This window comes from Abrus precatorius, unplaced genomic scaffold, assembly GCF_003935025.1.
Source record: "Abrus precatorius isolate BTA unplaced genomic scaffold, Abrus_2018 Scaffold10, whole genome shotgun sequence".
Lineage (NCBI taxonomy): Eukaryota > Viridiplantae > Streptophyta > Magnoliopsida > Fabales > Fabaceae > Abrus > Abrus precatorius.
This window is the reverse complement of record NW_020874292.1, coordinates 28243977-28386444: the sequence shown is the minus strand read 5'-3', so window position 1 is coordinate 28386444 and position 142468 is coordinate 28243977. Positions and strand designations below refer to the sequence as shown.

Genomic DNA, 142468 nt, shown 5'->3' with positions numbered 1-142468 from the left:
CAAAAAATTACTTTACTTTTTACTTTATTTCAATAATTAATTTTTAAAAAATTATTATTTTAATCATTAAGCCCATTTTAATTTACTCATATTATGATTCTTAAATATTTAGTGAAATAATTCAACTATATTTTCATGGATGAAAAGCGGCACTTTTTAGTTGTGAAATTTTTGGTAAATATCCTAGTTATTAAGACTAGGTTTATTTGATCGATTACTATGAATTATATAGCTAACTCATTTAATTAGAATATAAAACTAATAAAATGAAACATTGGTCAACAACCGATTAGAAAATTCTAATAAATACAATTATGTCACATAGCTTTAATCTATGATTTTCAAAAGTTATTATTAATCATTTATTAAAATAAAATATTTTAAATTTATACTAATGAATTTTATAGTTAAATTTAAGATATATATTATCATTTCAAATAATTATCAAATCAGTTATAGAAATACACATTAAATTATCAAAAATTATTTTAAGGCTCGATCAGTTTGAACAAATTAAAATATAATAATAGTTTTAACCAATCAACACTTAACATATAAATAAGTTACTTATGTGTCAACTGTTAATTGGGCAAGACTATTATAGTTATAGAAATGATAATAATCTTACATCTTGTTAACATTTTTTATAAGTGAAAGTATGAGCATATAAATTATATAACTAAAAGATATTATGACTAACCATTTCGGGCATATATAGTGTAATATTTTAAGAATAATAGATAAACACTAGATCAAAGAAAATAAAAAGAATACGTATAAATATCTATATATTTACGCTTCAGTGGATACTCTCTCGTGTATTATTAAACTAATAATTTGTTTTCTATTTCATCATAGGAAAACTCATTGGATTTAAAGGAATGTTTATTGTAATTTGATTTTAAAATAATTGATTAAGTTTATTAATTCAAACCTGTAATCTTTTTGGTACAGACAGCTAAATGCTAAATCATCTCAAGTTGACTTAGTAAAAATACAAAGTAATATAAGGTGATTGAATTGGAATTGGTTGTATGATATTTTATAGTTTGTGGCATTCGTAATTCTTAAAATTTTACTAATTTTGAAATGTTCAATCAAGACGACATTGATAGCATAGCATGCAACAAGAAGTCAAGAACTAATCCAAACCAAGGAGGTATACATTTAACCGTATATTTTACATATAATTTCAAAATAATTACTAATATGATATTCTTAAATGCATGTTATGCCACTATTAAGTATTGATATTTTAAAAAGTTTGATCATGTACAAAAATTAAAAATATATACAAGTCTTTAATCATGTTACTGCTGACTAATAGCGTTGTCAATCAAACCCTTGATTCATGAAATAACTCATTTAGTCTTGTAATTTATGACCCACATATAAGATTTTCAAGTCCTACACCCAAAACTCATTAATTGTGAGTTAACTCCTGGATCAGCACAAATATTAAATCAAACATTTTACATATAAAATGAGCATTAAGAATCAAAAGCAACAAGACAACTACTGAAAAGAAGAACAAGTAGCAATGATTTGAAGTAGAGTAGGAATATAAAATATTTAAATAGCATATGATTGGATACACATTTTTTTCAATTCAATAAGAAATAAGAATTATTTCTAAATTCAAGCTCTTTGCCACTTAGAAGGAGCTGAAGTTATGAGTGAAGTAATGTCAATATTCATCGGAATTGATATTATCCAGAGGGTATAGCTGGGACATCATTGCTTTTGGACTTGTATTTTCTTCATCTACTACAATACCTATATGTTGTAGTAGTAGAAAATGGTGCATTTATTTGGACCACTTTTTGCATGATATGCTTAAAATTTTGCCCAAATATCCTAATAAGCCATAGCCTAAATGTTTCTTAAGTAACTTCAACGTATCCTTGCATTACCTGCAAATTTAATTAATTCAAGAAGATCAGAAAAATACAATTTTTATTCTATTTTGAAATTTTAATTGATAGATTTTGATAAAATACTATTAGTAAAAAGAATATAAAAATGAACCAAAAACTATGTGTAATAAAATAATAATAATAAGTTATTTTACATCCCTTACAATTTCAATCCTGAACCGTACGTCATATGATTATAATAATAATAATAATAATATTTTTTATTTTAAATTTTTGGTATGTAAACGTCATTTTATAGATTAAGGAGAAAAAAAGCTAAACAGTGCTCTAAAAATATTGGTTAAAAAATAAAAAATAAAATTATTCTGTAAAAAATTATAAAAAATGTCTCTTATTTATTTTAACACAAATTTGAATGGAAAATTATTATTATTTTAGTTTTTTAATCATTATGGTTTTAAATACTAGTTAACAAGACTCATATGTTAATTAATTTAAATTGAGTTACGTATAACTTAAAAATCAAGACCTTAAGAGGAAAGCAATTTTTTTTATAATCAGCATTGGTCAATGATAATAAGATATGAACAATAATATATGAAAAATAAAAAATTAGTTTGTTAAAATTTCCTATTATTGTTTGGTGCAAGAGAATTATTCCCCATTTTTCAGAATTACTTTCGACTGTACATAAAACAGTTAAAAACTTCAAAAATTGAAGACTTGAACTTTATAATTTTGGGCATTTGGCTCTCAGCCATTCTAGTGGATGGATTACAAATGCCATATTTAAATTTAAAATTAAAAGGAAAGTATAAAAGGAGAAAGAAAAACACAAAGCTGAAGGTTCAGCCAATGTGCATATTCCATTTTTTCATAAGAGAAAACATATATGTGAATTGGTTAGATTTGATTCTTTAAAGTGCATGTTTAAATAAATAAGAAAATTACTAGTTAATTTTTTAATAATTTTATAACACATAATCACGATTTCATGTTTTAAAAAGTCAAATTCAAATCAGACGGTCCAAAATAGATCTACGAAAGTGAGACCAAGATAATTAGTGGTTCAAACCCCTTGATGGCGATATCAGCAACTACAATCATAAAATTAACTGTTAAAAATGAAAATTAGAAAAAAAAATTTGCCTTTTCGAAAACTGTTGGTATCGCCTTGTAACTTGATTTCATTTTCATGTTAGGAAACTAGTACTTCTTTTTGTTATCTCTGACATCTTTTGATCGCGAATAATAATGTTATTTTACATGAAATGAAATGAAATCATTTTTTACAACACAGCATTTTTTTAAATTTACTTTTTCCTCTTGAAAAATGATACATCTTCTTCTTGTTTTTTTTACTTAATCAAATTCTTATATATATATATATATATAGAGAGAGAGAGAGAGAGAGGTAAAATGCGTTGCATCATTGAATCTGGGGTATGTAATCTATCTAAGAATCCACGAGTCACTCACTGACAATATAAGTGTAGATATGAAACTTTGGTGTGCAGTAGTGTATCAGTAACAGTGAGTGAAGCAAAGGAATGCAGAGACTAGAGAATCTAGTTCTACATAGTGAGTGAGTGAAGCTAAAGCTACAAAACAAGAGAAATAAAAACTTAATTGTGTTCTGTTCTTGCTTTTCCTCGTTCTATCAACGAACACAATGGGGCTCGTTTCCCAGGATGCTCTCAACCACCTTAAAGCTCTTATGGATCAAGGTCTTCCCTTTATTATTTTGTCTTTCTTACCTTTTTTTTCTTTTCTTTTTCTCTTTTATTGAACTTTTTCTTTCTTTCCAATGGTGCTAGTTGAGGAGGAGCCATTGCAGAGAACTTTTCAGGTGACCCATTTTGGTTACTCTTTTCCATTTGATTTTAGCATTCCAAATTTTTCTACTTTTTCTGTTTTTGCTACTTGGGTGTTTCCTTGCTTTCAACATCTGCTGATCCCGATCTCCCTCTTCTCTCTCACCCCTGTTAATTGCTTGTTGCGTTTCAATAGATTTTGTTTACCCTTTGGAAACTTGAAATTCTCGTGATTGCTGTGTCTAAATGCTTCATTAAAGTTGCTGACTAATTGGTTCTTCTACATTTCTCCCCTTGTGTTTGTGGCAGTTCACGCGTAGTAATGGTTCAGTGAGTGAAAGGAGTGGGGGTGAGATCTGGTTTCAAGTATTTAGTTTAATCAATGTAGCACTTCAAAGTATATCTTCAACTCTCTTGATTAACTTGTTTGAAGGAAGCAACCTTTTTTTAAGTACCGACTTTAGTCCATCAAATTTTAAGTGTCAATCATTTTAGTCAACGACTTTATAAAAATCTTACATTAATCCTCGATTTTATAAAACCGACATTCATATTAGTCCTTACAAAACGATAGTGAAAAATAAAGTAAAAAAGGTTTAAAATGAGTTATTTTAAAAAAAATTACGGACTAAAGTGAGATTTTTGCAAACTCAGTAGCCAAAACACTTTACAATTTAAGGAACTAAAATGATATTTACTCTTTCTTTTTTGTTATATTACACACCTCATCTTATTTTTTAAGTATGCTGAGTAATTAGTTGGGAATAAATTCTTTCTGTTTCTGAAACGGCTGCACATTTAATCAATGCAACGCAATTGTCTAGCTATTCTAATGGGGTTTGATGAAATCTTGTAAGCTCTGAGAAACTGAGCATAACTACTTGTTTTCAAAGCATTCTACCTCCCCTTTTGGGATTTAATTGCTCTTCTTTGCAGAATGTTCATCAAGGATGTCTCACTGAAACCTTTATGCGGTTTCTAAAAGCAAGGGAGTGGAATGCTTCCAAGGCCCATAAAATGGTAAGACATGTATACTGTGAGTGTTGTTTTAAATGCTTTGCAAATGTTTTGAATTGTTTTAAATTGACTATGATATCTGATTTATCAAATGCTTGTATTATGTTTCAGATAGTTGATTGTTTAAAATGGAGAGTGCAAAATGAGATCGACAACATATTATCTGTAAGTCTAAATATTCTACTGATCCTTGTACATTTTTGTTTAGATATTCCATTCAGCAATTGATATTCTTTTCAGTTAGGTGGATGTCTGTAATTGTGAGATTGTCCTTATTGTGGCCCTTTATGTATTTATTGGCAAAAAAATCTTATTAACATGTATGTCCATTGCAAATGACAATGAGTTCTTGTTAACCCTTAATGTTGCTTCCTTTTCAGAAACCAATAATCCCTATTGATTTATACAGAGAAGTTCGGGATTCACAACTTATAGGATTGTCAGGGTACTCAAGAGAGGTGCTCTTCAAACACAATTATTTTTAAAATGTAGATATTATTCTAAATCTACATGCACTTTTTTGTTGTCATTGATCAAAATTACACAACTTTCTTGTTATATCTCCTCTCTTTAATTTTTAATGGTTGTTCTTCCTTCCTTCTTTTCCAGGGTCTGCCTGTCTTTGCAGTTGGTGTTGGGCTTAGCACATTTGACAAAGCATCTGTAAGTTTAATTTATTAGAAAAAGGAAAAGGAACATTGCTATGTTTGGAGCACTATCTATTGCTTTATCTTAAAGCCTTGTGTTCTTATGTCTGCTAACATAATTTTGTTTGCTTGTCTATTGCAGGTCCATTATTATGTGCAGTCTCATATTCAAATTAATGAATATCGTGATCGTGTTATCTTGGTTGGTTTTACTCTTTGGAGTGCTCTAAGATTCTTAGTTGTTTGAATGACCTGTTAGTTTAGTTTCTGTCCTTTCTATTTGTTTTGACCCATATATGCTTGTAGCCTGCTGCATCAAAGAAGCATGGACAGCCTATTACCACATGTATAAAGGTTTTGGATATGACTGGTCTGAAGCTGTCAGCCTTGAATCAGATTAAGGTACTTTTTAATTGATACGGCTACTTGGTTCTGCTGGTAGCATAATTGTGAATTGAACCGTAGAATGCATTTTGATGTCAAGACAATAAACATGCTGGTCTATCTTTAAATGGTAAGTAGTACAGCCATTAACAGTTGGTCTGAAGAATTAGTGGGAACTGTAGAATCTTCTAATAACATATCATGATCAATAAACAATAGCATATCAGAAAGTAGTGGATTTCTCAAAATTGCACTCCCAAGAACTGTTACTGTTATTACTCCATGCAGAAACGCATAAAGCATTTCTCCTTCGTCAACCAATTTTCCTTGTTTTTCAATATTCTCCTACATCACTGAGTTGTCTTTCATGCTGATGCAGTTGTTATCAATAATATCATCGATTGATGATTTGAACTACCCTGAGAAGACAAATACTTACTACATTGTAAATACCCCGTACATATTTTCAGCTTGTTGGAAGGTAAGAAGATATTATTACTCCTTATGACTTGGCATCCTGTTTGACGTGTACTATTTATACTGGTTGAAGTTGAACACCTTTTGAGACCTATGAAATATGGATAACGTAAAATACTTTGCATTAGCAGGTTGTGAGGCCACTTTTACAAGAGAGGACAAGAAGAAAAGTGCAAGTCTTACCAGGTTGTGGGCGAGATGAGCTGTTGAAGGTAAGGTTTTTTTTTTTTTTTTTTTTTTTTTTTTTTTAAATTCTTAGACAAGGACTACTGAAAGTACATACTTGCAACAGCAGAGATCATAGATTCATATGCTATTGTTTATTCTATCCAGAACCTATTGTGTGCTTTTGTTTTGTTCCATCTGAATTTAACAAAAAGATTTGGCATGTAGATCATGGATCACACATCTCTACCACATTTCTGTAGAAAAGAAGGCTCTGGATCATCCAGACATTCAGAGAATGGAAATGAAAATTGCTATTCCTTAGATCACCCTTTCCATCAGCAACTCTACAATTACATCAAAGAGCAATCCAGAATCCATGAAGCTGTTGAACCCATCAAGCAGGGATCTTTCCATGTAGATTTTCCTGAACCTCCTGCTGAGGAAGCAGAAATTGTCAGGACTTTAGAATCTGAGCTACACAAGTTTGAGATCAGTAATGGGAATAGTGAATGAAGATTGATGTGTTAACACTTAACAGCAATGGTGTCTAAGCCCATCTGGTCTTTGCTAATATTACTAACCACTCGAATCAAACTAGTGTAGTAAAAGGGGTTCCATCTCTACACTACTATCAGGATCCCACAGTACTACTAGTTAGCTTCGTTTATGTTAAGTTTAGGGAGTAGTCAGAATAAAGCGGATCCCAACTTTGCATTATGCCATAATGCAATAAATGTCAAATATGGTATTTTTACATGGTGTTTCTTCTCAAAGTTTGATATATTGCCTTTTTTTCTGATCATATTGCCTTCTCAATTTCAAATATAAAACAGATGATGTTCGAAGTACTGGACTTGGAAATAAGGAGTATGTGTATGGCAAACCAAAAAAAGAAAAGAAATTATCATTTTGGTGTTTAAATAATAACATATACCTTTGACTCAGAGTTGTACATAGTGATTAGTGAATTTCAATTTTAGAGAATGGTTCGAATTTAGGGAACTTCATTTGTAGGGTGATTCATCTATTTCATTCCGTGGTAAAAAAATAAGAGTTATGAGAATAGCATATAATTTTTAATATGTTCTATAATAAAATGTTAAAAAAATTTGTGATTAAAATTTATTGAATAAATATTATAACAAATGAAAAGGATAAAAATAATATTATTCCCAATTCATTCAACTTAATTAATTTTAATGTTATTCCCTTCGTTTTATTTGTTATAATCATATTTTAAAAGTTTTTGTCATTTTTTAAAATAAGCCCCTTTACAAAATTTATGAAACATTAAATTTGTTTTAAAACTCTCCTTAATATCTAATTACTTCATGTTTAGTTATTTTACACTTTCTTCTAATTTAGTTTACCTTTTCAGCAATAGTGGTATGTACGAATATTTACTGAAGGCTATTAAGTGTCCTTTCATCGGTGAGAACCAAGTTTTAAGATTCTTGAGTTTGAATAAACATTTTAAATTGAAAGTTTTAATTTAAAAAATAAAATGAAAAAGTATTCAGAGGAATTTTTTTTTTCTAAAAAAGGTAAATCATTATTTTCAGATAAAGATTAAAAGATAATTAAGGTAGAGAACGTCATTAATATAATTGGTGAATTTTTAAATAAGGATAATTTTAGAAGGTTTGGATTATTTTTAATAAATTAAAATAGTTATTGAAGAGGATAACAACTAATATTAGATAGATTTATTGACACCGCCAAATCAAAATATAGTAATATATACTAAATTAGTCTTTTAAATTATAATCACATTTTAATTTAATCTCTAAAATTATATATAAAAAGTCTCTGAAATTAGCAAATTCCAATCCATTTGATCCTTAAAATTTTATTGCGTGTCAATTTCATCTCTAATATCTTTATATCAATCAATTCAATTCTTGAATTTGATAATTATAAGATACTTTAGCTCTTTACTTTTCTTTTCATTCTGGCAAAAACACAATTTTTTAAATGTAAAATGACAGTAAAAAATAACATAGAAAAGAACTCAAATATATTACCTTTTACAAAGTTGGAGAATAATTAAAAATTAAAATCTCAAAATTAAAATGTGCAATTCTTCCAATTTGGAGAACTAATTTGATAGTCTTCTATATTTATTGGTAAAAGCATTAAGCCACTAATTTCATCCCTAACAATTTAAATATTTATATTAAATTCATCCTTAAACTAAAGAAATGGTACACTTGGACGCATATTAAATTTATTTTTGTCTAGACTTGAAGTAATTTACATGTTAAAGTAAAGCTTCATAACATATTAATGTTACATTACCCCGTTAATGCAAATAACAAAAATGAATTCCTAATGCATCATTCGAGTGTTGCATCATCTACCCGAATTTACCACCACTCACTCTCTTCATCTTTCCCACCCTTTCTAAACACCACCTCTAATTGTCTTTACTTGTCTATTGTGCATCATGTCTCTATAGTGAATCACTCATCTTTCATTCATCATTGACCAAAAACTACCTACATACTATATTTTTCACTTTTCTTTCTTGTGTTGGGCTCAAATGCAGAAAAACTTGGACGTGTAAATTAAAATTCTGACGTAAACTGGCGAGCAATAATTCAAATCTAATAAATAGATCTAGCAGCGCAGCGGTGTAACTTGTAAAGTGTGCACTGAAATACTTCCCAGGAAAGAGAGATGAATCACAACAGATCACTTAAATACCAAGTTTTTCCTTAGCCAGAACCTTTCCAGTTACAACACTAATACAAAAAACACACTTCTCCATCAATCCAACAATCAGCCACGGAAGGATAACAGAAATAATTCTTTTCTGATGTAGAAGATCAGACTAAACTGCAACCACAGAGCATACTAAGAATTATTCTAACTGAATAAAATAAGCAGATAAAGAACACTAATATTTAACGTGGAAAAACCTTCAATGTGGAAGAAAAAATCACGGGACAAACTCTGAAAAATATTCCACTATATCTCGGGATATTTACAATATCCTTTCAACACTCTATCACACAAGAGATGTTAGTGTACCCAGTGAGACCCACTCCTATTCAAATATTACAAATTTTGTAATACCAAGAAGAAATAGAAATGATACACACCCCAGTGTATTTTTCTCACACTCTTAGGATTTACTCAACACTCTATTTTTCTCTCACTAGAATTCTATCAATGCTTGATAAACACTCTTGTGATACACACACTCAATTTCATTCCTCACGGCTATTTATAGCCAAATGAAGTTACTATTCACTTATTAAAATATTATTTATTTGTTTAGGGAGTAAAAAAAAATGGCACCGAACACCGAAATGTGCTGGACATCACAATTCTCCCCCTCCAGCACAAAGATGCACTCTTGGAATCTTCACATGCGATCCATGCCAATCAGCTTGGCACACTGTTGATGTTTTTCTCGTGCAACAACTTTCGTCATCATATCAGTAGGATTTTTATCCGTGTGAATCTTATCTAGCTTGAACTCTTGTTCTTCCACTGCCTGACGCAGCCAATGATATCTGACATCAATGTGCTTCGTGCAAAAGTGATACATCGCATTCTTACTTAAATCCAATGCGCTTTGGCTATCGCAATGGATAACGTACCTTTTCTGCTCAATTCCCAGTTGTTGAAGAAACCTCTTCAACCAAAGCATTTCCTTTCCTGCTTTAGTCATGGCAACATACTCAGCTTCAGTAGTTGATAAGGCCACACATTTCTGCAATTTGGATTGCCAAGATATAGCTCCCCCTGCAAAGGTAAACACAAGTCCTGAAGTAGATTTTCTACTATCCAGGTCACCTGTCATATCTGCATCTGTGTATCCTTCAAGAACTGGGTTAGGTATCCTTCAAGCACATATTATAACTACCTTTCAGATATCTCAAGATCCACTTCACTGCTTCCCAATGCTCTTTTCCAGGATTGGAAAGATACCTGCTAACAACTTCGACCACATGAGCTATATCCGGCCTCGTACAAACCATGGCATACATCAAACTCCCGACTGCTGAGGAGTATGGAATACCCACCATAGCTTTTTTTTCTTCTTGACTTGTAGGACAACTTCTTTTGCTGAGTTTGAAGTGATTGACCAACGGTGTACTAACTGGTTTAGCCGTCTTCATGTTGAATCTGTCCAGAATCCGATTTATATATCGTTCCTGCGATAACCACAACCTCTTGGATTTTCGGTCTCGCATGATCTGCATGCCCAAAATCTATTTTGCAGGGCCCAGATCTTTCATATCAAAAAACTTTGACAATTCCTTCTTCAAATCACCAATCAGCTTCGCATCTTGTTCCACTATCAACATATCATCTACATACAACAGAAGAATAATGAATTTATCACCTGGAAATGTCTTGACAAATACACAATGATCTGCATCAGTCTTGGCATATCGATGACTCGCCATGAACGAGTCAAATTTCTTATACCACTGTCTTGGAGCTTGTTTCAATCCATACAAGCTCTTCTTCAATCTGCAAATCATATACTCCTTTACAGTCTCCTCAAAACCTTCTGGTTGCTCCATGTAGATTTCTTCATCAAGGTCTCCATGAAGAAACGCAGTCTTTACATCTAGTTGTTCAAGCTCCAGATCCAAGCTAGCCACCAATCCGAGTATAACTCGAATAGAGCTCATCTTCACAACTGGAGAGAAGATTTCATCAAAATCTATTCCTCGCTTTTGTCCAAAACCTTTTACGACTAAGCGAGCCTTGTACTTCAACAACTTGTCACCATCTTTCTTAAGCTTGAACACCCATTTATTTTTCAAGGCTTTTCTGCCTTTAGGGAGCTTGACCAACTCATAAGTATCATTCTTCACCAGGGAATCCATTTCTTCTTGCATGACTTTCATCCACTGGGATTTATCCTTATGAGTCTGAACTTCTTCAAAGTTTTCTGGCTCCCCTCTTCAGTGATGGTAATATACATCGAACTAGGGTACTTTGTAGATGGCTGGTGTGGTCTACTTGATTTCCGATACTGAGGTGGAGCTTTTGGGTTTTCTTGCTCAACACCTTCATCATCACCATCTTCTATTGCTGGCTCATTATCAACCCTAAGTTCTCCATCACACTCTCCCCCTACTGTGGCATTTTTAGGAGGAACAATTGGTGTGAGATCAACCTTACCACCTGGTTCTCTGATTTTTGGTCAAGCAGAATTCGACATAGTTTCTTGCTCATAGAACACTACATCTCTGCTTCTAATAACTTTCTTATTTTTTGGATCCCATAACCTGTAGCCAAATTCCTCATCTTCGTAGCCTAGAAATATGCAAGGATTGGCTCTATCATCAAGTTTTTGTCTTTGTTCCTTACTCACATGAGCAAAAGCTTTGCATCTAAACACTTTCAAATGAGAGTATTTAACATCATGTCCGGACCATACTCTCTCAGGGATATCAAAGCCCAAAGGAACAGATGGAGATCGGTTAATCAGGTAGCTTGCCGTTAGAACAGCTTCACCCCAGAATGGCTTAGGCAGTTTTGCCATTCTTAACATGCATCTTACTTTCTCCATAATGGTTCTGTTGATTCATTCGGCCACACCATTATGTTGTGGGGTTCCAGGTACCGTCTTCTCATGCTTGATGCCATGCTCAACACAATAATTCTTGAATTTATGGGAAGTATATTCACCCCCATTATCCGTGCGAAGACACTTCAAAGGTTTACCAGCCTGTCTCTCCACCATTGCATGAAACCTTTTGAAGCATTGAAAAACCTGGTCCTTCGTTCTTAAGAAGTACACCCACAATTTTCGTGAAGCATCATCAATAAACGTTACATAATATCTGCTACCACCAAGACTCTCCACTTCCATGGGTCCACATACATCAGAATGAACCATCTCCAAAATATTTTCTTTCAGCTTCGACGTTTTGCTGAAAGACACTCTATGATGCTTGCCAAACAAACAGTGATCACAAGGATTCAGCTTTTTATTTTTGGCAAACGGGATAAGGGACTTTCTTGCCAAAATCTGCAATCCTTTTTCACTTATATGAGCCAATCTTTTGTGCCACAAATTTGGCGAAGCATCATCCTCGACTGCATTCAATCCGCCCTTGATCAGCTTTACTTGAGTTTTATACAATGTTGAATTTACTGTGCCTCTAGCAACCAACAATGATCCTTTGGTAAGCCTCCACTTGCCGTTACCAAAATGGCTGTCGTAATCAGCTAGATCCAAAGCACGCACAGAGATCAAATTCAGACGTAGATCTGGCACATGACGCACATCTTTTAGTGTTATTGTGCATCCTGTATTGGTTTGAATGCACACATCACCAATTCCTACAATATCTGCAATACTACTATTGCCCATCTTTACTTTACCAAAGTCTCCTGCTTTGTACACAGTAAAGAATTCCTTGTGAGAAGTTGCATGATAAGATGCTGCTGAGTCAATGACCCATTCATCACATGAGTCTGTAACTTGACACTCTTCTTCTTCTTCAACAGAGAGTACTACCACATCCCCAGTTGTCACAGGGGATGCAGTATTTTCATCGTCATCCGATCTAGAGTTTCGTCGGTCTTTCGTCTCTCTGTTCTTCCAAGCTTTACAGTTTCTTTTGATGTGCCCTTCTTCACTGCAGTGGTAACACTTAAATTTTCTTCTGGGCTGAGACTGTGACTTATCTCTGGATTTGTTACTTCGTCCTCTGCTCTTACTTCTCCCCCTGTTCTCTGTGACAAGGGCATGGAAACTGCTTGTCCCAGAGTCTTTTCTCCTTGTTTCTTCATTAAACATGCTGTCTTTGACTTGAGACAAAGTAAGTTTTCCTTCAGGAGCAGAGTTGCTTAATGACACCACCAGAGTCTCCCAGCTATCTGGTAAAGAACTCAAAAGTAACAGCGCCTGCAATTCTTCATCAAGTTTTATCTCCATGGTAACTAGTTGGTTTACCATGTGTTGAAAATCATTCAAGTGTTCTGCAACTGATCTTCCATCCTGATATTTTAAATTCACCAGCTTCCGAATAACGAAAGCTTTGTTCTGTGCAGTCTTCCTCTGATACATTTGTTCAATTTTGTTCCACAGAGTCTGGGCATTTGTCTCTGTGGCAACATGGTGGAATATGCTGATATCCACCCACTGCCTAATTAAATTAACGGCCTTTCGGTGTGTCTTTTTCCAATCCTCATCCTTCACGTCTTTTGGCTTTTGATCTCCCTTTTCCACAGGATCATACAAGTCCTTGTAGAAAAGTATGTCCTCCATTTTTAGCTTCCAAATGGAGTAGTTTGTTGCTGTCAGCTTCACCATGGTACCTACGTTCTCCTCCATTGAATTTACACTCGGTGATACAGAACCCAACCAGGCTATGATACCACTTGTTGGGCTCAAATGCAGAAAAACTTGGACGTGTAAATTAAAATTCTGACGTAAACTGGCGAGCAATAATTCAAATCTAATAAATAGATCTAGCAACGCAGCGGTGTAACTTATAAAGTGTGCATTGGAATACTTCCCAGGAAAGAGAGGTGGATCACAACAGATCACTTAAATACCAAGTCTTTCCTTAGCCAGAACCTTTCCAGTTACAACACTAATACAAAAAACACACTTCTCCAGCAATCCAACAATCAGCCACGGAAAGATAACAAAAATAATTCTTTTCTGATGTGGAAGATCAGACTAAACTGCAACCACAGAGCATACTAAGAATTATTCTAACTGAATAAAATAGGCAGATAAAGAACACAAATATTTAACGTGGAAAAACCTCCAATGTGGAAGAAAAAACCACGGGACAAACTCCGAAAAATATTCTACTATATCTCGGGATATTTACAATATCTTTTCAACACTTTATCACACAAGAGATGTAAAATATAGTGTACCCAGTGAGACCCACTCCTATTCAAATATTACAAATTTTGTAATACCAAAAAGAAATAGAGATGATACCCACCCCAGTGTATTTTTCTCACACTCTTAGGATTTACCCAACACTCTATTTTTCTCTCACTAGAATTCTATCAATGCTTGATAAACATTCTTGTGATGCACACACTCAATTTCATTCCTCACAGCTATTTATAGCCAAATGAAATTACTATTCACTTATTAAAATATTATTTATTTGTTTAGAGAGTAAAAAAAAACAGCACCGAACACCGAAATGTGCTGGACATCACATCTTGTAGGGCCAGGATTCCCTGTCGTTAGTGTGTAGCTGGCGCAAAAAATTGCAGGAGATCCTGATCTTAATTTGTAACTCTCAGTATCAGACAACAACCTAACCAACATATTCTCCATTTTCTAATAGTAGAGTGATGTAGCACTTCTTTGTCATGGAAGTTCCATTCATTACTTCTCTATTTTAACATGCAAACTACCTTAAGTGTATGCAAAAATGAGCCTAATATAAAAATCCATTATATTTAACACAAATTCAAATAAAACTCTAAATTCATTTGTAACATTTATGTGGCACGTGAAATTAGTCCTTATTGTATCAATTAATCCATCAAGGATATCTCAGCATCATTAATGGACAACGTAAGCAGTCACGTAATAGACGGATTGTAATGATAGGGATAGCTTGAAAGACAATGTCATTGGGTCCAAATCTGTCATTGTTTCTTTACTGTGAACACTTTAGTTGGAATTATACGCATTTTGAGAAGCCAAACATGATTTGATTATTGTCATAATACATTGCAGACAAGCAGAAGCTAGCCTCAGCCACTTTGAATGGCTTAAAGGGAAACAAGTATACATGCTTTATTTCCTGTACTTCATCAAGCTTCATCACCTTAATTCGATTGCAAATAACAGAACCTAAAGAGCAGTTGCATCTAAAAGTTTTTCCTATAATGTGGTAAGACTTGAAACTTTTCTATTAAGGGCCTTTGGAACTGAGGAAACAAGGATATTGACAATGAGCATTACATTGACATGGCTTTGAAAGCGAACTAGGAGAGTTTGTAATACATAAATGATCATTAAGTGCAAGGAGCCTCTCAAGTCCTTAGAAAAAGGCATAAAGCCAATGCTATAACCAAAGTAGTTTCCTTTGTTACTTTTGATAACCCCATTTGCATATATGAGATTGAAGGATTTGTGTTTTAGATACGCAGAGGGATTGGTCTTGGAGAATTATCAGAGTAATCCATATCAGATACCCCATTTGGTTCATCTTGACGCCACTTCTTCAGTTCACCTTCAACTGCAATCTTTGCAGAATCTGCCATCTCTGCATTCCTCAGAGCCATATCTGTTGCAGCCTTTATTTCTTCAATTGCTTTCAGATTTGCTTCCACCTTTCTATCTATTTCATTTGTTCTGGTGTTGATTGCTTCCACCTGAGCCATTGCAGCTGCTTCCGTTCTCTCAATCAGGTCTTCAGATTCCTTTATTTTTCCACTCAGAGCTGCAAACTCATCAACTGTCAAAACAATCTTCCCATTGGAATCTGTAACTGACACTGTACCTTGAGAATCAGACAACAGTTTCATCTCCTCAATGGCTTTTTGTTCTGCTACTTTTGCTTCGTCAGCTTGTTTCAGCATGAACTCTAGCTTCTTCTCTAGTTCTTCTGCCACAGCTTTGGATTTTTCAGCTTCTTGATTCAGCTCCTGAGATTTTGTACTCATTTCTTCCTCTTCCTTTCTTACATTTTCTGCCTCAAATGAAAGCTGCTTGATTTTCAACTTTATCTCTTCACAGTCATCAGATTGTTTTTCCTCCATAGAAGTTGTCTCTTCTTTGGTGTTTTGTAGTTGATCAGTTAGATCAGCAGCAAGAGCTTCTGCTGCTTGCTCCTTCTCCTTTATTTTTTCTTGCTCCATCTTCACTTGTGCTAATTCAGTTGTGAGGGATTCCACTAGGTTTTTGAGGGAGTTTTCTTCATCAGCAAGCTCCTGCAGTGTTTTTGTGGCTTCTTTAATCTCTAAAGTTATTAGTCTCACAGAATCCATCTCAGAGTCATGTGCTTGTTTCATCTGCTCTTGAATATCCTGAATCTCTGCATTTGTTTCAGCAATTTGGGCCTCTAGAGTTCGGGTTAATTCAGGGTCATATTCATTCTTTAAATTCATAAATTTTATCTGTACTTCTTCCGCAGCAGTTTTGTAATAATTTAGTTGTGCTTCTCTCTCTCCCATGACCTTTATCTGCTCTTCTTGGGCTTGTGTAGATGCAAGCTTCAGTTGTTCAATTTGTTCTTTCATGGTTGCAATTTCCTTTGACAGTTCATTGACCTTTTCGGAGTTCAATTTTGCGGAACGTTGAGCTTCTCCAGCTGTTTGGAATGCAGCTAACTTTGCCTCCAAAGCTGAATCAAAATCCTGCCTGATTTTGTTGAGTTCTTGCTTGGAAGCATCTAGTTCCTTTACTGTTGTTGTGTACTCCCTTCTTGCATGCTCTAGTTCTTGTTTCCAAGCTTCATATCCTATAGCTTTTTGGGACAGTGCCTGTTCAAGTTCTTTGGCCTGATTCTTCACAGCTTCAGCCGCTTCCATTGCTGATTGCTTAGATTCTCTCACACTGTTGAGCTTCTTTGTCAATTCCTGAAGTGTCACATTGGCCTTATCAAGCTCGGAAAGTGCTTTTGATTTCGTGTTATCAGCACTATCAAGCTGTTTCTTTATCTTGTGTAGTTCTCTTTGGGCCAAGAGAAGCTGAGTCTCCTTTTCCAGCACATTCTGCAAACCACACAAGTTACTAATTCTGAAACATAACATCACAAAATAAGATGCATCATTAATAATGAAAGATGAACATGCAAATAAAGAACTTTCGTGCAAACTTGAAAATCTCCTCCAGTTGTGTGTACCTTACAAAGACAAAGAGCTATTGTATTTGTATGTGTCTAATTGACCAGCATCAAGAGGAAAAGCTTCCAAGAATAAAAATGGAATTTTCCTAGTCCAAGTCCTGAATCCTAATTTTTAAAGAAAAATTATATTTGTTATTTACCTCTGATGATCTTCTCTTGATAGAACGTTTTTCCTTTGAGACTGCTACTTCACCAAATAAACTAACAGCAGCTTTAACAGATTGGAATGGAGCCCTTGTGTCAATTTCTCCAACCTCTCCCTTTGGAGAACACAATTCCTTTGGCTGCTCTCTAATTCTGAAACTCATTATATATTATTTTCTTCTTTCTTGCAAACAGTATCTGCAAGATGATACATAACAATGAGCATTGTGAAGATAAATCGTATTATATGAAACTATGGAACAACATATTGTATATGCTTTCAAATTTTACCATCTTTGATAAATATCATTGCACCACATTTTACATAGGATATATTAGATATCAAAAGCTTAACTTAAAAAGGGCTGAACTTATTCTAACCTTAATGCTTGGTGTTACAAGAAAAGCCCTGAAATGCAATATCTATACACGTAAATGAAACAAATATGGACCCTGAAGACTCCTCCTTTCACTTGACCAGGTAGAGCCCAGATGATGAATCTGCAAAGGTATTGAAAAAAGAACCAAGATGAAAACGTGGGTTCCTTTCAGTCCAACTTTTATTTACCTATTTGAGACCGTTGAAAGGAACATCCTATAATTTGGTTGGTTAAATTTGCTTGCATGTAGAATTGGGTAGGAGCTATTATTAGCTTAAGGGGCAGAGAGTTTTGTGGTGGTGTTGATAGTAAAAGACAAACATACAGGGTTGTCAAATACAAAAATGACCTTTCCTTTCTCTAATTGAGAAAAGCATTGGGGTATATGCGGAAAATAAGGAAGATTCAACCAAGCCATGATGAATATTCCATTGTAAATATAACTTGGAAACATCACATTAACAGTTTTACCAAAGGGTCAACATGGTGATTCAGTCCCTAACGTTTTGAAGTTGGCTAATGGCTGGCTATATCCTTATGTGGTAGGATGATACATCATAATGGAAAGGTTGCAACTCATCCCCTTTTAGGATTCTGAAAATGGGATGTCTCCAAGATTTGAGTAAACCATATAGATCTAGACCCATTATTAATATAAGTAAAACAAAATCGACATTGGTTTGATCATTTGATTGTAACAACTACTCATTTAATGCTATAAGTGTATAACTACCAAAGTTAAAGAGGTTTTTATCTAACGTATCATTTAGGCACAACAGCTAGGAAAGAGAGATTTCAAGCACTAAGATGAGATTGTGCTTTCGAAGTTGCAATGAGATGTATTTGTTTTTTTATTTTTAGAGGAAATGCGTCTCCATGTCGTTGTTTATAGTTAAGATGTGTGTATTACGTTACTTGTAGTTTAATGTATGGAGATTGTCAAAACGTTTTGAGAAAGCTCCTACAAGTGTTGATTCGATGCTTCTTAGAAAAAGAGTGTTATTATCAACCTTTTATAAATAGTCTTAGATGAGTCCACATTATTAGGAACTTATGAAAATAATATCTATGTAAATATTATTACACTTCTAGAAAAGGGTCTACCCAATGTAGCTAGTAATTTTTAAGAAGAAAAATTATCTTTGGCAATAATATGGATAAAATTGTACATTTAAGAAAATTTTGTTTAAATAAAAAATGGTATTAATTATTAAAACTTTTTTGCTATTTTTCTAAAACCTTTTTACCGATCATTGCCGTAATTTGTTAGAGTCAAACTCTCAAATCTTTTAATGAAAAAAATTAAATAATAAAAAAATTATTATAAATTCGTGTACATATTTTATTTTTTATTTTTTTCAGTTATCTTTTACCGGAAGTACAGTTACATTTACTCAAACTCAAAATTATCTAGTTTAAGTTGAAACAATTTTATATTAATTGATCTGCCTGTTCGGTATTTTGGTGCTTGTTTGTTTAGTAATTTTAAATCAATTTGCTTGAATTCTAATTCAACAAAAACACAATTGGACAACTCTGATTATTTCTTGCTACTTGAAAACTCCATTTTCAACTTAACAAACGGCAAAACAATGAGGCTCTTGTCTTTTTTCAGATTGAAGAAATTGATTTTATAATATGTACTAGATTTATCAAGAAAAAATTATTTATATTAAATATTCTTACATGAACCCACACACGCTTTTTTAACGATTTTTAATAAAAAAAAATTACTATTTTTATTTTCTATTCTGTATAATAATTATATATAATAGAAGAATAGTTTTTTTTTTATTATTATTGAATGAGAGGAATTTTGACCATGAAGATGGGAGGGTTTGAAATCTTGTCATTTAACTGTATTGAGGTACATTGTAAGGACATAGACATATGCATCTTGTGTGTCAAATTGGTCACAATTATTTAGTAGAAGCTTTTAAAGGATAGACTTAAATTATGGAAGTAAGTGACACATGAACACTACATTACAGAGCCATCAGTTCCAATCACAGCAACCACTATATCAACAGTATTCATGTATCTTCTCATATCTCTCCGGCCCTGTAATTTCAAAGTAGATGTGTAATTTGTGCATTTAAATATCATGTAACCTAATTTTGTGTTGTAATTTTTATTTTTATTGATGCACTATATAATTCAAAATACTTGATAGGATGAATGTCTTATAGGAAATCCATGTGACCTAATCTTTGTATTACTCATTATCAAATTGTAAAAACATGTAAGTATTGGGTGTGTTGTAAAGAAAAATTTTAACTTTGTCAATTTGCACTTTTTAGTTTCTTTTCATGTATCAATCAAAACAATATTGATACCAAATATCAAAGAATTCTTCAATCAATACAAACAATTTTAGTAATTCACTTTTTAACATATATTTTTTTTAATATCCTTTACTATTAACTAAATTTATTAAAAATTACAAAAATTATATAAGTATTTTTTTTTACTCATAAATTAATGTTTCTTTTTTATACTTTTTTAGTTTTTAATAAATTTAGTAAATAGTAAAGAGCATATTAGAGATTGTGTTATTAACATTTCTTATCATATTAAAAGAAGTTTATGAAATAATGTCATTTTTATTAAATCACCTTTTATACATATTACTTCATCATCTTATTACTATCTATTGATAGTATTTGGATTAATGAACTAAAATTATATAGAAGTTAAGAACTAACATGATATTCTTAAAATTTAAGTAACTAAAATATCTAATGCATATTATTTTATAGATTAAAATGAGAGTTTAATAAAGATATTTTTTTAAAAGATATTAAATAAGAACATTATAGCATTTCATGGTATTCAAGAGTTTAAAAATAAATCTTACTTCATCTCAAAGAGCTCAACCACATGCATATGTGAATTGTAGATGGTTAAAGTGAGTTGGACCCTTTAACATGCATAATAGCCGATTGTAGTAAGTTACATCTTACTTCAGTCGAATACTAGGGAATCACTTCATGCGCTGTGGTTTTTATAGCACCTATAGTTGCTTGTAATAAGGTATCTTCTTCCAAAAGTAGTAATAAGAATACTTAGTTACATGTTTACTTCAAAAAAATACGTGATCAAGCTTTTAGAATTGAGACAAAAATGTGACCAAAGCATTTATAACCCAAAGCTGTCCCCGATACATGACCCCAGCAAATGTTAACCAGTGCCGGACATTGATTAAAAAATTTAAAACTTCTTTATTTAAAATTTAAAGATACTAGTCAACGAGATCCATTATGCTGTTACGCTAAATGCAAATCCTACGTTTGAATGAAAACACTTTCAATCTAGATCCGTCACACTTGCAATTTTAGTGCAGCGTAAAATATTGAATGAAAACATCAGAAGATTAAAAAGCAGAGTGTTTTTGATAATTATATAGAGCGTACTAAACGTTTTAAGTTCACTATAATCACAACTAACAACAGTATTTGTATCACATGAAACAATATTCTTTCAGAAAGGCAAGGCTAACTAAGAGTAACATTAGCATCTAATGAAAGACCTTTAAGTACACAAAATACTAAAATTATAATTTTCACATCAACTAGTCACAAAAGGCAGAAGTTTCAGCAAGAATACAAGAAACAGATTTGCAACAATGCATGAGCATATTCCAACAATCAAAAAACCCGCCTAAATGTAAGATTAATGCGCGTAGCTTCAGCTTTCGCGCGCTTGGGAACAGAGTGAATCCAATCTCGTTGTGTATAACCTCTCATCACCAAAAGGGATCCATGCCTAAGTCTAAAGGTATGCTGATCAGCATGGCTACCCTTCTTTAATCGCTTGCTTGCAGGCTCATCGCTTCCATCTGATTATACGTTCAAGAACAATGATATAAAGGTCCATTACTTTGCATCACACAAGGAGAAAATCAGAAAGACCCAATATAAATGCGGCGGTAAGTGGCAATTCCAATAACAGAAGTAATCATACCACAAGATCTTTTACATGGCTTCTTCTTCAAAATGAAGTCACGTTCACATCCAAAAGATAGAGATGCAATTTCAGGAGTTGGCCCGTAAAGCTTTTCATCATCAGAATGCCAACCAACATAGTCATTACCACCGTGGTACCTATTTAAGAGTAAGCTATTAAAACTACTCCCAGGGAGAGCTTTATGGACCTTCAGAAGTAAGTAGAAAGAAATATTAAGTACATCAACAAATATGAGCCAGAAAACCATTAGTCAAATATATATTATCATATTACAAACAGAATTAATGAGGAACAATGTTGATTAAAATTCATTCTTACAGCATCCAAGATGTCTTTAAGTGGTGGATAATCATCCCAAGAATAGGCATGAGGCTTATACCCACTGTATGTCAACTCAGTCAATCCTGGAGTTGCAACATAACATGTGTCTCGAGGCTGCAGTGAATTACATGACATTAGGAAATTTCGGTTTTGCTAGCCTATCTGCATGCAAGAGAGTAATCTCTAAGTTAAAATTCACCTAATCATTTGAAAATGTTGTGTCTATCAATCTCTTCACTCCTAAAGTGACAAAAACGTGTAAATTTTAAGGATTCATTGGGTGAGAACCCCTATCAAATTTTTTTTCCACTCACATAAATATTAAGGTTGAACGTAATACTATATGTTTAAGTAACTTGAACATGTGTTAGGTAAAACTGCAACATTTCTCTTAGAAACAATGGATTATTATTTTAAAAGCAAAAGCTGACAAAACTAGACAACTATTTTTTCAAAATAAGTTTATCAATCGCGCATGTTACGAACCCCTTCATCATCTCATACCAACTTACATAACTTCACAACTCATAAGGTTAACCTGATACATGAAAACACAGAATTTAATTGAAATAAACATGTAATGTACAGATTTTTTACACTATAATATAATCATGGATGGTGCTATCATTAAGAATGGTTGATTTTTATAATGACTACTCTATCTTCTAATAAGTGTAAAAATCTTTAAATGGGAAAATTAAACTCAAAGTAAAAAATGTAAAACCGTTTCATTTGCATGTGATCATTTGTTAAACTTATTGTCAAAGAAAAGGGGGATATTTTATAAAATAGGTTAATAGTTAACACAGCTTTAATTCTAATTTAAGAGGCGAATGAATAAAAGATGAGATTTTTGAAGAAGCCCACGTTTCAGAAATGCGTTGAGATGAGATGAATGTATGAACCTGAAGGAAAGGTTTTCCGAAGACATGAATGGTGGGTCTGGTCCATGGAATGTGATTATCGAGGTAATGGAACCATTCCCATGATTGATCGGAGGGTATTAACCTCTGAATGTAAACGACGTCGCTTCCATTTCCGAGATCCAATGTTTCCCTCTTCAAGCTGTGGTTAGGATTCGCCCCCGAATCCGACACCGCCTTCAGCTTCAACACACTCATCGATGATCGCAAAATGTTCATACCCTCTTCTCATTCTAATAGATATAAATTTCAAAATTTTGTTGTTAAAATTTTTATTTATATTTCATCGGTTATTGCTATAGTCTCAGTCACGGACAGTCCTCTTTTATGAGAAAAAAAAAATTGCTGTGAGATAAACTTAATCGTAAACAAAGATGGCTACTTTTTATTTTTTATGATTATATTTAATCTCTGTTATTTATTTATTTTTTAAAACAAGGCATCGAGAATTTTTGTATTTATGTGTATAAATAAATAAAAAACAATTTGATTCAATTAATATGCAATTTTTTCTTTTATCTAAATCCTTTGAGAGGAGTTTAAATTAAACAAAAAAAAAATTGACTTCCTTTATTTAATTTTTTTCAAAATTTTAAACCAAACCAAAAAACAAAAAAGTTTCCTTCTTCCTTTTCTAACCAAATATCCTACACAAAGAACAGAAAAATGTTTGTTGAACTACTAGAGAAATGAATACCGGATAGACACCATAGAGCATCTTTTATGTTTATAGCTTTTGATATGGCATTAAGAAAGACTGAAAAATACAAATAAAAAATATATTCAAATAATAGAACTCAGTAACAATGTCTTCAACAGATAGAATTTAAATACTGCTTAACATATTTTAATTTGTAAACCAGTATTCTTTCAAACAACTAGTTAAACAAAAAAGAACCAAAACTTATCATCATATTTTAAAATAATTTAAAATAAATATAGATAAGATTATATGCTCCTTAATCAATAATCTTTCTGAATTGCTAGCAAAATTTTGTCTGAGAATCTTATGGCCACAATTTAAGCAAGAACTATCCCTCACATATAACCATGTCAAAGGCTTAAAAGAACACACTCACACACTATGCAGGGTACCTCCAAAGCACTACTACATTATGACCTAGTAATTGTATAATTAGCACATGTTTAGGAATTATTTAAAAAAAGCAATCGTTTCATCTTTTAAAACTCTCTCAAAAAGTTTAAAAATAATATTTATTGAAAACTCCTCTGTATGGTGGCTGCAATAGCACATTATAAGAAATCACAATTCAATATTCTTATTCTCATTTTCACTTCCAATGCTCCACAACACACCACATCCCAAACTCCTATAAATTCCTCCTCAACTGCATAATGCTTATGTTGTGAAGCACTTTTTCAACAAAAATGAACTGCAAAGGAACAGTTGCATTTATACTGATTGGATTTCAGACTTGTTCAACAGTTTTTCTTAAGGGTAAAGAATGATTTAAGAATTAAGCAAGACTTGTATTTCACTGTCGCTTGTTTTCAGAAACATTCTTTTTTGTTACAAAGTATATGCTATCAATGTATTCATCATGCAAATATTAATAGATCTCTTTGTTCAAAGTTTGACAATTTTATGACACTATTAAGTTTTCACACTTATTACATGACAATTACAACTCCTTGTTCAGAAATAAGAAAATGGAAAAAATTAACATTTTTTCATGCAATTGCTTCTCATGTTTCCTCTCTGGATTACAAATTAAATTATATCTTACACCTAATTATGTCTTACATTTTTACGTGCATTGTGGGCTTGGAACGCTAGGAAGAGCTTGGAGCGCACTTGGTGCATCCTGTTGCAGCGGTCCACTGAGAGAGACGGTAAGGGAAAGAGAAAATTAGAGGAATAGGAAAACAAGGAACACGAGAAAAAAAATTAAAAACCTTTTTTGGCAAATATGAACTCTTACGTGATAAAATATTAAAAACAATGATAATGTGATAGTATTTAGTTAAAATTTTTGTTATTTAATTCTTCACTTGTGAGAAGACTCGGGAACTAATTTTAAATATTTTAAAAATGACATGACTAAATCTTCACAATTTAAAAAAAAAAACTAATTTCAAAGAAAACTATTTTTATGAAGAACAAAAATTCAGCCAATTTATCACCATCACCAACAATGTAGAGTTGAAAACAACAACCATCACAACTTCTCTTTTCTTGACATATCAGAAAATCAGTACAGTATCATCAAAACTTGCACAACACCCAATGAGTGCTGAACTGCTGATTGCTAAAATGAAGGGCTAATTTTCTACTTTTTTTGGGTAATGTAATACAAGCCTAACAACACACCATAAAGACCAAAGAACCCATAAATCACTACTTGTCCATTAGGAAATGCAACTTCTAGTGCCTTTTAGCTAACTGGGGATGAGACATCCCCAACTTGCAGCTAAATTTCACTGGAATATGCATTATGAAGGATTCTTTTTTTTTTTTTTTTTCATCTTTGGGTAGAAACATCTATGTAGGAGTTAATCAAATGCAAGCCTCAAACTACATATAAAATGTTACAATTATGATCTTGTCAGAGATCTACACTTAGACACATGCAAGTTGTGCACTATATTGAGGGTGCAACAGGTGTGACCAACTTGACAGTCAATTCTAGCTCCCCAGATTCTACTCCACGAAGCCTTAACCAAACATTCTGCACCACCTCACCATTAACACAATTGATGCTGCTTTCACGTACAATACAGTTTTCACTATCAGGTATCACCTTCCTTAATGTTGTCTCACCAGAAGAGACTCGTAAAATATCTCTCAATCTAGCAGCAGAGACTAATGGTTGAAGGTTGAGGAATGCGTTTCCCATCTTGTCATCAGCTTTCAAAAGATCTTTGTCAAACACTTCCTGTAAACAAAAAAAAAAAAAAAAAAAAAAAGCAACCCTATTATACAACATAAAACTCCGCCAATAGCCACATAGCCAGTTCCAAGCCAAAGAAGGACCTTTGACAGTCAAAATAAAACTTATCAAAATATTTTATATAGATTAGACACGACGGATATACACAATATAAGGATCAATAATGCCTCTAATTCAGAATTTAAAATTATTAGCAGAAAAATTACTATAACTATTTTTTTATCTTAATTATAAAAAATAAAAATTTATTTTTAAATGTATTAATTGTTAAAATTTTTTATATTTTATTTATTGTAAGACTATGTTAATGAAAGAGTCACTAATTGCTTACAAGTGAATATATTGATTTATTAATAATTATTTCTTAATATGAGTATGGTCTTGATAATCAATGCCTTTAAGATACTATTTACAAACTAAATAAATAGTAACTTTTTAATATATATATATATATATATATTGAAATTCATTGAAAATTATAAGAGAGGTGGTTTTTGCATTTTTTAGTAAAAAAATTACTTTTAATTCTTTAACCTTTGCACTTGCCTTAAAAGCACCGGGGGGTTTTTTTTTTTCCCATAATACACTATAAATTTATGATATAATTGTTCTTCATTAATTTTAATGAAAAAAACATTGGCTTCTTATAAAAAAAAATTCAAGAGAATATTTCACAACCACACTAAAACACAACTTGAGTACCTTCCATGCAAAAAAGACTAATAAACTAGCAAAGACTGAAGGAAACACAGAATGAAGGGGCAAAATAATATCAGGAAACTCACCAAACCCAGAACTCCCAAGGGTTCTGTCAGAGTGAAATTCAGTTCTTCATTCCAAACAGGATTCAAGCAGCTATTGATTACCTTAGTCTTTGCGGTCTGACACAATTTAATGACCTCATTTCAACATTTTAAGCGAAAAATATGCCACATAATGTTAATGTCAAGAGAAACAAGCTAAAAATGAAATTGAAATATAAAACCTACTTACTTGATTCCCTAGTTTGAGCACAACATAAGGATCACTGCTCTTGAAATCCCGGATCACCAACCTTTTCCCTTGCACTACTGTGACTTTTAGCAGCCCCAATTGTTCACTCATTATACTCCTACTAAGAAGTTTAATTATCAATCAACCAGGGTCCACACCAGTCCACAACACAAATATGTAGTTGAATTATTTAAAGTTCATGTAGATATGAAGACGAATTGTGGAAAATATTTCCCCTCTGCAAAGAATCAATAGTTATCATTTTTAACCATTTGTTTAAGTCTAATTTTTCTTTTTTCTTTCTGTCAATAAGATTTATCCAGAAAAATTACAAGGAAATCCAATGCAAAATAATGAAAAACGAACTGAACATGAGAATAGAATAAACCACGTATATTATGTTGGAGAAGGGAGCTTGCAGTGGAAAACAAGGCAGTAAAATATTCACCCATAACAAAAGTTAAGTTTTTTCAAGTAACTAAATCTAGCAAAATTGCTATAGCAACAACAATAATAATAAAAAGCATTCGGAAACAAGAGAAGGGCAGAAAAACCGACAGCAAAAACCATAGATCATTCAACAGAAGAATGAAGAGTGGATTCCTCACGGAATCAACATTAAATAAAGAAAAAAAGAAAGAAGAATCATGGGTAGTAGTAGGATCGGAATCCACAGAGAAGAGTGTTTGGCATTTGGTAACAGTGATCCAAGTTGAAGAAAACAAAAGGGAAAAGAGAACTCTTATGGAAGTTTAAAAAAGAGAGAGAAAGCAAAGAAACAGAGATGAAAGGAAAGCAGTAGTAACTTACCAATGGATATGTGTTGAGATGCGAAGATGCCTTTAATTAATATTTGTGTGTGCAGTGTGTTGTGTGTTGGTGAATGGTGCCAAATATAAAGACATTGAGACGAGGAAAGGTTGCAATTCACACGTGTCAGTCAAAGGATATCATTATTCATTATTACATATCACTGTGTTGGCTGCAGGATTGACTCGGTTCACCTTTCTTTGTTATCACTGTTTATTTATTTATTTATTTAATTTTTCTAACTTTGCAACGTTGTATAATATATAAGAAGTTTTATAAAATAAATTTTAATTAAAATTTTTAATTATATTAAATATTATTTATTTATTTATTTATTTAGATTGAGAGAGTGTGTGGAACTGTGGCTGTAGCAGTGTGTGCGCGTTTGTGACTCGGTTCACTGCTGACTCTGACAACGCTCATTTTACTTACTTTGTAATTTTCATAAACACCAACACAACACTTTCTATTTCAAACGCGTGCACCACAAACCTTTCCTTTTCTATTCTTTTTCTTTTTCTTTTTCTTCTCCTTTTTTAGTATCCTATCCATTCAACGAATGAATAATATTTATTATTTTAGATAATTAATGACATTAAATATAATGTGTCAAACAATTTTAAATCAGTTTTATCACACCGTTCTCTTTTTTTTTAAGTTGAAGCTAATTCCACGTAAAGAGTGTTAAAGCTAGATATATGTAAGAGATGTTCAAAATAGCTCATCGTATTTTAGTTCTACGAGAATATAGACCAGTTCGAAGTAACTTCATTAGTTAATTCTGAGGTTCATGTGCCTGGCTTTTTCAAAAGAAAATTATAATGCACAGTTATCAGTAACCTTTTGAATTCCGCAGTTAATAATTTGTTAGACTAATGGTTGCCCATTAAATAATAAATGTATCCTAACAGATAATTTTAAAAATTTATTTTATAATTTCTTTAATCACACGAATAGAAAGTTTATGAAAAGATATGCTGTCATACTCACTTTTAATGGTAATATTTTAATAACTCGATGACACAAGGGATGTGATAGTTAGGGGACTCATCAAACTAAAATAACATTTGTAATATAAAAATCTTATAAAGGATTATAAAGTGAGTGAACATATGTTGAGACTTTAGCTAGTTTTATTTGCATGGAAACCACGCTTTTCACGTTCTAAGATTTTGATGCGATGGATGTAAGAACAATATCGTTCATAGGATGATATAATCTACTTTAAATGAGCGACACTTAAGAACTGCACTTAGAATCTATATTTTCATAATAATCCTTCTACTATTTTAAAAAATAAAGATTATATAAAAATATTCATTTATCCTTACGTTGAAAACAAAAAACAGTAAAAAGAGGATTTAGAATTATTCTTGTTCCAATAGATATTTTATGCAAAGAAAAATCATCTTATTAATTGCATTACTATATAAAGTAATTAGCAACAGCATTTATTTTTGGGGGACAAAGGAAACACTAGCATTGCATCTGAAGTCAACAATATTAAGTAGTCGAGATAGTGAAACTCATTTCAGTTCATAAAATGAAAAACAGTTGGTTCATAAAACCATGTAATGTACAACACAGAACATGGAGCTGAAGGTTAGGTCAGATTTTTCAGGGATGCTAAGACTAAAAGGGTATGAAAAAGATAGAGATACAAATACAATTTATCCCACGTATAGCTGTACATGTTGCCCCAGTCAATAAAATATCAATTATGATGGAAGGATGAAAAACATCCTCATGAATCATATGCTAAACCTATCACCTACACTAATCAAAGGTCATTTAGCATAACATAACCCTAAAAAACACTAAAGCACCACTTTAACGCGGGAATCACAACTGTTATATTACATCTACAGGGTGGTTACAAGACAAGCATAGCACATCTATTAGTGCGTCAATAATGGCTGTCGTCACCTACATTGATACCTTGCACTTGCACTGAAACACACTAAATGCTGCCACAGCATCACTGCTACTGAAATCTTCAGAGATTTGTTCTACAACTGCCACACTGCTCACCGTTTTTTCCCTGAGCTTTTCTTTGCCGAGGGACGCCTCCATTTGCTCTGCACCAGTCATTCTTAGTGATTAGCATAGAAAATAATACGTACTAGATTTTGTCAAGATTAAGTACAAGAAAAGTAGGTGCCACAAATCTGCAAAGGATGATGAGTTGTTTACCAGTGGCTCGTCATCAGAAACCTCAGCAATTCTGTCACCATCAGGACTTGCTGACTCTATTAGCGATTTTTCCACTTCTATGGGACTACTTTCCCCATCGCCCTCATTTTGGTTCCCTTCAGAACCTGATTCTCCTCCATCATCATTTTTCCTCAAAGCTCCTCTCAATTCATCCACATCTGTCTCTTTTGATCTACTTTCTTCATCATCATTTTGAACTCCTTGTGGGACACCCACTTTATCTTTGGAAAGCCTCTCGCCATAATCCAGGGTCTCTTTATCTGATTCTTTCCTATAACTCAAGCTCTTCTCTTTCTTTGGTTTCTTTCCCCGTGAAATTGATTTTACTTTCTTGCTGAATTTCTTCTCCTTGTTTATGATTACATCAGACCCTTCAGCTTGTTCCCCTTCAGAACCACCTAGAACAGAAAACTAAACTTATAAAAAGGAGGGAACACAAAAAAAAAAAAAGCAGAAGTCTTGCATAATAATGAGGAACCACATACTCATTGTCAAAACTAATTGACAAACTAAGAATTAACCATTTCACACAAGCAAGAGTTAGCAATAATCGTGATCAATAGATTATAGATGGAATGACACAAAAAACAAAAGAAAATTTTAGTTAAAACCTGTATTGGAATCGATATCAGAAGAAAAATATAGGTTAAACTATTCTTTAGGTCCCTGAACTCTTTAATAAATTGTAAATAAGTCCCTATATGTTAAAAGTTTGTAATTAGGTCCCTAAAATTTTAAATCGTTTTTAATTGATTCTCTATTCACAATTCCGGTTAAGTTTCTGTTAACTAAACGAACCTAATTAAAAATTTTCAAATAGTTCAAGGACTTGTTGAAAAACATAACTTGTGATCTGGTCCCCAAATTATTTGAAAATTTGTAATTAGATCCCTTCACTTAACAACCCTAACAGAATCCTGACATAAATGTAACTAGGGATCCAATTAAAAATTCAGGAACTAATAACGAACTTTTAAGATCAAGGAACTTCTTTACAACTTTCCAAAGCGTTCAGAAACCAACAGTGTAATTTAACCTAAAATACATGTCCCATTTACAGCACAATAACTAAATGAGTTTTTGTTAACATCAATCCTTAACACTAGTGTTTAAGATTATGAAAAGTTTATAAAAAATACATTTATTACATTGAAAATACTAATTTTATATATTAGAAGAGTTTGGAAACTAACATCATCCAAGATTTCTCCTTGTAATTGTTGAAGTGCCCATCCAAATATTAGAAACACATACATTATTTTATTAATCAGTCTTTTTATAAGTATAGCAGTTAGCAGATAAGAGGAAGAGGCATACCAAACATTAAGGTTATTACCTAGTGAACAGCAATATGGGTTCTAGTTGCACAAATAAACTCTTACGAGATTAAGGGTTCCCTCATTTTGACCCTTTCCAAACCCCCATAATGATGGAAGCATCATGCACTAGGCTTCCCTTTTTATGGGTATGAAAGAAAAGATAATATTGTCTTACACAACTCTGAAACCCACCTCAAAGAAAAAAGATTGTCTAAATCTTATAAAAAATATTCTGACCATATTCTTAGCAAATGTAAGATATCTTAGCACATCTCTCTTACACCCAAAACTGAATATTTGAAGCATGAAATATGTAGAACTATACATCTGCAAAAGGCCTAACATTAAGATTAAATAGGCTCTAATATCATGATAGAAATAAATCGAGTCTAATTGGAGGATTTTCCAAGTCTTATAAGAAGTATTCTAACTATATTTTTATCCAAGGTACATCTTAATTTCTATGAGCTTTAAAACTCCAGTGCATTGACAACACAAATTTGTTTTCCTGACAAAAACTAACATTGTTGTCACCATTTGAGGGGAGCTTTCACAAACTCCACTGCATTGACAACAGAAATTTATTTTCCTAACTAAAACTAACATTGTTGTCACCATTTGAGGGGAATCTGGGATGACTGTCCATTTGTCTGAAGGGATAGTACATTTAAACCTAGACAGTTGATTAATGTTTTTTAAAAATAAATTATGAAAATTATACTGATAAAATCCAATTACAAGAAATGGGACTTGAGTCCGACAATGGAAGTATGGAATTTTAGTGTAAGGTTTATAAGGCTTTAGGCTCTCCAACTACAGTGACTAACTTCTATGATATGGTTCTCTCAAGGTTATAATCATACTAACAAACATGCATTGGTCAACAGCAAGCATGCCAGCAATAGATGTTACTAAGATTGACACACAAATGCCACTCCTGGCAGGACATGTAAACAAGCCAAGCATCTATTTAACAAAGACATTTAAGCAAGCCAGGAGATATATAGCTAGCAATGGGATGACTAGAGCAATATAGTTTTATCCTTTACAAATGACTTTATATTTCACAAAGTATGTTGAATAAGCCTGTTCAATATAACTGGATTTGCTGACCCAGATCCAAGCCATGTTAAAAAACCAGATAATTAAAACCAATTTCTGGTATATAAAAAAAAATTAAAACTGTTATTGAAGTCTAACATCAACTATAGATATGACTAAATAAGAGTTTATAAAGACTAAACCAATATTGGTATCAAAGTCAAAGGTAGATCCAATATTGGACTTTGTTTCTTTGTTTTTTTTTTTTTTTATATTAAAAAAAAAAACCTATAATTTCCACACTCTAGATGTTCAATCATGAGTGTGACAGGATATGTTGAAGTTAAAACAAGCTTCACCTTACAAGTTAACTTTTTGGGTTGAGTTAGGGTTATAACCCAAATTCAACAACTAGTTTTGCCTAAAAGACCATATTTAAAATCAGTTTTGCTTTAAAAACTGGATTTAGAACCAAATTTTAAAATCAGTTTTAAACCAGCTTTGAGAAGAAAAAAGTGGATTGGGTTGAAATCCAATCCATACAATTGGTTTTAAAATATATTTGAATTGGTTTTAAGTCAAGTCAATTCATCCACAGCCCTATTATGTCAAATTTAATTATCTCATAGTAGTCTACAAGTCAAATAATGGGAGAAGTTTGAAAAGGAAAAACACCACCATCTTTTCCTAGCTAAAATGATTTATCAAATGAAGAAGCTGAATAAAAAGACAAGAAATTTTTCACTTGACAATGGATTTGTTTAGAGATCTATAAACTAGAAATAAGCTATTCAAAACACACTAATATAATAACCAGTTGTACTCAAGTCCTGAATCATTAAAGACAGTACACAAATTTGCCAAATATAAACAAACATTATCACATGTAACCAACCAATCATGAGATGTAAATGACAATCAATACACACATCACATATATTAAGTTTCATTACCTGAATTAATCTCAGCTTTAGATACAATGTTATCTTCAGGGTTTGATGCATCCTCATGATGGAAATTATTTTTTGATGCACCTTTCTGTCCTTTTACGTGCTTTCGAGGAGATTGCTTACCATTAACTCTAAACAACAAATTGATATGAATTATAATGATAGAACATTGAATAAAATCATAAACGTACACAATAGGATCTCATATTTTTCCACTAACATTTTTTTTGTCTTCTTATTTGCTGAACCACTAGAACTTCTCTGCTTCTTCCCAGTAGACCTATAAAACAATCACGAAAAACAACACACAAAAGGAAGAGAGCAAACTCAGAATGGGGTACAAGACCACGTCCAATTAAGCTAGTAAAAATAAAACACAGAAAGCACTTAAAGCACATGAACATTCAACTTTTCCAAAAATATCATTGAAATTTTCATATTCAGATGTACAATGAAATATTTTCATCCAGATACAACTAAACCAAAACTAACTTGTAAAGAGAATACTTACTCTTCACGAAAAGAGAGAGTTTTTGATGACTTTGGCTTCTGGAAAGATTATATTAAAAAAAAAAATCAAACTTTAATGGCATTTGATATCTTTTAGTGGAAATAGTAAAGGAACAGTAGAACGGCTTCAGAGAAAGAAAGAAAGATTAGTGGAGAATTAGAGACCTTAGTAGGTTTGTGGTCCCTGCCAACAACCTCCCAACGCTCCTTTTCCAAACGGAGTATTTCTACATCCCCATCGTCATATAATATCTTCCACATAACATGCCACAGTACAATTGCGTCAGAATTATAAGTTAGCAGGCAGATTAACTTTGCACCTATTTAGAATGTTAGCTTACCACATGCTTCCTCTTCAAAGGATCATGAGACTTAACCGTCCCTTCATAAAATCTGCCGAAACATTAATACGCCAACATGAGAAATTTTAATTAGAAATCCTAGGAAAGCAATAGAAGAAATATGGGAACATTATTGAAAATTGTCTCTAAGCTTTAACAAAGGCATACAGAAAGCACATTAGATGGTACTGTACTCGTAAGGATAAATCCAGAACCAGTCAGAATTAAAATCAGTAAATGAGAACAGATGCAACATGAAAAAATTAAGAAACAGCCAAACTAAGAATGATGAAGTTAAGAGAAGTAGCTAAACCCAGAAGTCATCTTTAGATAATGAGGTCAAAATACTTCTAACATGACATCACTAAAAAAACAGGTCATTTTCTAGTTTGTCTTTAGATGAAACAAAAAGAGTGGCATCCATGCACAGTTTTGCTTCTACAGCTGATCTCTCTAGATTTAAGATAAGCACTTACTGCTTATCCATAGGCCACCAAACTTTAATTCTGCAGCCAATCAGATCGTCAGCATCACTTTCACCTTTGTTTGTCGTACACTACAGGGTGAAAAAACAAATCAATTCAAACTATTATCCAAGAGTCTTACTGGAACACAAACATTATAACATGGCAGAGAGATGCTTCTGACATACCTTAGCTAATCCCCCAATACTTTTTCTTTTCATCTTTTTAGTAGATCCTATGGATGACTTCAAATTGTCACTTTTAGAATTATCAGTTGGCTTTAAATTATCAGGACTCTGCAAGAGAAACAAAATAAGCAGAAGTCTATGCCATTGACAAGTTCAACTTTAAGATTCAACAGAAGTATAAATTTGCCAGACGGTAAAATTTCACCTTCAAGTGCTCTTCAGATTTGTCAGAGTCATAGTCATGATAGCTCTTAGAAGCCCCTCTGCCTTTGACCATTTTTCTCTGCTTAGTTTTGATATCTATATCAGGGTTAATTTCTGCACGTAACAGCAATTTCATTCCAGAAGAATCTTTCCCTGAAACTCTTTCGGGGGCTTTTGGAGTACTACTTGATCTTGATTTTCCATGGGTAAAGGAAGACCGCTTACGTTTAGGCACCGGAACAGGTGTTAGATCTCCTGTTTTACGTTTTTTAATTGTTGCACTGTCTGGATCCTTCTGCTGCATCTTTTTACTCAATGAATTTTCATGACCATTACTTGATTCAAAATTAGTGGATATCCCCAAGTTATCCAAATTTATTTGTCTGACCATATTTAAGATATCAATATCATTTTCAGCCTTTTTGGTTTCAGCTGGCACAGATTTTTTCTTTTTCAGTTTTTTGCCCTTGGTTCCCTGAGATTTTATGTCCTTCATTATTTTTCCCAGGGGCATTTCATTTCCATCTTTCTCACTTTCCTTTAAAGCACCATCCTCGGCTAATTGAGATGGAACCTGACATATAGAATAAACATCACATGATTCAAGATACCAAAAAAAAAAAAAAAACTAAACTTTACCCTTTGCAACAAACATACCATTTCTAATTCAAGTGATTCAAAGTGAGCCAAGACATTTTCATCAGCCAGCCAGGATTTCACCTCACTTACCTGCCAAATAAAATAAATGGCATTGATAAGCATTTCTATTTTAATTAGAAGTAATCCAAGACCTTACATATGTCCAAATCTGTCAATGAAGACTAAAATCCATTCTGAGTTCAATGTTCAGAATAAAGCTTACACAAAAAAAAAAACCCTAATCACACTCCATCAAACAGTAAGAATATGTTATCACCGTTTAACCAAAGGGAAATGTATTTTATCTTCTTGTAACTAAATCATGCTAATGCCGATATCAGATCTCCAGCACCATGAAAGATTGAAAGTTTGATCAAATTAAAAGATAAAATATCTTATGTTGAGCTAAAGAAACAACAAAATCTACAACTTAAAACACACACATTCAAAATGTTTTAACAAGATTAAAATTTAATATAAGATAGCATGGTGCATGCAATAGGCAATAGCAATGTTATAATAAATCAACCTCTTCAATAAAAGGTATCTTAAAAAATTTAGCAACTATTTGGGAGGCATTTTGTCCAGAATGTAAAAGAACACTCAACAATTTAGCACACCAAGAGGAAATTATAAAATTTTAGAAGAAAAGAGAATACCATAAGGTCGTTTTCCTTCTCACATGCTTTGCCTTTGTATAGTATTGGAGGCAGAGAAAATGGAGATAATCCTTGCAAATCGACATCCTTCTGTACTAGTCGCCTGATGATTGCTAACCCAAGGTCACATATGGCATGAGAATTCTGGTCATGCATTGATCAGAAGTGTAAGATTACACATTACAGTCTCATTGCTTTGACATAAGCAATTTTAATTAATGTGACAAATAAAATGACTTATACTCAACCTTTGATTTTGATGCATCAAACACATCTTCAGATTGCTTAATACTCCAAAAGATAGAAGTGATGGTATATATAATTTCCTTCTCTTTGTCAGTATTTAGTTCTGACTTGACATCTTCATCTGTTTGCACTAGCATTAATAGTACCAAGTGCAACTGCCTGACAATTCAGGAAATAATAAAAACTCCATAAGAATAAGTATTCCCAACATATCTCATATTTTGGAGCTTACAGCAGAAGTAAATCTATAGGTATCAGCCCAAGATGCATTCCACAATCATATTAAAAAAACAAAATCAACACAATCTGTGGAGTACAACAAATCATTCAATAGATAAATTTAAGTGTTCAGCATCCAAACCAAAACTATGCAAATAGACCCTAATGGTGTTTGGACAGGGCAAATAAATTACACAGCAACATGAGAACTCTTACAAGTAAAAGCTTTTAGTGCACACACATCTGCAAGTGTGGCTTTTCAAGTTACTCCAAACTAAGACTAAATAAGTGTTTCCATATACTGTACAATGAGTATGCCACTATGCCCAAAGGCAAAACTTTGAAGGATGCATGTGGCTTACTTTAATATCTTTTAATCAGCATACAACTATCAATAATCACAAGTATTATTATAATATAAATCATAAAATCAGTACACAGCTCACTAACAGTCATGAAATATCAAGGCCAACTCAAGATCCCCTCCCCCCCGGCCCAGGGTGTGTTTCAAGTCTCTCTTTTGAACTGGGTTTACAAGAATATCTAAATGCATGCTTGAATTAGCATATTTTGGAGAAATAATCAGTTAACCACTTGATTTTTGCAGATTCCTGAGGGATTTTCAATTAAAAAAAAAAAGGTAGTTATTTCTCAAATTTAAGTTGTACGAAAACTTGGGGTAGCAAATAAGCAATTAGTACAGACAGGTCCTATATGTGTAAAATTGTACCTGTATATATTATCATATGCTTCAACATCCTTGCACTCTTCAATATTAGGGCATGATATGTTAGCAAGGGCATGAACTAAATAAGGAAGGATGTATTCAGGGTAAGTGATCAAGGAATTTGCATCTGATTGTCCAGAAAGCTGCCAAGCCCTAGCTTGGTGATGCATGTGAATAATGTCACCCAGGTTCTGCTTGTCCTGCATTAACAGGCATAGTCATCATAAAGACACAAAATTATGTCAAAACTAGGAAAATTGCAATTGCAAAAAAATTGAATTTATTAAAATATTACCTCTGCAAACTCCTCTGGCTTGGATCCAAATATATTGAATATAAAGGCACATGCATATTTGGCATCCAAAAGGTGGTCTTTTATATATTGATGAACTTTGCTCAAGAAAACTTTCTTAGCTTGAGGGAAGCTAATCTGTCAGATCCAAAAGAAGACAGAGAAACAGTTATTTCTACAGTGAAATGAAAACTTCAACAAACCAATTTCAGTCTACACATATGAAAAGAGTAAATGATGAAAATGTGGCAAATAAATCATAAATGCTCAAGAAATTAAGTAAACAGAAGAAAGAACTTACCTCTGTTGCTCTTACAGTTAAGTGGTATATGTCAACGGGTATCTTATGATCCCAAAGCCTCGACAAACGAAGAACTGCTTTTGCAGAAGCAAGCCTCAAATGGGCCTTATCAACTGAGCTGCAAGAGGGCATAAATGAGTACGAAGTATCTGGACCCAATCATAAAAAGTGACAATTTTCAAATTAAGTAACTAAAATTAAGCTCTATGAAGCTGATATACCTTGACTGTATGTCCTTTGATATTTCACCATAAGATAACATGTTTCTAAGGATATCCAACAAACCATCAATACCAGGACGCACATGAGCATCTTTGATTGGCAAGAAGCTTTTCACTATGGTTTTGATGCCATATATCTGCAGCAAAGAAACAAAGAGAAGAGGGGCAAAGAGAGAGAACAAAAGAAATGTCAAAAAGGTAAACTTACAAGCATTATCCAATGTGTCAAATTACAGAATACTGTCCAAAGTATTAAAAAAAATAGAATACCTTCAACACACAAAGATCACTTCTATCATCCCACGATGTTCTTGTGTGATCTTCTTTCTGAAACTGTGAAACAAGCATTTAAACAGAATTTAAGTACTTGCATGCTTATCTTATAAAGGATCACATCATTAGCAAGAATTTGGAAGGCTTACACTATCACTTTTCAGAATCTTGTTTATTATAAATTCTTCAATTTCACTCTCTCTAGTTTCAAATACAGGCATTGCAGTCTGTGCTATACACCCTAGAGACTGCAATACTGCAGGTAGATGTGTTTTCTCCTCCAGCATATCTACAAGCCTCTGCATATAAGATGAGAACAATCAGAATAAAAAATTACAGAATATTTTAATAAGGGGGAAATTGCATCTACTTCCTGTGAGGATCAAATTACACTAACACCCTTCTTATTTGGAAAATTAAACCTGCCTCCCTTACTATATGTACTGTTCTCATACTTTTGACAGTTTTTTTTAACAAATCACATATACCAGACCATACACAGAGTTCCTTTAAAAATCACAAAGCATGAGAAGTGGTGTGATATTTCAAACAAGTTGGGTTTAGGTATAATTAGCACTAATCTCAAGGGAGGTCAACATAATTATCCCTATAACAAATGAATTAACTATATGAAACCTTGTACAGAACAGAAAGAGACTTGAGGCCATCATCCTTTGTTATTGCAGCCAGAGCATGAACAGCATACTTGGCCTGTCTCCGACTGCCTTCTAAACACAGTCTCTCCAACATAAGGTCTACAGAACTGTGTGAAATAAGGACTAATAAGAATATTATAAAAAGAAATGGAACATAAAGAGTTATCAAATTTAACAGTGGTACCTTGATGTAACTGCAAGCTGTTCACGAATAGTACCACCAGCCTTTGCCAAAACATTTAAAACACCCTCTTTAATCATATCACTATTATCCTTAAGTAAATTCACCAGCTCCTCCTCACTACCACTAAAAAGATATGGACTGAAACGAGCAATTATCTGCATTTCATCATAAGTCCAAACTGAATTAGAACATGTTACTGCTCAATAACAAAATCATAGAACTATATGAAGAAATTGAAAGAAGGCACTGAAAAGATACAAGCATCATAATTCAAATGCACTTTTTAAGATATTGATAAACCATTAAAGCTCCTTCTCTTAACAGCTTAAATATACAAGATGAATAGGCTTCATGACATGGTATCAATGCCTCATTAACCAAAAGTACAATTCTTACCACCACATTCCCTCAATTAAATTAAATTCAGCCAGCACACAGTATTGGTGGGGCTGTGCTCTCTCAACATTTTAAGGTTAAAAGGGCTGTTTTAGAAATATCAATAAAATCATTCATTAGCCTTCTTGGCTACTCCTAAAGCTTAAGTTTTGGGATGAATTAGTAAGCTCAAATATACTAATTAATCAAGAGCCAGTAATGACAAGGCTATGCAATCAGAACAAGCAAAAAATATAGAGAAGTTTAGGAATTCCTCCTCCCCTCCCCCTTTCTTCTGCAATGAACAAAAATGTTCAGAATATACAATCATAAAATGAATATCCGTTGCAACAAGTCAATACACCGTAAAATGACATATTCTTACCACTAACATATTTATGCAAGATTGAATATGCTGATCACTCTCTGCAGATTTTTGTGTGATGATTTCTGAAAGAATAGCTTTTACATGCTCCTTGTTGAAAAGCAAATAGGAGCACTTTATGGAGAAGGTATTCAGAAATTCATAGAGCTGATGTTTTTCACCAAGTATTTTAAGCAATTCATCCTGGACACACAGAGTAAGGAAATAACTGTCATCGGTGAATAACAAACTGTAAACTATAGTTCCTTTCTTTCTTTAATAGAAAAGAAACATAAACATAGATTGTCTGATTCTTCAATTACTACTCTTCTAATAGACTTCTAAAGTCGAAGAGTTCATTGGAATTAATTACAATGCTAAAATTTATGCAATTCATCTATTGGCACCTTTTTAAAGAAGTTAATATATCCAATGGGAAAGCACATGCAGAGACCCATGTAAAATGCATTAGCAACAAGTTTGGAAGCTTAAAAATATACCTCAAAGGAATCAAGTATTAACTTCAAAGATTTAGTTCACATATCTATCAGTTTCAGATTATATTACCCTGTATACACGAGTTTGATGGAAGCTAGTATTTGGATCAACAAGATCTGTCAAAATTTTCCAGATATTAGCATCTTTTAATTGATCAAGAATCTGGTAACTCTCTTCAGCCTTTGTTGGGTCAGCAAATGAACGAGACATAACACGGAAACAGAACATGATCTTTTTCTGGACCTCAGGAATGTCTTTCTCCTGCATTTAAATTTGATCAATCCCTTTTTCTCAACAAATTTCCTTTGAAACTTCATCTATCTAACTTTCAAGATAACATACCTGATTAATCTGCCTTAGAGAAAGATATTTCTGCATCTCTTCCTGTAACCTGCGACCAAAGTGGCACCATGAAAATTGAAAATTTGTGGCACCGGGATGAGTATAAGCCATTACAGAGATCAACCAAGCTTACCGTTGTTTTTGCTCCAGTATCTTTTCAAGAGCCTTGACCTCCACTTTGTCAAATCCAGAGAAAATCTCAACCCAGCGTTTAACTGTATCATTGACAGAAAACTCTGATGGAAATAGGGACTCACATAGAATAGATTCAATTATATCTGATCTGCAGAACAAAGTGAACAACAGAAATGTCAATAATAAACATTTTATTCTTATGAAAACAAAAAACAAGAAATTCAAAACATACAAAAAAGGAAGGGAAAGAAACATACTTAGAGGATTACAACAACTTTTACTGCTAAGGCATCCGCCTCTTTCCATTTCATACTAGTTAAATGAGTAGAAATTGGAAAAAGAACCAAATAAACACAAATCAAAGTAATAAGAACCACACTACAAAAACTAATTATTGTAGTTGGAGAACCAAGACAATCTTACACTAGAATTCCATATTTTAAATATAAGACTCAAGTCTCATACTTTGCAACTGGATCCTAACATCCCACCTTGCTCTACAACCTAGGCACCCACATGGGCTAGTTGTGCATTAGCCCTTGAACTAGTCACAGGAAATGTAGTTAGTGTCATACATGTCATGTTACAATACATGCAATTCAATACGAGTCATGCTCCCAGTAATGCAAGTCACACTGCAAATCAGAAATGGGGTTGAATTGCGAATGGGTTAGATAGTGTGCAACCCAGTCTGAAAAACCCTACAAGAAAACCTTAATTTTAGTATTTCTTTTTGCAATTTGGGAGGTAAACAGTCGACTCTTACCCTCCATTGATACCCAGACCAAATATTAAACAAAAGGAACCTTAATTTGCAATTTCTCCGCTTTGTACCTAATTGGACATCTAGAACATGAAAATTGTAAGACTCTTATTTTTTATATAGCACTCGATAAATTGACCAGGTAAGTTGCACAGGGCTAAGTTAATTGCACTAGGAAAATTTGTGCAACCAGAATTTTATTTTATTTTTTGTCAAGGATGGCCCATTATCGGATCTACAATAGGCTTTGATACCATATTGAATTTGGGCTTTAAGCTTAATTCAACCCAAAAACTAGCTTGTAAGGTGAGGATTATTTTAGCCTTTATATGCTCTTATTACCATATTTATAGTTGATGTGGAACTTTAGTAGTCTCAACCTCACTAAGATACAAACTTCGTCTTGTCTTTTTTTATTGCTCTCTTATTTCTCTTAATTATTAATTTTGTCTGCTGGTTTCCTGCCTTATTCTGGTAGTTCTCTACTTTTTTGCTGTCTTTGGCTGTGTTGTGCTATGTGCTGTGTTATTTTCAAGTGTATATGACACTCCATCAGCAATACAGTAAACCATTTTGACTTCAATCCTAAAATATAGATGTTTCTATATGTTAAAATGTTCTTAGATTTACACATTTTAATTATTGATCATGAATTTGTGTTTCATATTACTTTTTTAGCTTATATGTTATTTTTAATTATTGCTCGTGAATCTTACGGTTCGTGATACAATTCGATTCACAATTCAGAAAATAAGCCTTCCAATTCACATTTTCAATTCAGATTCAATAACCTTGGTCATGGGTGAATATTGTAATGCCAACATCACCACCTACTTTTCAAAAAAAAACTTAGCTGTTGTAGTTGGAGAACTTGAAGCTTCATAAATCCTCCACTAGAGGTCATACTTTTAATGTGAGACTCAAGTCTCATATCTTACGAGTTACAATTAATTCCTAACACAAAGCAACGAACTACAACATGAAAGTCATTGGCCTAGTACTCAATGAGAGATTATCCATAAGGAGAAGCCAATTGAATTTCATCATTTACACTATCTTTAGTCACAAATAATTTTAAATCCTCATAATAACAATAACCTTCCTAATTACCAAATGAAGAAACAATGAAATGCTTTCTATATTCCCTAGATATTAAATGCATCAACTTTGCCACTTAATAAAAATAGGATGATATATCAAATCTCTTTCATTAGTATGACATCAAGATAAAAATCTGCAAATGCAATATACTAATCTATATTGTGGTAAATATTAAGTTACATGTTTTTGTCTCTTCACCATAGTTATTAAAATCTTGTGATTTTCCTGATTGAAATCATAAGATTCGATGCATTTTGGCTAGCTAGTGATTTGTAACATACGATGAATCTCAAATGACTTAATCTTATAAATTGAATACATGAATAAATTGACGCAATTCCATATCACTTATACAAATCACATGGTTTGACAATTTATTTTCCTTGTGTTGAAGTCTCACATCGATTATAAATATGATTGAATAAGAGCTTATAAAGATTAAAGCAATCCACATCAAACGAGCTAGCTTTTGGGGTTGTGATAGGCTTAAAAGTCCAAATTCGACATGGTATTAGAGCTTATCGTAGATTTGGTATTGGGCCACTCTTAACTCTTCCATTGCAATTAACCTAGTTGCGATATGGGATTGGGCTACTCTTAACTCTTCCATTGCAATTAACCTAGTCCTGTTGATCTCCCAGTGCAACTTACCTGGTCCCACAGTTTGTCCAATCATAAGCGTGAGAGGGGTATATTGAAGTCTCACATCGACTATAGATATGATTAAATAAGAGCTTATAAAGGTTTAAACAATTCTCACTTTACAAGCTAGCTTTTGGGTTGAATTAAGCTCGAATTCCAAATTCGTTTTACAATATTTACATTTTAATGTCCAATACTAGACATGCAATGTTAAGATACCACATCGATAATAAAATATAATCGAAGTAAAGCTCTTCGGCAATTCTCACCTCATGAGCTAATTTTTGACGTTGAATTAACTCAACTTAATTTCAAGATCGAAAGAAATTGAAAAGTCATATAAGCACACTTCACAATCATGACTTATAACATAATTTTGGTTTGAGACTTGTGGCTAACTTGTTCATTTATTTGTAGTTTTTAAAATTAATAAATTGATCAATAGACATAATTTATACAATATATTTGAAGTTGTCTAATTGTCTCTAAATCTTACAAATGAATACAATTTATGATTCCCGAATCAAAAACTAGCTTTATGATTAGCAATTTGAATCTTGATTTGACAACCCTGCTCTTCAGAATATAATTAATTAAATATAATATTCATCCTGGAAAAGTAGAAAGTAATCATTAGTCGCATAGTTATTTAAAATTTTACTATTGCAATCTCTTTGTATTCTCTAATTTTTTTTTAAAGAAAAAAAGAAGTATTAAATTTAATGCACTATCAATATAAGACTTTTTGAACTTCAAACCAATCCTCTATTAGTACCTTGTTTAATGAGTTTGATTGTGTTAAGAATTACTTCAGATGTCAATATTGTTAAAATAATGTGGCAATACATCATTGAAAAAAGTACAAAAGTTTTTTATCTATAGTAAATCAAAATTAAATTAAATTTATTCATAAAGAAAAAAGAATTTACACACTAATATTAATAAAAGCATACATTAACATATCTCGGAATTCGGATACAAGATACAATATTTAGTTATTTACTCCAAGAGAAAAAACTCAACATCACATCTTTAAAAAAGAAACAAACAAACAAAATCTTAAGATAAGAAGCTACAATTTTCGATGTTATTTTAAGTTTTAAAACTCCTCTAACTCCTGAATATATGTGAGGAGTTAAACAGAATTGTACGTAGCTTAAGATGAATTGTGTAAATATTTCATTTATATTGTTCTTTTTTCGTTTAGTGATCATAGAAGCAATTTGTCATACCAGTGTATTCAATTTACAACTAGCAATCATAGTTATTAATAGAGGGCTATTTCGGAGCAGCCACAGACGCTACAAAATTTGAATTGCGGATCATTTTTAAATATGGGTTGTCTTGGCCACAATAGTGGCTGTAGCAGTGCTAAAGTGAAACTTTTCCAAAAAAATCATTTTTGCCTTAAAAGAAACACTGTTTTGGAGGATTGTTTACTTTAATTGTTATTTACTTGTATGTTTTGCCTGAGAACTGTGACTTCTTATTTTTAATTATGAATATGTCATGAATTTTGAGTTTATTTTTAAAACTTTTGAACATTTATATGTATAGTATAAACTATTTAATATGTATATTAAACTTCTAAATATTGGTCATTCTACTATCTGCTATCCTGCTATAGCATTTTTGGCGGCGGCCACTACATGCTGCTATCCAAGATTGATAATTATGCAAGCAATAAGTTTAAAAAAATAACAAGCCAGGCCTTATTTTACTGTTATAAAACAATAGTTTGTGCTTCCTTAGTTTTCAAATCCTATATGGACAAACAAAAGCCATGCACAAAAAATAATGACATTGATGCAAATCATGGCAAATATATAACCAAGTAACAACTTATGTAGCATTAATTTTTCACCTGAAATATTTGTCATAGAAACATCTAAGGATCTTCCGGGGAATCCAGTCATATTCACTGGGATTAACTGCATTGGAACTACTCTCACAAAAAATTCTATACATCTCAGCCAATCTCTCCATGGTATACATTTTAACAAGTAGCTGGAAATGTAAAAGCAAAACAAAGATTTCAGATGCAGTAAATTGAAATTGTCAAAGTTAAGAGAAAACGTTTGAAAAATAATAATTTAGATTTTAGAGGTATACATACAGATTTATCACCAAGCCGCTCTGCAACAAGTTTCACAGTTTCAAGAGGGACTGCATTTGAGGTATGACATGCCACATCACAGATAACAGCCACAACTTGCTTACGAATATTTTCATCAACATCCAGCAGCCGGTCACAAAGGGCAGCTAAAATGTTAAACCCAAATAAATTCAGCAGATATGATAAAAATATAAAAAGCTGGGACTGAATAACATGTACAAGCATCTAAGGGACTCACAGATTATTTGAGGAACTTCAGCCCTTGAAGGATTTGACAGCAGACAACTCTTCACATGATTGAGGACAGACACGTGAAGCCCAAAATCTCTATCAGTCAATCTCTTTAAAAACTCCAAAAATATTGGTAGAAATGCTTCTGGAATGGAGGATCCAAGATGAGCAATTATATCGCCAACCAAGTTCACTGCTTCCAATCGAGTTTCCATCTGGTCAGCCTGCAAACGGCCAACTTACAAGTAAGAATCTTTGCATCACATCAAATGTTAATGACAGTTGACAGTATAACATTAACATGCTAACACAAGACACAATTATTTTAATAAGAAATAAAAAATGCCAAAGTGACTCTTTGTAATGGTGATATTAGAAACTGGTAGGAGGGAACCAATGATACTTCGAAGAATGAAAAGAAGACAAAGTAGTTAGTTTGGATAGCTAGAACATCTAGTCAGAGGTCACTTAGATAATAAATAGCAAAAGTAAGGATGGGAAAATCAATTAAGATTTCTTAGTTTGGGAGAACAAAGCATTAGCTCAGTTGTGAAAGGGGTAATCCTTTGAGAAAGGGATGCCCTTGGAGGAGAATCAGGATATATCTTTCTCCTTGTTCTATTTATTTTCATTCAACTATTCAAGCAACAAAAAATCATCCTTTTCATTTCTCCGTATTCTAACAGAAGGTCAAATTCCAAAGCCCTGCTATTCCCCAAAGCACGACAACACAAAATTTACACAACCAAACATCATTATAACATCAAGGTCAGTTTAACGAAAATATATTATAATTTAGAATCCACATAGAGCATCAGAAAAACCAACAAATCGGTATTTACCAGTAAAAATTGTTTAATGCTGGGTTCAAGTTTTCCAATGCATTGTTGTATAACATTCATGGAAAGCTTCCTCGCAGCTGCAGTAATATCCTGGGATTAAGAAAATCCATACAATCATGTTTCCTTCAGAATATTAGAGACAATACAAAAGACAAGATTCATCCCCCAAAAGCATTAGCTGTATGCCTATAATAGGAAAAAAATTATAAAAAAAGTATTCAACTACTTACTCTTTTGTCATGACCAAATGTTGACAGTAGAATAGATAATAGATCCTTGCGGACATCCTCACTCTCTTCCAAGAGAACAACCATTATAGTTTGCATGGATGACAGAACACTTTCTGGATGATCATCTCTAAGCATGAAACACAATATACAAGCACCACTCATTAATCCAGAGAGTTTTTGAATCAAAGACAAGTACAATACAAAATGTGACATTCAAGAAGTACTCCTTATGATCAATGCTTCAAAATTAATATCATACAAATGCATGACTCATTTCATTACATATGATTTATAAATCAAAATTAGACAATACGAAAAATTGGTAAGATGATAATGAAAAGCAGTCAACAAATCAAGAAGCAATCAATCTAAGCACACAAGGACCTCGGTTATTGTTAAAAACAAATAAAAGAATATATAAAAGGGTCATTATTCCAAAGTGCCAAGGCATTTTTGGACTAACAAGCAACTCAAGCTGAAATCCCATTAATTCACTATCCCCACACCATGGGTGATTTTCCAATTTTGGAAGGCAGAACGATTCAGATCGCAGCACAAATCGTTCCCAAGTGAAATTGGGATTTCACACCGATTTCATGAAATCCCAGGTTTGGATCCGGATCTCAGCCCAATTCGTTCATAACCTGATGGATATGGCCTAATTTTGAATGACCCAACTTATATGTTTGCTCAAACCTAAGTCCTGACCTCCTAAACTTAGCCACACCTCCTTCTTTCTTTTTTCCTTGAACCTTAGACAACATTGGTGACCGACAATGTGCGACATAGCTTGCAGCCAACCGTGACTCTATCTTTTTCAAGTTCTTTTCATGATTTCCTCTGCTCCAATCTTGCCCTGTTCTGTCCTTTGGTTTTCTTCTCATCTTTCTTTATTTTTCTTATCTTGTTCTGAGTCTGAAAATGGTTTCAAACTAGGGTGCTGGTCAAAGCTCAGGTTGTGGCATCTCTGGGTCTGTCCCAACTGCGCTCCACTGCTGCTGGCTCTTCAAGTTTATTTAAGAGCTTTTAGTGATTCAATGTCATTTTTAATTTATGCTTTTTATGTGCATAATATGAATTTATATGCACGTATAATTATATATGATTTTGTAAAATCTTAGAATTTGATTTACAATTTTACAATTTCCAATTTTCACTCCCCTTTAGGATTTGAAGTAAAATCATGATTTTAACTACCTTGTTCCACACTCTTGAACGTGGCCTGCACCTAAATTCTAACATGATATCAAAGCACATATCCAAGAGAAGGAGAAGGCCTGAAGCCCAAACAAAAAAAGAGACCAGTAAAAAAATGACAAGGCCCAAACTCAGTAAATGAAGACAGACTTGAAGCCTCTAAAACTCAAGAAAAGAAGCACAAACTCAGGCAATAAATGAAAGCAAGACCTACGAAAACTAGTCACAATCAAGTCAAGCCAGTTGGATTTGGTGGGGAGTATTTGAGAACAAATCCCACATCGGTGAGTTAGAAACAAATAAAATGGATATAAATAAGACGGTCATGAGTTCAAAGTGCCAAGGAACTTTTGGACAAACACAGTACTTCAGCAGAAAGCTCTTTAACTCACTATCCCACACTCTTAAGCATAGCCCACACATAAATTCTAATAGTTATACATAGAATAGTTGCAGATACAATAATAAGCCATGCATCACAAATGCAATATCCCAATATAGTTAAAACAATTAAAAACATGATAAGGAAGCAAGTCAGAGAGCAATAGAATGAGAGATATTAGTTTCACTATTTTAGAATTACATAATTTCCCTCTCCATTCTAAAACATTGCATTCCAAGTATACTTTCCATTCCTCTAATTATCTTTAAAGCGTTTTCTCATATTTGATGACCAGTTAAAAGAACACAGGCTCCAATACCAAGTACACCAACAAAATACCAAGTTTCTGATCTTGGAGCCAAATAGCAGAAATTGTCAAGTGAAGAATATAACTCTTCAACATGACCTCACACCTACAACTAAGTAATATGGTAAACTAACCTGGCAACTGCAAAGAAAGTACTGAACATTTCATTCACCAGATCATCACATTCAAGATCCAACATTACAACACATGATCTATATTTTGCAAGAGTCTCCAATATAACAACTCTCTGGCCAAAGGATGAGCTACATGTATCACTTAGACCACTAAAAGTGTCGACAATCAATCGAAAGATGTCCTGCAAAGTGATCAAACAAAGATTAGGATGAAGGAGACTACACTCCCAACTAAATTTCCCATCATGTTTGGCTGAAAGTAAAAGGATAATGATTATAGTTTTTAACTTATAAAGAATATGACAACCCAATTCATATTAAGAGATAACTAGCGTAAATGAAAGGCACCTTTAGAAGATCATCACTGTAAGGAGCTTCAGGAGCAGTTATCCGAGTTATCTCACAAACACATGTTGCAACTAGAAGCTTGACATCGCTATCTGGGTGCTTCAGCAATTCTGGCATAACAATTGCATTAATAAAGGGCTTAATTGACTCTAATGTTGAAGCTGATGGTGATTGATCCAAGTCAGTAAGGCATGCTGCTGCTTGCTGCAGATGGGAAAACATTATGTTGAGTAGGGAGCAAAGTGTAGGGGGAGATTAGCAGTTGTCAATCAAAAATTACTTTCAGTTTAAAAGAAAATTTGAACGATGTACAAATTACAATAGTAACATAAGTTATACTCTCTAATATTAGAAACTTTATAGCACACATTTTTCCTCAAGCATCATACACATATGGACTGTTTTTAATTGTTAACTGTAAACTTGGTTTTCTGTTTTTGGTGATAGCACCCTCATTTTGCAGTAGGAAAATGGTAAAACCATAACATGGAAATGCTATGTACTGTCCATTACAGGCAACACCTTATAGTAATTTTGAGCAAAAATAAAGAATTTTTACAATAGCTTGAACAAAATTATCACCCTTTGTTATGATTAGAATGTCCATCCATAATTAAAAGGTCCAGTAGCTACATAGCAAACAACTGCCATAATGCTATGTTGTATGTCCATATGACCAACTTAAATAGTAGTATCTAAACATGAAATGTAGTCCTAATATGCTTCTCAGCTTTCTCTCTTCATTCTGTCGATTGCTTAATCAACAAGGACCTAGGACTTTGAGACTAAACCACTATTACTAGTTACGACCCATCTGATTACAGACTTAAAGGAGCAGCACACATGTATTGAGCTACCTCAGCCTTGCACTCCCTTAAAAGAATCCTCAAAGACGATAAACAGTAACAGTGAAGGAACTAGAGATGTACAAGCCTTCCATGGGAAAGACAGAATTTGTTACCACATATGTAACCATGAAACCAGCCAGTATGCTTGGAACAGTACACGTCAACTAGTAGATTTGAGGAGAAAAACTAATAAGCCGACCATCATTCAGCAACTGTGTTGCTACATCTCATAATCCAACTCTAGTAAACAAAAGTGTCAACCTTGAATACATTTGAAAATGGAACATGGTCCCTAATTCATCCAGACATGCCCACATTCACTAAAACTAACATATTTGATTTGACAAATTCTAGGGTTCATTAAAGTGATTGATTCACTCGTTCAAAATATAGACAATAAGATAATTCTGCGAAAACTCAGTAGATTTATCCCTTTTCTTCTCGGCTTTCAAATATCCAAATGTAGACAGTTTATTGAACTTAACTAGAGCACAAGACAGTACCAATTTAACACAGTACATAGACCTAAACAATCTTCATTACCATTCACAAATTAACCTAAGTCAAAAGATGCTCCATACGTGCTTCAAATAAACCAGAGCCTCACATCAAACACAATAAATCTACGAATTGTTCTTCTAAATCACAAAAGGCGCACCAACACAGCCCAAATCCTCAATTACAAACCACCCACACAACGAAGCACAAAATTGTAACTAATCACCACATTGGAGCTCAATTCACTTTTTCCAATAGATAAATAAGCTTAACCCAGAAAAATTCTCACCGTTTTCTTCGCCTAACCTTCGCAAACAGAAATTAACAGACATAACTACCCCCCCAAAAAAAAAGTTCAAATTTTCCATTCAAAAACCAAAATTTTCAAAGCGGGTCAAACCTAACTGGAAACCGAAGCAACAAAAAATTGAAAGGCACACCTTCAAGAGCTTGATGAGAATGTTCTTAGAGGAGGGAAGAGTGTCGAGCTTGGATCCCAGCTCCTTGAGCGTAAGGTGAGGCTCCTGAGCCATGTTTTCGTATCAAAAGAAAACGACGTCGTTTTAGTGCTGCACGTGCTCTTTCATGGAATTTGGATGAGGCTTGAGCAGAAGAAGAGAGTGAACTAGAGAGGGTTTTCGTTTCTCTTTCTCTCTCTCTATCTTATTCTTGTGTCGTTGAGTTGGGGCTTTTGATTTTCGAACTACGAGGCCAAGTCCACTCCAAATCCAAATCTATGCCAAATTTCACGCGCTGACGTTTTTCTTTTGCAGTCATGCCCTCTGCTTTCTTTGAAACTTCCCCTTTGGCATCTTGTGTTATTTTCAATTTCACCCTTGTAGTTGTCATTTCTTTCAAAGCAGGCACAACAGACAATTTTAATGAAGTTAACATGTTTTAGCAAATGAAACTGAATGCTCTATTTACAGTTTGTGGTTAATCTGCTTCAGTTGCTTTCAACACTGTTCCTTTCTCTGAAGACTCGAGTTTCTGTTTAAACTTCATATGATGTCACATAACTGTTTGCAGTTTGCTCATCAACTTTATAGAAATAGCAATCAGTGTAACGTCTTTTTTCTTATCACATGGCTTTTTCAATTTTTAATTTAAGGCTAATTCATTATTTGTATTAAAAAATAGTAGCAACATGATTGTTAATATTTTTGTAAACTTATATTCTATTATAAAAAACTATTTATAGTATTACATGTTAAATTATTGTCATATGAATAAATATATCTAAGCAATTATTCTATTAGCACGAAACTCATAATAACAAAAATTATTTAAATAAAATCGTTTTATCAATCAATATTTAAATTTCTTCAAATAATATTTAATATAGTAGAATATCAGTAAAATTAATTAATTAAAATAATTAATTTTTCTTTTTTATGTATAAATATACCAATATTTTACGGGATAGTTATTCGCACTGTAAGACTCAAGGAAAGTAATCCATGACATTAATTCAAACCTAAATTAAGCTTTTTAAACATTGTAAGAAAGTTATAACAAAATATTTAGTAATGCATTTCGAAGAATAATTTTATAATATTTTAACTGTTTATTTTATAGTTGAATAAATAAAAATTAATATTGATGTGTATTATTAGCGTAACAATGGAACATAAGCCAACATCATATTAAGTGTCGTCTATTTAACATGAATTACTCGTCTACGTGTAGTGTAACTAACTACATTAAGTAACGTTTATCCAATAGAAGTTGTTCATATGCATATTAAGGTTGATCAAGGAAGAGTTACTTTCATGTTTCGTCGTATCGCTTCCTTGTTAAGTGACATATTTTCAAAACAAGTTTTGTAATATTTGTATGGTTCATTTTATTTACTTTAATAAATTATTTCAAAAATATACTATTATAATATTTTGTTATGATTTTTTGCCTACAAAAGTTTTTAAAAGCCCTAAATTCTATAATAATAAAAACAAATAAATTTTGAAAAAAATAAAAATTAAGAAAAAAAATTAACACAAAAACAATACATTTGTGCGTATGAATAATTGCTCTTTTACTCGGTGTATGTGTTTTTTTATAAAAAACAAAACAAAACTTTTAATGTTTCTAGTAATTATTAACTATCTATCTTAGCTGATTTTTCTTTTTCTATTTCTTATTAATGTAAAAAGTTTGAATCAATATTTTTATAATATTAATTACTCCTAAAGTATAAATAAGTTATCTAAAATTATTTATTTATATTTATTTGCAATTCCAAAGTTTTAATGAAACTCTATAAAAAGAGAGAAAAATTTAAGTAATTTTTATTTATTTTTTAGCGCAAACTATCAAATGTTAATTAAAATATTTATTTCAATTAAGTCCTTATTTAAAATGTCTTGTGAAAAGTTTATAGAAGTAATCTATATGTCTATATATATAGATATTTGAAACTTATGTTAACAAGTTATTTAATATAACTTATAAGAGTAAAAATTTTTAGACTAAAAAATTTTATGTTTAATTATATAGTATAAGCTATTTTTATTAAATAAATATTCAATTAAAGTACACTTCTAGATACACTGTAAAACTCTTTAAAGCTCACTCATCTGATTAGACAAAGGCCAAATAAGAGACCTTAAACTTAAACTTTAATAAATAGGTAAAAACTCAAATAATTTATAAACAAAAAAGAATAAATTTGCCTTGAGTAACACAAAACTAGATCACCACAAGTTGTTTTATTATTTTGCTGACAAAACTTATTCATCCATATTAAAACTTCAACCAAATAGTTGATAAGGAATTTTAAGCAATAATAGCTTCACTTTTAGCTATCCTAGTATTACATTAAGAGAGAGAATTTTTTTTTTTCCGATCATTTTTACAAGACTCGTTCAATTAGATTATACAAATTAATAAAAATAATTATAGTAATTATTTTGTTTTTATTTATAGAATATCATAATAAAATAATATTATCCCATTTAATATTATTGAGGTCACTTTTAGTATGTTATCCTTATTAATTTTAGTTTAAATTTTTACCAATTTTCATTTATTACCAGCAAATAAAAGTATATTAACTGTTTCAAAAATTATAAAATGCCTTATAAAAAATAAGAATTTCTAAAAAAGTATTAACTAATAATTATTATAAGATGCTCTTGATTTAAATTAGAATTTTAATTTTAATTAATTAATGTTAGAAAGCAACTATAAATATTCTAATTAGCTAAAAAATAAATTTAAAATATGATTAAAATATTCTTTTAACACATGTCTGAATATATGTTGAAATTTACTCAACACGCGTTCAAATTTTCAATAAATTTTATTCATTTTAAAGGTTAGAAGTATATTTGATTATCCAAAAGTTAAAAAATTTCACACTACAAATAAACTTAAACGTATAATAAAAACTTTTCCATTCAAATTTCTCAAACATGAATTCAGCGTGTGTTTGAAATGGTTTGTTTTCGTTGATTATGTGAAAAAATAATTCAAAATTATGTTATTTTTTATTTACAATCTTTCAAAAAACAGCTTATAATTTTTAATTTTATTTAAAATATTACGATAAAAAAAAGCACCAACGTTTTTTAGCTAAATTTTCTTTATATTTTATCCTTAGTAATTGACTATTTCTAATATAAATTAATTATTACATAATTTTATATTTTTTCTAATTTTATCCTTAAACAAAATAAATTAATTTAAAATCATTTTCATTTAATATATTTAAGATAAAAGCTACCGTTAGTTAATAAAGTAAGTGACTTATAAATAAATTAGCAAAATAATCCACTATAACATGTTATAAAAATTTAAAATTTAATTTTTAATAAATTTTTGTTTAAAGATAAATGTATTTGTCAAAAAATAATAAATAATTATGAATAAATTATTGAATTGTCGTCCAGTAAAAATTGTTTCAATTACTAAAAAATTCTTAATTTGATTGTTTGAGCTTAAAGATACGAATTTAAATAAAAAATAATGATTAAAAATAAATTAATTATCAATTAAATTTAGAACAAGTATAGTAACACACTTTTTGATTAAACTTACAATAGATAAATCTAGAGCATATGAGTTTATTGATTCAATCATTTATGTTATTCTTTTATTTGACTCTAAATTTGATTTTCTTGATATTACTAATCATTCATACAAATACTCTCAATAACAAATGGTTATGTAAGGTAATATTAATATTACATTATTTAAATTAACATTTACAATGGTGATGCAAGATATCAATTTAAGAAAGCATAGAGTATCTATGAAATTTTTAATTTAATAATAACTTGAAAAAAATATTGTTTAATCCATCTAATCCTTTATCTCACTTTGTCTTATAGATCAATTAACTAATCGATGTACGATCACTAATCACGAACACTAATTCATGAACAATTATGCGTAAAGGACAAACAAAAATCAAACTTATATTCAAACATTAAAATTCCATAAATTTATTAACAATAATTTTCACAATCCTAACTATGGAAAAAAGAAAAATTGAGCATGAGAATAATTCTAAGTCTTTAAGTACGACCACTCAAAGTTTTAAATTTCACCAATAATGTGTGAGAGACCTTATGAGAAAATATGTGCGAAGGATGAGATAAAAATGTGTATTCACTCCCATTATTCTTGTGATTCCTTTAATAAGGTTTGAAATCCTAAAAGTTAGGAGCCATAGGTAAGCACGGATTTGCAAGTCCTATGTTGGATGCTAGGATCTGGGCGTGTTGATTGTTGCAAAACTCTATTTTTCAACCAATTTAGACCAAAAATGCTTATAAATCCAACTGTAGCCTTTTAATGTTAAACTGCATAATATATATATATATATATATATATATATATAAATTAGTTTAAAACTCAATTAAAATAAAAGTCAAACATAAATATATTGATTATAAAAATGTGCTAAAATACAAACTTATCAATTTAACAAGTAGATTTTAATCTCTTGTATATTTAAAACATGTCTTCCTTTGACATTATTATTTTAGGGCAGGTATCATTTAAGAAAAACATAATTGTTTATTCATATAAAACTATTTCATATTCTTTCAAACTCACTTTTATCGTTATTTTTGAAGCAAATTCAAGAATTTGTTTTGTGTTTCCAATATAACTTTAAACAATAAATTGAGTGAATATGGTTGAAATCTACTTAATAGAAATCGAAAAAAAATATCTAATGAAATCAGGTAATCCTCTGTTAAAATATTATTGTAAAAGTTTTGTTCAATTTCTCCTTCTCCTATTTCAATTTCTCCTTATTTTCCCTTCCTATTAATAGTATCCAAAAGTTTATCATAAACCCTAAACTTACATATTATTATCCCTTTAGATTATGATCGTTGTAAATTTGAAAATATTATATATTCATCCCAATTATCTTAAAAATTAACACTTTAGAGGGACAATGACTAAAGAGATTCTGTTAAACCAGAAAAAATACAAGAAATTTATTCGTTGTAATTTTCTCTTAAGCTACCATTATCCGCTTAAGCAAAATTTAGATAGTGATGAACTAACAAATTTTATCAAATTTCGCTTAAACACTCATACACTTAAGCAAATCAAAAACAGAGATAAATGTAAATTTTTTGTCAAAATTAACTTAAGCTAACACCCATTAACTTAAGCAACGATAACTTAAGCTAATGTCGCACTCTATTGCATGACTTAAGCGGTTTATGTATCACTTAAGTGAATTACCTCCGTTAAGTTATTTTTTTTGTAATTTTTGCTTAAGTTAGAAAAATTGACTTAAGCGAATGTTGCAAAAATATTGCAATGCAAAAGCAAATGTTGTGTAGAAAAGACATAAGAACGATCTAAAAGAGTATTGAATAATGTATCGATATAAATTTTCACTTTTATGATAAATTGAGACTCTAAAAGTGGATATGAAAATTTAATTTTAAAAATTATTAACTTTACAAATAAGGATTGTGAAGATGTTTACGATGAAAATTGTAGGTAGTAAACAAATAAATTCTAGAACAATTTAGGATTAAATTTTAGATTATTTTGAGTTCTTTTAAGTGTATTCTCAACGCAATAGTAAAATCAATGTCGTAAAGTAAATAATTAAGTAGAAATAGTATAAGAACAATGAAATAATATTGAACTAAATGTAAGGGATTACAAAAACAAACTGGAATGAAATCTAATGACTGGAAATAAATTGTAGAAATGTAACGTACAACTTATACCCGTTGTCCCCAAGAATGTAAAGATTAGTACCATTTATAAACAAATTGAGCTTAACTGCTTCCCCTTCTTTCACAATTGTCTTTTGATAACTGTCTTACATGTGTGTTTTCCTAATAACTGTTGCCACTTGTGACTGTACCATTTTCATATCTGCTATTATCCACGATGAACTCCATGTGCCTATGATCTCTAAGCCTTGCAGTTTTTTGATATGTTTCTTTACTTTTTGGACCTTATCTATATATTTTTTGATAACTTAGTAGCTAAGTTTGTTGAAGATCCCTTTTTTTTTTACTATTTTTGGGTGTGTTCAATTTGAGGCTTTAACCTTAAAAAAAAACTTCTTAAAATATTTCCCTTTCAACAAAACTTGAAGTATGTCTTGAAATGATGAAAACTTCTCGAAATATGTCATTTTCATCATAGAGTTTAAGTTTCTCATCTATTAACATAAAAATGTTTTGAAGGACAATTCTTTCTATAGAATTTCAAACTTTTGAGGTATTTTCTGCAACTCCATAATTACTCAAAATATAGGTGTTTAAAATTTTATTATTTTTAATCAAAATTGTCTCTATGCCAGTAATTCTTGATGTAATTTTTTCTTCTTAAAGACATAGACTATTCTTTTACCATGAAGTTTAGTATCTTTATAATTTAATAAAATTTTTATTTCCTTGAATATGACACATAACATTTTATTAATTTTAAAAATTATTTTTAATTATAAATTAAAATTGTTTCTAAATGCATATTTTCGTAAAATGAGATTTGAAAATCTAAAATACACAAGTGTAAAGAAAAAACGACAATATTATTTTAAAGATAAAAAACAACACAATTTAAAGATACAAAATAATATATTTTAAAAGTTTAAAGAATTTTTTTTATAAATAATTAAATAATAAATTTATATTATTAAGTTATTGATTAAAAATCTGAATCATTTATAAATTTTTAAATATATCAAATGATTTAAAAATAATTTAGACTATCATAACTTACTTTACTAATTCACATTAATCTTAACCTATATTTTAATATAATTTTCATTTCACGCAATAATAATATATATGACCAATTAATAATTTTTTTTTTCACTAATCCAAAATACACACTTACTTTACGAAGGATTCTTAAAGGAAGTTTGCTTACTTCAGGACATTGTAACCGTTTCAGTTTATAATTTTCGAAAAGAATAAATAAATATGAGCACATAAAATTGTACGAAAAATAAATAGAGCAGTTTCGCAGACAGTCTCCATCAGATCCCTAATCCGAGCAATGCCGGAACTGCCACCACACGGCGGCGGGGATGCCGGAGCTCCACCGCATATGTCGGAAGAGGAGAAGCCTCTAAATGACCAAAACGCCGTCGATAAACCCGACGCGAATCCTCCAGTTCTTTCAAAGAATGCACAGAAGAAGCTGGCGAAGCAGCGGCGATTCGAGGCGAAGAAGGCAGAGAAGAAGAAGGCGGCGAAGGAGCAGAAGCAAAGAGATGCAGAGAGAAAGCGAAAGGAGTGGGAAGAGAGCCTCGCCGGAGTTTCCGAAGAGGAGAGAGCGAAGCTCGTAGAGTCTCGAAGGACCCTCCGCAAAGAGAGAATGGATAAGAGGTCGCAGGAGAAAGAGAGCAAGAGAGAGAGACTCTCGTTAGCCAGAGAACAAGGCCAAAACGTCGTCGTTGATCTCCAGTTCTCTCATCTCATGAACCCTAACGAAATCCACAGCCTCGTTCAGCAGGTTCCTTCCTCAACTCACTTACACTGTGTTAGTAAAACCTGTAAACGTGTATTCGAAGTAGAAGTTATAACCAATAGCGTTGAAGTAAAATAGATCTATGCACGTGCAATTGTGAATCCAAACATAATATTATTGCACGTTTGGAAACGCGTTTAAAATCATCTTAACAAGGATCTAAAGCAGAAGCTACAATTAGTGTAAACGTGGACACCATTCAAAAGTAAATTCAAACACTTAATTTGTACTTGAAAAAAACGTTAGAAACCAGGAAAAACGTGAATATAGCGTAAAAGTTATAGCTAATAATGTTGAATTAATATCTATCTATGTTAATTTGAATATGAATCCAAACATGCTATTAGTTGATTATGTTGCGTCATTGCTTGTGCTAACTAATTGTGAATAATGGAATTTTTGTTCGTTGTGATTGGATCAGCAGATTATGTATTGTTATGCAGTGAATGGAAGGTGTGCTTCCCCTGCTCATCTTTGGCTCACTGGCTGCGGTGGAGAAATGGAGAACGGATTGAAGCGGATTCCAGGGTTTGATAAATGGATAATTGAGAAGGAAAATAGGTCTTACATTGAAGCCTTGCATGATCGTAAGGAGAATTTGGTTTATCTCACGGCAGATTCGGACACTGTTCTTGAAGAACTTGATTTGAAGAAGATTTATGTTATTGGTGGGTTAGTGGATAGGAACCGGTGGAAGGGGATAACCTTGAAGAAAGCACAAGAGCAAGGAATCCAAACGGCTAAACTCCCTATAGGAAGTTTCATGAAGATGTCTAGTTCTCAGGTATTGTTCATCTTAGAGAATATGTTATACTTCCGCGTGTTGATTTTATCTCTGAATGCTTTCATTTATACAAATTGATCTCTGAGGGATGAAATTGTTTACAAAATCACTAGATGATGTGATGAACTTGTTAGCGAGTTGACACTTTCAGAACTGTTGAAATAATTTGTATGCTATTTGAATTTAATATTCAATTGAGCCTCTTATGTCCTGTTCATGTAGCATGGAAGGGGCATTTCTAAATTTAAATTATTGCACATCTTGTGCCACTGCACTTAGTTTTCCTTTTCTTCTTTTTGTTCAATTGATCCTGTCATCTGCAGCTACTAGTTAGTTTGTGTTTTGTGTTGCAAATCATAGTCAATTTTCACCTTCGGTGCACAAAATTTGTTCAAAGGATAATGCTGTTCTAAGTTTTCAGTCTGACAAGTTGTGTGCAAACAGAGAACTTGTTTCTTCGGGTGGGCTCTTTTGCCCTGCAGAGTCTTCTGATATCTGACAAGTAAATTTTATTTTGTATCATAACTCATGTTATTTGTAATGTGAGCTTTCAGGTTCTTACTGTGAATCAAGTGGTAGAAATACTACTCAAGTTCTTGGAGACAAGGGATTGGAAAACATCTTTCTTTGCTGTTATCCCGCAACGGAAAAGATTTCAAGTCGATTCAGAAGGAAATGCAGAAGATGAAATAGAGAAAGATGAACAAAATGATGATCTAACAGCAAGTAAAAAGAAATGTGTTGAGGAGGTCCCTTGTAACAGTTAGAATTGTCAATAGCTCAAAAGTATATTTTCCTGGCCATTGCATGGAGTGTAAAACTCAACCCAACACATCATGACAGAAGTTTCTAATCAGAGCTACATGCACACTTCATACTTACATAGGGAATTAGCATAATTTTTGTATGTTTTTTTAACAATCTGTAACGGGATTTTTCATCGGGTATTGCTCTGAAGTACTTCTACGAGATATACAAATACCTCTCTGATGACCGTGGGATTTTTGGAATGTTGCTCTTCGGCTTTTGGATTCATTTGCTGTTGTATTTGATTCAGTACCTAACTTTAAACTTTTTTTTTTTTAATTTTTAAATTTATGAATTGCGATTCAGCAATTCTTTGCCCCAAAAACTGTTAGAAGCTGCATTCGTCACTCTCAAAACCTACAACTCTTATCTTGGAGCATGTCAGTAAGATATTTTTTATAAAGTTTATAGTTATTATTTTTTCTTTTATTTTCCCTTTATAAATACATTTATAATTATTTTGTGATAAATATGATATTAGAGTTTGACTTTAAATAGGGATAAATTTAGAATGTTGTAATAATTTCTTCAAAAGTTAATATATTAACTGACTTTAATAACTTCTCTTAATTTGTGTAATTTAGTTAAATTTGATTGGAGGAAGTAATAGTTAAAATGTGCACTGAAAAATACATACATGTTAACTAGTATCTTAAGAGTACTAGTTAGGAAATTAAAAGTTATCTTTTTATTATGAATTGTAATGCTGTATTTCTTGTTATTTTTAATGCACTTTCAACGTAATTTTTAATAACAATATTCTATTAATTGGTTTTTTTAACTAACATTTTAAAAGCATTATTAGTAAGATTGAAAGAAAAAAGTTCATCAAATGTTTGAGAATTTTATTCATTTTAGAGTATAAATTATTAAAGAATGATTTAAATGCGTTGTCAGTTCCTATAAATAATGATTAGTGAATTTTATTTTGTTCTTGCAATTATTTCTTCATTTTTAACTTTTTGTTTTTAGTTAGATCAATTGCTTGTTAAATAGTTATGGCCAGATTAATAGATGTGTACGCCCTGTTAAGTTCTATCATGTGTATCAATTAATCATATATGTTAAATAAATTCACACAAATTGGGGTTTTATTATTAAGTTTCTTAAAAGATCATTTTTATATTTTCTCGTAAATTAGTTGCTTGTGTGACTTTTTTAACATGTATAATAAGATAGTACATATGATAGAATTTACCTGAACATCAGTTAATTAAGTCAGTAACTACTCAACAACAAATTAATGACAAAATATGAGAAAAGAGTTTAGAAAAATCAAGAATAAGAAAATGTTATAGAGATAAACAAATTAAACTCAATATGTTTGCAAAAACTAAAATTATATAAACCTTAAAAAATACACTCAATAGACCAAATCAACCTGCCAAGCAGAAATCATCTGAACTTTCCAGTAATGGAAATCTTCTTCCGTTATGGCTTTAATTGAACTTAAGTTGTGTGTTTATTATTAACTCTCATTATAACTGTATTTTTAATGGGGGAAATACACATTGAATAATATTAAAAATGATTTTTTATTTTCTTTTTTGAATTTTTCTAGCAAAAATTACTGGGGACTAGACATTACTTTGCTTAACACATATTCATGTATTATTACAATATAAAATAACTATATTCAATTTTCTGAATTTCTCTAGCAATGAATACGCCTTGTTTGCCTCTCATCTGGCCTCTCATCTGATGCAATGTATTAATCAAGACGAAATATGAAACTAATAAAGGATTTATTTATTTATAATGTAAAGAGGTTTGTAATATTTTGATGCATTAATTAATTTCAATTTAAATTTTTTTAGAGTAATTTTTCCCTTATAAAAACAATGCAATGAACTTAATCAGACTAGCCAATGCCATTTAAGAGTCTATATAGTTCCATGTCTTTAATTAGATTTGTTTTATTTTATTTTGGAAGGGAAGGGTGGTTGCGGTGGAGGTTCTATACATGTAGTAATAATATTTCTTTCAGTTACATTAATATTTTTTAGAAAATTTTTAATGAAGGTAAAGAATGGGAAATGGTTCATTTTAAATCAAAGAATATACATAAATTAAATCTTAAATAAAAAACATTTTTCCTTTACTCCCTTGCTCAAATATCTAAATAAGTAGGTATTAACTACTTTTTTTAATTTTTTCCTCATGCTTCCTTTCTTTCTGTCTTCAAACAATTTTTTAAAATTTCATTAGTTTTCTGATGTAAAATACTAGATAACTAATAGAATTTTATGTTAAATGAGTTGACATTATGAATGATAATAAAAAAAAGAGTTGACACTGATTTTAACTATTAAATATAAATACCTCTCATTGTTTTATTAAATTCTGGCTGAATTTTATCAAAATTTTCTAATTACCTATGAATTTTTTAAAACTTTATAGAAATAGTATTTGTCTCTCTCAAAAGAATTCACAACTTTACCTATTTTATATGTGTATGTGTGCTTATATATTATGAGAATACATTTTATTTTAAAATTATAAGTCTGAACTATTCAATCATATGTGTGTATATATATATATATATATAATTAAATAAGATTAAGTGAATTTATTTTTAATTATTACTTTTATTCTATATTTATGATTTTTATTTAACATAATAATAAAGTATTTTCACATAAATATTTCTTATGCGTGCGTCTATGTGCTTGGGTAATTAATGCAATGAGCAAATGACATGCCTAATTGACAAAGTTGAGATCATAATTTTTCCTGTCTATTTATATTATTAGTTTTAACTTTTGTTAATCATTGATAATATTGTTTTGGCGAACCAAAAAGATTTATGGCATTGAATATATAACGATTTTCGTTTGGATACATGGCATACATGTGAATCTTTAGGTGGATTTTTTGTGATTTATTTTTAATTTATTACTAAACGAAAAATTTGCAATTAAAAAATTAATTTATATATATGTATAATTTATAGTAAACTATCATAGCCACCTCACCTAGTAGAAAATGACCTGTTATTGTATTAAATATGAAAATTTTCTGAATAATTTGTTGTAACATCTTAAAAAAATAACAAATTTCACACCAATGAATGATATCATTAATTAACATAAACATTTATAATATAACAAAAATAAAAATTTTGTGCTGCAAACATCTATCTGGTTAATACAAATCCTCATATCAATTACTTAAAAGAGCAACTAGATAGTTAATATTCTAAGAATCAAAATTTAAATCTACACAAAAATTGTTTGATTAAAAATAAATACATGCACATTTTGATTTCATGTATTGTATTACCTTCTATACTGAATGACAATCCATAGTTTTAGACCAAAACCAGGGGAAGGGTAGTCCTGTTTAGAATATTGTTTTTTTGCCAAATCTGTCTCCCTTAGGGAATAACTGATCTAAGTTTAAGGTAACATATTTAAGTTAATGGTTCTTACCCCAACCTAAATACAACAATCTATGTACAGTCAATTTCAATTAGGATTCCTGAATGGAAAATAATGGTTTCCACTTTAACCATTATTTCCTTAAATATTACATTTTATTTTGTTACCCCTCAAATATGATGAGTCTAATTTTTCATACCCTTTTGGAATTCCTTATAAAAATCATGTTATGAATGAGCCATAACACACCTTTCTGCAAGATGAGTGATTGCAGCAGCTTCAGGGATAACAGAGCTTTGGCAACAGTGTTGATGGTCTTGCTTTTGACATCATCTATAGGGATGTTCCCTTATTTTATGACCCCAGAACCTCCCATTTTCATACTACTATGGTTATGTTTTATCCCTATTTTTGTTCTATTTTATGCCTTCTTCCTCGTAGTTTTTGTTTGGTGACATCAATTATCAAGCATTCGATTGAAGAGACTGAGGAGGATTCTCCACCACAATTCATGTTTGCAACTACACCTGGTAGAGAGTTTTACTGTTCTAGTTCTTTCCTTGTTCGGGAAAATCATGGAGATAAAACATGTGAAACAAAAGAAAATCAAATCATTTTCTTTTGAAGATTCCCTCTGTTGACACAAATTTTTAGAGCTTAGTGATACAATTTGAAATATATATTGTTACTATTCTGTTTTATGTATTTTTATTTAAATCATATATTTTTTTTTGTAAAAAAGATAAGATAATTATAAATGATCATTTTATTTATTTAACACAAGTGCAATTTTTAAGTTTACAGTCTAATTTTTTTTTTTTGTTTATATTGTAGTTGTTCAAAAAGATGAATTTTTATGTAGTGCTTTTTTTTTAAAGACAATTTGTATACAAATTTAATAGAATAGCGGGCTGTTTGTTTTATATTTAAAAAATATATATATTTTGCCATTTTTAATAAAAATACTCATTTTAATAAAAATATATAGATCAAATTAATTCTTACAGTTATAATTATATTTAATGACTCAAAATTAATTTTATAAAAATAAGTTTTATACATCTGTATATTAAATAATTATTAACTTTTAAATTGTTTTAAAATTGAACAAGTCATAAATGCCAAACTACAATTCACATAAAGTCTAATTTAGATTAACTTTTAGACAATTTTTATATGAAAAAAAACAATATAAAATAAATAATTTTTTATAAATTAGAAATAATTTACACTTATCTATTTTTTTAAAAATCTCAAAAAAATTACTCATTTAATTTTTAAAAATTTTAAGAGATAAGTTGTTTTTAAAACCAAAAATTTATTTATTTTTTATACTTTTTTTTATAAGAAACTTCTTTAAAAATTCACTCAAATTCAATTATAATATATTAAAAAAAAGTACAACTAACATTCATATTTAAAAAATTTATTAAGTTCATGCTTTAAGCAAATTATAGGCTTTTGGATTAATTTAGGAAAATTTTACAAATAATTTATAAAAGATGCAAATAATTTATTGATTTAAGATATTTCTATTGTTTGACAACACATGTTGCACTTGATATGAGAAATAAAATAAAAATGTTACGTTGACAATTGCTGTTGAATGCACTTTCTTGTAAAAGTCTGCTGATTGATCGTGATGTTCAAATTGATGATATAATTTATTATTTCTATAATAGTTTAGAGGAACTTCTAAGTCATTTATTTTTAAGGTGTTCAAATTCATCTCAAATCTGGTATTTTACTGTGCATTGACTTGAATTTTTACTGGTTTTGCCTTAAGATTTATCGACTCACTTACTTGCTTGAGTTGATGTTGGTTGTAGTAAAAGAGAAGAAATATATTTATTAATTATCTAGATAAGTACAGTGTGGTCTTTATGGTTATATAAAAATATAATAGTATTTTTAAATGATATTTTAGATGAAAAAAAAGTTATAAATTTTATTATTCTGAGGTCCTAAAAGTGGTTATTACTTGTTAGTAAGTGAGGAACTATTTTATTAGCTAATTAGTATCTGAACCCATGAAATTACATTTCTCTTAGTGTAGCATGAGTATGTTTCTGTTTTTTTATTTTTCTGTGTAAGTGTTGATTTTTTTTTATTTATAGGTTTCGAGTTCTTCTTGAATTTTCTCTAATAATAAATATTTTGTCTATAAAAAAATAAAATATTATGTGTCAAAATAATTTAAGAACCAACTTAATTTTAAAAAATATTTTTAATAATTTTTATATAAATATTTAAAAATAAAAATAGTAATTTTATAACTTTAGAAAATTTTAAACTGAATACCCCTTTTAAGTGTTTTATCACTTGTATATGTAAAATACTTCTAATCTAATTTAATAATATCCAAAGGAAATTTTATCTTAACTCTTCCATTTGAATTTTGAATGTAAATTTTGACTTTCCTATTTATATAACATGCTTCTTAAATTCTCAAGACTATCGTGCATTATCCTTTGATTTTTTAACCTCTTTCTTAAAAGTTTTTAAAGTTTATTTCTTATTTTTGTTTTACCATATTATTCATTATATTTTGTATTTTCTATTTTTCTTCCATCTCAAACCATACACTGATATACCCTTAAAAATCCTAAAAAAAAAAAACCTAAAACTTAATTAAAATTACATTTTACTTCAATTGTCAATCATTGACGAACAGTTATATTTATTTATTTATATAGAAACCCTTAATTTATATTAAATGATTAAAAATAATTTTACATAACTATTGGGCCTGTAAAATTATTAATATTTACTTTTAATTTTCATTTAATTTATATATATATGTATAAACAAGGGTCGTTTCAAGATGTATATGAATGTCTTAAATACTAGATGAAATTGTCTCTCTATCGTCTTTCCGTTCAAAATCGAAACCCTTGATTTTATATCTAAGTAGTTTTAATTCCTCCCTTATGCGTGGAATTATTAAATTAATTTTATTTATAATAATTAATAATAATTTTTGAATAAAAATATAGATTTTATTGATAGTTTTTTAATTAAACTATAAATTTAATTAAAACATATTAATAGTGTAAAATATTTTTATATTATTATTTAATCACATTTTATTATATTAATAAAATTATTTTCTTAATAATTAAAGAGAAAAAAGTTTGAATAAATAAAATAATAATTAAAAATAAAATTTTAATTTTACTTTATAATTATGAAATAGAGATAGGACGATACTTAAAGAACATGGATAAAAATTTTATATAATTATCAACGTCAAACATTACAAAAATTATATAAAAATAATCATAATATTTTAAAACATAAAGATCTATGAAATTTTAATTTTTTTTGAGAAAATAAAAAAAATTGTTTTATCAAAAAAATTTATATTATAAATGATTTTTTTAATTATTATATATATATATATATATATATATATATATATATATATATATATAATAGTTGAAGGAGCAGAATTGTGAGAATAAGGATAAAATTGTGACCAAAATTATAAATGGAAGTATTTTGTACAAAAAATAAATCACTCCCTTTTAAAGTTTTTCACGTTATATTTTTTAATTTTATTTTAATTTTGTATTAAATTTTAAGATAAAAAGCTGTTATTCAACCTTTTAAAAATCATTTTTATAAAATTTCAGTTTTTGTAAACATTTATGTTTATTTTTATAATTTTTTTATTAACTTACATAAACTCTTAAATTTTTGCAAATATTTTTATTTATATATTATTTATAATACTTAATATATTATTTTTATCATTTTAAAATAAATTGTTTTAAATTTATTGGAAATTTATTAAATTTTTATCATTTTGATACTTTGATAAATACTATTAGTGATTATAGAGTTAAGTTAAAATGATTTTAAAAAAATGTTAATGTTTAAAATAATTTTATCATATATTGTATACATGTTTATTTTAAAATAAACTATATGAATTTACATTATAGTTGGAAAAAAAAGAGTAAATAGATAGATAGACAGTTGATATAAAAAGTTTAGCTATAAAAAATATTGGCTTAGATCTTATATGAAAAAAAAGGATGGAGAAGATCTAAATCCCTGAATGCTCTTATATGTACAAGTAACTTTTCCTTAATCGATTTATTTTTTATCTATTAAAATTGGTGTTAGATAGATTTTAGGGTTCATAACTTTGTCTTCCGTTGTAAAAAGTAGAAAGATAGTGTGAAGCAGTATTCAAATACAGTGAGAGGCCATTCTTATTGCCACTTCTTTGCAATGTTCACTCACAACAAGCTTATGATAGAATGATATCCCAACCACTGCTGATTAACACTAAAGAGTATCCATTTATTTTGGTAGATAAATTTTCCAAAATTTATTTAGTTTTTAATTAATATTTTTTATAAAACATTAATCACTTATTTAAGATATTTTTTGGAGCTTATAATTAAAAGTTGTTATATTATTTGTAGTTCTAATTTTTTTATTTTGTCCTTCATAATTAATTATTTAAATATGAAACTAATTATCGGACATTTCCTTCTTTCTATTACTGGTTTTAATATTTTAAGTTAAAATAGCCTACTAGACAACTTTCCATTTAAAATAAATTGTTCGAATACATAGTATTTAAGAGATCAATGAAATGACAAAATGAAGTAAATTTTTTGAATCTGTCATTGACGTTATAAAAAACCATGCATTTTTAGTATATTTCACCATATCGACATTAATTAATTAATTAATTTCTCTTCCAATTACTGATTTTCTTCCATTAATTATGTTTTATAGATATGGAATTATTAACTATCCTTTAAAAGTTCGTACACATCTATTTGTGAAAAAGCATGATGGATCTGTGACCCATCAAAGAAAGTTGAGACTGTGTTCCACTGTGTTGTTTGATCGCCAACACCAAACGTTGCCATTGCCACCCGGTGCTCTAATCTTCACCAACCAACACCATTTCACCTTTCAAACTTTATATATAGGCCATGCCACAGTGCATATATAACTGCTTCATATCTTGCATTTCATAAACTTGCTTGATAAGTATAATCTTCAAAGGCTTAAGCACTTTTCTTGGGTGAAAAATGATGAAGCAACCTGAAGTATGGGGCCATGGTTCCATTGCCATTTTTATAACTATTGCAGCCATACTTGTGTTTGGTCCATTTGTGATGAGTCCTATTTCACCACCAGGAATCCCTTTGCTTTTGGTGTTTCCGGTGGTTCTTGCGGCCATTGTGATCTTTCTCATCGTATTCTCCAACTGATGACTACACCATCTGCATGATTCTTCATCCATGGTCACCAATTATATCCCTAGTACTTATATGTATGTATTTGTTGGGTTCTGTTTTGTTGAATATTATATTATGAGTTTTTTTTTAGTTATGATTAAGATGGTACGTAGGAAAGGCAATTGTATTTGTAATATTTTGTGTTCTATGAGGATTATTCTTTATGAAGCACATATATGGTGAACAAATTATATAAATACCGTGTTCAATAACTTTCAGCGCAATTAAATCTTTTTTCTGATTTTGTTGTTGTTGTTGTTGTGTGGGTGCTTCACATATTTTTCTGTGAAGTTTCAACTCTATAGTGTGATAATGCATATATATGATATTTGGCTGTGTCGAACACAATTCCAACGTATTTCTCGTTAGTTTCAAATTACTATACCGTTACGCGCTCTGTTAATGTTCTTATGGTTTAAATCAATCAGAGTGCCCCTTTTATCTCTTTCTCTCCCTCGTTTCACGAGGAACCAAATCCTTGAAAGATTTCCATTCCCCCCTCTTTGAATTCATTTGCTTTTGCCCCATTTTGATTAACTGTATGCATAAAAGAATGACAAAAGGTATTTATAATTTTCTTCGTAATTTTGTTATCGAATTCTCGAAAGATTGTTTTTTTCATGTAATTAAGGTTTGGGAGAATTGTGGATACAAGACCCAAAATAGATATTCCGAAGCGTTTTTATGGGGTGGGTCATCTGCAGGTTTGATAATACCCACTCTCACATAAGAAACACATACATTAAGGAAACTAGAAGTCCCAATTGACGGGCATTTAACAATGTGGCTGTTAATTCAACCGTAAAAGAAGGACTGTGTTGTCTTTATAGAAACAACTTACATAATATAATATTATTGTGCGGTTCATATATATATATATATATATATATATATATATATATTTGATAATTTAAAATTAATTCTATTAAATTTCAAACCCTATTTCAATGGATTCTATGTCTAAAACCCTGTTAAATGGGCTCTGAGGAATAAGATGGTATATGATATTAAACTTACAATAAGCATATCTTTGAAATAAATTTCAGACAACACAACACGCTTTTAAAATGAAAATTAACGGTTTCTATTAATTAATGCGGCACGAGGAGGATTATCGATTTTGAATATTCATGATTTAGATGTATGGTATATGCAAACAGTATTTACAACATAAAATATTCTAAGAAAGTGTGAGTTTGTCAGTCGACTGCCTTATTTAATCCTATTTTTTGGAATATTTATATTTTAATATTTACTATTATATATATATATATATATATATATATATATATAAATACTTTTTACTTTTTTTAATCTTTATTTCCCTACACCTAAAAGGTGATTGTCAAAGGTATAATTTTTGTATTCTTTAAATGACGTGATCAAAATAGATCCTAGATTCTTCAGTACTACTGCCCCCAACCCTTTCCGAATGCCACCCAAAGTAGGCAACACAACCTATCTTCTACAGTCCTCATGAGCATGGCAAGCTTGAGACCAAAAACCCCCCCATTAAAAATGAGACAATTAATTTCTTATCTTATTTTGACTAAATTAAAAATGATATAATTGTTAACAGACTAGAGATTTCTCACTGCGTGACATATACATACCTAATGAGTTATGAACTACTAATCTTGTTTCGTCAATATGAAATGAAAATATATATCGGACTAGAGACTTCTTACTCCAACCCTTTTCTCCTGCACCATATCAAGAATTCTTTCTATACACCAACAAAATAAAAGATTGGGATTATTATAAAGCAGATTTCTCGTATGCTATGCTGCTAAAACCTGCTAAAAAGAGGATTAAAGTCCTGCTAAAAAGGGAATTAACTTGCTTTATCCTATTTTTTAAAAGCTAAATATTTTTAGCTTGATTTAAGAGTGGGTTGACAAGTTGACAATAACAATGTAACTTGTCACAGACTAATTTAAAATTTGCAAAGTGAATTGCCAATCTGCCTAAAATTAACAACAGAAAATAAAAATTAATAAAAACCTATAAAAATTATGAAACATATTTAATTAAATAATATTTTATATTAATAATACCTAATAATTAACTGATAAATATCTATATTTTAGTTTTGAAAGGAATAAAAAGTCTTAACCATGCGACGTTGTTAAATATTATATCGTATTTCCCTTTCTTGGTATTTGCTTTCATGGTATTCTCTTAGCTAATTATTAACCATACGTTCATACTTATTGTTTGGGCCAAAGATCAACAAACGGATTCTAATTTGCTAAATATTACAAGATGAATGGTAATCGGCGGTTTGCTGAAATGGGTATATATTAATATATACTTAAAGATATGAAATTGAAAAGAAAGACTAAAAGATATAGAACTTATAACATTGAGTCACTTCTAAGACAAAGGACTTTGATTTAACAACTTTAAAGCACAACACAATAAACTATGGTAGGAAGGAGGAATACGAGGGTTCCATAATTCCATCCATGCATGAGAACAAGAACAACACAATTATATTTATTATCTATGGACGTTTATTTATTAGTGATATCATTGGCATTATGCATGCATCAATGGTAGACGACGTCCTTGAATTCAAAACAAACGAACGTACACACAAACACAGTGTTCTTAATTGCAACTGAAATTGTTGGGCATCTCTCCTCCACAGCTGTTGACGTAAAGTTCCAAGAAAAGGCTAATAGGTATACCCAAGACTTGGAGTCGGGCGCAAATACACGCATAGGCACTAAGATCAAGAAGACCCGCAATGACGGTGCAACATTGATCAGTTGATGAATTCCCGAGAAGTCCACCCAAAAGATTGATGCAAACATCCACCGAGGAACAATCGGTTGGTGACGGTGGGACGGAGACAGGAGGAGGTGGAGGTGGACGTGAAGGAGTAGGGTTAGTGGCAATGGAACTAACCATGGAGAAGAAAAGGAGGTTAATGGAGATGAGAAGGGCAATGGATGTTGCAGCCTTGGAACCCATTTTCTTTTTGATGCTTAGTTTCTTAATAACTTAACTTCTCTCGTTAATTGCTTGTGTTTCATCGATGATCTTTGCCTCATTATTTATAGGCCAAGGATTTGTGGGATCTCTCTCTCTTTATGCTTATCCGAATTGATTTTCTTAGATTAAATTAATGAAGGTTGAATCTTTAGGCACATATACGTACGTAGCTAATGAGACCTTGTGACTTTTAATATCCACTGCATGTTTGAATGAATTCAGTTTCGCATCGAGCATATAAATCTAGGTCTATTTTACCAGTTCTAGTCAGTTTTTAATTAGTATATTTTAATTAAAAAGTTATTATTTTCAATTATAATATTTATATGACTATGGTGTTAAACATATTTATTCATCAACTTCACAAATGTTCTTTTTTCAAGGTTTTGCACTTGATTTTTCTAGTTAAATAAACATTTTTAAGTATTTAAGCTGACCTTTTTAATAAATTAATGAATTAGACCAAATGAAACCTTAAGCAAGTTAGATCGATCTAAAGCTCCTAATAAAGTGCTTATATTTTCATTCATACGGCAGTTGAAAAATAACTTTTAAATTTTTTTCATGCTAGCTATAAGTAGCCGCCCTAATTAAATAAAATAAAATAAAATTAAATGTTTGATAGACTCTGGAGGAGTTTCCCCTTCTGGTAAGAAAGCAAACAGGAACCATAAAATAGAAAAAGAAATGAAACCATGGAGATTTCAATTATCCTTTACATTAATGAAAACATTTATTTTAAAATATATTTTTTTAAATCTTCATATTTTGATACATACTATTTAAATATTTAAACAGTTATAGAGTTCAGCCAAAATTAAAAAAAATATTTAAAATAATTTCATTCTGTATAATTATCTAAACAAATTTAAAAGATTATTATTTTTATTTATTTTATATATATCTATATATACGTGCGCGAGCGGACGCACACAAATAAATTCAACGTTCTTGCAAAATTCAACGTGATTCCTGTCAATTGAGTGAAGTAAAAGAAATTGTTATTTAATTTAATTTTATAATTTTTATAACTTTAAATTTCTTGTAATATTTATATTATAAATAAAAATATACTGTTTGAAGAATAAAGTATTCAACGGAGTTATTTTCTTTCATAGAGTATTATAAATGAAAATATATTCTTAAAATATTAAATAAAGTTATTTTTTTATAATTAGTTACATGTATAATTTAAAATTGACTAAGAATAATATATACATTACATACTCTTTTACTGTAATAATTTTAATTTTTACATATATATTTTTTAATTTTGTTTTAAATTTTGAATATAAAAGTTTATTATATGTCTTTTTTTTTATTAACTTATATAAACTTTCAAAAAATTTTAAATACATATATTTACGCTTATAATTTTTTATTATATTATATATATTTTTAAATTTTTTATAAATATACTTATATTTATATTTTTTTGTATTTTATATAAAGTTTTAAATTAACTGTGAATACTTGCGTTTACTTTAATCTAAGTGAAAATTTTAAGTGACTATTCATCCTTAGTTTCAATATAAAAATATATTTTCTATTAGAAATTGAAAATTTTATTAATTTTTTTTTTACATTTCTCAAAGTTTACATTATTAATTACACACTTTTTTACTGTAATAATTTAATTTTTACACGCATTCTTGTTAATTTTATTTTAAATTTTAAATATAAAAGTTTATTATATAAATCTTTTTATTAACTTATATAAATTTTTAAATTTTTTGTATATATATATATATATATATTTCTATTTATAATTTTTTATTATCTTATATATATTTTTAAATTTCTTATAAATATACCTATGGTTATATTTATATTTTTTAATATCTTAAATAAAATTTCAAATTTACTGCAAATACTCATGTCTCATGTTTATATTTATCAATTTTGTAATACTAAATCTATTATTTGCATTATTCTAAGTGAAAATTTCAATTAACTACTCATCTTTAGTTTCGTATAAAAATATATTTTTTTATTAAAAATTGAAAATTTTATTAATTTCATATTTTTTTAAACAAATACACATACAAAAATATTATAATTTCTTAAATATAAGTTAAATGAGAGATTCAGATTAAGTGTAAGAATATTTAGACTTACACTAGTGTAAGAATATCCAGCTATATATATATATATATATATATATATATATATTTTCATTGATTGTATTTAAGCACATAATCTTAATATTTTTTATTTGAAGTTTAATTATAAGAGTCTTATAGTTTAAATTTAGTTATTAATATATATATATATATATATATATATATATATATATATTACTTGTTATATTAATTATTTGTTTATAATGTATGATAAAAATATTAAAAAAATTTAAAATAAAATAAATATTAAATTTCAAAAATTTCCTCTGTTGTGAAGAAAACTTAAGATATATTCTCCTTTTTGATATTACATAGGTTCCACAAATTAGTACAATTTATAACTTATACACAACTCATACCATAACTTGTGCATGAACACATTCATGCTTAAACTTAAGTCGCACAAAACTAGCACAACACAATAAACTTGTAATTTGTATATGAGTTGCACTATTATATAATGGCTTATGCATGGGCTTAACTGCGCTTAAACATATGACTTGTAATTTCTACATAAGTTACATCACACTGCAATGACTTGTGCATTAATACGATTGTGTTTATGGTTAATACAATTGTGCTAATCACTAAACATCACAAAAATTGGGGTGTGTTTATGATATATGTTAAAACGAATGTGTTTATTTCATTACGCTAGAAATGAGTTTTTGAAGCGCTAACTTAGATAACGGTTAATAAAAATTGCTTTGTAATTATATATTTAGAGAGCAATTCTCTATTAACCGCTCTCTAAAGTCACACATTAGAGAACGGTTAATAAAGAACCACTCTCTAATGTTATTAAAGTCATTTATAAATGAACACGTTCAACGTATTTCTTCTTCATAGCTAACAAAGTTAGTCTTTTTCACTGTAAGTTTCTTCTCTACTTTCTTATGTTTTCTTCATCTTCTTTGTTAGTCTGCTCTCTTCATCTTCTCTTGTTAACAAATTAGGTTTTTTTTTTTTTTTTCCATATGTAAGTACCTTTTTATTTTGTGTTAGTCTGCTCTCTTCATTTTCTTTACGCTAACAAATTAGTTTTTTTTTCACATCTGTATGTATTTCTTTATTCTCTCTTTCTTTCTTTTTCTCTTTATTAATGTTAAAAATTATCCTATTAATTTGTTCTCTTTTTTCTTTGTTTACTTGTGTTTCGTTCATGCAGATGTGGACTGCTTGGTTAACACCAAATATATAAACTCAAGATTCAATTTTGATTTGTGATAAAAATGAAGAAAACTCACAAAGAAATTAATTCTAAATTTTGATTTAAACATAATAATAAATTTTTATTTTGTAACAGAAAACTCACAAAGAAATCAATTTCAAATTTTGCGGTTTAAATTTATACTTTGGAGAGCAGTTCTACGTGGAACCGCTCTCAAATGTTACACCTATACTTTGGAGAGTGGTTCCAGTCCGCCTGGAACCGCTCTCTAATCTTAACATCTGATAACAGTTCTTTAACCGCTCTCTTAAATATAATACATCAGATAGCGTAAGATTTTAGAGCAGTTTTAAACGCTTTCTAATTCAAAACGGAACCGCTCTCAGATCTCCATTTTGGCGTAGTGTTTTAACATGATACATGTTTAAGTTTTTTTTATTTTATTTTTTTACTCTTAAACTTTGAAAATGTATAGTTTATTGCACAAAACTTTGATTTATGTAAATTATATGTATGTAAATTATATGCATAATTTATATAAATTTTTGAAATATATTCACCTAAACATCTATAGAGGGTTTGGACCTAAATTTTTTTTAAAATTCTATGCTTTGTCCATTTTTTTCTTTTTTTTAGTGATTTTTATGTTTGTATGATTCATCATTCCTGTAAGATATATCACCCATCTTTTTGTTATTTATTAATTTTATATTGTATGATAATTGTTAAAGCATGTTGTTTGAAATTATGAGAATTTCAGGTGTGTGAGTTACAGGATTTCTCACTGTAGTGAGATGTGTCTTGCTGTAGCAAGAAAAGTCATCCAAAAGGCTCGTTGAAGCTTTCTTGCTATAGCAAAAAGTGGATAAAGATGACCCAACAACATTTTCGCTGTAGCGAGAATTCTCTCGTTGCAGTGAGTCTCGCTACAGTGAGGAGCTTTCGCTGCAGCAATGAGTTCTCACTGTAGCTAAAATGACAGATAATAAGGAGGAAAAAAATGTCTGGTTTTTATGCAGCAATGAGAGAATGGCTCGTTGTAGCGAGAGTATCACGAGTTAAGGGGTATTTAAGAGTTTTTAAGTTAAGAAACTTGGATTATAATCTATGTTACGACTCACTCTCAGCTCCTCTTACTTCTCTCCTCCTTTTTCTCAAAAAACCTTTGATAAACTTTAATCTTTCTCTTATCCAAACTTGAGAGTTTACTCTCCTTGCTATTTGGAAGAATCTAGCTTTTTAAGCAAGATCTCTCACAAACCCTTTTCTAAACTTTCATTTTAAGGTAAAGAGAGCTCCGTCTCATTGCTAAAAACTTGTGTTTATACTCATGAAAATGTCGTGTGATGCATGATTGTGCATATATGTTGGATTGAAACATGTTTTTATGTGTTTGATGGTGTGAATGACCTCTATTTTGAGTATGTATGTATGTATGTATGTATGTATATTGTGGACTGAGTCTGGGGTTAACCAACCTTCAGCAATGATATATGAAAATGAACTTGAATAAAATAGAAAAATTAAAAAATGAACAAAATATTAATATGGAAATGCCAAGTTAGCTTTGATGAGAGATATGAAAAGAAAAGTAAAATGAGAAAGGAAATGATAAGGGCAAGTGTGAATAGTTCAGAGATACACTTGGAGTGTGGAAGATGGAGACGATTTGAGAAATTTCAGAGAAATGAGGGTGGTGAATGCTCTTCTTGAATTGCATATAACAATTAAGAGTAAGAGCATCACAGGCCTCATACTTATTTCCTGACCTAAACTCTTGACCACACTTTTGCTAAAAGGACCGGGTCAACACACATTGTATCTGTGTAACTGCAGCTATCTAATAATTATTTATGCTAAGGAAGACCTCAAAGGATCTTAGGCAGTGAAAGTGTGAAATGAGAACTCAAAGATTTAGTAGAAAGAAAATGTGATAAATTGAATAATTGATAATTATTATATGAATATGGATATGATTTTATTGTGTGATTGATTAATGTTAATTCCTTACTTGTATTGTTTGACTTAAATATAAATTCATGTTTGGTAATGAGGAGAGAGACTCATCTTTACAAAAATTTTCAGTAAATCAAGATGACAGCGTCACAAGAGAGGATTATATTAATAGATAGTTTAGTACAATGTAAGTTAAATTATATATTTAACGAGTATCAAAGAACATGTTATTTTAAGTTGGTTGTACATATTGATACATACCATGTAATATTATTATGTTGAAAATAAAATTATATTATAATGTACCTTTAGATTTCTCTATAAACAATAAGATCCACCATACTCTACTATATATATTTATAAAGGTACTCCGGCAGCTGTGACCTATTTATGCATATATTATTATAATAATATTCTTAAGAGACCAATCCAGGTCATCTTTAAATGGGTCCGAATGTGGAAGTTGCTGCAGACTCCAGAGATCTCTATCTCGGATCAAATGAAGATCTTAATTCTGAAGACTTCACAGAGATAGAAAGATGACATGAGGATGACTAATATTATTTTCAATCTTTTGGTTGATAAACTGTTCATTAAGACATTATATTTTGTATATGGTAAATGATGTAGATGAGTTCTAATGTATTTTGAAGTGATATTTTGTAAATATTAAACTTTTGTGACTTAATGAGAGTAATATACATTAATATTATTTTAAATTTTCACTTAAATTTATTTAATTCCCATTGCTTTATTATTTAAATTTTTATAAGTATGAGTAAATTGAATGAAGATTTATATTTTCACATTTTCTATTTTGTGAGTAAACAAACTTAATTTAATTTTTCCTTTCCAATTCTAAAATTATTTTTAATTACTGTATTAAATAAATAAAAATGTTACATAAAAAACAAATGTATCTGATTTTTTTTTGTGTGGTTGATTATATAACAATAAGATATTAATTGATGAATTTTTTTATTATTAAAAAAGTTAACAATATTAAAAGTCCTTGTAACATTTCTTTCATTAATGAATGTCACACCATTTATAGGTAATTTATATTTTAAATTTTAGATAAATTTAATTAAATAAATAGCTAAAATTTATGTAAAATTAATATATAATTTACATAAATCAAAATAGTATATAAATCGTAATGACATTTAAATGTTTAATACCCAAAAATAAATTTTTTTAGCATAATTATTCTAAACTATAGCTTCTAAAACCGTTAAAAAAATTATAAGTGATTAAAATATTTAGATAGCAATATGTAGATTTGACAAACTCAAGAACTGTTTAATTTTTAGAAAAAACTAAATTTTTTCATGAGCTTTAATGCTAAGAAAAATAAAATTTAAAAATTAAATAAAGTTTTAAAGTTTAGATAAGTTAAAAAGTTGACTATGTTTATAGAAAGTGAGATGAAAAAATTGAAGAATTTTTTTTATTTTTTTATTTTTTTTAAACTATAAACTATAATTAAAAGTTAAAAAAAATTTCACATGAAAATAAAATACAATTTTTATTTTGGGCTCCTTTCAAAGTTTAAATCCTGAGCGGTCACACTTCTAAAGTAGTTTCATGACCGGGCCTGCTTTTTAACAACTTATATTTTATTTTCGTATAATTGTACCTTATGCTACAAGTTATATTACCCTCGAGAGCACGATCACCTTGTTCATGCGTAAGTCCCTAACCTTTGTAACTTATGTGTAAGATATAAATTATCCTAATATTATCTGACACATATAATATATAAAAGAGATATTTTGAATATTTCTGAAATTTATTTTATTTTATTTTATTTTGAAAAAAACTAAAATATTATTTTAATATAAAATATATTTTAAATTTTTTGTAATTTTATTAATACATACTAATTTAATAATAAAGTTAAGTTAAAATCATTTTTTAAAAAGTTATTATTTAAAATAATTTTATTATATATAATATATATATATATATATATATTATATTAAAATATGTGTGGATTACAGAAGTTACTGACTAGTGTTTATAATTGTCAAATATATTTTCTTCAATATGTATCTAGTTATTTGAATTGAAATTAATCAATCAATTAAATCATTAACTCAACATGAATTATTTTCTTTAGGTTACAATAATAATAATTTATTGATTTTATGAAATAATTTGTATGATTAAGATAACTTAATATTAAAATTTAAATTAAATATATTACATTGCATGATAAATTAAATTAAAAATAATAAAAAATTGAGAGAAGATAAAGTTAGTCTAGAGCTAACTCTGATAAGTCTAACTCCCCATTTGATAACTCGTTATAAACATTAAATTTTATTTGTTGAATCCTTAAATTAAAAGTTTCTAAGCGGAGCTAAAATAACTTGATCATCATTCATAAAAAAAAATTAAATCATTATTTTAAAATTTAATAATATAAATATTAATCATTATAAAATATAATAAAAATAAAACACATTTATATTAAAAATAATTAATGTTAATATATATATATATATGATTAAAATAAAGTGTATTAATAATTATAACATAATTATTGAAAACTCATTAATAATCATTTTTAATTAAATATATTTTACCATATTTTAACAAAAACATTTAATATTCAAAATTTAGTACTTTTTAAGTTGAACTTGCATATTCTCTGTGGCTCAAAATAATAATTGTTTAATCATTATTTGATAGTTAACTTTTGGAGAGAAAATGAATATTTAATTTATTTGATGGTAACTCTTATTTAAAAATTTTTAAATTTGAGAAAAAGTTCATAAAAACTTTTCAAAAGTTCTATAAACTCATATTATATACTCCAAAATAGTCAACTTTTTTTTTAACTCTCTTTATCTCTACCGTTTTCATCCTTTCCCCTCACATCCTTCTCTTTCATTTTTTTTTTCTAAAATTTCAAACAAAATCTTTTTATAAAAGGTAAAAAAGAAATTAATATTCTTTTTATGTAAAATGTACTTAATCTTATCATTTTTATAATAAATAAATAAATAATTAGTAAAACGAAAAAATAGTTACATACCATAAATTTATAATATATTTTAAAAACATCTAATTATAATAAATAGTATAACTAGTGAATTATACATTACATGAATAAATTCACTCACTTATATAGACAAGATAACGGCGATTACTTTACTATAACTCAAATATCAAGATAAAAGAATTGTCATGCACTAAAATTTATCAACTACTAGTTATACGGCAATGAAAATTGAAAAAAAGCAACAAATTAAATTTAGTGACATTTCATGTTGTAATAGTTTAAACTAGTATGTCCCTCGTCCTACTTTATCATGTTGTTTAAGGAGTTCGTTAGGGATATATGAAAAAAAAAGGAGATAATAATAATAAATACATTGTATTTATGCTAATTTATCATTTTATGTTTAAATTTTTATTAGATTAAAATATATTATTTAAATTAAAAAAATTTACTTTTTGTCTATAGTGATCTTTATTTGGTCGTCTATAGAAAAAAAAAATTGGTCATCCCTTCCTTATTCTTTCTTTCCTCCCAAAATCTCCTTTTAAAACAATTCCTAAAATGTGTTGGTGAAGTTAAAATATAACATCTATTCTACACAACCCTTAACCTTTTTCTAATGTCAACCAAAGTATGCAACACAACCTATCATCTACAATCCTCTTGAGCATCCAAACTTGCGACCAGGAAACTCCATTGAAAATGACAAATAAAAAATGAGCAACTAATGACTTTCGTCTTATTTTGACCAAATTAAAAATGATATAAACTCACACTCTGTGGACTCTGTGGCTTTGCACCTGGACAAGAAGATTGCTTAGATCCCTTTCTCCCATGCACCGTGATATTTAATTTTAACATATAATCTATGCAAGTCATCGAAAAGCTTTATGTTTATTGTAAACAGACCAGAGACATCCCACTTCATTAAATATACATACCTAATGAGTTTCTGAATCTACTAATCTTATTTTGTCAATATCTATTATTTTCATTCCTTACCAAATTCATCCGAAACAATTATTCTTAATTAGTTTCATGAAAATATCAAATGAAAATGTATATCGGACTAGAGTCTACTCATTCCAGCCCTTTTCCTACACCATATCAAGAATTCTTTTTATAAACCTACAAAATACAAAATTGGGAATATAAAATGAAAAATGTTCACATCCATTTTCAGCTAGCATTTCTATATTTAAATAATATTTCTATATTAATAATACCTAATAATTAACTATCAATAACTATATTTTATTTTTTGAACAAAAAAAAAAAAAGTCTTAACCATACTATGTTGTTAAAAATGCTATATCGTAGGATCAATAATATTTGTTCCTTTTTTATATATTTGTTTTCATGGTATTCTCTTTGCTAATTAATTATCCTAACCATACGTTCTGGCTTTATTGTTTGGACCAAACGAACAACAAACCAATTTTAATTTTATAAATATTACAATATGAATGCTAATTGGCGGCTTGCTGAAATGGTTATACACTTGAAGAATACGAAATTGAAAAGAGACTAAAAGGTATATAAGGAATAACATTGAGTCACTTCTCAAACAAAAGGACTTTGATTTAACAACTTTAAAGCACAACACAATAAATTACGGTAGGAAGGAGGAACACGAGCTAGGGTTCCATAATTCCATCCATGCATGAGAACAACAACAACAATTATATTTATTATCTATGGACGTTTATTTATTAGTAATATCATTGGCATTATGCATGCATCAATGGTAGACACGTCCTTGAATTCAAAACAAACGAACACACACACAAACACGGTGTTCTTAATTGCAACTGCTGTTGGAGAACTCTCGTCCACAGGTGTTGACGATTAGTTGCAAGAAAAGGTTGATAGTTATTTCGTTCAAGAGTTTGATTCGGGCGCAAATACACGACTGGAGTTCAAGACCAAGAAGATCCTCAATGAGGTTGCAACATTGATCAGTTGATGAAGTCCCGATAAGTCCTCCACCCAAAAGATCGATGCAAGCATCCAGCGTGGGACAATCGGTTGGTGGCGGTGGGACGGAGACAGGAGCAGGAGCAGGTGGAGGTGGAGGTGGAGGTGGAGGGGTAGGGTTAGGGGTTGGAGTAGGAGTAGGAGTTGGGGTTGGGGTTGGAGTAGGAGTAGGAGTTGGGGTTGGGGAAGGAGAAGGAGAAGGAGAAGGGGAAGGAGAAGGAGAAGATGAAGGGGAAGGTGAAGGGGAAGGAGAAGGTGAAGGTGAAGGAGAAGATGAAGGGGAAGGTGAAGGTGAAGGAGAAGGTGAAGGTGAAGGAGAAGGGGAAGGAGTAGTAGGGGTGCGGGAACTAACCATGGAAAAGAAAAGGATGTTAAGGGAGAGGAGAAGGGCAATGGATGTTTCAGTTTTGGAACCCATTTTCTTTTTAATGCTTAATTTCTTAATAACTGCTCTTCTTGTGTTTCATGCATGAAGTTTTGCCTCAGTATTTATAGGCCAAGGATTTGTGGTATCTCTCTATTTTTCTTATGTTTACTTTTTGTGCCGAATGGGTTCTTAAATTAAATTAATGAAGGTGAATCTTTAGGCACGTATATGCTGCTATAGTGTATATATACATAAAGTCCAAATGAGACCATATCGCTTTAAATATCTACTTGTGAATTTGTATTTAATTTTGAATATTTTAGTATCAACGATTATAATTATTATGTTGAATTTAAGTTAACATATTTTTTAACATGCATAATATATTTCATACTTAGCATTACAAAATAATGCAAACAGGGCAATTATAATTTTTAGGTCATACCTGTGTTCTTTACTCCATGCAACAGTTTTGGGTTGAATATTTTATATGATACAACTATTTCTCCCAGCAATATTTTTTATATTTACAAAACTAAAACCTGATTTTAAAAGAGTCAAACATATAACATACGATGAACTAATTCTTTCTGCAGCACCATGCATAAATCTTTCTGGGATATTGCTTAATTTCCTGATTTCATAAATGAATGAAGGACAAACATTGTGCATTCGATTTGTGTTTACTAATCAGTTCCTTGGCCACTGCACCGGTGAAATAAAATGAAGTAATTAAACTACGTGGTTTTTAATTAATGAGTTTTATAAATTAATAATAAATATCTTACATATTAAATAAGATTTAATTAAAATGATAATTTCTTAAAACTAAAATTTATAATTTTAGATAATCAAAAGTTAAATTAAAAAATCAAACATTTAGTGCAGAAAAAAGCCACTTGTCGTAATGAGGAAAAAATAGCTTCTAAGAATTTTTCTTTTTAATAATGAGTCATGTTTAATATATAAAATAAATTTAACTAATATTTTATTATTTATTTATAATAGCACAAAATTATTTTATTATTTATGTTAAAATTTAAATGTATGATTTATTAACTTTTTATAATTTTATTATATCTTGAATATATAAGTACAAATAATTTTTGACTTAGTAATTTTATTAATTCATCAATAATAATGTAAAACTAACATACATAAAAATAAAAAGTATAATAAAATATTATTGAGTCATTGGTAATTATTGAAAGATTTTTTTTTCATAAAAATATGTGTAAAATTTATATAAACAACGTTGCTTGCAATTGGAGATTTTTTATGATGAAAAGAAATTGTGGAAATGAGTAATATTGAAAAGAAATGTATACATCCTAAAAATTTTCACTCTTCAATATCAATGACAAATGTAAACCTAACTTATTGCACATTTTAGTGTTTACTCATTCCCATTGCTCAATGTTCATTACCTAAATTAATTGCTCGATTATCCATTTCCATTTTGATTGCTCATTTCTTTTTCTTTGTCCCACTGCCCACTTGAGTGTCTACCCATTCCTATTGCCCAATGCTCATTACCATTTTAATTGCCCGATTATAATTTCTCATTTTGATTGCCCAATTGTCATTTCTCATTTTGGTTGTCCAATATTTATGCTATGCTCATTCTTACTTCCTATTTGTCCTACCCACTCATATTCAACTCTTTACTCTATTTTTTTTTTTTTCTACTGTTATACCTTTTTTTTCTCATACCTAAATCTTCTACCTCCCTCTCCTTCCACTCCACCACCATATCACTTCTTTGTATACCTATCCATTCTCTAGCATCTCTCCTCTCTCTTTTATGAGAAATATACAAAAATAATTTCTAAATTTGTTTAAGTAAATTTTGTATAATTTTTTTAATTATTTTTTGTATTTTTATTTAAACAAATTAAATGTTAAATTCTTATTGTAACGGGAGAGGATCCAATGTTAGACATATCGTTATTGACTCAAAACATTAATCACTCCATCAATATGAACATAAAACCTCACGCCATTGTAACATTCGTGAGTCCATGAGACAACAATGTGGGGGCTAACCGTGGAGCAAAAGAGCAGTGAACGCAACAATATTCTTCGAACCCATTTCACAATTATATATATTCAGAAAGATCCTTAATTGTTTTCTTTGTTGCTTAATTCATCCACTGCTCTTGCTTTTGGTGAATTAACTTAGCCACTAGCCAGGGTATTTATAGGCCAAGGATTTCTCGCCCTCTTTTTTTGCATTTTTCCTGTTTTATTCAGTTTATGCTTATTTTTGTTGTGCATTGAATTTAATTAATGGAAGGTGAAAAGTCTTTAGCCAGTTTCATTATTAGAGTGTTAAAAAGATTGATATTGTATATAGTTATTTTTTATTGATTAAATTTCTTAAGTTGTGAATTGATAGTCTTTTGACAGTTTTATTATTTAAATATTACAAATTTGATATTGTATGTCATACTATTATTTATTTATGACGTTTAAATTTAGAACATTTGAAAAAAAAAAGTGGTAGGCAGAACACAACTATATATGTTCAGAGACGTAATTATATTGAACTACAAATATAATTTGGTTGTTTTAATATAATCTATAGTTATAGCTTATATAGATGTACTGAATTTAGTTTTAACTAAAGCTATGTATAGGCTGAAAATGGATTATAATTATAGCTAGATATATATATATATATATATATATATATATATTTATTTATCAGTGATATGAAATTATAATATAAAAAAATTAACAATTTTTTTAGGAGAATATAATCTAATTTTTATTAAAATATAATATGTGCTAATTATTTGGGTAAAGAAACAATAGTTTGGCACTGCACAGTGATAAGGACAACACAACTGCCTGAATGGTTTCAGTTTCAATCGCCATTAATCCCATGGAGATCGACATTGCTTAATTTCTGAATTTTATAATAATTAAGGCAAAAGACTGTGTTGGATTCGCGTTCATTGGCTTCCGTTGTTCATGTTTTAGATAGTTTAAATAAAATGGAAGTGTAGCTCTATAGTTTATTCATAATATGTAGCGTTATTCATGTTAAATTTAAGTTCATATACTCAGTTGAAGTGGATTTAAAATAACTGATGTAAAGAAAAGACAAATCCATAATACATTACACTTATATTATAATTTTATTAATTATTGTGCAAGGTTAAGCAAGTTTCGTGAAGGAACGAGGAATCCTACATAGCTATCATATACCTTCGCTAGTTAATGCTTAATTGCTCTAAGACTTTTACGTTAATCACACTTAAAACTATTAGTAGTTAACCTTACATTGATGAAAATTGTCCTGCTTTTTACGTAGCTAGGGGGACCAAACAGATAAGGCCTAAATATTTTTATAAGTCTTTAATGCACTTTTCTGTTCACTACTGTTACTCACTTTAAACCATTTCCTCTGATCAAATTAGATTAGTCACTATTTCATTTTTTACTTACAGCTAGGAATAGATTTAAGAGGCGATAATGGATTTAATTAGGAAGTCCCTTACTTTTAAAAAATATAAACAGTATTTAATTTGTATAAATTAATATATAATTTAAATAAAAAATTGAGATCTCAAGCTTTAATCTTTTGTTAGAACTTGTAGATGAAGTTTTTATTAAGATGTTACAAAAAAGATAAATGAGTGTGGAGAGCATATTCTTCAAATTGTTATTTAGTGCAATATGCGTATTTATGATTATTTGAAATTTTTGGTGGTCTTAATAGTGTAAATATGCATATGCCATATGCCTTGCAAAGACTATGGAAAGGAAAAGTCCCTCTTAAGTGTATGATATTTTCTTGGTAATTATTGTTGAATGCACTTCATTGTAAAGGTTTGCTGATTGATTGTGGTGTTCAAATTGATTATATAACTTATTACTTTTGTCATGATTTAGAAGAACTTTCAACTCATTTATTTTTAACGTGCTCAATTTTATCTCAAATCTTATACTTTATTGCGTTTTAACTTAGATTTTCACTAGTTTAATCTTCAGATTTATCGACTCACTTATTTTTTTGGGTTAATGTTGGTTGTAGTAAAATAGAATGAATATGTTTATTAATTATTTGAGTAAGTACAATGTAATTTTTGTGGTTTCATAGAAATAAAATAATGTTCTCCAATAGTATTTTGGATGAGAGATAAATCTTAAATTCTTTTATTCTGAGATCCTGAAAATAACTATCCCTTGTTAGTAAAGGAAAAACTATTTTTTAACTGATTAGTATCTGAACCCATAAAATTGTATCAATCTTAACTTTATATAAGTATATTTCTATTTTTTATTTTTTTAGGTAAGTATTAATTTTTTTTTTGGTATATATCAGTTTTAAGTTTTCCTTAAACTCTGATAATATATATTTTACTTATATATATAAAAAAACCTACTATATATATATATATATATATATATATATATATATTACATTATTCATATATTTATCTATCTATGCTAATTATTAGAATATAAATTTTGATTTCAATTTCCTCACATTTTTGTTTCAAATTTTGAATATAATTTCTTTAAAAACAAATAAAATAATAAAATATAATTGTAAAGCAATCAAATCCTAGTTTATTTGTGTACTTTAAAGGATAAATTAGAGTAAGATTTATTAATTGAAATACCCAAGGTTAAATATAATTATAATTTAAAAGCATATAAAATAAATTATTTTTTAAAATTATTTAAAAGTATATAATTATATAAAATAAATAAATACTTGACCCTTTAAATAATCTTTTACTGTAGCCATACGTCTAGCATAAATATATACCAGAATACCACTAGTGTTTTCATCCTTCATAAATCTATTTACTTCATCTTTTCATTAATATCCGATTCATTTCCTGGATCAATTTCTATATTATAAATATGAGTCAATTATTTGGGAAGTGAATTAGTAGTGAAGTTATTCTCCTTTATAATTTATCATTTATAATTAAAATTAATATGTAAATTATACTTTTTTTCTCAAATTATTTTTCTTTTTATCTATATCTTTCTTAATTTTATTCTGAATTTTATACATTGGAATTGTTGCTTAATTTTTCTTTATTATTCATATATAAAATTTTATATTTTCTATCAATATTTTTTTTTTGCATTTATAAAGGTTATCTCAATTTTTTTCTATTTTTTATTTAAAATTTGCTTTTATATTGATTGTCACAAATAATTCAATAGTTTTTTCACACTATACAATAAAAATATTATTTTAAAATAAATCATATAATAAAATTATTTAAATTAAAAATAAAAAAGTAAAACTCATTTTTTATAATTTTTAATAAATTTTTATTAATAATTAAAAATATTAAAAATTACATTGCTGACATTCCTCATGGGTGAAAGCAAATGTGATGCTTTAATTTCATATAATAACTTAATAAATTAAAAATATTAATAACATAAACTGTTGTAATTTTAATTAAAATATTTTTTTTATCATATGCCCTTAACACACATTGAAAAAAACCAAAAAATGACAATTCTTTTGGAAATAAGAATCACATAATTTTATTGGTAGGACGTGTTTTAGACATGCAGTCAAAGAAGGTGATGAGTAATTAAGATGGCAAGCTATGCCCCATATATATAAAGAGAAAACAACCCATATATATAGAGAGATACGAAATATGAGAGACAACGTGAAGAAATTAAGGGCACTGGAAGAAACCATTGTTGTATTTTCCACAGTTGTTGAGAATGAGGCTCAGGGAAAGTGGGACATTAAGGTTAATGCCAAGGACGTTGGCTTTGAGGGCAGTGCAAAGGCAAGTTGCGGCTTCAAGATTAGCCAGACCCTTAATGAGTTCGCAGCAAGGGTGAGTTGGTGGTGACCCCAATTTAACCTTAGCCAAGTTCAACACTTCGGCACATACCCCTAACTTAAGGGCATCCAAAGGACAAGTACCCTTTTGAGATGGTTCTGTTGGGACTGGCACCACTGGGATGTAGTTGGAGCTCACCATAGTCAAGCAAAGTAGATTGAGACACATGAGTAGAGCAACATAAGCCCATGCAACAGTGCCCTTATAAGCCATTATTTCACTAAAGTAGTATCTATATGCTTAGTTTGTGAATGGTGGCTTTATAGCTAAATGATTATATTTGAGCTATGAAAGTTGGAGAGTGTAAAGGGATTTTATAGGTAAAGTGTTTTTGTGGTTTTTGGTGTCTCTGTTAATCTTTAAAAACATAAATCTTGGTTGGTTTAATCCTTAAGTAATTAGTCTTTATAAATATTGTTTTTTAATTTCTATAAAAAATTATTCAATTTTAATTTTAAAAATATAAAAGAAATGTATTATTTTAGTCTCTAGCAAGAGACTAAAATTAAATATTTTTTTATTAAATATAAAAACTAAATTTGAATAAAATTTGTACAAAGACTAAAAAAATTGATATTTTTAAGAACTGACTATTTTATTAAATTTTTTAGAAATTAAATTAACTGCAAGTATGATTTTTGACTAATTAAATATATTACTTGAGTTTAAACTACTATAGTTAGGAAAGCCCGTGAACTCACCCCGCAAGCTGGCACGGTGGCAAGGCAACACAAGGGATCATATGATAGTTGACTGAATTTTTGTTATAAAAAATAATCACTGTAGCATCAAATGTGTATAGTTGGTTTTCCTCTTTAATTTCTAAATAATGAGATAAAATTGACATAAAGATTGAATATTAATATTAATATTCCCAGGATTTTAATTATTATAATAACTTTGTCAAATTAGTAACAAGCAATTTGACATCCCAAACAATTTGAAATCATCAATTGTGATATTAATTCATCTCCTTGTTTGTGCACAGATTAATTGAATTTTAAATAGCATTTTCGCCTATTATTAACACGATGATTAGATATTACGTAACTAATATAACTATATATTGTCATATATAGACAGATTACATGAACATATTGAAATGCTTTTTGCTCCGTTTGTTAGACAAAATGCATACAATCATAGAAAAGATATTAATATATATCACAATGATTAAATGATAGGTAACTGCTATTACTGTTGTTCATCTAATGGACAATTTATATAACACATCGAAATGTCTTTTTATGTGATTGTTCAATTTTCACTCCACCAAACCATAAAATCGTATTCACTAATCTTTCATATAAAGATTCGAACAGTTGTCACAACAAATTAAGAATTAGAGTGTTATGTCACATAGATTTGTCATATTATAACTCGTGAATATTAGTTTACATATTTCAACAATGGAGGTTTCTTGTTTTCTTTTCCAATCAATAATTTATAGTTCTTCGTACACGATTTTATTGGTTAATACCATCAGAAAAGATAATTTCCTAAACATCCAATTTCTACATGTCTTAATTAATTTAAATATCAGTAAATCGTATTTTTATAATCTTATAATTTTACTTATGTACAAGACAAAATATGATTTTCCATCATAAGTTAAAACAGTAACCTTTTTAAAACAAGAATTTAAACCTTCTTCAATTATTAAATATTAAAATGTGGTCATATAACATATTTTATCACATATAATTAATAAATTTTATAATCATGTACGACGAGTTTTTATTCAATAAAAGTAATGTTTTTTTTTTTTTAATATGATCATGTCTCATTACTCAACTATATTCATAAAAGAATGCTAAGATATTGCTGGTACATACCTCAATGGTATTAGTTAAAAAATAATAATTACACTTTACTAAATATTATTAATCATTTAAAAACAAGTATTAAATGATTTAATGTCAAGTGGCCTCAAATTTAATCCGAAAGTGAACTAAGTTTTAATTTTTTTGCAAAAATTTTCTAATTGACTTTTCCAAAATGGCGATGTCATAATTTTTAGAACAAATTGAATGAAAAAACAACTGGAATGGTGCAAGAGTTTTACAATCAACTTAAAATCGCTAGCTATAAAAAAAATTGTTAAGTGTTAGAAGAATTTTAATCCCATTAAATCATCAGCCTTTTATTTTTTTGGTAAAAAGTTTCAACTTTAAATTTTAGGCCAAATTAATTGTAAATTAATTCTGAACTTTTTTTTTACCTGACTCGTTTAAACTTTTTCTTGATTGAGTTTGAATTCACTTGATCTATTTAAGTGCTTTTTTTGCTCGGTCCGACAAAGCTCAAATTGGGCTCATGTGATATAGTTTGAATAACTCATTTTACCATCTTTAAGTGTTAGGTAATAGCATTTGTTAGGATAATCGTTGTAAAAAGAAGATAAATTATTAGTATAAATTGTATAGATTTATACTAACAAATAATATATCATACTAACTTTTGATGTATTAATAGTATATAATAAATATTTTTTACTAATAAAAGTATATTTTGCTATAATATGTCATATTGTTAATGTAAACTCATAAAGTCTATTAATAGTTAAATTTTTTGTCAGAAAAAACAATGCTAATCAAAGGTTAATCTAATATTAATTTATTAATAATTGATATTTTTTTAGTGACCAAACATCGATGAATCAATTGCAAAAGTAATCAAATAAAATAGTTTAGGAACAGAGAGATATAAACTCTACTTATCTTTGCTCAACTATTATTCATCTATAATCTATGTTTACTTCGATTCCAAGCAAATTTAAAAAATAAAAAATAAAAAAATCGTTCTTTTAGAAAGACCAATACAATATCTATTTAATTTTTAGGATACCACGTCTGAAAAAAACTCCTCTCAAGGGGGTGTCTTACCCTTTACAATGTGAACGATGTCTCCTATCCCTTAAACAAGACACAAAAAAAATCTGTTTTTTTTTTTTTTTTTTACAAATTAATATTTTGTAGATAACAAAAGATGTGTATGATAATTAGGTTAATTGATCAATTATTCTCTAAAAACAATTTTTAAGCCAAATATTATCTGATTGCTTATGTTTAAGAGACTAATTAATTAGAATTTGGAATTTTTATTTTGATGAAAACAATTATCTATGCATGAGGTCAAATGTTTTATATTTTAATTAAATATTGAACCCATTATACCATAACGTTATTATCTTTACAAAATTGGATCTTAGGCCTTAAGACTATATGAAACTTGTTGAATTAATTTGACTTGGAACATCTATCATTATGTAAGTTCACTTGTTCATGTGTTTATTATTGTCAAAATCATGAAACATTTATTTACAAATACATAATTTTGTATTTTTAACTAGTAAAGACTTACTTATTTAACCAATAGTCAGTACACTGATCAATCAAAAGGTTGATCGAAAGCAATCATTGATCCATCTATCGATTTTCAATATTTAACTCTTTTAATCTCATTACACTTGAAACTTGAAGACAATCGATCACGCATCAAACTTAAAATCAATTCATTTTGCTGAGAATATCATTTTGTGCCAATATTCAATTTAGTTCTTTCCTTAAACAATCAGTTTAAATGTTAAAATTGGACTAGGGGCTCATTTTAGCATTTAAAGTTATAAGCATTAAATACTCAAGTTCTCAATTTTACAACACTCTCATGTTAAAGGATTGAAACAGATAATAATTTAAAGAATTAAGGATGGAACAAAAACATTATAAGGTTAAAAATCAAAATAATTGGTGCTTATAATTTCAAAGATTGAAGTAAGATTCATTTATTAAATTTGACAATTAATTAGTTAAACTTTGAGATGTTTGCTAAAAGTAAAGCTAAGAAAAGAAAAGAAAAGAAAAGAAAATTCAACAGAGTATAGTTAACTAATTTCTAGTATAAGAACAAGTGGAATGTAATGTTGACACCCTATAACCTCATGGTGTAAAAGCTGTTTATTTTATGTGATTAAGGGTATCCTTCCCCCAACTGACAGTCAAAGATTACTACTTCTTTTGAAATGGAGATGATCAACCTAAGTTTTACCTTTACAGTAAAGTTTTTCCATACATATATATAACTAGAAATAGAACCATTGTCAATATGCTTAAAAACACAATTATTTATTAATTAACTCACAGGTCTTATCAGTCACTGGTATTAAATCTGTGAAAAGTAAATTATTTTTATTTTTAGTTTTAGTATGACATTTAGGTAAAGAAACATATTTTGCAACAAGAGTTTATCCCATTAGAATTTATAACACCTTATATTTATGAACTTCACCTTAAAAATTTTAAAAAACCGTTAGAAATAACATATATAAAAAAAAATAAAAAATCGTAAACCACTTTCATACAAGTTTAGGCTAACACCTGTGTAAGTATTTGTTTGATAAGACGAGCCTAATTAAGTTCCAAAAGAACTGCTCCCTGAAACACAAATTACTTTTTATATAAAATTGTTTTTACTTCTATCACAAGAATGAAGTTCTCTTATTCTTTTTAATTAGAATTGCTGAAGAGGTAGGAATTTAACATGAACTATCTTTAATCCACATCACCTCAATTGTGTTATACCGCCCCAACAAAAAAAGCTCAACCCAATGAACTTAATATTTAAATGCAGAGTTACAGGATGGTATATTGTCCACTAAAGTTCATCATCAGTGAGGAAATTCAGAAGAATGATGACTGAATAAATAGGGAAGTGCAGGAAATTTTACACAAGCTATATTTATGACTCTTAAGTTTCACTCTACTCCTTCTCCTCAATCTTGGGAACATCATTGGTATTGCTCAGGGCATTTCCAAGATTGAGAAGCCCATTTCTATACAGAATGTCCAACTCATCAAAGTAAGGACAAGTTTTACTATTTTGACGCCTTTTCTTGCCACTCCCTATCGTCCTTCTGTAGTACTTGTTGATGTTCTCCCACTTCTCCTTACACTTCTTTGCAGAGCGGTTGTAACCCATGCCATGCATTGCTTCACGTATCTCCTCCCATATTGACCCTTTTGATCCCATGACACGAAACTTGTGTTCCAATGAAGTTCTCACAGTTATGAGTGCTTGTACTTCAACATCTGGCCATCTGTTGCTACTTGCATCACTGTTTAAATCTTTTCCAACATTCACCTGAACCTCATCCTCTTCTCTTTTGCTGCATGCTTCTACATGTTCTGGGATTTGAATTTCATGGCCCAAGAGGTTCTGAATGAAGGATATGAGGGCTAAATTGCGAGTCTTTTCTTGGGCTCTAGCTTCTTCATCTTTTCTAATTCTTTCCATCTCCTCATGCTTCCAAGCTTCTTCTCTCTTTATTCTTTCCCTTTCCTTGTTTTCTATCATTTCCACTAACTGCTTGTGCATCTGCTCTTGCTTCTCCATCACCTTCGTCACCAAATCCTTCACGAAATCTTCAAGCTTTCTCACTGTCTTTCTCCTTCTCTTTCTAGACCCAAGTTCTTTAGTACTTGCTGATGAATCATCATCTTCATCCTCACCCTCAAAAGAGGAGCTGAAATAAGGAAGAACAAATCAAAAGAACAGCTCAAATTCATGTTGAAATTGTCATGATGGACTTTCCCCTCATTGCCAATTGTCTCATCGAACATTCCATGTGTTACAAACACGAGTGTGTCTAAATTCACTCTTAGGCATCTGTTACCACTCATATTTAAGTAAATTTCGTCTATAATACCTTTTCCTCTCTCTAATAGTAGGGATATTTTACACAAAATTCTCGTGTAGGAGTGGCAACAAACACATGAAAGTAGCAATAAACACTGCATAAAAAACACTTGCGCAAATAAAACATAACTTTTGACCAAACTATAAATAAAACACCGTACGATTCTATTTTTAAACCAACAAAATACCACAAAACAAAGCATTTTTGAATCAGAAAAGGATGCTACAATAGAATACAACACAAAGTAGTGAGCAGTTGTGGGCTCTCTCTCATTCTCTCTCTAAATCCAATCATAATGAGCATCAAATGGACAACAATTGCCCCGCACCTCCACCTCTGCTTGACACAGATTCGCGCTTAACGCTTAATCGCATGCACCCATAAAAAAACCACACACTCTGTCATCACCACAATCCACAAATCACAATCATTTCCAATTAAATTAAACAAAAAAGAGAGATATAACTTTAATGGTTGTTTTGCCTTCATCCCGCAAAGTTAAGATAAATACATTAAGATAAAAGATAAAGTATAAAAAATCAAATCCAATTAAAAAAGACAGAAATAAACGAATTTTATATTAATTAATTTATGAATAACGAAAAGTTGACATGAAAGGGAGCGATGGAGTGAAACTGACCCGGATGGAAGCGGGGCATGACCCGACCCGGGAGGGATGGGATCTTGCCTTCGGGTGGGTAGAGAAGGGTGGGCATTGAGAGGGGAGGGGATGGACCTGATTGGGCGGAGCTTCTGGGGGTTGTGGCGGTGAGAGAGGAGGTCGGTGGTGTAAAGGAGGTCGCCGGAATCGGGAAAAGGAGTGACGTGGTCGGGGACGGGGAAGTGGTCGGCGGCGAAGAGGTCCATAAGATGGTAAAAAAAAATTGCGGCGCCAAGGAAGGGTTTTGGGAAGAGGTGAAAATAGGGTGGAATCAGTGGTTACTGGTTGGTAATGGTAAGTAAAATCACTACTGCGTTAAACCTGGGTAAATTACAACCACTTTCTTCTCTCTTCTGATTAGTATTATTATTATTATGTACCCAAAATGTGCGTGTGTGTCTATATATATATATATTATATCGACAAAATGCTAAGTTTTAGTTTTCTTAAACTACAAGATTTATGTGTTATGTATTAATGTTTATATGTGCTGCTAATAAACTAAGGTTGAATTGAACTAAATCTTCTTTTAAGCATTAATATTAGTCTCCACATTCAATGCTCTATACATGTTTATTATAGAATAATACAATTAAGGTTCATGTTTAGAGTTAAGCTTTTAAGAGAAAAGAAATAAAGGATAATTTTTTTATTTGTAATTAACATATTCAATTTTATAACTTTTTAAAATTATAAAATAATCTATATTTATTTTTATAAATATTATATAATTCTTTAAATTTAAAAATAATTTTTTTTAAGTCTAACTCCAAACATACTAGGAGTCAAACACTTTATACAATTATGTTCTTGTATTATAAAATCTATTTTATTGTTAATGTACTATTTTATAAATATCGATTTATGCATAATGCATTAGAGTATCATTATAAGTACATTATTTTGTGTCACTTTTAACCATTTACTCACCCTATAAAGTAGTAATTCTTTTTGAAATTACATTAAGCTCAATTTTATTAGCTCACTAAAACATCATATAAGTATAATTTAAAAAGTTTAGATCCTTTATTTTTCACCTTATCAAATATTCTTTAAACAAAAAAAAATCAACATCAATGGGGAATAATATAGATAAAAATAAATATAATTTAGAGTTAATAATTTACTCATATATATAAATAATTTACATAAAATTATTCGTTCGTTGTTTGACTATCTAGTACAAAAAGCCAAGTTGTTGTAATTTTCTCAGCAATACTTAATGAAAATAGAAAATAAAAATTTAATAAAAGAGAAAAACAAAACAAAACAAAAACAGGAGCCTAAATTGAAATACCGATGTTGCCTTTTGCTGGCACATAATGACGAGGCTATCCCCATGCTGCCGTGTCCCCTGTCTCACCACTTACCCTATCACACACCCAACACAAATGACAATCTCATTCATTCAATTCTCTAACTTTCAACGTCAAATTTTGATTGTAATTTCAGTTCCTAACGCACTCGCAGGTCGATTACTTGGTCAGGTAACTAAAAATGAAAAATAAATTAAAAAGAAAAAGTAAGTAAAACAGAGACACAAATGGTGCTACGATAACGTAGGTATTAAGCTCGTGGTTTGGATTCACATTTCACACTCACCCGAATTAACAAAATGCTGAGATCGCTGCACAAAGCTATCACTCCTCTTCTCCGCAACAAGGAATTCCCATTATCTTGCAAGAGCCCAACGCTTCATATCCACAGCGAGAACAATTAGAAGAGGTAGGTGCTGAACTGAAACCAAACTATTTTCAATACTGAACCTCGTTTCCCTGTTGGATAGACAGTGTCCCAGTTTCAAATTCTGTGTCTTTTTCTTTTCGGGTATCGTTTATGACTGAAAAAATTCAGCCTTTTTCTATTGGTTGCACGTGCATGTTTGGTTTTCATTAAATTTTGGAGACAAGTCATTTTTTTTATTATATCCTGGTCCTGAATTGAATATTAAATAAGATAATCCTTACACACGCAAACATTGATGCTTTTGATTTGGGTTTGCATTGCTGGGTAGACTTCACCGGGCTTTTCATTGGATAATTTTTAGCCTTTAGGGGTACTCCTTCATCATGAGGAGTACAATTCATCGTAGCACAATTAACTCTACAATTCTGTAGTGAACAAAAGGTTGTCTCATTTGTCTGTGTTTCTAAGATTGTTCCCTGTTAGTGAGTAGTTGTAACTTCCCCTTGGAAGTTATACAAATAGAGAATTATTTTAGAATCCAGTTTCTTTTTTTGTCGGCCAAAATTCGCCGGTTCAAAGGTCATTGTTGATTGGTTTTTAAAAATAGTGGAGATAACTGAAAACTCAAGAAAATAAAATGGAGTGAACTAATTCACTCTATAAAAAATAAATTCACCCTTTTTCGCTGCATAATAGTTCTGAAGTCTTGTAATATTCATGCAATGATGCATCCATATGGTACCATAAAAGTTTGGTTCTTCTTCTTTCCTAATTAGTTGGGAAAAGTAGGCTTTGAGAACTGATAGTCTTTGCTTACATTTGATAGCTGATGCTATTCCCATTTTATAAGAAGTGTTTAATAGTTCTGTTCTGATTTATTTAGAAATACTAAATATAGTCTGGTCTTTTTTATAGACTAGAGTCTAACATTACCTTTTCTCATGTTTTCCTTTATAGTCAAGATTGGAGCCACAACCCCCGTTCATCATGTTCAATCCATGTCAACTTCAACCATTGTATCACTAACTGACACAGAAATGTCTGCACAAGACCAAGTTCAACAGGTTAAACTACTAACATCAACCAATGATGCTTATGGTGGTGTTATTATCGAACTGGATCAGCCTATGAATTCTACAACATTTGTCTCGATCCTTAGAGCTTCAATTTCACATTGGAAGCAGCTGGTAATCTTTCATATTAGTTGCTTATTGTGATTAAAATCATCCTATTTGATTTCATTCATTGATGGAAGCATACTGGAAATATGATAAATCAAATGTAGGGCTGTTCCATTAAAATCTATGCATGCTTAGGGAAATGGATCCTGTCATGTCAAATTTTCACATGACCTTATCATTTGCAAAAATTCTTTATCTATCGTCATAGACATTCACAAAGTTTGATGAGGCCCCACCTATGTACCGTATGTGAAAAGGGGGAGATATACACACACAAAATTTTCACATAGATCTAATCCTGCATAATTAGATAGGTATTATATTCACTTCTTGCCATAGCTCTTGGAGAGCAATAAAACAAACACAATAACTATGTTCTGGGTAATTATAACATGTATAGATATTGGGATTTGACAGTGTCTTCGCTTTGTTTTCTTGTCATGTAGTTAACATCTTTGGTTTATCAGTTTGATTGATACATAATGGTGTAATTTTAGATCAGACCTAAGGCTCATTCATGTGAAGTTTATGCATTTAGTTAGGTGTTTTTTGTGCTTCATGTACAGTTGCCAAAGGACAAATAATGTGAGCACACAAATCATCGCCGTCTTTTTGTTTTCCTTGTGTTGTTTGGTAATAAAATTTCTCCTTCATCAATGTATTTTAACACATATGAAGTTTTATTCTTAAGTAGCTGTAGTTTCTTCTTTTGACATTGACCTGTCCTTCAGTATATATGTCGAACGTATATTCTCATTTAGCTTTAGTAATGTGAAAATTTTACTCAATAAAGAATGTCATTATAGTAGCTGGCTGTCATAATCTTAGTTTAGCAACTATGATCTATTGGAGAAATTTTCATTTTGAATTGCATAAGTTTTGTGATTTAATAAATTTGTTTCCTCTCTATTTTGCTTTGTAAAAGCGATCATGTTTGAGAAGAATCTGGACCGTCTGAAATTAAAAAAAATAAAAATAAAATATGCTAATGAGCTTGTCATTTATAAGCAACAAAACTGGGGTATTTTTATCCTTACTACATGTACTGGGAATCTAGAATCTCTCACTGTCCTTTCTTATTTGAGTTAATGGATCAACATTGTCTTACAGGGAAAGAAGGGCGTTTGGATAAAATTACCTATTCATCTAGTCAGTCTTGTTGAAGCTTTAGTTAAGGTGATTAACTTTATTGCTTACCATAATGAGAACAGTTATGTTTGAGAACTTTGGTTGATGAAAATTGAGTTACATTAATGTCACCATGTGTCTATTCTATGTATTAACTATGATTTCCATGATACTTATACGCAGGAGGGTTTTTGGTACCATCATGCAGAACCAAAATATTTAATGCTTGTTTATTGGATTCCTGAAAGTCCAAGTACAATTCCTGCAAATGCCACTCACAGGGTGGGCATTGGTTCATTTGTCATCAATGAAAACCAAGAGGTTTTTCCCCACTATCAATCACATTTAGTGCGCTTCATAATCAAGCTTATGCTAGATTGGAAGGACTTCCTCTTGTTTGAGACTGTACCTTTGACAAATACGGTTATTCCAGTCATGTATCTTGATCAAATGATAACATCGTAGATTAGGATGAAAAAGAACCTAACATGTGTTGCATCTCATTCCTGAGAGGAACTAGTATATTTGGATCATTTAGAAAAACAAAAGGGAAAAAGCACCTTGCTTCTCATTTATTCATAGAAAAGAAAAAGTGATGATGGGCCATATCTTTGTTGTTTATTTGATTTCCTCTCTTCATTTCCTCATCCATTGATCCCATGATATTAATTTCTGTCTGGTTCATTATCTGAAGCTTCATTGGAAAAAGCGCAACATGTCTGTCTCTAATAAAACTTCTTAAGAATTTGCCCCTCTATGGCAGTTAATATCTCATTTTTTAGTTATTCATTGATCTTAGGTCCTAGTTGTTCAAGAAAATAGTGGGCAATTTCAGGGAACTGGAGTCTGGAAATTCCCTACTGGAGTTGTTGATCAGGTAAATGTGTTGGCTATGATAACTTTTCCATTACAGAATAAGAATCTACACTACTGTGTATATAATACACTCATTCCCTTTACAGGGAGAAGATATTTGTGTGGCAGCGGTAAGAGAGGTCAAAGAAGAAACAGGAGTAAGCAATATTGTTGCTGTACCATTTAACTGTGGGCTAGTCCTGAAATTAGCTGTTTGATCAGATTTCAATAAAGGTGGTATTTGTTCTGAGCCTAATTATTCTGGCTTCTCTAAATTTTCAGGTTGACTCGGAATTTTTGGAAGTATTAGCATTCAGGTAGCATGTTTATGTGAATATATGTCAATTCATATACTTGATGGGAAGTTGCAATGATTGAATATGTAGTCTTCAAATTGGAGATAGAAGATTCAAATCTCATTGATATTGTATTTAGGGAATAGGGATTAATGGAAGGACGTTGGCCCAATCAACATCTTGTAGTCCAAAATCCTACAGGGGATGAGGGAATTCTTAACCAACTACAGGGTTCACTTTAGATCTTCTTGTGTCAAACGACAGTATTGAAGCTTGTGTATGTTGACATGTACATTTTTAGCACTATTGTTGTCTATGGGAGAGTACATGCTTGAAATATTTATACATTGCCAATTCTTTTGTTACTTGAATTAGGAACTTTCTCTTCCTTTTGAAGTTTCTTGGATTGTTGTGAGTTTATATTTTATGACTGAACACTCTTTTCTTCTTTCATCTGAATATCTGATAACAGACAAAGTCATAATTCATTCTTTGAGAAGTCAGATTTATTCTTCGTGTGCATGTTGCGGCCCCTTTCTTCTGACATCCAAATACAGAGCTTTGAGATAGAGGATGCACAGGTATGTAAATTAAAATTGAAGGTTAAGTATTAATTATTGTTTGTTTTCCATGTGTACTTTAAAATGTTCAATACAAAAGGACCATCAAAATATCTTCATTTTTCTTACTCCTTCCATTGCTAAGTTATCATTTAACATCTTCCCCTTCACATTAAAGCTTTGTTTTACAAAATTTAGTTGCTTTAGTCCATCCTAGTCTGGCAATAAATTGTACTTTTAAAAAGTATCCCGAGGAAATGTAAAATCATTATGCCAAAGGCAGACATCAATTCTTCATATTATTCTTTTGCTGCAGTGGATGCCATTTGAGGAATATGCAGCTCAGCCATTTGTACAAACGAGTGAGCTTTTGAAGTGCATAAATGATGCATGTTTGGCAAAGATTGATGGAAAATCTTCTGGATTTTCTCCTGTATCAACATCATCAAACTTCTCTGACCAGAAGAGTTTTTTGTACTTAAAAGCTGAGGCCTTGAAGAGGTCCAATTCTTCGTAAGCATCATAAAAGGTTACACAACTAGAAAGGATATTCAATTACTTTATATTATTTGATTCATTATGTGAACAATGGTGTCTTCATCAGGTAAGTTAGTGTTTTACCATTAGTAGGCTTTGTCATTTGAAAGCAGTTTTAGTGATAATCAAATTTAGTTTCTGTAAGGATGATTACAGAAACTTTGGACGTTCAGCAGACGATCATTTTTGTGTTAATACATGATCATTTAAATAAAAAGGTCTTGTAAACTAGTGCCTTGAGGACACTGATTATAGAATCAATAAATTTTTATTAAAAATTATATTAAAATAGTAATTTTTTAACAAAATATTTATGTTTTACTCCTTAATTAGTACTTTCGGAACACTTCTTAGCATTTTCTTAATAAGTTGGAATTTATTGCATAAGCACAATACAGAGCCACAAAGAGAACCTTGGGACTGTACCTATGATGATGCTACTATGTAAGTTATTTGGAGTCATGCATACATCATAAAAGAAATTGCATGGATATTGACATCATCCACGATTTTGGCAGTGGCTTGTTAGTGCTGGTTGTCATGCGCGCACATTTGGTGCAGTGCACAAGATTATTGATGAGTTTTACAGTGCTGAGTGGAGTGCACCAATCACCTCCCAATTTTGCTGCTCCTCGCAAATGCTATTATGATATGAGTTCTTTACAAAGTCACTTTTTTTATTCTTGTCGTTTTTTAGTGCCCTCAGTTTTACATAACAAATTGTTGTACCAAAAAGTTGCACTGCTTCCAGCAGCAATCGTCCAAAATCACTTTATACAAACGCATTTTGGAGAAGTTTTAGGATAAAAATCACCTGGCAAGTTAGACATACTTAGGAGTTAAATATAATTGTTTATCACGATTTAAAACTGATCTTATTCTGTATTTTAAACGATGGCAATTACATTTCTTCCTTAAAAAGTGAAGTCAGATTAAATATAATTTTAGAAAAACTCTTAAAACTAGAAATACTTTTCTAATGAACGAAAACTCAAAAATAGAGTTTATAGAAATTTATAGGAGAAGCTTTTACTTTTACAAGAATGGTCACCAAATACTACTTTAATATAATTCACTACCACAAATTTACAGTTTATCTTTCATTCCTTTGGTTAAGATGAATAGATGAAATTAATCAAGTACTAATTAAATAATTTGTAAATAGTTCAATTCATTAGTACATTCCTAAGACAACAAAATCGATTGAAGATGTGTCCACTGTTAATAGTTACACAATAAAAAATTAATTTTTTTCCTTCTTTTTGTTTCTTAAAGTATAAAGATAACTGCATAAAAATAACTAAAGGTGTGTTTAGCTTAGATTGGTGTTAAATTCACTCAAACATGAATCTATTTTTCAATTTGCAAGTTATAATTTTCATATTAAAACGTAATTTAACATAATTTTAATTAGTTTTTAAACACTAAATCCCTAATCTTATACTAATCCTACTAAAATTGACTCCACAAAGATAACTAACCTTTATCTTATACCCAACCCTACTTAAAATGTATCCTTTATGGCATAATTAACAACATTGATACCCTAGTCGTGCCACAGGTAAATTGTCTCTCTTTTTCTTTTCTCAATGTACTTCTTTCTTTTGAAGCAAGGCACATGACATGCGTAGTTTTTTTTTTCCTAAAGGGAAAGCTACTTCATGGAAAAAGATAAACTACGAAGGAATAATAAATACTAAAAGACTACTAAAAATTTGCTTCAGGCACCGAACTTCAGATGTGAGAGGCACTTTTACCAAGTCACTTTCTTTTAATTTATTTGCTTTGATATGTTAGGGGTTATATGTTAGAGCTTCGATATTTTCTTCTCTTTTCTTAGTTCTGATATTTTACCAAGTCACGTTTCCACTTTCTAAAGTTTGAATACAAAAAGGAGAACAGTTTATGATTCACATAGACCCACACATGGACAGTAAATAGCACAAGTGAAGATATATTCTTCACCCCTTCACCTATATTCTATTAATTTTCAAAACCAATCTTCCACTATCTTGACTAAATAACTAAATAACAACAATCAATCATCTATCGAGATTAGACTCCAATCAAGACTTTTGTGTGGCCCTGCCTTCACATTGAGCTGAAGCGTCAATAGACAACAAAGTCTTGGCCTTCTTCAAAAAGAAGAAAACCAATTCACAACCCCTCGTATCATTCTAAGGTTTTTGCCTTTATTTCTACCAAAGTACTGTTAATTTACGCAAGAATCTAGCCTAAGGGTACGGCCAATGGCCAAAACCTTTCGGGACCATATATTAATAATTCATTCCCCTTGACCAAAGACAACAACTCAATAATGTGAATATGAAATGGGTCAATGCTTTTTTATGGCTAAATGGTTTGTGTTTGGATAATTGACATCAAGAATATGCACATAGTAGAGGCAACAAAGCATAGTTAGTTTATAGCACCACGATCGGAAACAAAGGCCAAACTTTGAATGACACGAACCTACATGTTCGTATACTCAGAATCAATACTTTATCCTACACAAATCTCCGTTTTGCTTCAAAGATTATGAGACTTTGGTTCACTTAAATTTGTAACACATTCAGATAATAGCTTAAAAAACGAGCTTACCAATTTAAAGAAGACATTCGTGCAAAATAATCACTTGAATCAAACAAGGCAGTAGAAATTCGAACGAATAAAAATCCACTCTTAGAAAGACATTATATTTTCGTGCGCATTGTGATTTTTCATTCTTTAAAATAACACGAAGAGTTTTGTATTACCATTACGCGATTAGTATCTGCATTTAAAGTTGTATATTCATTTAAGGGATCAGTATACTAAATTCAATGAACAACTATACAGGAATTAGTAGCGACAATAAGCATTGCATGAAAACCTTTCTATGACAAATAAATAAAACTCTTTTTAAATTTTAGTTTCGTTAATATTAACCTATAGGATCAACATTCAGCATTTAAAAATCATAAATCTTTATTAAAAGAACGAAGTATTTATTGTATATAAAATATAAGATTACAATAAATAAGTTTATTAAAACTGATGTTATATCAGCAGAATGTTTTTTTTATTAGGATTTAGAGTTTAAGTTTTAGAGTTTACTTTACTCATCTCTCAAATCAATTGAAATGATTTTTTTTTTCAAAATGATTTTTCTATCTTATACACGTAGTGCAAAATTAAGAGACATTGATTGCATCTGTTTGAAATGACTTTTTATGTTTTTAATACAATAAATATTTTTATAAAAATGAAGAGTTGTGCATATTGTTGTTGATATGAAAATTATAACGCTTACCATTTTCATTAACTCAAAAAAAAAAGCCAGCATCCATGAATCAGTAGACCATTCAAGTTTAGAGTGACGAAAGCTCTGCCTCCTCCATCCGTTGAAACTTTTTTTTTTTTATATAAAAATAATAAGTATATTATATAGTTAATAATTAAATTTTAATTTTTAAAGCATAAAAATTACTTATTTTATTTTATTTTTCAAATGAGATATTTTTTTATATAAATAAAAAGCAAATATTGTATTAATGTGCTTAAGAAATTAATAATTTTTATAGTACTTTATAAATAAAAAAAGACATTTTATATTCTCTCATGTGTAGAAGAATAATTATTATTACTAATTTTATATTAATAAGTAATAAAATTAATAATTTATTTATAAAATATATAAATATGCTTTAATTTTTAAAATATTAAAAAAATTATAATTATTAATTTAAAAAATATATACAATGTTGTCTCAACTTACATGTAGGTAACTTATAAATCACCTAAGAAATTTAATCATCTACTAACTGTATCAAATTTTGTTGATTGCATTTATACTAATCCCAGTTGCCAAATACGGAAAGTATATTACTGTAACATAGATGCATCATATTGAACTGCTAAAATTAGAAATCACAAGACAAAAATTATATATAAAATTTATATGTCATGAAGAAGCATATTTTCAAAGTAAAAAGAAAACATTTTCCTCCTTTTTCTTATATACTTTGTTTTTGTTTTAAAAATTGTAAACCAAAAAACCACCATACTAGAACCAGCCAAAAAAACAAAACCATAGCCCTACCCTTCCTTCATATAAAGAGAAGAATACGTACAAAATTTGTGTGTATCCCAAATCACCCTCCATAATATCTACATGTCTATATATCCCAACAACGAAATTTCAAGCAAATTCTAAAATCAAACATGCATGAATATATAAATTAACATATATGATAAACCTTGGAAAACAGATGGCATAAATTAACCTGCTATCTAGTTCTTGCAGAAGAAGGAGATCCAGTCCCAGATCCACCATACACGTGTCCTTGATGCGGATGCTGATGCTGATGCTGATGCTGATGCTGATGCTGATGCGGATGCTGATGCCCCATCATCATCATCATAGGAGATGGCACCACACTCCCATGGGCATGAGCATGAGCATGACCATAACCCTCACCAACATTATTCCCATCTCTTTGATCCCCTGGTGGCCTTCCCATCATAGCAGTTTTCTCCCCTTCCATCTCTCTGTACTTGTGCAGATAAATCTTTAGAGGCTCCACATACTCTTCAAATCCTAACGTGGTCATGGCCCACAACAAATCATCACCGTTGATCGTCTTTCTCTTCTCTTTCTGGCACTTATCCGATGCTTCCCCTGTGATGAAGCTTATGAACTCTGATACACACTCTTGCACCGTTTCCTTCGCTTCCTTTGAGATCTTCGCGTTCGCCGGTAACGCTTTCTTCATGATCCTACTCACGTTCGCTATTGGAAGAAACCTATCTTGCTCTCTACACCCAGAAAACTCACTGTTTCCACTTGCGTTACCCGTTTGACCTCCTGACTCGTTGTCAGACTCAGCCATAGCTTCACCACTATATAAGAGAAATGTTACCAACCAAACGCACCCTTATATATGTATATAAAAATAAATAATTATACTATATATATGGGATTAAGCATTAATATATAGTACTATTTCACTAGCTAGCTAGGTAGTGGGAAAAAGTCCATGATGTGTACTATATAATGATTAAGACTGGATTGTGGGTTTCCTTAGATTCATCTAGACGACCGGTGATAGACGTGAGTGATGAACAAGGTAACAGTGAATGATTGGGATTGAATTGTGAGCAAGTTAGGGTTTGAAAGCGGGTCAGAATAAACATGGAAGGTTGGAAAATGGCGGGTTGGAGTGGGAGAAGTGGGTGAGTGGAGTTTGGGTGTTGATTTGTGGGTTGGTTTGGAGAATTGGATTAATTAATTAAGATGGTTTAAGTGGTTTGGAGTTTAATAATTAATGTTTTAATTATTATGGCCTTGTTTTCTGATACGTGGATGATTTTTGGCCGTTCGATTATACGAGTTAAGTTATTAATTGACGCGTATGCTTCATGTTTAGCGTTGGATTGAGGTTTAGAATCAAACATCCACGTTGACGTTGAATAGAGCCCAAAAGAGACAACACCTAAGCTGTCTCTGTAGTATGGCTCAGCTGAGGGGGAAAGAGAAGAATAAATCATTTTATGAAGAATATAATATTGTCACAACCCTCTTGTGAGGGTCATGACGACAAGGCCATCAAAATTAAAAATGTGTGTAAATTTAGGGAATCATCACCCATTTCTATTAAAAATAGTGGTGCAATTGGATATTTTAACAAGTACATATAGTGTATATTTCAGAATTGATTACAAGTGAGAAAAACACCATCACTTTACACCTTTTATGTTAAGAATATATAGCATTCTATCAATCTATTCTTATCCTTAAAATTATTTAATTTGATTCTTTAAAAAAGTTTATTTTTTATACGTCCCATTTTATCTTCTATATTATTCAGGATAATAAATGATTATGAAAAAGAATCAGTGACTAGATAGTTTTTATTATGTGACATAAGTTTAATTCCGACAGTATATTATGACGCATTGGAAATTTTAGAAAAAATATTTAAAAATATTTTGAGCAATAGAAAAAAAAAAGCTTTTAAAACAAGAAAACAGTTATACCATTATAATATTTACATATATTAATTTCGGAAAGAAAGAAAGTCTTTGAAAACTATTTTTAAAAATTATTTAAGAATCTTTTAAAAGAAAAATAATTTTTCATAATTATAGAAATATTTAGTTTTATTCTCATTAATAATAATAATAATATGCATAGTAAAATATTTGATTTGAATAGAATGTAGCAATAAATTATGAAAAATACTTTCATTGGAGATTTTCCAAAGTCAATCAGCACACATGGCCAAACTAAAGAAATTCTACTCCCTTCAAAAAAGTTAAAGTTTTATCATTTCCATGGCTAATGTTGATCATTTAATCATTGACATTTTTTGAAATAAAGTTAAGCAAAATTTATAATTACAAACATACCAATAAAGAATTAAGGCCCTTTAATTGGTTTGGTTCTTAGTTTTAAGTTTAAAAGATTAAAAAAACTGGTTTTTATAAATAAATTTAAATTTTGTAATTTTTAATTTTTAAATTTAAACACCAAATTTTATATTTTAATAAATTTTTATTTTCAATTTAAGCTTGCTTGTTGATTAAGTAATGATTATAGATTTATATTATAAAAATCATAGTAACTCATTATAGTAGCAAGCATAGTTATTTTAACCATTAGGTCAGTATTAACAATAGTGGAAACATAGATTATGATAGTCATGACAATAACAATGGCAATAACTCAATTAAAGATGTTTATTAGTTAAGTTGAGCCTATTTTTATCATTTTTTGATATGTGAATCGGTTGATTTGAATTGGGTAATCAAATACTTAAAAAAAATGTAACATATAAAACTAAAAAATATCATATTAAATTAAAAAATATCATATTAAATTAAAAAATATCAATATTTATATAAAAATACACATCAAATTATTAAAATATGAATATTATAAAACATTTTTACATATAATTAAGTTGGATGAAGTTCATTAGATTGCAAAAAAGGAAAAATCCAATACCTAATCCGAAAAATTATGAGCCTATAACTTCAAAACTCAATTATATCCAATTAACATAGCCAATCCATTAATTTTAGTTTAGAAATTATTCAAGTTGAGTGAATTTACTTACTTCATGAACACCCTGAACTACAAAGACAATAATAACAATTAATTAGTATGATAAAGGTAATGCTGAAAGCTACCATGACGAATGATGATGAGGACATGACCATGAGCAAGGGCAAGGATCCTCTTGAAGGACTTGGAGGACCTATGACAAGGGCTAGAGCAAGGAGAGCAAAAGAAGCTCTTCAACAAGTGTTGTCCATATTAATTGAATACAAGCCCAAGTTTCAAGGAGAAAAGACCAAGGTTGTGAATTGCATCATGGTCCAAATGGAGGAGAACTAAGGCGCCACTTTGCTTCAGTTTTTAAGTTTTTAGTTTGTTTTAAATAATGGCCCAATCCTTTGTAAAGTTGGCTGACCAAATTATGTTTTGTGGTTAATCAACTAATGGGCTTTGGTTTGGTTTTATTTCAAGTTGTAATAAGGGCCCAATTGGCAACTTAGGCATCAGCCTTTGGAAGACCAAGAGGCGCATAGCTAGTGGCTGTTGGGTGACTTTTTGGTTGCCACAATTTCAGTTACAATCAGCCTTTGGAAGACCAAGAGGCGCATAGTGGCTGTTGGGTGACTTTTTGGTTGCCACAATTTCAGTTACAATCAGTCATCAAGTAGTTTCATTTTCCGTTATGGAACCTTTGTAATTCTGATGGTAAAGCTTCTATATAAGCTGAACCATTCTTATCAATAAGACAAGTTAAGTTTGATTCAGAAATATTAGAGATTATCTCTTTTATCTTAGTGAGAGTGATTCTCCTAAGTTCTTGAGTGATTCAAGAACACCTTGGCTGTATCAAAGGGCTTTCACATCCCTTTGTGTGTTGCCTTCCTTGGAAAGAGTGATTCTTTCCTTCCCCCATTCAATTCTTCACCAAAGTTCCAAAAAAAACTCAAATCTACCCAGAATTATTTCGTTATCATAACTCTCGTTCTACTCAGCCAAATTGAATGATTCTTGAGCCTAAATTGCATTTCAGAATGAGAACTTTCACCTCGTTTTGGAATCACCTCAATTGGAGTTCTATAACTCGAGATACCGTCATTTCTAAAATTCTGTCCAACCACCACCAAACCAGCGTTTTTTCTTCCTTTTTCACTCATTTTTAACACCATGGACCAACACCTAATTTGCCCAGAAATTCATCACTAAATTTTCAAATTTTTCTACAAGGTTCTAACCCTAAAGATCCTAAGTCAGCCCTTGTGCAAATGGGGTTCATATCAAATGACTTGGGAATGTGATAACTCAAGTGATAGTGGCGATAATAATAATAAAAGTGATAGTAACATTGATAACAATTATGCATATTTTAGAAAATTAATATGAGATTTTAATGATTTATTTGATAATTAAATTTTTGAAAAAATTAAATTATAGAAAAATTAAAAAAATATGAATTCAGATATATTTTAAACAAACATGCTCTATTTTGAAATTAAAAAAAAAAAAAAAAGAGCTTACGGCTATCTTGCAACATGCCATAATGTAACAAATATAAAACAATAATAATAATACAATGAAATTTGAAGAAATAAAAATTTTAAAAGAAAAGATTTACTGATATGAAATGAAATAAATAATATATTAATAGTATTAAATATTATTATTAGTTTCTTAATTAATATTATAACAAAAAAGTAGTATTAGTATGGGCTTAGGGCAACGAGTCATTCAATGTCGAAACGATACCAATAATTTAGGGTATGAGCAGTGTAATGTGTTTACAGCACATGCTAGGGATTGTGAATATTGATTCACCATTAGAATAACATACTTTGTTTGAAGGGTGCATATAAAAACATGAATAAACAATAGATCTGTGAATTTAAATTAATAAAAAATACCTCTGGGATGATGAATATTCATTAGTGCCCCAAGTGAGTGTCATGAATCAACCAAATGATGTGTAAAAGAAAATCTTTTCTAACTCTGAGAGAATGAAAATAAGAATTATATTTACATTTACATTTATTGATAATGAGGTTTGAGTTTCGTCAGCGTTACGAAAGTGTGTGTGAATGTATGAGACAAATCGATGAGCAGTGTTGAGTAATTATGAGAGTCATGACAAAATGATTATTGGAGGAACCATCCATACCACCCAACTTGTGCCACCTGGCACTCATCATCCACTCTGGGGTCCACTCTTTCAATTTTTAAGGTCAAGTCACAGGTGCTTTGCTTATCATTCATTCACACCCATTACTCCTCGATTAGACATCTCTTTTATAATCACTTTTAAGCTAATTGCCTCTCTACCTTCTATACAAACACATTAATCTAAATTTCTAAATATTTCTCATTATTAATTATTTCAACTTTTAACAAATCTTATTATATATCCTTTAGTTAATTAGTTAAGAGTATATTTTATGTACCATAGTGATCTAAAAATCCTATAATATTACTATTAATAATTTTTCAAATTTTATTAAATTTATATATGTAACAAAATGTTAGTTTCTATATTTATAGCTCCACATTATTTTGTAACATAATAAATACTTTACTTAATTAAGACATAAATTATTCTTTTAATATAAAATTTACTATAATAGTGCACAACAAAGACTACTCATATTAAGTTAAGTTATCTATTATTGCACATTCACTAAACAAATTTATTGATAACAAAACTTCAATTGCAATCAAATTTTTCTTAAAAATGAATAATATCATAGAAAAATGATTATTTGTGTTATCACAACATCACAAAAACAAACAAGCTATTAATCATATTTCTGCTAAATTTGATAAAATTAATATAATAATATTTTACGAAATAATAACGAAAAGAAGAGTTTTAATTTTTCTTATGTATATGTACAGATTAATATTTGGACTAATTAGACGTGTAATTTTTTTGCCGTGTAAATTGACATTCAAAATGTTTTGAGAATCGTGAAATAAAATCTTCTATTTTATACATATAGGCTCAAAATCTTAACTATGCCATGTTTGCTACATCTTCGTTTCCCACGCGGAAAGATAAACTCAAATAATATTCTTTATATTTTATCAAGTTATTCGTAGTGATTAATGGTAAATTAAGTTGTTTTTTAAAAAAAGTTATTAAGTTATCAAACATTAAAAGTTATTCATATTAATTCAAATAATTTCAATTACGTTCGCATTGATCATCTATGAGCTAAGTAGGTTTGAAATTATTAGAAAGTGACATTCTCAATTGGAGTCAAACTTTCGTAATTAACATGTACTAGTTTGAGAATGAGGGATTTGGATTCTTTAAGAATTAAGTATATAATATAATATTTAGTTCAATTAGAATCATTTTCACTTTAACGTTTGACTGCATCTGGAGAAATTAATCTCTCGCTATCAGACGAGAGAATTCTCAAAAAGAAAAAATATTGATAAAAAATATTCCATATAAACTATTTATTTAAAACATGAGAATAAATCTTATAACTTAAATGCTTTGTACACACTTTTATATCATTAGCTAGCCTTGTCAATTTCATCTTTCATAAAATTAATTTTTCAATAGCCCGTCAAATTAATTAAAAAACAAGCTTTTATACATTAATGTGTCTTTTTAATAGGACTACATATCACGAAATTAGATAAATAAATAGAAACTAGCATAATTAATAAATATATAATAGATAGTGAAATCAAAGTAGAGAGCCCAGTTTCTATTTAATTGATAGTAGCAACAGTCAATGTATTATGTAATAAACCAATGGGAAGAATTGCCTCCAAAAGCATGAGTAGGTCCGTCCCTACAATCGATGGATTTACTCACCAACCTTCTTCTTTCACTGTGACAAAAGACTATTTCGCTTCTCCTTGAAATTTCTAAAATTTCAGTGAGACATTATTTATGGATGGAAGCCAAATTCAATTGTTGAGTTCACCATCTCACCTTATTTTCCACAAATTCACACGTTAGATTGCCAAACTAAATAGACCATATCATACGTTATGGGAATCGTTGGATGAGTTTTAATTTGTCCACTGGGAAGAGTACAGGAAAGCAGACAAATGATTTTACTACAACAATGAAAAATAATCATACTTTTATATTTTTGATATAATAAACGATTTTTTTTAATAAAATCATATTACTTTAAATTATTTAAAATCAGTCTGAAGGACTGTTGTTAAACATTTTATAATCAGGTATGCTACAAGTCTAGAGAAGAAATTTGCTGTGTCCCTCCTGAATTAAAGTCTAGCGGCAAAAATCAAAGACTAGAAGGTTATGCTGTTATGTGAAAAATGTGTGAGACGTGTCCGTGCTTAAAGCTTTGTAAACACTTTGTCTTCATGCTTTTAAATCGATAATATATATTTTTTCTAATTGTCCAATAGAAAAATAAAATACGTAGACGATAAGAGTAGGGTACCAACTTTATACACTTCTTTTGTTGCTTGAATTTTTTGAGCTTGACACTTGAATTCCCTACCTGCCCTCTCATCAGTTATTACTAGTAAGAAAAAATAACTGATGGTTGTGCTTGTTTAAGCGAAAATGAGAAATCAAGTCTCCAATTTACATCATTTTTGGTCCCGTCACCCCTGGTTTTCTACCTGTCTAATGAAATAGCTAGTGTTTAGTTGATTTAAGTTGGTTTATCATAGTTTGTCAAAAGTCTTCATTAGGATATCGTACATGCTCGCGGGTAAACTATATTATAATATTAACGTCCACGCATATATATATATTTGATTAAGTAACAGCATGGACTAAAATCAAATTTTACCCTACTCAGAAACAATGGAATTAAATGCAAATCTGTAATTTGAGTAGCGAAGGATGGATTGCCTTGCAAGTATTTATAAAGTACCTTATTCTTGGGTTGGTTCGCTTTAACATATTCATCTCACGTAAAGCCAAAGCTTATAAACAAAACACAAGCACAAAGAAGATGAGCTACTTTCGTCATTGCCATACCCTCGTGATGCTGCTTCTCTGCTTAGTCTTTTTGCTTGCATCTCCTGCGTTTGGACAGGACAACTTGACATTCAAGTTATCTAGCAAAGATGACATGGTTCAAATGGCTGGCTATGGAGAGGAGAAGCTATCTACAGTCCTTGTGACAGGCTCAGTTTATTGTGAAGCTAGTTTCCATGGTCGAGCGGACCATTCTCAGGAATGGCCAATACGAGGTATATGAATAGTTTTGAACTAATACTCTAGCTCGTTCCTTTTAAATATGCTATATTCATAAACTAACAACCATACCACTAATCATAAGCTGGCCTGTTTTATTGAGTAAATCAAACTAAGAAGTAGAATGCAAACTCAATTAGCTAAGCTAGCCAAAGCATCTGTTGCCAAATTAAGACAGACATTAGTGTTTCAAAACCGAAGATTTACAGCTGTTTGGTGCTCAATTGTTTAATTTGGTGAAAAAGGTGGCTCTCACGTTTTGGGAAAAATTCTAATTTGGAAAAGAAAAACATTGTTTCAAACTTACTGACATTATCGATTGTACAATGACAAGGAAAGATATGGAAAGAAAATACAACGAAAATGGTTCCAAATCTCCGGCCAAATTATACGTCAATTATGTAATTATACATATATATAATAACAAAAAAAGATAGAAACAACCAATTTTATGTTTTGCGACGATTATAATTGAATTTGCACTTTCTAATTATTCTATTATTTAGTGATTGTTGATTCAAAAGGAATGCAGAAGCCCGTATCTACAAAATCGATCCCTAGATATATGCTGCGAACATATAATATTAATTACCACACCTAAAACTAATATGATATTTTTTGTATACTTTACACCCCTCTTTTTCTTTCTTTTCTTTTCTTTTCTTTCCATCATATCTATCAGTTTATCTCTCTTATTTTCTTATTGCTCTCTTTCTGCCCACAGGTGTATTCACACCTCCGAGGTGTGAATCCATCTTTATCAAATACTAAAAATGGTTCATAAACATAATCAACCTGTAAAACACATGCACTCATAACATTTAAGTTGACAACCAAGGAAGGTCCCCAGCATAGCAGCTGAGGTATAATAGCTTCCACCAAGACTCTAGTTACACTATTAAAAAAGCAAGCAAAAGCTGAATATCTGATTGCAGTTCTTGAAACATGACACCAGTTGCAGCAATGTTTTCGTCTTGAATTTCCAAAATTCATGAAATTTCCTTTGCTTACAAATTTGATTAATTTCAATATTCATACAGGAGTTTTGGCTTCTGTCAACTGCAAAAGTCATGCTACCAAAAGAAAAAGAAAAAGTAAATCAATGGTAGCAAGAGGAGTTACTGATGAGTTTGGAGATTTCATCATCGAACTCCCTTCCCACCTTCATGCTATTTCCAACTTGGAAAACATATGCAGAGTGAAAATTCTTCGAATTCCCAAAGGATCACCATGCTGGCCAGCGCATGTCAAAAGACACAAGGGACTCAAGTTGCTGTTCTCTGGGAATGGCATCCGCACTTACAATGCTGGAAACATAAGGTTCCCGCATTCAATGTCTGAGGCAACAAGGGAGCGGGGAATAAGAGATTATTATACACCACATACATAGGCCATAGGATTTCATAATTACTTTTATAAAGAGAATTGTGGCTAATTTGGATGGTTCTTTTAGTCACAGCATTGAGTTGTATGGGTCTTAAACATTTCCCTACAAAAAATACAGAACTATGAACAGTCTGTAAAAGATGTAGGTGAAACTGCGGGAGTGAGTGACACAGATGTGTTCTGTATAAATACCGCTAGAATTTGGTCATCTAGAAAGCTAAGGTTGATCCCAGAAGCGTTCAATGACTATTATCATACAACTGAGATGTTAATGAATGTATTTAAGAATTTGGGCTTGATCAATTTTATATTCTAGAAACCAAAACATTGCCTCATACAAAATTCACCACAGAATGATTCCACCAATAATTACCTGAATGAAGCAAACAATAGATCACCTTACATGCGTATTTGCAGCTAAGCTGATTAAACAGAGATCCGTGAAGCACAGTCACATAAACTTGGATGCCAGATACTAAAAGTAACATCTAGAATTCAGGACTTTTGCACATCTTTCTGATCAGTTTCAGAGGCTAGGTATTTTGCAACATCAGCACAACAAGTAAGCTTATCTGCCTTCTCATCAGGGATGTCAACTGAAAATTCTTCTTCAAGGGCCATAATCAGTTCCACCCGATCCAAGCTATCAAGGTTCAAGTCTTTTTGAAAATCAGCTGTGTCAGTAACCTACAAAATGGTCAATTAGAATAGAATTGTAGAACAATGTTATCCCTCAACACAAAGAAAATTCAGCAATATTTTGAACTCTTCCATATATTACTAGTAAAAACAGAGACATGGATTGTAAATGTAAATCTCATAGTGACCATTAATTTAATACCTTTGAGGCATCGATTTTATCGTACTTCTTGGCCAGTGCAATTACTTGGTCCAGTATTAGATCAGAACTGGCAGCTTTTGAAGAGCACCAGCATCTCAATTGTGCATGCACACTCTCATCCCCAGCCAACAACCATCTTTCGGTTGACCTCCTCAAATTCACACGAGTCAAGATAGATTTCTTAATGCTTTGCATGTTCAAGTCTGCAAATGATCCAAGCACTATTTCAAAGTTATCCAAGTTGGGTTAGTTTCAGAACACAGAAGAGGGGTTATGGAAGAGTGAAACTGTGAAAGTGAGGATAATAAAGGATTTTTCCTCCTTTCTCTCATTCAAAACAGTTTGTCAATTCTTCCTCACAGTTAAAAATTAAAATAGTTAGTTGAAGCTAAGAAATCACTAAGGTACATACCAGTATAAGCAATAAACATTGCATAAAACAAAATCGTATGGCCCATAAAAATCAATAAAAAAAGAAATATATGGTAAAAAAATTTTTCACAGAAAAACAACTAACCGATCGAAAATAAATAAATAAATAAATAAACCTAAGCCACGGTCTAGCGAGCAATAAGGATCCTAGCTAGACATAAGTTAAAACTAGAAAGGTCTCAACTTTCAGATGCCAACAACACCACTAGTAAGGTCTCTTGTCAAACTAGAAATCACTCATTAGTGAGAACCAATTCAAGATTACACAAAGAAAGGTGCTTGTCCTTATTTCCTTGGCATCAGGAACTGTATTACATTCCATCAAGATCAAGGTAGATATGAAACTCCTTCATCATTACAAAAGTAAGGACAAGGTAATTGTAACGAGCGTGTCACGGTTACGTCAACACGTTTCCATTTAAGTGTTGTCTTGAAAGAGAGAGATTAAAAACAATTAAACACATACATCTGAAATGTGATATCATGTTTCCATAAAAGAAACTTGGATTGGCTAAACCTACTTGTAGCAATGATCAAATAGCAACAAATAAAATGGAAAGGAGGAGTGGTGGAGTGCAATCAAGGTTCAAAGAGGGAGAGACAGAAGTGGGCACTCACGAGATTTGGCGCAGTGACTGGGATTTGGTCAGATATGCCGACAAATGAACCGGTCGGGTAGGTGTTTGATATATTGCCTCAGAGAGAGTCAGAACTCAATGGGGGTAAGTGGTGAGGCACTCCTTTTCTCTACTTCACTATCATGCTCCTGTAATGTAGCATCTAGGTTTTATTTAAATTTACCCGAAAAAATGAAAGTAGCGAATATTTTTAAAATAATAAAAATTAAAGTATATTGTACGATTATTTTTTTAATTTAGTAGATTTTATATTTTTTTAAAAAATAGGTTATAAAAATTCAAAATAAAAATTAAAAATTACAAAAAATATTAAATATAAAAAGATAATAACTTGAAGAAAAAAAACTTCATTTAATATAACTGTTAAAAACATTCGCGTTTCAAATAAAGACTTCGTGTTTAATATATAGACGTAGATTTATATATTTTGGTTTAGCATAAACATAATCAAATTGGAATATTTACTTAATGTTTGTTTGAAAATACTTAACAGATCATCTGAAAAACTTTTTGAGCCTAATAGATCAACTTTTTTTCACAGTCAAAATAGACTTATCTATTTAAGTAAATATAAACAAATGTAGAATTGCAAGTACTACTACTAATATTATTATTGTTGTTGTTTAAAAATTTAAGTTTGTAAACTAACTTATAGGTTTAGATCTTTTAGAAGTAATTTTTGTATTTATTTAAAATATTTTTTTTATAAATTAAGTTATTAAGTTAGGTTAAACTTAAGAAAAATACAAATCGACATTTAAAAATTGATTTATATAAAGTAAAAAAGTTTGACTTGAGCCTTAACTCTAAGAATTATCTATATAAAGTAAAAAAATAAAATAAAATCTTTTTATCAATTTTTTTAACTATGAAAAAAACCATTTATTAATATGTACGATGATTATTTATATTAAAACAAATTAAAATATATTTTACTTATCTCTAAAAAATGAATAATGTAATTTTTTAAAAGTATAAAATTTTGAACTTTTTTTAGAAGACAATCTCTCTAAATTTAATAAAATAGACATAATATACTTACCACCTTAATTTAGAAACACTTAAGTGAGTTAGCTTATAAAAATTTATTTTTGTAAAACTTAAAATATGAAAATGAATTTTGACTTATTAGTCTACATAACTTATATAAGTTAAACAAGTTGAATTTTAGATTTTCATGTTAACTTGTATTAAAAAATAACATTAATTTTTTAACAAAATATCAAACCTTATCATACTGAATAAAGTTAATTACATAAATTGCACAGTATTATTGAACTTGATTAAATTAATATTTAATATTTAATTTTTCAATTTAAACTACAAATATTTTCTATTAAAAGTAATTATATTCAAATTGGTTCAAATTAATATATGCAGTACAATTATTTCTTTAGTATTTAATGTAATTACACTAATTAAGACTCAAATTTAAAATATGGTAAACTGAAATAATTTCTTGTTAGTTATTTTACATGTTTTATAGTTAAATCAATATTTTAAAATAAAAAAATAAAAATATATATAAGCGAGTGAACCCATTTAGCTAGAGACTTATGCAATTTTCTTAAATATATACTCATCTAAATGTTACTCAAGATCAAGCTATACAATTTAATTTTTTATAATACTCTTATTATTAATTTAATTATTGAATAACAAAAAAGACATTTTGAAAATATTCAGGCATAAGTAAAGAAGAAAATTGATGGAAGGAATGAATTATTAAGATTGAAGAAGAAGGAAAGTGGTTTAATTAAATGGGAGAAGGTAGTCGCAATCAGAAAAATAAAAAAAGGAAAAAGAGAAGGGGGCGATGATAACGGGTGCCCTTTCTCTCACGCTCACTCAGTGGTGGCGTACTGCCATGGGAAGAGAAAGAAGCACAGAACAGAACAGAACAGAACACGTTGAAACTCGGGAGTGGAAGAAACGACCTCGTTCAAGAATATGATGACGTGACCACAACCACTCTCTCCTATATAATCATCTCTTTCCCCCTCTCATTTCGTTTTACTCTCTCTCTCTCTCTCTCTCCCATTTGCTTCAGGAATCGTATTTTAATTCTAAACCCATTGCACTCTCCCCTCTTTCTCTCTCTCTCTCTATTACCAAACATGGGCAACGTCAATGCAAGAGATGATGTCAACGGTACTCCATCAGGAACTGAAGAAGAAGACGAGGAAGAAGAAGAAGAAGAAGAAGAAAGAGACACCGTCACCGATTGCATGTCTTCTCAGCAGAACCCTCGCTATCCTGCGCCTTCTAACTTGATCGCTCATTCCCCCCCTCCTAGCCCTAGAGCTACTCATTCCCCCTTCATGTTCGCCCCTCAAGTAATTCATCATTTTATCTCAAATCTCCCTTTCACTTTTTTTTTTTTTCAATATTTTCTGTCTGTGACCACACACTGCATTCGTTTTTAATTTGAATCTGTTGCCTCACAAACAACCCCTGCTGCACGCTAGTTGTTTGATGCAAGTCCATAACGTAGATTATCTTTGTTTTGCTTACCTAATGGTTTTGCAAATTGGATTATTCAATCAGCATGTGACTGGGAACCAATTTGCTTACGGTTTAGGACACTGGAGAATACTAAATGGACGTTTGAGGGTTAACGGTGTTTTTTTTTTTTTATAAATTATATTAGATGTGCGATTTGGTCTCACTTAAGCTTGGTTCTGAAATTTTGTTGTTTGGGGTTTTTGTTTCTTGGGTGTTAGCTGTTTTAAGTACTGTTTTTGTGGGTTCTCTGTTTTTCATCGGTTGTCAGTCATTTCCTTTTCTGTGTGTTTAGGTCCCAGTGGTTCCGTTACAAAGACCTGACGAGATGCATGCTCCAAGTCATTCCTGGATGCAAACTACCTCAGGATATGAGGACATGTACAGTGAACTAGGAATTCCAACGATGATTACTTGGAGTTATGATGGGAAAGAAGTAGCTGTGGAGGGATCATGGGATAATTGGAAAGCAAGGTATGGTCAATTTAGGATGCTTTTAGTTTTTTGTTGGTTTTTTGTTTTCATTTTTAGTGGATATATATTCGCTAATAATCATAAAATTGTCTCTCTTTTTTTGTTTTCCTCATTTCCTTTGCGTGTTCTTGAAAGCTGGAATTAAAGTAAAAACAAAGAATTATTAGTGAAAACATATCAACTGAAAACGAAAACAAAAAGCAAATCAAATACTCTCTAAGGTCTTCTTTATTTGTCTTAGGTTGCTATGACTGTTGCTTAGATTCTAATATTCCTTGTTCATCAGAATGCCCTTGCAGAGATCAGGGAAGGACTTCACAATAATGAAGGTACTGCCATCTGGTGTATACCAATTTAGATTTATCGTAGATGGACAGTGGAGGTGCGCACCTGACTTGCCTTGGGCTAAAGATGATGCTGGGAATGCTTACAACATTCTGGACTTACAGGTACTATTTTGTTGACATATTTATCTTGTGATCCAAATTGACAGTGATGATGATTTATGCATACTTATCTGATAATAGTTTTTCAAGTAGAAAAAAAAAAGGATGATGCTGTCAATTGCTAAGTTATTTTTAGGAATTCTAGCTTTGCAACATGATCAGGGACTTTTGCATAAAATGAAGTCTGTATGAGTAAATTCTTAAGGACCAATTATTTTCCAGCTACTTGGGATAGATTTTAATTTTCTCCTTTCAGGTGTCATTTTTTTTACCTCGAAGGTGAAACTCATTTTAAGTATAAGATACCCCTTCCCTTGCATTCAATTCTCTCCTCAGGATGTCTTTCCATTTTTTTTTTTTGTCATGCTTTTGGTCAAATTCCCTTCTGTTCTGGCAAGAACTCTGTTTCATCATGTATGATCCTGAAATCATTTGAACATCACTTTGTGGCCAAGTAGCTCTCCCCTTTGCTTTTTTAGATAATCATCCTTAGTGTGCATGCCTTTGTAAATGTTGTTACAGATCAGCTTATCCAAGTTTTTGGCTCATTTTATTGCCACAGAGCTTCATGCTTATAAAATTTTATCATGACACTCTAGTTAACGTATATTGTGATCAGTATAAACCAATTCCTGAACAGGGGATGGGAGAATGATGGTAAATTTGATTTCATTCATTCATTGCATATCTGATAGGACTAAAACTGATGTCTGTTTTGAGAGTTGTACTGCTAGAAGGAATTGACTTCTATATTGAGACTAAATATTTAATATATTATATACAGGATTATGTTCCTGAAGACATTGGAAGCATTTCTAGTTTTGAACCTCCTAAATCACCGGAATCTAGTTATAACAACTTACAACTCAGTTCTGAAGATTATGCAAAGGAGCCGCCATTGGTTCCTCCTTTCTTGCAAATGACACTTCTTAATGTTCCTTCAGCAAATATGGAAATCCAGCCTCTTATATCCAGACCTCAGCATGTAGTGCTCAATCATCTTTACATGCAGAAAGGAAAAAGCAGCCCTTCAGTGGTCGCACTTGGTACAACTCATCGATTTCTAGCCAAATACGTGACTGTGGTGCTGTACAAGTCTTTGTAGAGGTAAACATAAATGACATGGAGTGTGTAGCCTTAAGGCCTTTTATTAGTTAATATAGCATCGAGCAGTACGGTTATAAGTGAGAAATTCTAAGCTGCATAAGGATCATTACATGAAAGTCAAGATTGTGGTACATATAATGCAGTTGCTTGATGACCATTCATCATGCAATTCTGTTTCCATTCTTACATCATCGGATGATGCTATTCTCTAGGAATTTTGATTAATCCACACTAAAATAAAAGGGGAGTGAAAAAGGTAATTTCATGATATTTGTTGGCTTAACCTCTTTTACAGTTCATATCCACCATATTCTCTGTGTGTATGTGTGTGTATCACATATATGTTTGTATATAGTTGATTTATTACTGGATTTATAGTTTTAACAGTTTGGGTTAATAAAAATATAATATTCATAAAAAAAATATTGAATACTGTGTGCGCCAAGGCATACACCTAGAAGGCTAAAATATGTGGATCCCATCATACAAACAATTATTTTTCCGAAATCATCAATCTTCTGGGTTTCAGAATATGTTTTGTTGTGATTCAATTCCATGAATTATACCCTAAAAGTTATGTTCCTATTTCAAATTGCAAAAGATTCAATGAACTCCGTGGTAACTTCAATTGTACCCTTCAGATTAGATCCTTTCTCTCTCAGGCACACACCCACGCCAGCGCGCACATTGGTGTCGTAGACAAAGATATTTGAGACTGGCTTAATATAACTTGTAAAATTTCAAGCTAAAAATTCAATCGCATAAGGGTAACATTGTCATTTTGTAAAAGAGCTTCAAAGTTGTTCCCGAGTGCACTCAGATTGGTGAATGGTCCTGCCTCGTTTTAGAATAGGGGTCGCAGCATTCAGCTATAGGCACTGTTTGATCCAATGGATTGTGTAAAGTTGAATTATATTCCCATTAAAACGAATGATTAAATTTCGCAAATATAATAACGGAGTCTATGACGCCACCAAAAAAAGAAAAAAAAAAAAATCGTGTATGTCTATGTCATAGCGTTTCTGTTTCTTTGCCACCTCAAAAAAGCAGTTCACCCCAGCTTCCCAAGAATAAAGTGCTCCTGATTCGCCTTTTTAATTTTATGCATCCATTTATATGTCCCCTTCGCTATCCTAGACGTCCCATTACTTCAGAGATGGACAGATTGCATGCATCCTATTCCTTTTGGAATTAGATTCCAAGTTACTACTTTGCATGATTCCCTTTCTGCAAAACTGATAATGTTGCAACCAATATGTGGCTCTGGTTTATATTTAAAATGAATAAATATTATATCTTTCTGTGAAATCAACAATTCTCTTATTATTTTATAATCATAAAAAGTATTCAATACTTTTTTTATTCAGTATGTAGGAGGATTAGCAAAACGTTGTAAGAGAATTTAAAATTTAATTTAAAGTTGGATTTTCTGTAAGGTATTATATTTACTTTCAGTACCAGATAACTACATATCTGTTATAAGGCATTTAAGAATTTCTTTAAAAGGAAAGACTCAAATACAGATTTCGTAAAATAATTTTGTAGTATATATATATTTTCATCATATCAACCATTCTATTTTACACTTTCCTGTCTTCTCTTTTTATTTCTTTTTTTGTTGTACAAAGATTGTACACACGTAATTTCTCAATAAAGAATGGCTAAGCTAAGCAGTCGGTTAATAATTGAGCCCCACCTTACCCACAAGAAATTCGTATATAGGACAACCTTCAACCTTGGTTCCTTGTGCGGTTGGGCAAGAAGCCGAATGGCAATGGTCCAATTCAGTTCCCCACAACTTCAAATTATGACCTGCATTTTAAGTTGAATTCAACCAGTGAAATTTTATAATATTTTGCATTTTTTTTAAAAAAAAAACTGAGAAGCTAATACATTGATTGAAGGCCATAATGACTTGTGGTTTCTGTTAATTACAAGTAATACTTTCGTAAAGTTTGGCTTGAAGTGGCAGCTTCGCAGTAAATTTTATCATAACATGACTTGAGATTATCAATGTCAACAAATTATCGATACAGAAGTTGTAGGCCAAAGTTCAGGACACACATAAGTGATTCTGGCCATCCTTTGGCAAGAAAATGCGTTGAAAGGTCATAAAACACAAAGAAATAAAGCATCCAGCTCTATGGGATGGGATGCCGTGGAATGCATGAACCCTTAAAATAACCACTACGCATTTTATTCAATGCTCACCAACAACGCAGCACATAAAATTGCTTCAGTTGATCAGCTACTAAAATTCGGAGTTAATACAAATATATGATCTACATTACAGTGCAGGCATTTGGGTTCTCATCACTGAATATCTGAGGAGCATAAGCATAAGCATAGTCAACGTAGTATCTTGATGGCCAGTATTCGCTCCGCTTGATATCTGTTTTAGTATTATCATCATCACCATCCTCTCCCTTGTTTTCTTCTCCTTCTTTGTTCTCTTCTTCTTCTTTCTCTTCCTGTTTCTCCTCTTCTTTCTTCTCTTCTTCCTTGTTTTCCTTTTCTTCCTCCTTCACAATTGAAGCTTGCTTTTTTGTCCTCTTGTACACATAATCAACAAGCTTTTCTGGGTCAATCACACCTTTTACTATGACTTGATCATTTCCCAAGTTTGTTTCCACTGATTCTACTCCTGCTTATTATTATTAATAATTAATACATGTTTGCATGTCATAAATTGCTCATAAGTTCAATATAAAAGCACGTTTTATATGCCAAAATATCTTTTTATTTTATTAAAGACAAGATGTAGTTGAAGTTATACCCTACCAAAAATAAAGGTCGAAACCATGAATCGACTATATATATTATAATATTTCAGCATCACGTGGCACGAACCCCCCCGCCCCACCACACACACAATCAGCATCGAATTAGAAAATATATTTTACGCAGTTAAGGTGTATGACATGTGCTTAATTTATAATCCTTGAGATCCAATTGAAATCAACGATAAATCACAACTTTTTTTGGGGTCAAAAGGTTGCATGAAAAACCTTGAAAGCTCGTACACTTTCTCTGAAAGAACGGGATTAGCGCCACAGGTTATGATTCTTACACTATGAATACAAGAAAAATCAGTAAATTATATGCTCCTCATGAACCTAGGTTTTAATTACGTACAAAGAGAATTTAGTTTGAGTTTCGCTAAAAAAAAACCTGAATATTATTGATCTTTCCGTTAAATATGCATAAAATTTACCCAACAATAAAAAGGGAAATGATGTCTAAGAAAGTGTTATAATAATGTTGCTCTTGCATTCTAAATTTATTCGCATGTCTTTTGATTTAAGGACTCGAAGACAAGGACGTAAAAACATCTAAGTTTTGTTTAATATCGTTTTACAATATTTTTACTTTATAGAAAAGTATTGAATAAAAAAAAAAATTTAACATCTTAAAATCAAACATAAAAGCCATTGATACTTTCTTCATTTTAAAAAATGTTTCTAATCATTATGAAATTCGGTGCTAAGCTTCAAAAGAATGAGTAAGTAAAACGGAACAAGACTTATTTTAAATATATGTATGGTCAAAGATAGCGGGTGATCTAAAACGGGTTTATAGAGTGCGCACGAATAAATGAGAGAGTTCGCAGAAGCAATCAATAAGAAGAGAGAGAGCATGAATCTTTGTACCCTGAATCTTGCGGATTCGCTTCTGTATAACTTGAGCACATGCTTCACAATGCATCCGAACGTTAAGGACTACTGTTACCACAGGAGGGGGCTGACAAAACAATTGAAATGACCATGAGACATGCATCTAACATTGATTCAACAATATGTAAAAATATTAGTTTAGCCATAATTAAAGCATATAACATTCATAGTGTCGGTTTGAATACAAGAATAATGTGCAAAAGAAGCAAAGAAATAACACTATTTAAAAATAAAATAAAAAACCTTCTGTTCCTGCAATAGACTAAAAATAGGAAACACTGGTTACTGTTGATTGGTTCATGAGTTAAAGTAATTTCACCTTAATTTATTTCATCTTGATAGTTTATATAGTAGTTGTTGGTTGTGACTACCCATTTAAGTGGCTGAAATTAAAAAAGAGGCCTCTAAGTGCTCCTACTACTTTGTATTTTCATAGATTCAGATACGGCCCACATGGGTTTTTCAATTATACGCATAGTCAAGGGACCAAAAATTACATTTTCCAACTCAAAAAGCAGTTAGTTGAGGAGATGGCACCTGTTGTTTGAACCTCCCCACGTACCCACTTCACATGGTTGGTTTGTACCTTAAAATTGTGAAATGTGTGGCATGTATGGTGTTATCAGCTCCAAATTTTACAGGGTGGGGCACGGTAAAATTAGAGCGTATATAATGAGCCCGTGACTGTGACCCTGCAAGCTACATGTCAAGCTGCAAAAGGGAGTGGGGTCAACCCCTCTTAATTGTCACCACCATTGCCCTCGTTACATGTGCCTTGTGGGAGAGGGGCATCATTTTGCTGACTTTGTTTCGTTATTTTCATCCTAACGTAGTATCCATCCACCGTAGAAACAACAGGAACAAGAAACCAAAACAGGAATTAAGACTATGCAAATTAGCTCCTGTCTGAGTTTTTCACATTTTCACAGGACAATCATGTTGGTCAAAGATAGCTTACAATCCTAATTCATAGTAAGGTTGAAATAAACGTAGAGTTTGAAATTTTGAACCCAATGACACCAGGAGTTAGAAGGTTTGCTTAGGAGAATTAATGATTGGAAAAAATACTAATAACACATTATTTTGAAAACTCTTTTTATGATTAGTATATTTTCTAAAATGTTAATTTACTTGTTTTGTAAATTAGTTAATAAATGTATCAAAAAATATATTTTAAAAGTGTATGGTTAATATTTCTGTACTTCTTTACTACAAGGTTTTGTCACGCTTAATTAATCTCTGAGTATGTTGTACTAAGACAACAAAACAAAAGGAAATGTCATGTCTAATTTGGAAATTAATGGAGATAAGCCAAGGGAGAACGACTTATTACCTCCTCTTTTTTCTCCTCTGGCTGAGGTTCTTTGATTTCTTCCTTTTTCTCCTCTGGAGGTTTTGGCAAAGGTGAAATGAGCTCCACTTTCTTACCACTTTTCTTTTGTAGTCTTTCACGCACCTTTATGGGGTTTGCTGCCTTTCCTTTTACTACCACTTTGCTTGTCTTGCTATCTGCAGTCACCTCCTCCACTCCTGTCTCACAAAAATATATTAGAAGTGAAATTTTGTTAATAATTTTTTATTATTGACCTTTTCCACCCCCTGTGCCTTTATCTGGTAAACATGAATGCAATGATGAACTTTTGTCTCTTATTTGAATGGACGTGTAAAATTACCTGTAAAGGTTGAGAATAATATATATCTGACAAATTATTTCATCATGACATGTATGTTGTGAAATCCAAAATCAACATGGATAATAGATCCCTCTAACAAGGAAAGAGGGAAAAAAAGAGAGTAAAAGTACATGATGAACATGATTGTTGCATCAATGGTATATTCACCACATTCCAGCAGAAACTCCTTGAATTATCCTCTGATTGCATTCATGGATTTATATTAATTAGAATTAATGACTTAATCAGAATTAATATGGCTTAGAACATGAAATTGAAGTAAAATGACCTTCAAATCCTTTCAATGCTTTTGCAACTTTCCTTGCACAGGCTTCACAATGCATATCAACCTTGAGTACTATCTCTGGAGACTCTTCATCCTTTTTCTCTTCTTCCTTCTTTTCCTCGGTGGTTTCTTCCTTCTTTCCTTCTTCCTTGTTCTCCTTTAACAGCAAACAGAACATTAACTAAATATTAAACATACACAACAAAGATGAAATAAAATTACAAATCTCCATTTGATGTGTGACTTAAATAAAGATACCACATCATATATAGAAAAGATCATAAAATTAGTTAGGGATATGATCCCAGTCCTATTGCAGTTAGTTTCAAAGCAAAAGTTGTCAATAACAGGAAAAAGTTAAATTGATTAATAACAAAAATAGAAAAGAGTCTGTGTAGAGAACCCTTACTTCACCCATTTCTGTGGCAATGTATTGGAGCTAGCAGTTGCAAAATGATGATACTCTATGCTTTCTCTCTCTTAAATATTTGTGTGAGAGATGGAAAAGAAGAGGGCATTAAATTGACGTGGGGATTCTGAAAATCTGAGGTGGACCGTTTAATGCAGAATAGATATACGTAACACCATATGGCTGAGTCATCATCTCAAAAGCTACGTACCCTCATTTCTTTGTATTTTACTATTAGTCATAGACTTTGGAATCTCTAATTATTTTCAACCTCACTGCCTAGTGGGTGGACCGATTTAGGAGGTGGAAACTCTTGCATTTTTTTTTAAAAATTACAAAATTTAAACACAGAACGTTAATTAGTAGTTAATACGAATCAAACTATGTGATTAACAAGTTTCAACCTTCATTTTCTGTCTTAATGACCTTGACTGTATGCCCTAGCATGGATACTTCTGCTCCCTAACATTATGGCTATTCAATGAACGTTAACTATTATGAGTTTTATTTAAAGTTGTTTATGGTTTTTATGTTAATTCATTAAAGATTTTGTTAACTTAAACTTTTAAAATTAAGTTCAAATATCTAAAAATAATAGTTTTTATTATAAAAGAATATATTCATCGTATTAAAATTGATAAATATTTTTTTATAAAGTTTTATTATTATTAGTTATTTAAGTTTAATTTTAAGAACTGAAATTAATGATTTTTATTAAATAATTTAGACTAACTTTTTTTGTTGTTAATGATAATAAAAAAGTTTTAAAAATGTCAAATATATATCACTAACCTTTCCTCTGTTGTATTTATACCATGGTCCGTGCGAGTGAGTCATGCATGACACTGGAATGTGCTAGAGAAGTCCCAACACCCTCTTTGGAAGTAAAAGACAAAGTCAAGTTAATGAATTGGAATATTCAACACGTCATGCTTACATGAAAGTGTTACGCGTACTGTTATGTGATTCTACTTACAATCAAATATTATAACTTTTTAAAAATATATCATAAAATAAGTTAATTTTAATAAAAATTAGAATCAATAAATATTATCTATCTAAATTATTGCTTTAATTATACCTATCACTTTCATATGTTTCTTTAAAATAAAAATAAACACTGGCCTGTAAAAGAGAGGTATAAGAACTATCTGCAAGTAAAAGGAGAGAGAGTTCTGTTGGAGCTTGATCAAAAAGCAAAATGCGTTGGGATGGCACTTTCATATCTAATATTAAAGCATAATGTATCTTCATTTAACATTATTTATTAAAATTTATCCTCCATCTAATAATTAACTTTAGCACAATCAAATTAAAAATTTATTTAAATATGTTTGAATCTTTATAATTTACATCAATTTTAATTTGGATTGTTACACTTAAAAATTTTATTTTTGTATATATATATAGTATTAAAAAATTAAGCTTTTATCCTCATATAATATGTTAAGATACGTATATCACGGGATATAATCGTTTATACCCATGTCTCATATTAGAAGGATCAAAACTTCAATAGAAGAAAACTACAAAAATCAAAACTTGAAGTTATAGAACTATAAAGACCAAATTTTGAACTGGGACTAAAATAAAAAACAAAGTCAATTATAGGACCAAAACTATATTTAAATGAAAAAAATGTCCTTAGAACTTGTATGTCTAATTGGTCTTGGAAAGGATGGGACAGTTGATTCTTGAAACGCTAACCATGAATTTATTTACTCTGCAACATGTTTTCAACTCCTTCCCTTTGGTATGCAATTTGTTCCTGCTGGATTTGTGGAGGGATTTTTCTGCAAACATGTTTGAAGGGACAGTGTTTATTGCCTGTTAGGTTTAGAGGATTGAATTCTTAAAGGCTTTATGATGCCTGCTACCATACGTTTGATCCTTTACACCGTGTTATCATCATAACCATAAGCAATGCAGTGTAGGAAGCTAAGCATGATGTCCTGGATTGGTTTATCTATGGAGCATTGTTGAAATGGGCCAGTGTGGAAGACGTTGAAGGATTGAAATGGGCCGAGTACAAATTGTGGGCCTGATTATCTCGACTTGGATAATTTGGGAGCCGAAACAAATGCTCAACAAAACATGCAATAATATGTATGCTTTTCAGGTTTTCATTACATAACTATACATGGGATTAAATCTGAACTTGTAAGACATTGTTAACCCAATTCTGATGGAAAAAACCTGCTTTAGAGTTTGGCAACGTGAAATGCGGTCATGAGAGAGGACATTTAAATATCTGTTCTAATATTCACAAAAATAACGTTAAAAGTACTTGGTCTCTGAGGTATTATTATAGATTATAGATTGTTCCATCTTCCTCCACAATCCAATACTAGATCTCAAATGATCATGGCAACTCCAACTCAAATTGAATGCTTGCTTCTAGATGAAATGACCACCTTGTATGATGTAAATATATCCAAATCTATTTTGAATTATGATATTACATATTTGATTTCTCCCATCTAGAACTATGGTGCTACATGTTAATATTTCGCATTACAGGTCAAGCTACCACCAGCCAACTATAAAAACACTCCTCCATATTGTAATAATGCAAATATTGTCTGAGATACTGCAACAAAACTATTTGTAGTGGGAATGAGATCAGATCACAGCGATAATGAAAACATATTACTTAGTCATGTAAATGGACTTGAGGATATTTTCAAGAGTGAAATTTATCATTTTCTATTAAAATATTTATTAGGTATTTGGAAGATTAAATTAAATTAATTAGTAATAATCTCGTGATTACAAATACAGAGATACAAAGTGTTGGTTTTTCTTTTTCATGTGAATGCAATGAAAATTTTTTAATGTAAACTTATGTCCCAAAAAGTTAAGGTTAGAATATAAATAATAGGAGCAAAATATAGTACTTAACATTACTATTTAATCATAAACGACCACGACTTTAAATAATCTGTTATAAGTGACAACAATAACAATAAAAATAATTATGAAAATAGTAATAATAATGATAAGATATTAAAATTTTAGTCACAATTTTAAATTGTTTAAAATATTTTAAACAAATATATCACTCTAAATTAAAGTGAAATCACTTTAACTTTAAAAAAATGAAATACTCAAAATTAGGAAAGAAAGATGAGGTTAAACTAAGAAAAAGCAATTCAAGTTTAAAAATAAAAAGAAAAATAATATTTGAGAATAAGTTTAAACTAAAAAAAGAAATAAAATACAAATTACAATTAAAAAAATTTATAGCTAGGAGCATTGTAATTAAAATTTTTAAATTCCAATTTTATATGTCTAAATAGATACTTAGAAATATACTTTTTTTATTTTGATTTTGTTAAATTTAACTCTTAACACATAATTTTAAAAAATTTAAATTTTTAGAAAATAATATATATATATATATATATTTATTAAATATCAACATTTTATTAAAAAAAATAAAATACAAGAGTACTCTAACGTATTACAACTTTAAAGAAAATTAATAATACATGTTAAAGGACTATTAATTCAATTCACAATCAATCTTTTTAAAAACTCTATTGCAAGACACTTAGATGCATATCCTAAATATTTGGCCTAAAATTTTGATTTTTTATAAAATTTGATTTTGTATTTTCAAACTTCTTTTGATATTATGCAATATTTGGCATGAAATTACGTAAATTTTATTCTTGATAATTTACCATCTTTTACGAAAAATAATATATTTATTATATTAAAATAATAAAAATATAATAAATATTTTTAAAAATAAAAATTTATTGATAGTTGTTTAAATTTAATCTTAAAGATTGAGGTTAATTATTATTATTATTATTATTGATATTTTTTTATTCTAAAAAATAAATAATTAGAATGAGAATAAGATACAATAATAATATCTACATTAGGTAATTGTACGTTAGTGCCGTCACATTAACAAGTAGTTGGGTACTTATTATCACGTGACTATCACAATGGTTAGCAATTTAACAGAAATTTAATATAGAAGAATTTACGGTAGTAATTGTTATAATTAATGACTTAAATGAGAAAAATTATAGGTAAAGTGACTATTTACAAAATGGGTTATAGTCATTGAATTAAAAAAAAAAAAAAAGACAGAATAAATAACATCACCCATTCAATTGAGTATAACGTGGTTAATAGGTTGAAGAGAATAATATCAAAGAATTTAAATATCAAAGAATTTGATACAACCAGAGTCATTCAATAAATTATTGAGCATTAAAGATTTCTCTATACAATGTTGGTTAAATAAGATTTTAAAGATATTTGAACTCACGTCTAATCAGATACTTTCTTATGGACATACAGTGAGCAATCTATCATGGCAGGTATTTTAAGAATCATGTTTCATATTGTAATAATTTGAGAGGTTGTAACCAAAAAGCATAATGTTTCGTGTGACCTTCTAGATAGAGCTTTTTATCCACCAGAGACAAATAGAATAAATGAAAATGCATTGGCCAAAATCAAAATAAAATTAAAGACAAGTGAAACAAAAGGTGAACAAGTTAAAGAAAGGGTCCAATTATGAACACGACCCCATCTAAAAAATCACATTTCATCACGATCGGTTAAATACTATGATTGCTAAGCCTTCACTTCATCTAAGGCCCACAAATTTAGACCCCACTCAACACCCACTTCATCTTCAATCAATTAATTAGGTAGTGGTGGCATTACTCAATTGCACCATCTATACTATTTATAACATCTATGGTTTGGTCTATATTCATTACTCCCTAGTGAATGGAACATGATCTCTTCTGTACTAGAAATTTTATAAGACTCTGACATCGTAGATGTGCGGAAGGCACAAGACATGACACGTGTACGGTCGGCATGCGGTAGTGCATTATAATATTGAAAATAATAATGGGAAATATCTTGTAACACAAAATTGGCTTTAAAATTAATATATAGGGATTCATGAATGTGTGTATATAGTCAACAAGGTTGGGCGTGTCAATCAAAGACAGCGCATGTGAATAGAAGCTGTGAGCTAAATTGCTATAAGTATTAATTAACAGCATAGACACCCTCTAGTTCCGGCCAGTTTAGTCTCCACCTCCGTGTAAAGACAATCTTAGCATGAAATTCAACCCTTTTAGGATTACGTGTTGGGTTTTGATTGGTTAGCTCGTTGAACTAATGACTTCTTAAGTTTGCTTTGGTGTCCCTTTCCTCTGTGTTGTTGCTTTGATCACTCTTTTTCTACATTCTCTAACATTTTCATCTCAACTGCCTCAGATCTGATCTGTGATCCATAACCATGGCTCCTGAAAAGGTACATGGGTTTCAATTGTCATCACTCTTTTTGGTCTCCAAAACAAACATATGCATTCTCTTTTAGCAAAATGTTCAATTTTTGTGATCCTTGTTTACGAAATGAAAATGCGGTTTTCACTCTTAAGTTTGGTTCATTTGGGTAGGACTATAATTTCTGATGGGTGGTTTTGTTGACACATTGATTCAGGTGACCATCATGAAACTCAAGGTTGACCTTGAATGTAACAAATGCTACAAGAAGGTTAAGAAGCTTCTCAGCAAATATCCTCGTGAGTTCATATTTGTATTGTTTTATATATTAGAATCATGTAGTTGTGACTTGTGACATGACAATTTTGCGTGTATTTATTTGGAATTATAAAACATAAAAGAGGGTATCAAATTGAGTTAATTTTTGGGTGTTGAAATTTTGTGACAAGAGAAATTCGAGACCAGAAGTTCGCCGAGAAGGAAAACATTGTGATCATCACAGTGGTGTGTTGTAGCCCGGAGAAGATTAGGGACAAGCTTTGCTACAAAGGTGGGGGTTCCATCAAGAGCATTGAGATTGTGGAACCGCCCAAGCCCGAGAAGAAGAAGGAACCTGAAAAGCCCAAGGCTGAGCCTGAGAAAAAGAAAGAGCCGGAGAAGCCTAAAGCAGAGCCCCCTAAGAAGGATGCTGATAAGCCCAAAGCTGAGCCTGAGAAAAAGAAGGAGGCCGACAAGCCCAAGGCCGAGCCCGAAAAAAAGAAGGAGGCTGATAAGCCGAAACAGGAGGCTCCTAAAGCAGACAAGCCCAAAGACAAGCCCGCACCTGCTCCGATACCCGTGCAGCCTCAGGTTCCACCACCGATGGCTGTCCCGGTTGGGATGTGCGTTCCATGCTATGATGGTAGGCCTGTTGGGCCATGCTACGAATATGGTGGGCCCGTGCTCTATTACGACGGGTACTATGCCAGGCCCGTTTATGACAGCTACGGTGGAGGGAGACCCTATTATGTTAGCCGGTGTGATCAATATTTCAGCGATGAAAACCCAACTGGGTGCACAATTATGTGATAATTACATCCACTGCATTGCATTATTGGATCTGTAAATGGTGGCCATGCACGTTCTCTCCATGTTCAATCAACTATTTCTTTGTTTTTGTTATTTAAATTTCATCGGTGTTAGGATAGAAAAAAATGAAATGAGGAAAACAAAATAAAGGTTGTTTAGAGGGTTAAATGGTAATACAATGTTATGATGTTTCCTTTTATGTTTGATAAGTTAATAAAGTTTCTTTACACAAGCAATCTAACTTGCCCACTGGATTTGGCTTTTGAAATTGATTTTGTTGAAAGTGGTGACCTTTCTAACCACTCTCACCCACTAGTACTTTTTAGTAGGTGAGTTCATAATAAGGACTCTTGATGCCATTATTCTATAAAGTTTCTTTCTATGGCAATTTCACTCATTTTTTTTTCTGGAATACCTAAAATTTAATTCTTTTATCCGTGCGATTTGTATATATATATATATGAAAGAATGGATAGCTATAAAAAAACAATCACGTAGTCCTTATCGGTTGTTACTTTTAGAGTTCTTTTGGGTTGTATGCTTTTGCAATGAGAATTTTTTTCAGTCAGGAAACATCCAGCTAAATGACATTATCACATTTTGTCCCGTACATAAATTTGAATTAGTTTTCCCTACTCATGCTTTAGTAGTTATAGATCAATGACCTCAGAAGACAATGACAATTTGACAACCATACCCACAGTTTCGGCTTTTTCCATTTGATTAGATCCATGAACCAGCACATAATCTGAAAGAGTGCAACCAGATGCTAAACGTTAACCCGAAAATAAAATTTTTCAAGGTATTAGAATATAATTAATGATACTTCATGATGAAGTTAAAATAAACCATGACTACCAAGTGGTGATCTTGCCGACATTAATTTTAGTTTTGCCTTTTGATACGAAAACGTTGGATAAAAACAATTAGAAAAAGTGGCAGATAAGAAATTAGGAAAGGGAATTGACAATCTATATCCAGAGATAAAAGTTGCTTTCACCTGAATACTATAATGTTTAGTTTATGTCATTGATTAGTTCACAGAATTTAATGCAATTTAACTAACACTTGAATTATTCGATAGTTTTTTTTATCGTCCCTGAATAATCAACACTTTTTAGTTGTTGGACAAAAGTTCATATAATTTATTTTCTCTACACTTCACCCTTAATAAAAAAACAACTTTCATGTTGCCATTTGATATTAGACTATGCTCCAACCCCATAAAAAAGATAGCTTTTTGACAAAATGGAAAAATAATAATGAAGTTCAATTATCATAGATGTAACATCGAGTTGAAAATATAAGCTAAACGTGGAATATTATACTGAGGAAAGGCAAAGCAGAGCAATTGGCTGAGGAAAATGGGTCTTTGAATTAATCATATGATGATGATGTCATATAATCATCTACAAATTATAAATAATAAGTACAGCCAACAGAAGGAACCAAAATTCAATTATGGGGTCGTCTCAATCCTAAAGCATAATCATTTCTAAATTCGTTCGAAGTTACGATGCCACCAAAATTTGTCACCTTCTTCCGCGTCCACCACATGCTTTGGACAGAAGTGTTCAATAAAATAGCTAATATTCAAGGAAATTAGTGAACTGCTTGTTGTGCTCTGTGTTATTAACACCATGTGATCACAGCTTATCCCAAATCTTCGAATCGTGTCGGCACCGTCACGTTGTTAACATAGCAATCACTAACAGATGTGTTATATAGGTAAAGCATTAAAAAGATATGAACTTTTAAAGGTATTTTAATTGATAAACATATTTTATTAATATAAAATATAAATATATAAACATTTTAATTTTAAAATTTATCTCAATTTATTAAAGATTATTTCAATAATAATTTTATAAATATTTTATTATGTTGGTTAAAGAACTTTGAATATTAGTTTAAAAATTAAAAGGCTTTTTTTGATTGGAAGATTAATTTTAAAAAAAATCATTTAAATTGATATGAAAGTTTGGAAGACATGTTTCGTGAACTGAAGGCACGTAGTTGTATATGTGATCTAAATACATCTCGAAATTATCACATTTTAAATTAGAAATATTGGAATTTATTATATGAGGGTGGTTTATCTTTTAAATCCAAATAAAATATTTACCAAATGAATGAAAGTTACATTTGTTCTGTAAATTCCTACATCAGACATAAGTCAAATCTCGACGGTTCTAGAGCAAAGTCATGATTCTGAAACTCTAAAAATTGCTCATATGAAGTCCTGTTATTCAATAGACTTCAAATTGTCTTTGCGTACGATATACAATGCAAATATGCCACTTTTATAAACAATAATGTTAATATTAAGTAAAATATATTTCGAGAATCAGTATGGTAATGAATAACCCAAATATAAACAACTAAGATTTTTTATACCATATTGAGAAACCTGTAACTCTGCAAGTGTCTCTAAGTGTAATTGCAAGTAATTTATCAAGTTTTCTATCAAACTTGATAAAGTGAAGAAGAAAAAAATCTTAGAATAAAGCATAAACAAATGTAAAAGCATTTTGTAAATAAAGATTACCTTTGCATGTCACAAAGTATGATTTGGTTCAACTGATTCAATTCAGAAGGGTTCAATATTTCAAATTGACATGTTATTTTCAGGGATGGAAAGCTCCGAGGTCATCATAAACTGATTCAATTCAAGAGTTAACGCACTGACATCATAAGAAAACCATCCTATTTTCTTATACCTCAGCCTTAATCTTATTTTACCTTTGTTTCTGTATAGTTGCACATGAAATTCATGTAGTATGCTACTCTTATTTTATACTGCCATTGTGCTGCCAACTAAAGCCTTAATTCTCTAACGCAGCCATTATCTTCAACATCCATGTTATATGTCCATGAATGGCACGACATACTTGAAATCTTCAATACATGTAGTCTTCTACAGCAGAACCAGATTCATTGGATAGTCAATGTAACAGTTTAGGGTTGAAGGAGCAACAGGTGTTAAATGATTATCCAAAGTTAATAGCATGATATTTATACTGCATTCATGAATATGTACTATCCACTATTCCAATATATGAAACCATTTACATGCAGAAACAGTTTCACTTTCATCAAGGATGTAATGCATTCTACTATATATATATATATATATATATATATATATATATATCCATGAATTGGAGAATGAGATAAGTTAAAAGTGTTGCTAATTTAAGACATTAACCAATTCAAGAATTGCATCATGAAGCATGCATCTTAAACATCAAATAATTAGAAAGGAAAAATTGTGTATACCTTTCGAAACCATCATATTCTTGCTTTCCTGAGTGCTTTGAACAAGAATTTAGAGTAAGTTCTTTCTCTTGACTCTTTCTCAAGATATATGGGATAAATAATATTTTGAAACTTGAATTCAGTTACCATAACACATGTCCCAACTCCCAAGACATTATTTAAGAGAAAGAGGTAAGGAGATCTGCCATTTCATAAAGAGTCACAATGGTTCTACCCATCATGGATTCATGTAACCAGGTTACACTATTCAAGTGCTCTCATGTTTTCCAATAGCTATTGATCACAAAAATGGATTCCAGGACATGTCAAGTTACCATTCAACCAATTTTTAATTAAATCAATGGAAGTTCATCGCTTCAGAAAACAAATTTTCTAACACTCAATAGTTAGGGAACATCTGTACATTTCTATTAGGATTTTCCACTATATATATTCTGTCAAGAAAGATTATGTTTGAACCAAACACTCAGCAGGCAGAATGCAAATTCAAAACCAAAACTTTGCAAGCTTTTGCAGGAATGGAAATAGAATCTTGGTAAAGTAAGGAACTCCTGGATGTGAAGATTTCACATATGAACACCATCATCTAGCAAGTTAAACTACTCCACAATGGTAACTTAAAAGTATTAACATGTAATGTCAATCCCTAATGCTAGAGATGGCAGGCAGAGGATAAGGGAGTCATAATCTATACCACTCTCAAGGCACATAATATCTCCAAGGAGGAATCTTTCACTCTCTTTTACAGAAACTCTGAGAAGCACCTATCGGTGATCATCTTATGTCAAAATGTGATTCCAAGAGACAAACAAGAATGAATACCACACAGAAGAGTAAAGACCAGGCTCCCAAATGGAATGTTTAACCGATCCCGGATCGACCGAATTGGTACGAAAGTTGTAACATGGGAAAATCACAGAAAACACAACTTATCTGAATTACCTGGCGACCTACCAATTGTAGAAGTAGGATCTTTGGCAAGCAATAAGCACTTAAATAATACAATTCGAGTGTACCATCTTCTTTCTCGTAAATTGGAATTTTTCTGACTCCCATTTTCTATCCCATGTTGCATATTCTCTTCACTGCTCTACTCTCTCTTAGATTTATTTAACAAGAGAAAGGAAAAGTACTTAACTTTTTTTTTCTTTTTTTTTTGTTATTCTTTCATGTTACAGTTATATGGGAGATGTTTCTTTATCAAAAGTAAAGATCTTTTCATTATTGAAATTCATTTCAAATTATCCAACTTCCTACCACATGTAGCAAGCTACTGTGTTTTGCAGATTCAAAATTTGAGAGGAAAGGATCAAATTGGCCATGGAAAATTATTTAATGGTTCATGACATTTTTTTACCACTATTAACCGCATGAACTAGACATAAGAAGAGCTACGTACAATGAATAATTATGTTATCAAAGTGAAAACACTTACTATATAGATGCCCTAATTGCTTGCAGAGAAAATCCCACTAACACAAGATGAATAAAACCAAGTCTTGGATTCTTATGAGGTGCTGAAAACACACATGCAACTAATTCGTGCTTACAGGGGTCTTCAATAATATTTGTCGAAAACCACTTTCCCATGTAATAGCTTCCATTTTCAAAAAGGATTCTTCACTTTTAGGTGGTAAATTTGATGCTAGCAACCTTCACCAGGCCCTGTGACTAAAAATGTGATAAGAAGGAACAATTGAGGATAAAGAGAAAAAAAAAAAATTTGGACCATTTCTCGATTTGTGCGTGTCATCCTTGCGCAGGGGCCATGCTAATCTTCTCTGTATCGTTCCAATTTTATCGGATGTCCCCGAAGGGACACTCTCTGCGTGTTTCTTTTGCTATATATTGTGTCATGCTTTGATAATACTGTTCGATGTGGGGCTTCTTCTGACAACAAATGCTGGGTACAATGTAGAGTAGGTGCTGCCCAAGCCCAACTGAAAGGAAGATACCTCGCATTCATTTTTCGCTTAAGTTCTTCTTAACTTTTTCAATCGTTTGCACTTTGCAAAGTACAAGAGACACTCTTTTGACGGAATTCGAATGTCTACCCCTCATTTCCAAAAGGCATAGGTTAGTGTCCTAAATCAAACGGTGGTTATCTCTCATGATTTTTTCACGATTTATTTTAATATTAAAATAAGTATTTTTATGTGGGTAGGATTACTGCAGTAAAAATTTTAAGTGAAGAGGATCTACTTGTTGCTGTTGGACATGTACAAGTTAAGGATTAAATTAACCATATTTTTTTTTAATTTGAGTATTTTTGCATATTATAAAAAAATTTATAAAATATAATGTAATTTAATGTATTAATAATGTTATTAATGCTATAGTTTTTAATAAAATTTTATTATTTATTTTGTATTGCACGGGTTAAAAATAATTAAATTACTTGTAAGCTTCTAAGTGCCCATGCATGGCTACAACAACATAAACATTATTCTGGAAATATTATATTTTATTTTTCATTTAGCCAAAATTGAGATGAATGTACATTCTTTTTCAAGGTTAAACGTGCCCAAAACAATATTAACATACATTTTTATTTAATAAACGTAGTAAAATAGGACAAAGCATAAACATAACATAAAATACTAGTCACCTAAAGCTGAAGTCCTGTCTCCGAGGCTCACATAATTACTGGATGTGGCAGTCAGAGCTATGATCAAATGATAGCTAGATTTCAAAGGGATTTAAACTTCTGCTCTCTCCTGCTGAATTGTGAGATCTTTTATTTAAACGGTAATTAATGGTCAAAAAGAATATTCAACTTGTTTGAATAAAAACTGACTCCAAAGAAAATTACTCGATTGTTTAATGTCATTTCTAAAATTAGGAGTATGTTAAAAACTTTTCAAGTTAGATATATTCTTAAAGAGGGGAATAAATATGCTGATTTGCTTGCTAAAATAGAATTAAATTTCTCTGAAGGGTCTTCCTTTTGAATCCTTTTTTTGAGTCTATATTAGTTGGAGTCTGTTCTTCTAGCTTTTCTATGTAGTCCTGTTTTTGTTCTGGACTTTTTTAGCCCCTTTAATAGAAAAAAAGAAGAAGAAAAAAGCATAAACATAACATGAATTAAATTTCATGTTAAAAGAAAAAAAACACTTTCTTAGACGATACGGTACACAACGTTGCATCAACTCCAGGTACCTCGGAACTATGTCTGCGTCCCAATGGCATAACATTATCGCTACAAATCTCAGTATCTGAAGAGCGAAGGAAAATGGCTTCAAATATTTGCTCCTCTCACCCTGCGCTTTTCCACGATCGTCAATATGTTTCAAACCCAATCTCTTCTTCGTCGTCTTCTTTGCTTAATTTCAAAGTTCTTAACGTTACTTCCTCCCACAAACGCCACGTGCTTCAATGCAAAACCTTTCTCCACCCCAACACTCACGCGTCACAGCAAGAAGCAGATTCTCATGACCCAGATGCAAATTCTTCACCTTTATCAAAAGACTGCATTTGGGTCAATCCCAATAGCCCCAGAGCCAAACACCTCAGAAGAAAATCATCCACTGCCAGGTACATTTCTCTTACCAGACTCACCGAGTCATTGAACTCGTGCAATCCCAGTGAGCAACACGTGTCCACAATTTTGAAGGGTCTAGGAGACAAGGTTTCAGAACGAGACGCTATGTTTATTCTCGATAAGATGGTGAATTCCGAAACTGCACCCTTTGTTCTTAGACACTTTCAGAATAAGATTAAACCCTTCAGAGGCAAAGAGGTGATTCTTTACAATGTGACACTTAAGGTGTTTAGAAAGTCTAGGGATTTTGGAGGAGCAGAGAAGCTGTTTGATGAAATGCTTCAAAGAGGGGTCAAACCTGATAACATTACGTTTTCAACTATGATTAACTGTGCTAGGATGTCTGCTTTGCCCAATAAGGCTGTGGAGTGGTTTGAGAAGATGCCAAGCTTTGGTTGTGAACCTGATGACATCACATGTTCAGCTATGGTTTACGCATATGCGCGAACTAATAACGTTGATATGGCTTTGAGCTTATATGATCGTGCAAAAGCTAAGAAATGGCGCCTCGATGCGGCTACATTCTCAGCATTGATTAAGATGTATGGCATGTTAGGAAAGTATGACGAGTGCTTGAAAATCTACCAAGAAATGAAGGTTCTTGGCGCGAAGCCTACAGTGGCGACTTATAACACTCTTTTGGGTGGCATGTTCAGAGCTAAGAGGCCTCGGCAGGTGAAGACTATATATGAAGAGATGAGAAGTAATGGAGTTTCAGCAGATTTTATAACATATGCATATCTTTTGCGAGTCTATGCGAAAGCACAATTTAGCGAAGATGCTCTCGGTGTTTATAAGGAAATCAAGGGGAATGGAATGGATATGAGCGCAGATCTTTATAACATGCTCTTAGCTATGTGTGCTGATGTTGGTTGCATTGATGAAGCTGTTGAAATTTTTGAAGACATGAAGAGTTCTGGCAAATGCCAGCCTGACAGCTGGACTTTTTCATCCTTAATTACCCTATATTCGTGCAATGGAAAGGTTTCGGAAGCAGAAGGAATGTTGAATGAAATGATCCAATCTGGATTTCAGCCTACTATTTTCGTTCTGACATCACTTGTTCAGTGCTATGGAAAAGCCAAGCGAACTGATGATGTTGTGAAGATATTTAAGCAACTCTTTGATTTGGGTATTGTTCCAGATATTCGCTTCTGTTGTTGTCTTCTGAATGTTATGACTCAAACGCCAAAAGAAGAGCTGGGTAAGCTAACAAATTGCATTGACAAGGCTAATACAAAACTTGGATCTGTGGTAAGAAATTTGGTACAAGAGCAGGAGGGTGATGAAGATTTTAGAAAAGAAGCATCAGAACTTTTAAATTCAATTGATGCTGATGTAAAGAAACCCTTATGCAATTGTCTAATTGATCTTTGTGTCAACCTGAATGTGCCTGATAGAGCAGGTGACCTTCTGGACCTAGGACTTACGCTTGAGATATATACAAATATACAATCCAAATCTCAAGCTCAGTGGTGTTTGCATCTAAAGGAACTCTCAGTTGGAGCTGCTATGACTGCTTTACATGTTTGGATAAATGACTTGTCTAAGGCATTGGAATCTGGGGAGGACCTTCCACCACTACTTGGAATTAATACTGGGCAGGGAAAACACAAGTATTCAGACAAAGGTTTAGCTAGTGTACTTGAATCACATTTGAAGAAACTCAATGCTCCATTCCCTGAGGCTACAGATAAGGCTGGCTGGTTTTTGGTTACAAAGGTAGCTGCCCAATCGTGGCTGGAGTCCAGAGGTTCAACCAAATCGGTTGCTGATTTGAACTCTATGGTTGAGGGTGTTCCAACAATGGTCCTTCAGCATCGATAGTGTTGTTTTATGAACCATGTGCCATGTTAATTTAATGCTTTTTCCTATTAATTTTTACCAGTATATTTAAGCTATTAATTAACATTTATCATAAAATAAATAAGTTAAATTATATTTTTTTTAACAAAACAAGTCTAAGCCCTAAGTTGAACTCATTTAAATAAATAAATAAAATAAAATAATATATTTTTTTACAAGTCAAATTTATGCCTCAAGTGTTCCACTTGACTCAATTCATTTCTACTCTGACAATGTATAATAAGTTTTGCTATTTTCATTTTTCATAATGGAATGAAAATTTGATATTTAACTCCAATCCTATTTGAGGATCAAAGAATTCGTCCTGTCATCGCTCTAAGCTCCTTTTTTTTTTTGTATAATGTCATATTTTATTAAATAAATTAGATATAAACAGATTTTACTCAAATAACACGTAAAAAATATTAAAACTTCAGAAAAATAAAAAAGAAGAAGTTAATAATCAATTAAGCAT

General features: G+C 30.7%; 19 protein-coding genes and 1 non-coding gene across 31 annotated transcripts; 8 read left to right on the top strand and 12 right to left on the bottom strand.

Annotated features, from left to right (window-relative positions):
• Positions 1-3351: 3351 nt before the first annotated feature.
• Positions 3352-6930, top strand: LOC113871506 (phosphatidylinositol/phosphatidylcholine transfer protein SFH9-like). Its single transcript, XM_027508601.1, has 11 exons — positions 3352-3604; positions 3695-3726; positions 4628-4711; positions 4820-4873; positions 5089-5166; positions 5318-5371; positions 5498-5557; positions 5662-5757; positions 6119-6220; positions 6348-6428; positions 6610-6930. The coding sequence occupies exons 1-11, from the start codon at positions 3550-3552 to the stop codon at positions 6895-6897; spliced, it is 984 nt and encodes a 327-aa protein (XP_027364402.1). The 5' UTR covers positions 3352-3549; the 3' UTR covers positions 6898-6930.
• Positions 6931-15483: 8553 nt separating this feature from the next.
• Positions 15484-17503, bottom strand: LOC113852198 (WEB family protein At1g12150). Its single transcript, XM_027482438.1, has 2 exons — positions 17336-17503; positions 15484-17061 (listed from the first exon to the last, which is right to left on the bottom strand). The coding sequence occupies exons 1-2, from the start codon at positions 17501-17503 to the stop codon at positions 15484-15486; spliced, it is 1746 nt and encodes a 581-aa protein (XP_027338239.1).
• Positions 17504-21366: 3863 nt separating this feature from the next.
• On the bottom strand, positions 21367-23148 carry LOC113852197 (DNA oxidative demethylase ALKBH2). Its single transcript, XM_027482437.1, has 4 exons — positions 22912-23148; positions 22004-22120; positions 21683-21872; positions 21367-21557 (listed from the first exon to the last, which is right to left on the bottom strand). Exons 1-4 carry the CDS (start codon positions 23146-23148, stop codon positions 21367-21369), a joined length of 735 nt encoding a protein of 244 aa, XP_027338238.1.
• Positions 23149-25177: 2029 nt separating this feature from the next.
• Positions 25178-27691, bottom strand: LOC113852435 (protein C2-DOMAIN ABA-RELATED 11). Of its 6 annotated transcripts, none has more exons than XM_027482704.1 (4): positions 27645-27691; positions 26835-26952; positions 26627-26722; positions 25178-25826 (listed from the first exon to the last, which is right to left on the bottom strand). In XM_027482704.1, the coding sequence occupies exons 2-4, from the start codon at positions 26943-26945 to the stop codon at positions 25533-25535; spliced, it is 501 nt and encodes a 166-aa protein (XP_027338505.1). In that variant the 5' UTR covers positions 26946-26952; positions 27645-27691; the 3' UTR covers positions 25178-25532. The 6 variants fall into 6 exon arrangements, with proteins under 6 accessions (XP_027338505.1, XP_027338503.1, XP_027338508.1 ...); XM_027482702.1 differs by having other exon boundaries at positions 26835-26955; positions 27645-27689; XM_027482707.1 differs by lacking the exon at positions 27645-27691 and adding an exon at positions 27393-27584 and having other exon boundaries at positions 26835-26955.
• Positions 27692-29150: 1459 nt separating this feature from the next.
• LOC113852878 (sister chromatid cohesion protein PDS5 homolog A-A) lies at positions 29151-51309 on the bottom strand. The gene is made up of 33 exons (XM_027483271.1): positions 51086-51309; positions 49300-49503; positions 48952-49133; positions 46932-47058; positions 46702-46791; positions 45867-46083; positions 45629-45774; positions 45377-45519; positions 41005-41154; positions 40872-40920; positions 40599-40790; positions 40053-40235; positions 39293-39447; positions 39089-39215; positions 38602-38751; positions 38450-38506; positions 38180-38316; positions 37959-38076; positions 37661-37795; positions 37369-37565; positions 36422-36578; positions 36174-36317; positions 35533-35604; positions 34877-35449; positions 34672-34779; positions 34496-34575; positions 34020-34071; positions 33844-33930; positions 33680-33717; positions 33389-33448; positions 33172-33299; positions 29838-30256; positions 29151-29722 (listed from the first exon to the last, which is right to left on the bottom strand). Exons 1-33 carry the CDS (start codon positions 51176-51178, stop codon positions 29672-29674), a joined length of 4821 nt encoding a protein of 1606 aa, XP_027339072.1. The 5' UTR covers positions 51179-51309; the 3' UTR covers positions 29151-29671.
• Positions 51310-58097: 6788 nt separating this feature from the next.
• Positions 58098-60520, top strand: LOC113852583 (tRNA (guanine(9)-N1)-methyltransferase). Its single transcript, XM_027482896.1, has 3 exons — positions 58098-58595; positions 59035-59394; positions 59949-60520. The coding sequence occupies exons 1-3, from the start codon at positions 58137-58139 to the stop codon at positions 60159-60161; spliced, it is 1032 nt and encodes a 343-aa protein (XP_027338697.1). The 5' UTR covers positions 58098-58136; the 3' UTR covers positions 60162-60520.
• Positions 60521-68638: 8118 nt separating this feature from the next.
• LOC113852196 lies at positions 68639-68821 on the top strand. The gene has a single exon (XM_027482436.1). It carries the CDS (start codon positions 68639-68641, stop codon positions 68819-68821), a length of 183 nt encoding a protein of 60 aa, XP_027338237.1.
• A 2640-nt stretch (positions 68822-71461) lies between these two features.
• LOC113852195 (hydrophobic seed protein-like) lies at positions 71462-71827 on the bottom strand. Its single transcript, XM_027482435.1, has one exon. It carries the CDS (start codon positions 71825-71827, stop codon positions 71462-71464), a length of 366 nt encoding a protein of 121 aa, XP_027338236.1.
• A 10082-nt stretch (positions 71828-81909) lies between these two features.
• LOC113852194 (anther-specific proline-rich protein APG-like) lies at positions 81910-82503 on the bottom strand. The gene has a single exon (XM_027482434.1). The coding sequence runs from the start codon at positions 82501-82503 to the stop codon at positions 81910-81912; it is 594 nt and encodes a 197-aa protein (XP_027338235.1).
• Positions 82504-88118: 5615 nt separating this feature from the next.
• Positions 88119-88505, bottom strand: LOC113848496 (14 kDa proline-rich protein DC2.15-like). Its single transcript, XM_027478048.1, has one exon. It carries the CDS (start codon positions 88503-88505, stop codon positions 88119-88121), a length of 387 nt encoding a protein of 128 aa, XP_027333849.1.
• Positions 88506-91259: 2754 nt separating this feature from the next.
• On the bottom strand, positions 91260-94894 carry LOC113852619 (trihelix transcription factor GTL1). Of its 2 annotated transcripts, none has more exons than XM_027482934.1 (2): positions 94628-94894; positions 91260-93813 (listed from the first exon to the last, which is right to left on the bottom strand). In XM_027482934.1, the coding sequence occupies exons 1-2, from the start codon at positions 94852-94854 to the stop codon at positions 93051-93053; spliced, it is 990 nt and encodes a 329-aa protein (XP_027338735.1). In that variant the 5' UTR covers positions 94855-94894; the 3' UTR covers positions 91260-93050. The 2 variants fall into 2 exon arrangements, with proteins under 2 accessions (XP_027338735.1, XP_027338736.1); XM_027482935.1 differs by lacking the exon at positions 94628-94894 and adding an exon at positions 94229-94484.
• A 1120-nt stretch (positions 94895-96014) lies between these two features.
• On the top strand, positions 96015-101099 carry LOC113866921 (nudix hydrolase 2-like). 2 transcript variants are annotated; one of them, XM_027501720.1, is made up of 9 exons: positions 96015-96373; positions 97292-97521; positions 98626-98691; positions 98827-98964; positions 99443-99520; positions 99606-99656; positions 99781-99815; positions 100267-100396; positions 100671-101066. In XM_027501720.1, exons 2-9 carry the CDS (start codon positions 97333-97335, stop codon positions 100869-100871), a joined length of 888 nt encoding a protein of 295 aa, XP_027357521.1. In that variant the 5' UTR covers positions 96015-96373; positions 97292-97332; the 3' UTR covers positions 100872-101066. The 2 variants fall into 2 exon arrangements, with proteins under 2 accessions (XP_027357521.1, XP_027357527.1); XM_027501726.1 differs by having other exon boundaries at positions 96017-96373; positions 100267-100375; positions 100671-101099.
• Positions 101100-104809: 3710 nt separating this feature from the next.
• Positions 104810-106136, bottom strand: LOC113846665 (nuclear transcription factor Y subunit B-3). 3 transcript variants are annotated; one of them, XM_027475181.1, is made up of 2 exons: positions 105248-106127; positions 104937-105217 (listed from the first exon to the last, which is right to left on the bottom strand). In XM_027475181.1, exons 1-2 carry the CDS (start codon positions 105760-105762, stop codon positions 105160-105162), a joined length of 573 nt encoding a protein of 190 aa, XP_027330982.1. In that variant the 5' UTR covers positions 105763-106127; the 3' UTR covers positions 104937-105159. The 3 variants fall into 3 exon arrangements, with proteins under 3 accessions (XP_027330972.1, XP_027330982.1, XP_027330991.1); XM_027475190.1 differs by having other exon boundaries at positions 104937-105247; positions 105278-106127; XM_027475171.1 differs by having other exon boundaries at positions 104810-106136.
• A 6743-nt stretch (positions 106137-112879) lies between these two features.
• Positions 112880-114514, top strand: LOC113852775. Its single transcript, XM_027483145.1, has 2 exons — positions 112880-113120; positions 114165-114514. Exons 1-2 carry the CDS (start codon positions 112880-112882, stop codon positions 114512-114514), a joined length of 591 nt encoding a protein of 196 aa, XP_027338946.1.
• Positions 113922-116545, bottom strand: LOC113852776 (acyl carrier protein 3, mitochondrial). The gene is made up of 3 exons (XM_027483146.1): positions 116402-116545; positions 115352-115554; positions 113922-115197 (listed from the first exon to the last, which is right to left on the bottom strand). Exons 2-3 carry the CDS (start codon positions 115544-115546, stop codon positions 115006-115008), a joined length of 387 nt encoding a protein of 128 aa, XP_027338947.1. The 5' UTR covers positions 115547-115554; positions 116402-116545; the 3' UTR covers positions 113922-115005.
• Positions 116546-118262: 1717 nt separating this feature from the next.
• On the top strand, positions 118263-121204 carry LOC113852428 (SNF1-related protein kinase regulatory subunit beta-2-like). Its single transcript, XM_027482692.1, has 4 exons — positions 118263-118757; positions 119219-119397; positions 119684-119846; positions 120628-121204. The coding sequence occupies exons 1-4, from the start codon at positions 118539-118541 to the stop codon at positions 120946-120948; spliced, it is 882 nt and encodes a 293-aa protein (XP_027338493.1). The 5' UTR covers positions 118263-118538; the 3' UTR covers positions 120949-121204.
• A 2028-nt stretch (positions 121205-123232) lies between these two features.
• On the bottom strand, positions 123233-127001 carry LOC113873468 (heavy metal-associated isoprenylated plant protein 7-like). The gene is made up of 5 exons (XM_027511601.1): positions 126993-127001; positions 126587-126740; positions 125958-126154; positions 124601-124691; positions 123233-123594 (listed from the first exon to the last, which is right to left on the bottom strand). The coding sequence occupies exons 1-5, from the start codon at positions 126999-127001 to the stop codon at positions 123233-123235; spliced, it is 813 nt and encodes a 270-aa protein (XP_027367402.1).
• Positions 127002-131970: 4969 nt separating this feature from the next.
• On the top strand, positions 131971-133558 carry LOC113873478 (pollen-specific leucine-rich repeat extensin-like protein 1). Of its 3 annotated transcripts, none has more exons than XM_027511622.1 (4): positions 131971-132135; positions 132246-132288; positions 132478-132559; positions 132712-133458. In XM_027511622.1, exons 2-4 carry the CDS (start codon positions 132274-132276, stop codon positions 133326-133328), a joined length of 714 nt encoding a protein of 237 aa, XP_027367423.1. In that variant the 5' UTR covers positions 131971-132135; positions 132246-132273; the 3' UTR covers positions 133329-133458. The 3 variants fall into 3 exon arrangements, with proteins under 3 accessions (XP_027367423.1, XP_027367431.1, XP_027367414.1); XM_027511630.1 differs by having other exon boundaries at positions 131971-132288; positions 132712-132857; positions 132924-133458; XM_027511613.1 differs by having other exon boundaries at positions 131971-132288; positions 132712-133558.
• A 4226-nt stretch (positions 133559-137784) lies between these two features.
• Positions 137785-142058, top strand: LOC113852421 (pentatricopeptide repeat-containing protein At4g16390, chloroplastic-like). Its single transcript, XM_027482675.1, has one exon. The coding sequence runs from the start codon at positions 139840-139842 to the stop codon at positions 141973-141975; it is 2136 nt and encodes a 711-aa protein (XP_027338476.1). The 5' UTR covers positions 137785-139839; the 3' UTR covers positions 141976-142058.
• Positions 138325-138427, bottom strand: LOC113853414. The gene has a single exon (XR_003502586.1). It is a non-coding gene; the product is annotated as a U6 spliceosomal RNA (small nuclear RNA).
• Positions 142059-142468: the final 410 nt, after the last annotated feature.

Coding starts and splice junctions, on each gene's coding strand:
- LOC113852619 (XM_027482934.1), bottom strand. CDS start 94,854: ATGGACCTCTTCGCCGCCGACCACTTCCCCGTCCCCGACCACGTCACT. Junction 93,814..94,627: donor CATGCCCCGCTTCCATCCGG/GTCAGTTTCACT, acceptor TCCTTATTTCAG/CTCCTCTTTTGAGGGTGAGG.
- LOC113852194 (XM_027482434.1), bottom strand. CDS start 82,503: ATGGGTTCCAAAACTGAAACATCCATTGCCCTTCTCCTCTCCCTTAAC.
- LOC113852196 (XM_027482436.1), top strand. CDS start 68,639: ATGATGAAGCAACCTGAAGTATGGGGCCATGGTTCCATTGCCATTTTT.
- LOC113873468 (XM_027511601.1), bottom strand. Junction 126,155..126,586: donor AGCATTGAAAGGATTTGAAG/GTCATTTTACTT, acceptor TTTGTGAGACAG/GAGTGGAGGAGGTGACTGCA. Junction 124,692..125,957: donor CAGAGGAGAAAAAAGAGGAG/GTAATAAGTCGT, acceptor TTGTTTTGTCAG/CCCCCTCCTGTGGTAACAGT.
- LOC113852421 (XM_027482675.1), top strand. CDS start 139,840: ATGGCTTCAAATATTTGCTCCTCTCACCCTGCGCTTTTCCACGATCGT.
- LOC113852583 (XM_027482896.1), top strand. CDS start 58,137: ATGCCGGAACTGCCACCACACGGCGGCGGGGATGCCGGAGCTCCACCG. Junction 58,596..59,034: donor TCCACAGCCTCGTTCAGCAG/GTTCCTTCCTCA, acceptor TTGGATCAGCAG/ATTATGTATTGTTATGCAGT. Junction 59,395..59,948: donor TGAAGATGTCTAGTTCTCAG/GTATTGTTCATC, acceptor GTGAGCTTTCAG/GTTCTTACTGTGAATCAAGT.
- LOC113848496 (XM_027478048.1), bottom strand. CDS start 88,505: ATGGCTTATAAGGGCACTGTTGCATGGGCTTATGTTGCTCTACTCATG.
- LOC113852197 (XM_027482437.1), bottom strand. CDS start 23,148: ATGAACATTTTGCGATCATCGATGAGTGTGTTGAAGCTGAAGGCGGTG. Junction 22,121..22,911: donor TCGGAAAACCTTTCCTTCAG/GTTCATACATTC, acceptor AATTCACTGCAG/CCTCGAGACACATGTTATGT. Junction 21,558..21,682: donor GCCATGTAAAAGATCTTGTG/GTATGATTACTT, acceptor ACGTATAATCAG/ATGGAAGCGATGAGCCTGCA.
- LOC113866921 (XM_027501720.1), top strand. CDS start 97,333: ATGTCAACTTCAACCATTGTATCACTAACTGACACAGAAATGTCTGCA. Junction 98,692..98,826: donor TTGTTGAAGCTTTAGTTAAG/GTGATTAACTTT, acceptor ACTTATACGCAG/GAGGGTTTTTGGTACCATCA. Junction 99,816..100,266: donor TTGGAAGTATTAGCATTCAG/GTAGCATGTTTA, acceptor ATCTGATAACAG/ACAAAGTCATAATTCATTCT.
- LOC113852776 (XM_027483146.1), bottom strand. CDS start 115,546: ATGCAAAGCATTAAGAAATCTATCTTGACTCGTGTGAATTTGAGGAGG. Junction 115,198..115,351: donor ATAAAATCGATGCCTCAAAG/GTATTAAATTAA, acceptor ACCATTTTGTAG/GTTACTGACACAGCTGATTT.
- LOC113852195 (XM_027482435.1), bottom strand. CDS start 71,827: ATGGGTTCCAAGGCTGCAACATCCATTGCCCTTCTCATCTCCATTAAC.
- LOC113873478 (XM_027511613.1), top strand. Junction 132,560..132,711: donor GCTTCTCAGCAAATATCCTC/GTGAGTTCATAT, acceptor TTGTGACAAGAG/AAATTCGAGACCAGAAGTTC.
- LOC113846665 (XM_027475171.1), bottom strand. CDS start 105,762: ATGGCTGAGTCTGACAACGAGTCAGGAGGTCAAACGGGTAACGCAAGT.
- LOC113871506 (XM_027508601.1), top strand. CDS start 3,550: ATGGGGCTCGTTTCCCAGGATGCTCTCAACCACCTTAAAGCTCTTATG. Junction 5,167..5,317: donor TGTCAGGGTACTCAAGAGAG/GTGCTCTTCAAA, acceptor CTTCTTTTCCAG/GGTCTGCCTGTCTTTGCAGT. Junction 5,372..5,497: donor GCACATTTGACAAAGCATCT/GTAAGTTTAATT, acceptor TGTCTATTGCAG/GTCCATTATTATGTGCAGTC.
- LOC113852435 (XM_027482704.1), bottom strand. CDS start 26,945: ATGAGTGAACAATTGGGGCTGCTAAAAGTCACAGTAGTGCAAGGGAAA. Junction 26,723..26,834: donor TGCTCAAACTAGGGAATCAA/GTAAGTAGGTTT, acceptor AAATTGTGTCAG/ACCGCAAAGACTAAGGTAAT. Junction 25,827..26,626: donor CCTTGGGAGTTCTGGGTTTG/GTGAGTTTCCTG, acceptor TTTTGTTTACAG/GAAGTGTTTGACAAAGATCT.
- LOC113852775 (XM_027483145.1), top strand. CDS start 112,880: ATGAGCTACTTTCGTCATTGCCATACCCTCGTGATGCTGCTTCTCTGC. Junction 113,121..114,164: donor TCAGGAATGGCCAATACGAG/GTATATGAATAG, acceptor ATATTCATACAG/GAGTTTTGGCTTCTGTCAAC.
- LOC113852878 (XM_027483271.1), bottom strand. CDS start 51,178: ATGGCTCAGGAGCCTCACCTTACGCTCAAGGAGCTGGGATCCAAGCTC. Junction 38,507..38,601: donor AGATTCTGAAAAGTGATAGT/GTAAGCCTTCCA, acceptor TCACAGTTTCAG/AAAGAAGATCACACAAGAAC. Junction 38,077..38,179: donor TCAAAGGACATACAGTCAAG/GTATATCAGCTT, acceptor GCCCTCTTGCAG/CTCAGTTGATAAGGCCCATT.
- LOC113852428 (XM_027482692.1), top strand. CDS start 118,539: ATGGGCAACGTCAATGCAAGAGATGATGTCAACGGTACTCCATCAGGA. Junction 119,398..119,683: donor TGGGATAATTGGAAAGCAAG/GTATGGTCAATT, acceptor CTTGTTCATCAG/AATGCCCTTGCAGAGATCAG. Junction 119,847..120,627: donor ACAACATTCTGGACTTACAG/GTACTATTTTGT, acceptor TATTATATACAG/GATTATGTTCCTGAAGACAT.
- LOC113852198 (XM_027482438.1), bottom strand. CDS start 17,503: ATGAGTTTCAGAATTAGAGAGCAGCCAAAGGAATTGTGTTCTCCAAAG. Junction 17,062..17,335: donor TCAAGAGAAGATCATCAGAG/GTAAATAACAAA, acceptor TGTGGTTTGCAG/AATGTGCTGGAAAAGGAGAC.